This window comes from Cottoperca gobio, chromosome 11 (genome assembly GCF_900634415.1).
Source record: "Cottoperca gobio chromosome 11, fCotGob3.1, whole genome shotgun sequence".
NCBI lineage: Eukaryota > Metazoa > Chordata > Actinopteri > Perciformes > Bovichtidae > Cottoperca > Cottoperca gobio.
Window position 1 is genome coordinate 11,912,126 of NC_041365.1, and position 144,179 is coordinate 12,056,304.

At 40.1% G+C, this 144,179-nt stretch overlaps 4 protein-coding genes across 4 annotated transcripts; all 4 read right to left on the minus strand.

Annotated features, from left to right (window-relative positions):
• Nucleotides 1-20,319: 20,319 nt before the first annotated feature.
• On the minus strand, nucleotides 20,320-21,243 carry LOC115016050 (zymogen granule membrane protein 16-like). The gene is made up of 3 exons (XM_029443715.1): nucleotides 21,192-21,243; nucleotides 20,826-20,946; nucleotides 20,320-20,641 (listed from the first exon to the last, which is right to left on the minus strand). The coding sequence occupies exons 1-3, from the start codon at nucleotides 21,241-21,243 to the stop codon at nucleotides 20,320-20,322; spliced, it is 495 nt and encodes a 164-aa protein (XP_029299575.1).
• A 3,590-nt stretch (nucleotides 21,244-24,833) lies between these two features.
• Nucleotides 24,834-27,158, minus strand: abrab (actin binding Rho activating protein b). Its single transcript, XM_029443682.1, has 3 exons — nucleotides 27,068-27,158; nucleotides 26,899-26,928; nucleotides 24,834-25,311 (listed from the first exon to the last, which is right to left on the minus strand). The coding sequence occupies exons 1-3, from the start codon at nucleotides 27,079-27,081 to the stop codon at nucleotides 24,834-24,836; spliced, it is 522 nt and encodes a 173-aa protein (XP_029299542.1). The 5' UTR covers nucleotides 27,082-27,158.
• Nucleotides 27,159-36,071: 8,913 nt separating this feature from the next.
• On the minus strand, nucleotides 36,072-86,177 carry angpt1 (angiopoietin 1). The gene is made up of 9 exons (XM_029443722.1): nucleotides 85,362-86,177; nucleotides 65,825-65,980; nucleotides 65,084-65,205; nucleotides 63,627-63,859; nucleotides 58,212-58,339; nucleotides 56,768-56,869; nucleotides 53,209-53,375; nucleotides 41,623-41,753; nucleotides 36,072-38,092 (listed from the first exon to the last, which is right to left on the minus strand). The coding sequence occupies exons 1-9, from the start codon at nucleotides 85,758-85,760 to the stop codon at nucleotides 37,929-37,931; spliced, it is 1,602 nt and encodes a 533-aa protein (XP_029299582.1). The 5' UTR covers nucleotides 85,761-86,177; the 3' UTR covers nucleotides 36,072-37,928.
• Nucleotides 86,178-138,936: 52,759 nt separating this feature from the next.
• Nucleotides 138,937-142,316, minus strand: LOC115015756 (uncharacterized). Its single transcript, XM_029443294.1, has 2 exons — nucleotides 142,020-142,316; nucleotides 138,937-141,255 (listed from the first exon to the last, which is right to left on the minus strand). Exon 2 carries the CDS (start codon nucleotides 141,249-141,251, stop codon nucleotides 139,458-139,460), a length of 1,794 nt encoding a protein of 597 aa, XP_029299154.1. The 5' UTR covers nucleotides 141,252-141,255; nucleotides 142,020-142,316; the 3' UTR covers nucleotides 138,937-139,457.
• Nucleotides 142,317-144,179: the final 1,863 nt, after the last annotated feature.

Here is a 144,179-nt window from a genome sequence, read left to right on the forward strand (position 1 = left end):
ACCCATGCATCAGGACATGTATCGTATAGTCAATACACAGCCCTACGAAATACCCGACAACTGTACTTGAAGAATGTACTTAGTTACTTTCCACAGAATACCAAAAAAAAAAAACAACAACAAATTGATTGAACATAAAACAGATGAAACAACGATATTAGAATATCAAAAGGTTCACTTTTAAGTAAATTACTCGTTTAATATGATGACATTGAGGATTCAAGACATTTTAAGAACTTGCAGAGCTCCTGCTCATTGTGTCAGTTGTGTAACTCAGCTGCAGCCTGTCTACCCTGAGGAAAGAGTATCTCCATCAGTGAGACAGAAGACAGTCAGATCCGTGTTACACGCTTACTAAAGTACTAATTAGAATATCTTTGAAGGGTAGAAAGAGACAGAGAGAGGAGCGCCTGCAGTGTAGGACGTTTTGGACTGTAGGAAGAGTTTAAGATTAAATTCAGGAGAAAGATGTGTATAGATCTCTTCTTTCATGTGTATTCTTTTTCAAAACTCTAGTCTAATGATTAATTCACTAGAAAGCACACTCTTCGGAGATGACCACGCTCGTATCATTAAGGCTGGGTATTCATATCTCAATATGTTTTTCAATACAGTAATACGTGCAAAAGCTGGCATTTGTAATCTTGTTTTCTTATTCTTTTTTTGGTAGATTTGGTAGAAAACGTCATGTTAATAAGACATGTTTGTGTCACGAATGCCAATTAGAAATAAATGTTTTGCTGAGCAGATGCAGGTTTATTTGTTGTAGTTTCTTTACTGCATTAAAGCAGATATTTGGAGTTGTGTAACTCAGTTGCAGCTTGACATTTAGGTTTGCTCTGTTACTTAGAAAATGTTAGCTTTAAGCTGTTAGGTTTCAGTAAGTCAGATGAACGAGTGGCCAACTGAATTCTTTTAACTGAATAAAAGGACGTTTCAAACGGGGGCCAATGGGAGAAGCCAAACGCTGTTTTTCTGTGCCAACTCCACTGCCTGTGCTTCACAGCCTGAGCTGGTTCAAAGTAAGACCAGTAGTGGGTCCATAATCAAAAGTGAAGTTTGCTCTGTGTGGGCGCTCAGGCTCATAGTGATCTCTGTCTCTTTGGCTGACTCTCAAAGCGGAGCAGAATGAATTGTTTGTGAATAGAATCGACTGTGTGACACAGAAACAAAGCCTGGAGAAAGCAGCCAGGGTAAGCCAGGCCAGATGACTCTGGAGTTTGTACCAACTCTGCACTGCAGCTATGAGACCTTTTGTCTGCTTCCAGGACGTTTAGTGAAAAGGTGAAGCTAATCAAAATCCACTAATCGGCATGTACACAGGACAGGAAGGACTTGGGCGCATTCTTCCTCGAACCAAAGTGTGCCAACAGATGCTCTTTTTGAATTTGAAGAGGGGGTCTGGCACCAAAACTGGCAGGAAGTCAGCAAAATTACATTTTAGTCATCCATGCAGCTGTTAACAGTGTTTTGGAGCTAAATCAGAAATCAGTCCAACATTGAAAATAACTGAGCAGTTCAGGGAATGAATGTGTGATTGGCACAGCTCTCTCTCTCTCTCTAGCTCTCTCTCTCTCCTCTCTCTACTCTATCTCTCTCTCCTCTTCTCTCTCTCTCCTCTCTCTCTCTCTCTCTCTCTCTCTCTCTCTCTATCTCTCTCTCTATCTCTATCTCTCTCTCTCTCTCCTCTCTCTCTCTCCTCTCTCTCTCTCTCTCTCTCTCTCTCTCACAATCCTGCATGTACATACCCAGAAAAAGATGTGGTAGAAACGCCTTCCGAACACTACAAGCATGTCTGATTCTCAAGCAGGCTGCTATGACAAAATGAGCAAACATATCAAATCTACATGGAGTGTCGACCCATGTCCGTCCCCTGCTCCCCAAATGAGAAATACATGTGCAGATAGTGTGTGAATGTGTGAGGAGAGTGTGTCTGCTCAGCTGTCTACCCTGAGGAAAGAGTATCTCCATCAGTGAGACAGAAGACAGTCAGATCCGTGTTACACGCTTACTAAAGTACTAATTAGAATATCTTTGAAGGGTAGAAAGAGACAGAGAGAGGAGCGCCTGCAGTGTAGGACGTTTTGGACTGTAGGAAGAGTTTAAGATTAAATTCAGGAGAAAGATGTGTATAGATCTCTTCTTTCAAACTCAAGTCTAATGATTCATTCACTAGAAAGCACACTCTTCGGAGATAACCACGCTCGTTGTGGCTGGGTATTCAAATCTCAATATATGTTTTATGTTTTACAATCCTTTGTTCACACTTCTCGCGGAACCGCCAGACAGCAACCTGGGTTTGCTTAGTGATTCAGCCTGTGGACACGGTGATATGATTAGTGTTCTCAGCTGAGAGTATTTTCCATGTTTGACTTATCACGTTAATAAATATATCGATTTAACTAGAAGTTTGCTGTTTTGATTCGACATTCTTCTCTCACCTGTGCTCTAATTAGGTGTTGATTACCTGATTGGCTGGTCTATCAGGAGGAAGGGCCCTCAATAAAGGAGGACCAGGAAGGGCTGGCCTGCTCTCTCTTCAGCCTGCGTCGTGGTCTGCTGCTGACGTCTTTGACCAAGCAAATGATATGCAATTCTATGTTTTTTTTAAGCTTTTGTGAAGCACTGAACCACTTCAGCCAATTGTTTCGGAAATGGGTTCATTACTCGAAGCTTCAGGTACAGTGACCTCTACTGGCGAAGTGCAAGGCTGCAGTGGATTTAAAGTATCTTTGCCTTAAATTCTTTGACGCACACATCACAACAAGACAAAATATTATGTTCTATTTAAAAATAAAGATTGATGATTGTGTGTATGCGTTATTGAGAAGAGAGTGCTGGGGGGGAAATGTGGGCATATTAGGCTTTAAATTAGTAGTCTTCACTATTTTTTAGATGAGAGCCACATTGACAGGACAAAGTCAATCGGAGAGCCACTTTTACCGCAAAGTATGAAAAGCTACATCCAGTCATAAAAAGCATGTCTGCTTATTAATCTGTCATCCCACCCAGAACATACAATATGCAATGCAGCCAACCAATACAAGCAAGATGACCTTAATACTGGGATGATGTTGTCAAACTCTGCCAACAATATTTCTGCTAAAGCCAAAAAGCAGTGTTTCACAATTTGTCTGAGAAGTTTTTTTTTGCCCGAGCCAAAATCCATGCAATCTCAAAAGATGCCTCAGTTAATCGTTCAGCTGTATTAGTTGTCCTGTGTTTGAGCCTTTGTTTTCCAGAAAGAGAAGAAGAATTTTGGATGCGTCGTTTAGAAATGCGGCTCCAAATGACTTCTCTTGAAACCAGAGCGGGTCTGTTTGCACATTAAGCACGAAGGGTTCGACTCGTGGAGGACAAATACAAATTCCTCTGTCCACTTGTCTTGAAATGTTCTATACTAGCCCACCATGTATCTACCCGTTCAAGAACACATTCACCGTTGTAGTGCTGATAGACCGCCAGAACTGGCAACTCCGTCAGTCAGTGTCGGCCCGAGCAAGTTTAAATATCTTGTTTCTAGGTCTATATTTACATATTTTATCAATTATTATTACATATTATTTTATTATTATTTGTAGGCTAATTTTTAAACCATTAAAACACTTTCAGTGTGCTTGTTTTTAGTGTTTTTATGAAATATCTGTATTGACTGCAGTCATATCTATCACCCCTTTATTTAGCCCACTGCCACGCGAGCCACCAATTAAAGCTTGGCGAGCCTGCGCAATGAGTAACACCAGCTTTAAATGATAGTACAGTTTAAGATTGGATAGAGATAAGGGAAATGAAACGCAACAGATGACAGTGGTCGGATTTGAACCTCGGGCTGCTGCGGCAAGCCTTTAATTGAGGGAACGCCTGCTCTACGAGCTGCGCCACTGGGGCTGCGCATTTCTATGTGGGATGTACATTATTCCTTCAACAGATTTAGATCTGGTTTCTTTACTTGCACACAAGGAACAGATGATGCTGGCGTGCATAAAAATTGTTTCGCTAGTTGGCTGGCTCCATAATGATCAAATACAAATGCAATACCAACAACTCAACAGCAATAACGCATACTACTACGACCACAATCCACAATTTGTGCATTGTTTAGAGCGGTTATAAAGTGTTGAGGCGCTCAAATTCAAAACTGTCTCAACCTGTCGAGGCAGTGGCAGCGAATCACCTGATTGGACCGTGAACCAGTCCAGTGATTCATTCAGGAAATGAAGCAGTTACTGCTTCGGACGTCATGTCACGTGATTTGAAGCAAGCTTTGAAGCAGTGGTTCTATGTAATTGTAGTCCAGAGTTTGAAGGCATCGTATCGGAGCTTCAGTATCACACTGCCATCACTAGCTTGTGGTAACATGTGTGTGGTGTGAGGTCTGTACATCTTTCATCCACGTAGAGACTTCTTTGTTAGAAACAGTTTAGTAGGTTGTTGCCACCTCTGTATGTGTTTTACACCACTTGTTATGAGATCAGTTAGTCAAGGCTTTTGTTTGTGTTTTGTTTGCAAGGACAGTAATAGCCAGGCCTTGTTTTGTTATCTTTATTTCTTTTGTTTGGCTCAACCATTTGGTCCCTTCCTCACCCTCACTTTTGAGAGTTCATTGAACCAGTTTATTTTTGCAATAAACAATTATATATGTTCACTCCTACTCTGACTCGCTCAATCAGTGTTATCGTCCCCCTCTTCCCCTAGCTACACCTTGGAGACTGTAACAGAAGTTTGTTTTAATGAAAACATATTTTGGAGAAAAAAAACATATTTTATTCTACAAAAAGAGAACTTTATTAATAAGACACATTTGTGTCACAAATGCCAATAAGGGTTAATGTTTTGCTGAGCAGAGTTTGTAGAGTTTCTTTACTGCATTAAAGCAGTTATTTTTATCCACACCTAAAGCCGCCATGTTCACCCTATTAGCTTATTAACAGCTTTATTGGCGCAATAAAGAGTTAATTGTGCTGCTCGATGGCACCTGCAGCAATATTCTTTGCTCGAGAAAAGTCCTTGAGTTAATGTGGAGCTGCAGAATTAAACTGGTTGATGATATGTTGTGCTCAGAGAGAAAGGATATGTAAAATTAAAGTGCTTCCATGTTGTGTCAGTCTTTCAAGATGTTGCCGCAATCTGCAGTTTACAGATTTGAAGAGTCAGACAGAATGGGTGTTGCTGCTCGCTGAGGAATGAGAGCGCATGGTTATGTAAGCCAACTAGGTATTCCACTTCCCTCCTCACAAGGTTTAGGTGTCTGTTTCAAACACTGAAATAAGTAGGGCATCAATGTGTTACCCTGAAGGATCCACGAGTCATTAATAGACCTGCCGTTTATGGCTTTAAAATTCATGAGGCTCTGCGGTGTGATTCATGAGGTGCAGGGGCTCTCAGGTAATGTTCACTGAACGCAGCAGTGAATCAGTGGGTCAGCGCTGTTGTCGCTGGATTTAAAAAAGCAGAAATTTGAATGAATTTGTTTACATTAAAATACCAATTATTTGGCTATTGCTCTCCGTCACAGACGTCATCTTTTCGGGTATGTTTGTCAGCAGGATTACAGAAAAGCTACTGTCCCTATTGCCATGAAACTTGGCAGAAGCATGTGGCAGGAGTCAAAGAAGAACACAGTACATTCTGGATCAAATCACAGGTCAGATACACAAACTATTTGTCACTTTCGTTAACATCGCGAGACAAGGCATTTGGCCTTGACAGACGACAAAAAAAAGAGTTGTATAGTGTAGTCTAACAAAAGATAAATGTCTGTTGAGCCCAATTGCTCATTGACCAACAGTCAAAAAGGTAGCACAGCCTCACATTTCAGAGACTGCAATAACAAAATATATTTGTTAAATGACTGTTAACCAATTATCAAATTACCAAGAATTTATTTCTAATAAATTTAAGGAATTGTTTGTTTTTTGTGTAATACACTTATTATATTATTATATAGATGAGCGGATTCATAACAACTGATCTAAACTTCTAGTTTTCTTAGTTTTATTTATTTAACTTAAACAGCAGGTGAAAACCAGGGTTCAATTCAAAACTGTTGCATAAGTGTAGTCTGGTAATACCGTACATGTAATGAGCCATTATTAACAAGACATGACATCTGGAGGAATTCCTGTCAAGTTCCTTGTAGGCTTACTGGCTTATGTGCACTCATTAACTGAACTGACTAAGAATAGAGATTTGGGGAAAAACCTGCACAATTATTGGAAGACTACACGATAAAACATACAAGCACCAGTGTTCACTTCTAACCCTTAAACAACACCTTTTGGCATTGTTGTACACTCAATTCTTCCTCTTGTAAGCTCATTAGGATAACTTATCTGCTCATATGTCTGCTGTTGAGACAAAGAGGATTGACTGCTCGGCTAACTTACAGAGTGAAGTCATGTAACAATCCAGCCATCCAGCCAGCTAGACTCCTTGTGGGGCTCTTAATTCACCCTGACATCCCATCAAAAGTTAACTGTGCACAAACTTCACAGACTGCCCTCTCCAACCCCGGGGCTCAATCAGCCATGATTGGTTGGTCCTGTGTCAAGCAGGCGCAAATGTGCTCAGCTTTGAACATTTCTCAGCTGCAGAGAGCGAGGGAGGATTAAAAAAGAAGAAAAAAAAGTTGTAGGGAGGTATAGAAAGTGAGAAAGAAATGAGTCCGTGAGACGGAGCCAGAAAGAAGAAGACCGAGAGAAATGACCCACTTTACAGCACAAACACAATATGAGCTAAATATAACTGTACATTCACTGTGAAGCATGTATCCCAGGCATAAAGCTTTTAACATGCTCTGCTTCAAAGGCAGACAGTAAAAGGACAACACAAATAGATTGCCTTAATTTAAGCTGAGTAACGTCTATAAATATTTGATAAGAGACACAAACTTCCTCTACTGGGCGACCACATCAGCATTATGTTATAGGTCTTTTGAACCTGATGCAAATAATGCATTACCAACTTTAACTGCAACAATTACAGACGTATCTTCATAATTACATGTTCTTTATTGGTCTATTTAGATTGTGTTTACAGTGTACAATGCAGATAATACAGTTAAACCAGATGCTTATGTTCTTCTATGTAACCATATGACAACTGTGGGAGGATAAAACAAAATTCTCTGTCACGGTGACAGCCAGTTTTTGATCTTTCTGTATCTTTTTTTCCAAATGCTTTTTAATAATACAGTATTGATACTGGCAATTTATGTTAAGAGACATTTTGCGTCCTATATTTATTCAAATATTGTCACTTCGTACGTGGATGAAAAGCAACTTTTGCCCGTTCAATTTTATAACCGTCCAGATTATTCAGCAAGTGCACACATTCTGTATCTGCACTATTGAACCTCACTACATCAATAAAGTTACAAATAAAAAAGAAAAGTCCTATGGTTCTCAAAGATAAATGGTACATTCTTGTTTCTTGGATCCCTATTGCTCATTAAGTCTGTGTCTGCAACCTTTATTTACCTGCCAGATCGTCAGTAACTCAGCTTCAACAGTCCAGCTCTCTTGTTCCTGCCTCACTTGTTATGACCTTTTGCCCATCTTTGCCCTTTTTGTTCTGGCTGCCTGTCTGCTGAACCCTGTTTTTGTTTTGACCATCAACAAAGTAAACTCGGCTTTTGCCGTAACGTTTGACCTCTGAGTCATGTATTTGAGTCCCCAGTATCACAGATATACTAAATATATGAATAATATGAAGACACTATAGTGATTACTGCACCCGTCTTCATTTGAGAACATGCTCACAGTTTGTATTTGATGTTAAAGTACAAATCAGGCATTTTTGTAGTTCAGAAAAACTAAATATCCCCTAATGTTTTGCAGCTTCTCTGCCGATTTCATCTGCTCTGAGCTCATCGTACCCCTTTGTATTGTTTTTCTTTAAGTGCTGATTAAATGACCAGTTCTTTGATTAGCTCTGTTGCCGTCCCTCCAAACACATGCAATGGAACAATTACAAATAACTCTTTTTAGTCAACACTTTAAAAGTAATTCCAGACTGCAGCTGTTTAGTGGTGGACGACACTTCTTAGAGTAACACGACTACCACTTGAATGGCCATTCTTCAAAACGGCACATCCTCGAATACAGCATATGCATGCATTCCCTCATAGAACAAATATGTATGAGCCTTACTGTATTCTGAAACTAGATGTGTCGAAAGAATCAACTCTGCAGCCTTGCTACATCGTGCCAGGTAACGTCTGTCTTCACCCGACATTGACTCCCTCCATCTGTGGCCCCTCGGTGACACACAACCTGCCTCAGATCTGCAGCTTCAATCAGTCAGCACAACAGAGGCCAGAGAACCTCATGGTCATCAGGGACTGGAGCTGACACACTGCCAATTTTTAGCACTTGACACAACGGGGTGCCAAATGATGCAGAATATTTCACAAAAAGCACAAAGGTCGTCTTTTTTTGGAGAGTAGAGAGGCTCTCAAAAGGCTGGAAGTGATTTACAATTGTGAAGTGATTGATGAACGCCTGGAAAATTCAAGTTCCCCCGAGTTTCATTTCCCTCATGCTCATACGTCATGAAGGTCGATAAAGATACTGTGTACAGAATATTTTATTCTGCCCTATTTGGTGACACAGACAAGGACCCACGCTGTCAGCCAGGTTAACGTTGCAGTGTTAAAAAAAAAAAAAAAAGCCCTAATTAGAGGTTGAATGCTGCAGAGGATTTGCATAACACAAAGACTAACACAACGCAACCCTCCTCTCATCATTTTGCCTTAACTCATCCGTATATTCATCAGATCTAAATGTGGACGTTTTCACTCTTTGATCGCTGTAAATCTGCCTCCGTTTGTGCAAGTGTGTCAAGTGCAAAAATGGCAAATAGCTTACAATTCAAGTTAATTGAGTCGTAGCACAAAGCATCCCGAGGCTACAGGTGACACTTTATCACGGTGAGTGAGAAGTCTTAGAGCAGGTGTGACATGAATATGAAAATAACTACAATTCGCAACGGCACTTTTAACTGAATTAATTTTCTCCGTTGGGCTGTAGTCAGTATTCTGGGCTGTGGTTATGTAAGCTAACATTTCTTTCCATTTTAAGAATGTAGTTCTGCTCTAAACTACAAGTGGTTCCATAACCAGAAGGCCAATTACATCAAACATACATGGACTGGCCCCTCTGTAAGTTATGGTACAGTATCAGCAGTTATTGTTCCAAATTTTAGAATGAGGAATAGTTTTGGAATAGGTATTGTGGTTAATAACTTTATTTGCTTTCATGCTGAGAGTTAGGTGAAAAGTTTGATGACACTCATGTCGCTAAAAAGGAAGCTAAAGCCAGCAGCCAGTTAGCTTATATTAGCATAAAGATTAGAAACTGAGAAACAGCTGCCCTAGCTCTGTTAAAATGTAACACAATCCACTTAGGCCTACAAGCATCTCTAAAGATCACATTACATGTTTTATCTGGTTTGTTTATTCCATACAAAAGTGCAAAAATAACACCTTTAAGGGGGCTATCTGTCAGCCATTACCAATCTTTGTGCTAAATTAAGCTAACTAGCTGTAGCTTCACATTTAACAGACAGATATGAGAGCAGTATCTTCTCATCTAACTCTCAAAAAGACAGTTTCCAAAATGTGACACTATTACTTTGAGGGGCATTAAACATAATGCTTTGCAAAACCCTAAGGTAAGTGTTCACATAACATAAGAATTATGCCTAAAAATATATAGAGCTAAAAACTGACTATTTTCAATACTGATTAATCAACCGATTTTAAATGTTGCATTTTAACTTTATGTCAATTGATTAATCCTTTCAAAATCGACTAAGCCTCTTTCACAGAAGACATTTTCCATGTCACAGTAGGAGATACACCGGTGTAAATAATTTAATTAATGATGCCAGAATTCCATTTAGCTGCCTCGGAAAACGCCTATTGTAGGCTATACTATGATACTTTATGGTAAACAAGAAAACAGAAGTGACAAAAGCTTACTCATGTAATATACATAACGTTAGAATAAATGCACCTTTTGCTCCAAGATTGAGATTTGTTTTCTTGGTGTAAGCTTTTTGGTTATTTCACTGGCATCCAATCCCAGTAATTCTGATTAACCAAAGGGGAAATTAACTAGAGTTGCTTGAAAACAAAGAGTCCGTCATTGTTTATCCATAAGAGCACTCTATTAGCTTAACCTTCTCTTCCTTTCTCTCCAGCCGTCAGTCAAAGACACAGTGATACAGGCTGAGCCAGCTGAAGCACTTAGGCCTGAGACAGATCCAATAGAATTGTAATGAGTAAACCCCTGACATTTGTTAAACAGAGTCTCTCCAGGCACAAGGTCAGAGATGCAAGTCTCTCCAAGTCTGTTGATGCGAGTGTAAATCCAATATGAGCAAGCTGACATTGCTACAGGACAACTCCGTGCCCACTACTACTTTTTTTCTATTATATTCTATTTTTATTTTCTGCTTATTCTAAATTCCACGAAGCAGCACTTTAGTATAGTGCATCAAAGATGGCTGTAGGGATGATTACACAACACCGCTCTCCTATGACATTTGCTACATCTTCTGTCATCTTAATCCCATTCCTGCTGAGTAAGGTTGGGAAGATGCTCCTTCACCGTAGCAACTCCTGATTAGTCTGACTAAAATGTAATCCTATTCCACTGAGTCAAATAAACATGTTTATTCTACTAATTAAATTTATTCGCCAGATCCCCGGGATGAATTTGAGATGAGTTTTCTGAATGGGTGCACAGGGAGGCAGAGCGGGGCAGGACATATCAAGGAGGCTTGACGCACAGAGGCAAGAGAAGAGGAGGGAAATGAACAACCTCTGCCACAGGGGTAAACACTGTCTGCTGTGGCTGGACATGGGGTCCAGTGCTTGGCTCTTTTCTATGTGCGTATGTGTCTACATGCAAATACACATGCTTCTGTCACAAGTTTATACGCGCCTATATGAAATGTAGCTCTTCATTACTGCCCTAAAGCCATTTATAGCCAGCGTTATGACATAATAATGACATGTACATTGGGTGTTGAGGGGCTGTCTTGGTTGACACGCCTCGTCAACATTGCGTGGAAGTCTGGGACAGTGCCTATGGCGTGGCAGACCGGGGTGGTGGTTCCCCTATTCAAAAAGGGGGACCAGAGAGTGTGTGCCAACTACAGGGGTATCACACTTCTCAGCCTCCCCGGTCTACGCTGGAAGGGAGGGTTCGGCCGAAAGCCGAACCTCTGATTGAAGAGGAACAATGCAGATTCCGTCCTGGTCGTCGAACAACGGACCAACTCTTCACTCTCGCAAGGATCCTGGAGGGGGCATGGGAGTACGCCCAACCGGTCTACATGTGTTTTGTGGATCTGGAGAAGGCGTATGACCGGGTCCCCCGGGTGATACTGTGGGAGGTGCTGCGGGTGTATGGGGTGAGGGGGTCACTTCAGTTGTGTCCGGATACTTGGCAGTAAGTCAGACTCGTTCCCAGTGAATGTTGGCCTCCGCCGGGGCTGCGCTTTATCACCAATCCTGTTTGTAATTTTCATGGACAGGATATCGAGGCGTAGACATGGAGGAGAGGGGTTACAGTTTGGTGGCCTGAGGATCTCATTGCTGTTCTTTGCAGATGATGTGGTCCTTATGGCATCATCGGTCTGTGACCTTCAGCAGTCACTGGATCGGTTCGCAGCCGAGTGTGAAGCGGTTGGGATGAGGATCAGCACCTCAAAATCTGAGGCCATGGCTCTCAGCAGGAAACCGGTGGATTGCCTACTCCGGGTAGGGAATGAGCCCTTACCCCAAGTGAAGGAGTTCAAGTACCTCGGGGTCTTCGCGAGTGAGGGCACGATGGACGAAAAGAGAGCTGAGCCAGAAGGCAAAGCTCTCGATCTTCCGGGCGATCTTCGTTCCTACCCTCACCTATGGTCATGAAGGCTGGGTCATGACCGAAAGAACGAGATCACGGGTACAAGCGGCCAAAATGGGTTTTCTCAGACGGGTGGCTGGCGTCTTTCTTAGAGATAGGGTGAGAAGCGCAGCCATCCGTGAGAGACTCCGAGTAGAGCCGCTGCTCCTTTGCGTTGAAAGGAGCCAGTTGAGGTGGTTTGGGCATCTAGCAAGGATGCCACCTGGGCGCCTCCCTAGGGAGGTGTTCCAGGCACGTCCAGCTGGGAGGAGACCCCGGGGAAGACCCAGGACTTGGTGGAGAAATTATATCTCCTCACTGGCCTGGGAACGCCTCAGGATCCCCCAGTTGGAGCTGGCAGATGTGGCCCGGAGAAGGGAAATTTGGGGTTCCTTACTGGAGCTGCTGCCCCCACGACCCGACCCCAGATAAGTGGTAGACGATGGATGGATGGATGGATGGATGAACATTCATTGACTGGAAATAACACTGTGTGCTGGTAACCAAGTGGTTAAGAGGTATACCATATAACATCAACATTAGTGGTCAGAATCATCCAGAGGCCTTTTATGCATGTCTCCTGTTGTCTCTATGCTGCCAACTGTCCAATAATTACCTCAAATAGCACTGTAAAAACTTATAAAAAATAGGGCTGTGTGCGCGTAGGTATGTTGCTACAGGGGCCGATGAAAAAATGATACTCCTTTCAGGGACCTGAGGAACATTCAACATCACAGCAGCAATAATTTGCTCCTCTGCCCTGACATTCTCAAAGTAAACAGTATAATTAACATAATGCTACACTATTCATGCTCCACGGTACTTGCCATGTGTGTTTAATTGATTGCCCCACCAAGTGCATTGCCAGATGACTTTGGATTGTGCTGTGGAAAATGTTTTGCCAGGTTTTACTCGCTTGACTACCCTCTGTCCATGTCAAAGAGGTGGTCTCATTGGAAATGGTGCTTCTTTGACACAACGCTAATGTTGCCACCAGTACAGTATCCTCCATCTGAACTGCTTGTCTGATGTTCAAGTAGCTTCGGAGAGCCCCCTACCTCACACTTTTCTGACGTCGGATTATAGGGGGCTGTGACAGAAGGGACACTGTTGTACCTTTTTTGAAACAGATGATCTGACATTAACAACCACTATGGTCGTGATTAGCCAGTAAGGATGTACAATATAGAATTGTTTTATCGTCAACTTGCGCGATAAACACATCGTGAAAGACTTCGATATGGCATTTAGGATTTTTTGAGTTTGTTGAAAGAGAATAGAAACTGCTCTTCAATAAACAGATGTAGGAAATCATTTCATTACATTTTTTTATTCAACAAGCAATCTGTTGCAGGTTGGCAGTACACTAAAAGCCAGCAAAAAAGGCAGAAAAGAGTCAACTTTAATATCAGTTTATTTATCGCAAGTAATATCGTTATAGCAACATTTAACGTTAACGCATATTTTCCTCATATCCTGCAGCCCAATAAGCCAAAATAAGAGAAAAGAGCCAACAGAAAGGTGACAGGGTTTTTACACAGCTATTGCTGTCACTCTTCAATTGAACGACGGAATACAACACCATGAATAACTTACAGGACAGACTTTGAAAACGTTCCCCATGACGGCCGCCTTTTAAGTCCATCGCAGAGTGTGGCTGTTAAGAACAGCTGTGAACACATTTGATTTTGTACAAACCAGTTCTCTTCTAGCATAACCCGTCCTCAGTCAATATCATTAGGGCTAAATACAACATCATTAAGTCATGCATATGAATTGCTATGAGGCAACAGTACTTGAATCCAACTGTGTTGAGGACTTGAGGCAGGAGGATCTAAAGCTTTGTCACCAGGAGCCTTTGTCAAGTATGTAGTTCAACTGTTGTGCCTAATTAGTACAATGTAAGCGATATGAAGATGTATTTGTATGCATCTGTAACAGGTTGGGTTTTCGAAGCAGAAGCTCAGCTGCATGTGATAGATGAATGTGTAAGACCAAGCAACACACTGATGATGTAATCTGTCTCAAAGAGGGCATCAGATTTACTGTCCAACATGGTGTAACAATCTCGTCTCACACCTCTTGCAGGTAAAAGAAATGTGTCCGGGAGAGCCGCACATTTCCCAACCCACCAGCACAACACATTCTTCAAGCATTTCATTTCCCGGCTAGACTTTAAAAGAACATGCAATTTTTTGAGTATTATCATTGTGAAGCTTTGCAGAAATGTGTGGCACTTTTCAAAGTGCTAGTCTCTCAAAGAGCTTATTGTCTTCTAATGTGTTATAAATTATTATATACTTGACCTATATTGTCTTGTCTAAGAGGGGTTGGTGGAGTACTGGAACAGAAAACAGTGACACTGCAGAGTTGATTTCTCTCAAACGTCACATCCTAAATTAAAAGTGATGGTACTGCAGGGAGCTTTGTCCGATCCACAGGGAGAGCTGTGCTTGTGCCGCAGAGAAATAAAAACAAACCCAGCTTTAATTAGAGCCGAACTACAACAAAAAAAAAAGTAGGACTTTTTATCTCACTGTGGCAAATTTAGAGATGGAGATCAGTATGCTCTTTACCAACCAATAAGAAAGTGTCATCTTCGAGGGAAGGGGATAGAAACACAGCAAAAATAGGATAATACCGGCTTTGCTTACACGTGCCAATTAAATAGAGCGGCATGTAACAGTTATTTACAATGAATCGTTTGTTTTAATTAATCAATTAATAATTTAATCTCTAAAATGTAAAGACTTAAGGACAATTGTTTTCTCACAAAATCCTACTTAAGTAAAAGGTACATAACTCTTTCCAGCAAAATGTATTTAAGGTATCAAAAGTAAAAATACTGGTTCTGCTGAAAATGGCCTTTGATTGAAATATTAAATATACATTACACTGATGCATTAATGCAAAATCAGTATTTTGCTGTTGGAGTTGGAAATAGTTTGAACAATTGTAGATACAGTTAAGTTGTGTAACACTGTGGTTCATGACCTTAAAAAGGGTTACTAAATAAATCAGAGGGGTTGTGAGATGATTAATGAGGCACAAAATTCAAGAAAAGAAGTTCTGCTACACAATTTTTTTGGACTGAATCTTTGCTTTTTAGTGAAATATTGGATAATTTAGTGGCGTAGAAGTTTAAAATAGCAGGAAATGGAAACATTCAAGTTCAGTACAAGTACCTCAAGATGCTTACTTCAGTGTCTTTCCACCACTGAATCCTATCTGACCTAATTCTACTTTCCTCTTAAGCAGAACACTATGATCATGGTTTTCAAGGAGAAAGTATTTCAAAGTATTGTATTTCACAGTACAGGGCTGTATAGGATGTTTTGACTGCTCTAGCAAAATCTGATCTGACCTTGTGTGTTCAGAAGTGCAGTTTTCCCTCTCAATCCTGGCAGACACATTAGTTATAGCAGCTTCAGGGGAGAGGGAAATTACTCATAATTCTCTCTCCATGACACAACTCAGTGACTCACGGTTGAATGCACTGAGTCGAACGGCTCGAGTCACAAATTGCGTTGATGCATTTCCCGCTTTGTGATTGCATTTTTGCAGCAATGACGAGAGAAAAAAAACTTTCAATAATTGTATTGCTAAAATGGCCTTTGTGCATTATACCGTCTCTGGTGTCTTACAGTAGAGGTGCAACCATTTTGATAATCGATTAATCGTTAAAGTAGTTTTTCATGCAAAAATGGTAGAAAATGTGGTTTTCAGCCTGTGAAATATTAAGATTTCATGCTTTTCTCTGTTTTATATAATAGTAAACTGAATCTCTTCTTTTTGGAATGATAAAACTAGACATTAAAAGACTGAGAAACTGGGTTGGACATTTTTCACTTTTGTTTTCTAAAAATGAAAATAATCGTTAGTTGTAGCCCTTTCTTACAGTATTGTTTTTAAGATCATTCTGTATCAGCTAAATGATCTGTAATGTAATATGTGGAGTAGTTCAATGAAAATGATAAAATTGTATCATAATTTAAGAATCCCATGGTTGTGGAGATGATGCAATGTTCCTCCATAACTATTATATCCAACAAAAAGATACCGCTAAAATAGTATTCATCTGTGTTAGCCTGGATAAAAATAAAAAAAAGACGAGAAAGGGATGAAATGTAAAAACCACTCAGCTCAGGAACAAAGTGTGCATCTGCAGGCAGCTTCAGCACCCGCCTTCCTCTTTACTGCTTTGAAAGATGAATCTCAAGAGACGCATGAATGAAACTATACAGAGGGATATGCTGCTGGAAGGATGGCAGTTTTATAGCTGCTACAGTTGTGCTCACTGTATATCATTAAAGACTAATTTCCAACGTTGAAACGGGTGGCAATATCTGTTACATCTGTAGGTCAACAACATAAAGAAGCTACAACACCAGGCCTCCATCAGACCTTCAGGGGAGCTTGTGAGGCTTCCAGGTGGTCCACAAGTAAAATATTGATCAAAGTTGTTGACACCAAAAGTTGATTTGCCCCTTTTTCCATTCAAATATGATGCCAGGAGAAGGGGATCCTAGAATAAATGTATAAAAACAGGAGTTTAGCAGTTGTCTATTTTTGTAAACAACAAAATAGTCACGTCAACAACAATAATACTCTCCGTACTGCTTTAATCTAATGGCAGCATATACATATTGACCGCCAAACACAACATGACAGTCTACAGCCCACTATTATAAATCCCAGAGGAGGGATTCAGGTCAAACAGAACAATGTGTACAACATGTCCTGTCATGGCTGTCGGAGATGAATAACCTGCTCTGGGGTAGGTATGCAGGAGTGCCATAGTCTCACACCAATCACTCCTGTATGGTCAAAGACACACTGGACTAGACTGAAAAAGCATTTGAAGGGTGAAAACTAGTCCCACGGCATGCGTGTGACACCCCGTCCTCCAACATACCTCTCATTGGATTCTGGATCCACAAGATGCCCCCGATAAAGTGAGGAGATTGGCCGAGTCACTGACAGTCACTTTTCTCACCTCTAATGTCCGGAGCGACCACCTTATAGCACGAGGAGAAGCGGATGACTTCCCCGGTGCACATGTCACACCACCTGCTGCCAGATGAGCAGCTTTAACCGGACTGGTCTCGTGGAACAAGCTGAACGCACGCACGGATCTCTGATTTAAGATTATTATTATTTTTTTAAAATAGTCCCAGGGGTCTCAGTATCCTCCAGAGAACACAGAGTGCACGGAGATGATTATGCAAAAGAAGTGGACGCTCCTCGGTCGCAGACCTGTTAACCAGGGTTTGTCTCCAATAGCAGTGCTTGCGACCCGGGCGCGCGCACACACTGTCAGTAACAATATAAATACAGAAAGAGACTGCGCGTTAACACGAGGCTTTATTGTGTGTCTGTGTGTGTGATCATGTACCATTATATTGAACACCAGCATTGTGTCATTTCAATTGTACAGTGTAATAATTACACTTGTACGTAATGCGGCGGCAACGTCACACAATCGCAGGCTTTTACAGGTGACCCGACTGTGTCTGGGTTGAGCCATGTTACACCATGCACACAGCTGCTATAATCACGGTCACTACAACTGTTTATCTTTCAAACGAACATAAAAACGGAAGTGGAATCGTGGACAGCACAAGGTGAAGCGGCTTACCTTCGACAGCCATAGTGCTGCTACTCCACAAATGTGGGCATCACTGGCGAGGGAGCAGGTGCAATGTACAACTCAACGGTCTCTCATTGTATCTTGTTTGGCGTGTTATCATCACTTTGCTACAGGCAAGCCGGAGCACACAGCTGCTGCTGCTGCTGCCGCCGCCGCGCCTCAAGGGATCCTGGGAAGTGTAGGCTCTGCGCTTTCAAGGGATATGAGTGAAAAAATAATTTCGCACACACATACCTGGAACATGGAAAATCCCCTTAATAAAGCACACTAATAATCTTATATGTAGGACAAAAGGCAAAACACACAAACACCCAGTAAATAACCAGAGAACATTTTAAAGTTTTAATATTTTTTTTGCACATTGTGATAGATCTGGCATTCATGAAGTTTCCTTGAGGGAACAGGGCCAAAATAACCAAGAACCCTCACCAGATCTGGATCATGTTAGTGGAAACAGTTTGGAAAATAAGAGTTTTATTAGAAGATCCAAACACCTCTCTTTCTGTTCAGTATGAAGCTGAAGCCAGCAGCTGATTAGCTCAGCTTACCACAAAGACTGGAAACAGAGGATAACAGCTTGTCTGGCTCTGCTGAAGGAAGCACAAATTCACCTCCATAAAGCTCCCTTATTAAAACGTTTTATCTAGTTTAAAGTCATCCCTCATTTGGTTAAGGTTGAGAACAAGAAAACCACGTTGGCTGCTGTTCTATTTATGTCTACAGACATAACGTAAAGCCGTAAAACCTGCCTGCCATTAACTGGAAGTTCCCCACTTCCATAGAAACCAAGGTGAAACATAAAGCACAGGTATTACAGGTATAGTAGACATAAAACAAAACAAGTGACAAACAGGGCCCAGCCTACTGGTGTCATGGTATTTGATTGCATGCATGTTCATTACTGATATCCTGCAGTGATAAACAGAACATGACAGTATGCGGAAGACTGTTTGTGTTTTTTGGCATTTGTTTGAGTGTACCGTAACAGGTGTTTCTGTCGTCAGGCATGTTCTTCCTGGTTTATCTTTTCTTTTAAAGGCTGCTCAGCCTGTCTGAGGGGTTTCCTTGACTTGTTTTGATAGATAAACATCATGTGTGTGTGTGTGTGTGTGTGTGTGTGTGTGTGTGTGTGTGTGTGTGCGTGTGTGTGTGTGTGTGTGTGTGTGTGTGTGTGTGTGTCTTCCTGCTTGTCATAATTAGTTTCTTGAAGAGACAAAGGCTACAAATGAAAAAGATATCAGATATAATTATACTGTTAAACAACCAATAGTATTTCTGTTTTACAATGTAGGATTAAAATAGTTTTTTTTAATGTTTAGAACAACAGTGGAGGAAACCTTTTTTTCCTTTTTGCAGACAGTGACAAATCCTTAAAATACATATTCTGTCACAGTGTCACCTTGACATATTCCATCGATCCATCCATCGTCTACCGCTTATCCGGGATCGGGTCGCGGGGGCAGCAGCTCCAGTAAGGAACCCCAATCTTCCCTTCTCCGGGCCACATCCTCCAGCTTCGACTGGGGGATCCTGAGGCGTTCCCAGGCCAGTGAGGAGATATAATCTCTCCACCGAGTCCTGGGTCTTCCCCGGGGTCTCCTCCCAGCTGGACGTGCCTGGAACACCTCCCTAGGGAGGCGCCCAGGTGGCATCCTTACTAGATGCCCGAACCACCTCAACTGGCTCCTTTCAACGCAAAGGAGCAGCGGCACCTTGACATATTGATCAGAATAATTCTGAGGATCAAAACCTTTTTTTAAAGAGTTTTTATTTTCGGAAGGCTTGGTTATAGTGTTGGCAGTCCTTGTGGCAAAAAATACATAGAAATAGCTCAACAAGTCTAAATTAAAGGAATAGTTTGATATTTTTGGATGATATGCTTGTTTGCTGCAACCAAGAGACACTAAAGAAGAGTATGCTTCAAGTGGTTTGTACCTGGCAGCACTGACTGGAGTTTCTGCTGGTTTCCCCACAAGCCTCGAAGATGTTGTCCAAGACATTCTTACAATAGTTATACGATAGTTACATGTAACTTCGAATAAAACTTTAATTTGTTGGAGGGCTAGCTGTTTCACCTTGCCTTCTGTTTTATGCTAAGCTAAGCTAATCTTCTCCTCGCCCCAGCTCCATACTTAATGGACAGGCCATGAGAGAAGTATTAATCTTCTCATTCAACCCTCTGCAAAAAAGTTTTGCAAGGCATTTTAACTGTTATTTCAAAATGAAAATAAAGTAACTTTATAAAACACAATGATGATATCAGTGATTTTGAATTGCGAAAGATGTATTTTTATTAGACGTCATACATATTTCAAACAGAGACAAGAGAATATTGTGTACAAATGTAATGGTGAAATTAAATAAAACAGGTTCAGATCAAAGTGAAAGCATTTTCTTCTGCATGCCATGTATATGCTCATACAAACATAAAAATCAAGAAGATAAGAAAAAAAGTCAGCTAATGTTTGAATACTATAAGTAGCCCTTTGGTTGCTCAAATATGTGGTTTAAAATCTTTTGAAAGGGTTTTTGTAGGAATAGTCAAGTTCTCTCAACCAATGCATACATCAGAACAAAGAACAAAGAAGTTTCACTGTTGAGACATTTCAGCTGTTCAACAGGCGAAGGATCAGTTTTGTGATGTCAAAATGTTTGAACAAAATGCACCGCTGAACAGAAAACTACCATTCTGAAATAAACCGTGATTTTCATACATTTGGTTAGGTAAAATTACTGAAAAATGGTAGCAACTCGTCTCTTCTGCTCTCCTCCTCAGTTTTCAATTGCATAAGGAGGTGTATCAACGACAGCCCAGTGTGCTGCAATGGAGGTGATAGCTCCATGGATGTTGCCGCTGATGATGCGGAGCTCGGCCTCGCTGTGGCTGGGATACATGTTGAAGAGCCTTCCTGTATTACTGCCTGCACTCAGTGTGCGGCCCCTGGTAGTGGTGAACACCACTGAATATATGTAGTGAGCATGCGTCCCAGAAATCTGGATGATGGCTTCACCGTCGTACAACTCAATCTCCTGGACTTGTCCGGTCTTGTAACCAACAACTGCAGACCAGATGTAGCCGTAGCGGAACTGGAAGCTGATGAATGAAGGGGACAAATGTGTTGTAAGAGGGAACTTCTGACTTTTCAGATGTTGCAATACATTCGTGCAATCAGTGGATCAATAGTGATATCTCTGATGTCCTGTACTTTTTGCTACGGTAGCCTACTTTTAATAAAAACTTTTCCAGTACCACCAAATGTAATTGATATTACATTTACCCTCGGACGTAGGAGGACTCCCACACTCGTACAGCTGTGATCCTTCCTTCCCCATTGATAGTGTACGGGGTGCCACTTCCTGACCCCACAGGTAAGGAGTAGGAGTAGATCTGAGATGAAGCTGCAAGATGAAGCAACATATTATGAACATGAATTAACCTTGCACTTATTCCTCATGTTTATGATCATAGTTGTCTGCAGCACACTGTGTCTGCGTTATCAAAATTGTCAAATTGCTGACAGAAATTACAAATATATATTGACGCATGAGATAAAGACTCATAACATTTGACTATTTTCAAAACATTCTCACAGCTGTTTCTAGGTACAGAGTATATCTGTTTAACACCCACTCCCCTCACTTACACTCAGCAAAAGCAGAGGCTGCAACAAGAGCGAAGACGGCAAAATAAAGCATCCTGAAAAGAAACAAAATGTATTTAACTCTGCATCTCATTTTGAATAAGTATTGAAGACGATTGGAAGTTTCAGTCTCACCTGTCTGATTTGTTGTTTTCTCTGTTATCAAAAGATACCTTTAGCAGATAAGACAAAAATACAATTTTCACTTTTATTTTACTAACTTGTAACTTTTTTGTTTGAGATGAGTGGAATCCACAAAATTATACTTACGTTCAACTTAAAGCCAATGAAGTGTCAGCATCAGTGCGTCCAGCTCCACTCTCCTGTAGTCTATGTTTTCAGTGTTTATTTATAGTGCTACTGATTCGCATTCTGAAAAAACACCCAGAAGTTCTATTTGTCCTTTCTGCGTTATGATGTAAAAGAATTGGGAGGAGTTGGGTGGTTTGTTCTGTTTACAGTATGTCAGGTATGTCTTCATCATCTGATCAGTGAAAATGTGCTATGTGCAAAGCATGCCCTTGCTCTTGTGCATGCATTTGTGGCTCAATCGGCATTGCTTGTGTTAAAGATAACTTGCACAGTGTTTAAAAACAAAAAAACCCATAGTGTGTATCCTTGAGGCATAACAATACATAAAAATAAAATGCATTGCCTTTTTCATAAAAAATTTGAAAACCCTTTTAAAAATGTTTGTAAATTGCATTTACTTTGGCTTGTGGTCTTTCCGATCTTCATCAACATCACATGACTTTTCTTCTATATTTACGCATGACAATATATAGCATTCTATTCTATTTCTATTCACCTGCAGCACATGAGACAAGATATTTCCACTAAAGGAAGCCACTGCATTATACATTATTGTGTAACCAATTCAAGTTATCAGTATGCTAGCAGGAAGTTATAAGCTCAGAGATTACAAGAAATAGTCTTGAGGATTCATTGTTCAAGACAATCACGTCACCATGGCAGAATGTCATAAAGGACAAGATGGACGGGAAACACAAATTTTTTTTTGCCTGTACAAAGCATAAGAAATACATTAAATCCCTGTAAATGTAGAGATACACGTAGGACAAAACATTTTTAATAGTAAAACTTGTTTAAGGGCGGTTATGTATATGTTTTTTATTATTGATGTATTCTTAATAAATCATATTATAACAGCATAAAAATGACTTTCGCTAACTACAATCTGTATGTAACGAGTTTACACCAGGCCATAGCCGATATGTGTGTGTTATTGTTTGTAGTATTAATAACTTTAGCTAATTACACTTCACTAGCTTAATTAAGTATAGATTCAATGTTTATAACAGGCTTCACCATTTTATTCTGTAGTTTGAGTAAAAGCGTGAGTCTATTTAACTTTTAACTATCACCCTATTATTACAGAGGTATTGAAACATTGGTGAATGAAGCCACTGACAGAACTGAGCATACCTGTATGATCAGCGACTATCTATTGGACATCCACACTGGGGAGGAAGCTGTGTGTACACCAGTAAGTATACAGACTGTACGTCATCTGTACATTACAGTTGTAGTACCAGTAGACCTGCACATGACGTGTTAAACATACAATCACCACATGCATGTACATAATTCATATATTTGTTTCATTTGATATCATTGCTCTCTCAGTCACTTCAACCACATCTTTTATTATGAATGTTATTAGATATTTTCCTTACGCAGACATGTATAAACATGCAATACAATTTCAAGCTGGTTTGAAAGATTTATTAGTAAACTTGTGTTTTGTACATTTCAGACATGTCAGAATGAAATTGCTGTGCAGACGGATCCCCCTCCACGGACACACCACAAGTCCATGCAGGCGCGACCACGTGTCAGGTCAGCTGGACTGCAAGTTTCAATCCAGGTTGGTTGTTCCAAAGGTCAGCATCATAATATTTAAATATATACACATATACACACAAACATATACACACACATATATATATATATATATATATATATATATATATATATATATAGTGGATCTGGGACTTCGACAGGTTCCTCATCAACATTGTCTTGGCACGTGGCAAGTGTAGAGTCTCGGTCAAGAGTTCAGTATTCAGTACTGATTTTATACTGTACTGTTTTATAATCAAGAATTATATATAATATATATGTATGTATATGTATATATATTATATATTATATATAATATATATACATATACCGGTACACAAACATACATACATGTTTTGTTATTGACTCTAATAAAGTGCTGATACTTGAACGACGTGTAGTTGTCAGATGGAAACGTAGCACAGATCTTTTGAATGACACATGATGGCATTCTGTGGTTCTTACCAAGTATTCTCAGCAGAATCTCACCGGTGGTGTGCCATATAATGATACATTCTGTAAAATACAAGATAATACATGTCAATGGTAAATGCTTCAACCTTATTTGCTTATTAATCTATTTATTCTGTAACTTTACCAGAGTGACCATTCGACTCCCTATAAATACATAAATGTTTCTGAGCTCTACACATTTGTGAACACAAGTAACTAATTACATGGCTGATCACCCGCTTGTTGTTATGCAGGTTATGTTTGCACCATGTCCCTCATTCATTGAATTCCTCCATGACATCCTTTTCTTGGCAGCAGCTCTTCAATTGCTTCCATAATTGTTTTACCAATTTCACGTAATTCTCGTAAAGTTACGACATCATAACTTCCTTGAACATCTAGTAAGTGTTCCGGCTACTATAGGCTATAGTGAGACGCTCGTCAGTAGGCAGACTATACTTTATAAAACAGCACTGTCCTCCCGGTCTGTTAGCTAATAGCTAATGCTTTATATACAGCTTGTAATATATGACGTTTGACATCAGACACAACGATAGAACCTCAACCGCAGAATCTTCGAGGAAGAACCAAGTTATCAAGCTTTACAGACGTCGATGTGTCCAAGTTGAGAAATATTTTAACATTTAGCTATCGAGCAATTTGCGGACAACCAGTCGGGTTCATAACAATTCAAAGAAACCAAGCTATCGACTCGATATGGGATAGTTTGCGATCTATTTATGATCGAGGATAATGTTACGGTTTATTTATTATTATATACTAGACTACTGTTATAATCAAATGTATGTTCGCTCCCGTCTGTGTCTCCATCTTGAATACTGTGGCTCGAGCTGGTCTGTTTCCACCACGTTAAACTCGCCCGTATGATCTGATTCCACGACACCGGCATCCTCTTCAATAAACTCCTCTTCTTGAAAGTGCAACGAGTCTATTGACGACTCACTGTCACTCGATTTATTAAATACTGCGGGCATAGTGTCATTAATAACACATTATTTTGTACCACAAATAGCATTTACTATCATCAGTAGAATTTCATGTGTATCATTTCGTAGGCCCTTTAAGGATTGCAGATTTTTCAAAAAAAAATGTATGACAGTAACAACTCAAATATCCTCAACACAGAAAAATAGAGGCAAAATATTCCTTGCAGTCTCCATATTTCTTTGATATTGTTCTGTAAGTGTCCACTGAATAGACCCAGGTCAGGTTGTATTATAAATCCTCCTCTCAGTCCTGCTTGATAGTGATATTTCACAAAGTAGCTGTAAGAGGATTTGCAGTACAACTTTGACCGATGTGTTAACTTCACACCAGCAGAGTAATGATCACTCCCTCATCCTGGCCTTGCCACAGCATCTCTCCTTCAAACGCAACCTTCCTGTGTTTCCTGGCTCTCATCAGAATCCCTACCACCTTATCAGAGATCCGAACATATCTGTCAAACAACTGTCCAAACGTGAACGTGGGTCTTTCCATCTGGTCAGCCATAGTCCTGATCACGAAACACATGTCGCCTATCTCACGGTGGATGTGTTGCTCAGCGCGTTTGGCTTTCCCTGCAGTTTTGGTACCCTCCTTGCGGCGTACGTAACCCTCTTCGCCCTTTTGGAGGCGAAGGGACATGGAGTAATCATGGTTGAAATATTTACAGAAGGGGTTCAGTTTCTGGTTAACAGTGTGCTCTGAGGCCCAGCTCTGCCAGCGGCTCTTGAGATTTCCCACAGCGCTGTATCTCTTGAAGAGGGCGTTGATCTTGTTGGCATCCCCAGCTTTCTTCTTGTACCTGGAAGGGATGTCAGATTACATTACAAAGGAATAGAAATGTACAACACACTCTATCTGTTTTGAACCTGCAAGAGTCAATGAGAGCTGCTAACATTCAACAGTAGCAAGCTGTTGCTTTTTTATTTGGTCTTAAGGGTGTATACGGACCAAAGTCGTCAATTGTTTACAGTCTGATTAGTATCTTGAGACGCGTACTTGTAGTTGAGAGACGACGTCTACGACCGGATTGTTTCACAAGTAATCTGTTTACAAACTCATTTTAAGGTGATAAAAAGCTAAATTATCATCAGACAATGGACAATGGATTCCAGATTTACATTTCGGCCGAATTAATTTACCTGAATACAACCAAAGCCTGCTAAAACGTGGCCAATACTACTCTCACTAGATACGGAAACCAAACATACATAATGCTTATGCTGTTGCCTACTTTATAGATATTAACTGGGAGCTACCTGACAAGTTTCTAAATGACGTGATCATGCTGCGGATTGAAATTAAAATACTATAAAATTACCTTTGAGATCTTTATTTGACTGTGTTAGGTCTTAAATTGTCATGGAAAAAGAACTTGATCTTTAAGGAAACTGTTACTTCCTGGAAGATTTTCCATCTTAATCTGTAACCTCATGGTGCACAAGTGGGTTTAATTACATTCAAAGGATAAAGTCATCACAAATATTACAAAAGTTTCTGTTGGTGTTGGCTAGATCTGAGTGGGAGGAGGCTTACTCTGGGACCCTTGTCTTTTTGGGATCCTGTGTTGGTCCTCTCAACCAAACTGGAGCCCAGCCGCTGGGTTCACTGGCATGTTTGTTCTGGTTCTCTGTCACCCACTGCTGCCAGCTGCCAGTCAGGCCGCACACCATGGTATATATGGTAATAGTGTGCAGCTTCTGGATATTTTTGTTGGTTTATGGTTTTCTTTGGCTGGTCTTTTTGTCAGACATAATCATCACAATTAAATTAAATTAAATTAAACTAATGGCTTTTCAGTAGCAGCTGTCAGATTAGCCTGAACATATCCAACTCTTCTCTGCCCAAATCTTTGTTTTCTGTAACTTTTTCTCCCTCTGCTGATTCCTACCCGCAAGCTCACAACTACCGCTCTAGAAAGGGGAGAGCAAACCCTGACATGAAGGTGGAAGGTATTCGAGTCATCCCAGGCTACCGTCCTGACGCTGGTCACAGGTCACCCCTACAGACTCATGTTTCATCACAGATTGCGTAGCTTGTAACTGGACATAAAAACAAGGCAGTATGGGGTGTTAAGCTTTAATAGCAAGTGCACAGATACAAATAACATCTTCTGTTTATCTGCACATAACATAACATAAAAACACCCACACAAATTTAGATGACTTTGTACAGCGGATAATGAACTGATCTTGTGTCACATACTCTGCTTAGTGCTGTCTTTCCCTGATCTGGGGGAGGCATTTACACTCTTCACCTAAAGTGAAACTATGTAACTCTTGAAAAAAGACACAAACTTCCTCTTACAAGCGGTAATATGAACTCAAAAGCAATAAAGCACACCCTTTTCTCAAATCAGGGAAAAAAAAGGGAATCCACAGTTAATCACCTCTTAGCAGCATTCCCCCACTGGTCCTTCCTGTTTGACAGTAATGAACGTAAAGTTTTCACAGTGAGAAGGGAGGCAGTAAAATAATTATTGACCATTTTCCCATAACTTTGACCAAGAGGCAAGACGAGATACAGAGAAAACAACAAAGTAAGACAACTAAAAATACCATTTCTCTGGCATTTCTCTTGCACCAGTCAAATGTGGCTTTTCTATTGTTTAGGAGTTTGGATACAGATAAGCAGCAGAGTATATCAGATGCTGCCAAGACCTAAACAGAGAACATCAGATACAAGGTTACACTTAATCTGAGGTGAGAAAAGAAACAAGGAGTGTCTAACCAGGAAAGAAAGTAATACCTGGAGGAGAAGATTTCCTGCTTACGCATGAAGGGGTTTAATCTTGCAATGCAGCAGGCAGTGAGATCAACATTCACCCACTCACTTCAGAGAGCAGATAGCAGCATGCTTCATGACACTAGCACTATCAACATCAAGACTTTATGCTTTGCTAAAATGAGCCTTGACAGGGGGTGTTTAGTGCTGTTTTAAGAGCGTTTTATGTGAACATACATGATGTTTTTTTGTGTGTGTTTGCACAGGAGGGTTATTTATAGACAGAACTTGGCACACACACACACGCACACAGACATGAAGTTGCAGCTGTTGGCAGTCTGTCATAGAGAGTGCAAGTGATTAATCGAGCATCAACACAGGACGTCTCTTCAAACCATGTCAGAGCGACAGTTTCACATTAGGCTCTGAGAGGAGGGTTAGTGCACTTCCAATAGGACAAACATGAAATGAAAATATAACACATGGATGAAAGTATTTTTTTGTAAATGAAATGGTCGAGTGCACTGGTTCCCAACCTGGGAGTCGCAAAAGCTTTACAGGGGTCGCAAGAAAAGTAAATTAAATTGTGATTTTGTAACGTTTTTTTTTAATCTCACAGGATAAGGACACGGTGAAGACCTGAACACCAGCTGTATATTCACAGGGCCTTCCCTCTCTGATAAACAGCCCCGTCCTGCATTAGGGAAGTACAACTAAAGAACTAACACAACAATGGCTAAGTGAAAACATCGAATTTGTCAAAAAAAAGAAGCCTATTAAATTAAATAAAAACATAATACAGACCGAAAATTGTATTAGAAGTTTGTAAAAATGATGGGAAAACATTCACAGGAAATAATCTGCTCAAAATTCATACAAATCCCTTATTTTAAACAAACTTTCTACAGTGAATGTGTTCACTATTTGGGTTAATTGTGCAGTTCTTCAGTTGTTCTGTACTGGTATTGCTATAATATGAAATATCTATAAAATATGTCACTCAGTAAAGGCCCTGTCACACATCTCCGTATGACAGAAACATATGCCGGCGCATACGAAAATTTGTTAGAGTCCAAATACGTCCAACTATTCATCGGATCGGAAAAGTGAATGTATCAGACGAATACCCAACGAATGCATAAGATATACAAAGATATGGCGTATACAAAATATCGGCAACGCTGCTGGTTTACGTTGATGTAAGGTAAGGTACGAGTAGTATTTGTTAAGAGCCCGCTGTGTTACGCTGGGGTGCGTTGTTGAACGTTGATGTTTTGAGCATGTTCAAAATTACCGGACGTACCCGACGTGTGCTTCATAAGATATGCAGACGTTACGTCACGTTAGACATACGTGAATACGGAATACGTACATGAATATTTACCTACGTAAATACAGTACGTGAATACTTACCTACGTAAATATAGTACGTTTCTGTCATACGGATATGTGTGACAGGGCCTTTAGGGGTCGTCAGTTTACTCAATGATAGATAAAGGGTTCCTTTAAAGAAATGAGAAAAAAGAAAGCTGTCGAGGGTCTTTTAGTCAAAGTATTTTATTTAAAATAATCTGTGGAAAATTGGGACAAAAATGTTATAAAACTAACTTCTTTTTAATTACAATGAAAACCATGTATATATGAAACCTTCCTGCTAACATGTGACAACAAAAAATGTACACAACCATGATCTTTAAACGACACGCAAGAAACCTCAGACTCATTAAGTTTATGTTTGTGCAACAGGACTTAGGATGGAAGACAAAGACAAATACTTCCTCCATTAGAGTTGTGGATACTATAATAATAATAATAATAATAGTCACAAGTCACATTAAGGACACACAGTGCATCTGTCACATCCAAGACAACCCATAAACCCTGTTTCTTTTGTGGAGCACCACCTGGAGCCTTTACTAAATTTATATTTTCCAAGTCTTACCTTCCTGCTTATATGTTTATGTGACCACAGATGTGCAGGAACCTGTGTTGGAAAGCAGAGGAAGCAAAAAGTTTGAAACATTTCATTTTTGGATTTTGGCGAAAGGTTTATTTATCCATAGCACACAATAATATCACAATTGACAAGTGTTTGTTAGTCAGGCTGTTAAAGACTGTAAAATAGACGTGCAGTTTGACAGAAGAGGCAACAAGAATGATTTTAAAAGTGTACGGTGAATGTGAGGGTGGCAGTCTACCAGTAGAGGTTGCTATGATTTCATTGTTGAGGCACTGTAACAATCCACAAGGACAAAAAAGTTTTTTTTTACTAAATAACTGCAGTATGAACATGTATAAATCAACAAGCAGTCACACTGTGAATTGAATAAGAGCACCACAGTTTATTATTTAAAATTAAAGAAATTTAATTTAGCCCATTATCTCACCCTATTTGATTAATTTGCCTGCCTTTATAATTACACTTTTTTAGAGTCAATTTTGGGTTCTCAGATGTATTTTCTGACGCACTAAATAGAAAACAGCACAACATTAGCACAAAAATACCAAACACTGGGTTTACTGAAAGTGATGATCATGTCCATTATAAAGCTGTTAACCATCTGCTGATTTCTCGTAGACTTTGCAAAGCAGACATGGCAGCGGTGGAACATTGTCTTCAGATGGTTTTCCTTCTGTTTCAGTCTCCAAAAAGGTACGCATGCCGCAGGTGGGAAGCCAGTGTATTTCCTGAATTAAAGGCTACTTAAGATTTGGGTCAAATGCACCGGGTGGTCGACCCCACTGAAGGAAACGGACGTCTAAATGTGGAGCGAATGCACCTGTGTCTCCTTGTGCTTATCAACATCTGCACTGTTGCTGCTGCTTTGTTTGCCTTTCGGTGCGTGTTCCGAGGTTGTTTTTTTCCGCCGTCCTTATTATTGCGGATTAATTGTGCCGGAATGCATCTGTGAGGATCTCTCAAGCTGTTTCTCTGACCCCAGTATGTGACGCTGATGTGTGTTATGCTTGGGGTGATCTTGCACATAATTGGAATCCTGTTGTTGCAATGATCAGATCAACATCCTAGTGTATAAGAGATATTCATAACTATCATCTTTATTGCAGCATTAGCTTAGTTTATTTTGTGAAATGAATACATGGAGCAGCTGTTACCAGGATTCAGAGGATGTTCTGCACTTCTCATCTGCAGAGTTTGATGGACTTAATGTCTCTTAATTTCTAGGCTAGTCAACAATAACATTTGTAAAGTAAAACATATGGCTCTTGACAAATCCTTTGACGTAACTACACTACAGTACAGCTTTGATACTGCAGAGGGTTCTTGCCTTTCCACAATGTTGACCTCAACAAAGAGGCCAGCCGCACAAATCTGTGCTGGCCCAGGAAAAGTAAACCACTATGTAGTCCACTAATACTTCCTTCCGAAGAGGCTGTATGTTATTGTTTGGCTGTGCCACTTGGCCCTGATAAATAAAGATGGGAAAGACAGTAAATACAGGGGTCAACGAGGGCCGGCCAAGAGGCTGAGAGGAAAACCTTGTCCCCTGCAGAGGGCCCGACAGGATGACAGAGAGCTCTGCTGGAGCCAGACGAAGGAGAATAAAGGTCCCTGGTTTGGATTTATGTGACAGGTTTCATGACAATATTTTACATGAGGATGGAAGCAGAAGAGGAAGGAGTATGATAAAGGATAAAGCAGGAGCTCTTTGGAGTGGCAAGTGTTTATAGTTGTAGAGGCTTTACATGGCACTGTTTTATGTTAAAGATGCTTTTCTGTGTCACTGATAACTGCTAATGGCTTTAAATACCATTAAGAGCGACTCTGTGAGGCTGTAGCCTACTTAGGCACACTGGTGCTTTAAGCTAAACAGTAACGTCAGCATGCTAACATGCGCACATGACAATGCTAACATGCTGAGGTTTAGAAGCTAGGCTATAATGTTTACCATGTTCACCACTTTAGCTTGGTGTGTTAGCATGCTAATTATTGCCAATTAGTCTGTTTAGTGACTCATGGCTGCCCTCTCTCTGTGGGTAAATGAAGCTGCTAGCTGTGTATATTTGCCACCTTGTTAGAGATATTCCTGATGGAGGTTGTTTAACGTCCCTCTTTGTGAACATGCTAGTGTTGTGACTTAATAAAAATGCATTTTACAGTGTTATATTGGTGATATAATGTGAAATACAGGCAAAGTAACTAGCTAGTAGTCATGCTCAAAATACATTTCATAATGTGCCGAGTCTGCCTTACAAATTGTAATGTGTAGATGTTTAATTGCCTGAGGTATTTTGTGGTTTGTGATATTGGGCTATAAGCAATAGGCTGTTAATAAAATTAGGTTGGTTTTCAAAGCTTTGTGATTTGAATGTTGCATCCACTGTATGTTAGAGATATTTAATGTGTAAGTAAAACATCTGGCCTATTTGAGACATGGTCTTGTTACCAGAGATCTTATAAAAACATGTTGCTTTTGGCTTGCATCGCGTCAGTCAGCAATCACACTTCATTACTTCTGACCGCAGCAGCCTCTGGAGCAATAATTGGCCACACACTTCTCACTCGTTACATCAACTTTTATAATGTTACCAACACTGAGCTCTGAAATCAAAAGCCCAAAATAGGATTGGCACGCTCTTTCTTCCACTGCGTCTTAATCCAACATATCATACTTTCTGACGTCCATAATGTTTCCAATGTTTTTCCGTAAGGAAAAGAAAATAACACTTAATTTTATTAATCAAACAAACAAGTAAATGCTGCTTAGCTTGACTTTCCCAGGATGTCTTAACATGATTTAAAGTCTCTCTGGGAACCCTTTTAGCAGATTGGGCCTTTACTAACATCAGAGGGGAAAGATAAAGACACTTTAAAGCTCTTTTCATCCAACTAACAAGCCTTCATGCTATTATCAGTTAGAATGGCTCCTGCCGGGACCTGCAGCCTTTCTCAGCTTCACACCCTCTGTGTACACCAAGTGTCATTCTCCCTCCCAGAGAACATTAATCATATCGAGCTCCTTTTGAGTTTTTCTAGATGAGGGAGTCCCTCACCTCAACTCACGTTTACATTCTTATTCTACTCTATTTATTTAGCTAAACCACAGGATTTTGTACTCACTGTAGAGTCTTTCTTCAGTTGGACAGTATATCTCTAACAGTACCTTGATAACCAATATGTGCAAATGGCCACCCTTCTTGTTATAAAACTCAAACATTGTAACGACCGGTGTGAACACAGACAAAAGACTTAAGAACACGACTAAGACAAAAGGCTTAGATCAAAAGAACAGTCTTTACTTGCAGAGTTTGGCACACAGGAGATCAGTCAGGAAGGCAACCGAAACAGAAAAGGAGGAGGCAAAAGCAGGGTCAGATAACAAATGGCAGGATTAAAAACCAGGAACTCTAAACACAAGAGAAACTCGCCAGAGCATGAGACACGGAGGTACTAAAACGAACAGGCAACGAGGGGAATAAACAGACCAAATACTCTGGGAGTGAGAGGATAATGACGTGAAACTAGTTAAGATGAGGGTGAATGATCACATAGGTGGGAAACACACAAGGGCAGGAAGTGCAGACTCCGAAACGAGAGGAGAGATGATTAACAGAAAATAAAACAGGAAATACTAAATGAAAACAAAAACATAACTTAACTAACTGGAGGGGACTTCATAAACATGCTGATACAAGTTGGCTTTTGGTACTCAGACATCAGATAACTTGTTGCTGAAGATTAGGAAATCTCTAAAGAACAGTTAACGTTGATATTGTCTCAATTCTCTGCACAAATGAAGAAAAGCTGTGATTCTCTAAGGATAAATCCAGTTCTTCTGAGACCACACAGTTGGTTTGGGCTTATAGAGTCTCCTGCAGTGAAAAGGGGATGACGCATTGATGTCAGCTTCGGTATAATGATTTCAGGGTGACTTGCATCTGATTAATTTGCGAGTTCATTCCCCAGTGCCCCTTTAACTTTTCTAAATGTTTGCTTTATTGGTGGTCCATTCTGTGCCAGTTCCGTGGTTGAATCGATTTCTTTAGTTGCTATTGTTGGTGATTGCTCATGAAGACATTAAAGACCCTGACATTATTTAAACACAATATGATGTCACTGTCACAGAGAGCCAAAGCACGGGGCTTTTGTCTTTCCTCACAATGCGGTGCAGCTCACAGCTATGCGGCGATAAAACACATTTCCAAGTTAAAGACAGCAGTTGGCCTGCGAAGTCTTTACTGGAGGCCTGAGGATTGTGCAATATCATCCTGATATCGCACCATTGTATAACATCCTGTTATTCTGTTATTCTGAGATAGTTAACCTGATTTCTAGCACACCATTTAAATGAAATACTTTGGCTTTGGAGCAAGAGAACCAGATTCAAACAAACACAACACATTTTCTTTTTAATTATGCTTGTAAATCTGGTGATAAACTCATAGAGTTCACAAGATTACAACAAAAAAAGTAAAATACATAACAGTTAGCCCAAAAGTAAGTAAACAGTCACGTTGAATGCAGTACTAGTCCACTGTTACGTGCCAGGCAGGTTGTGTGTTGGTCTTGCTGTGTTTTTTCTCTCCTCCCCCTCTTCTCTCACCTGTCTGCTAATTAGGTGGTGATTACCTGATTGGCTGGCCTATCTGACCTGTGTGTGTGTGTGTGTGTGTGTGTGTGTGTGTGTGTGTGTGTGTGTGTGTGTGTGTGTGTGTGTGTGTGTGTGTGTGTGTATGTGTGTGTGTGTCATTTGTCATCCACGTAGAGACTTCTTTGTTAGAAACAGTTTAGCAGGTTAGGGTTAGGGTTACACCACTTGTTATTAGATCAGTTAGTAAAGGCTTTTTTTGTGTTTTGTTTGCAATGACAGTAGTAGCCAGGCCTTGTTTTGTTATATTTATTTATTTTGTTTTGCTCAACCATTTGGTCCCTTCCTCACCCCTACTTTTGAGAGTTCATTGGAACCAGTTTATTTGTGGAATAAACAATTATACACGTTCACTCCTACTCTGACTCGCTCAATCATTGGTTGTTGTGTGATTGTCCCCTCTCTTCCCCTAGCTACACCATGGGGACATAACATCCACTGTGTTTTGCTTTAATTAAAGCTGCAGATCGGTTGTCATGACAGTTTTTCATTAAGGGTTAATAGAGCATTCACAGCCATATGCACCACACAGGACAGAGTCGTGGCTTTAATTCAGTCGGATTTCTTGCTTTTAAAGCGTTGAATACTTCATGTGGTTATGTGACAGTACATCACATACAGTTAAAATTCTGGTTTTCGCCTGAGAAGACCTTTTCAGTCTGTAGTGTTGATGAGAATCTTTTAACTTCGACATCGACCGGCTCATTAGATACAGCTACAAATATGCATCTGCACTGGGTGTGACTGAACAGGTTTTTCACACATTTGATCTAGTGAATGTAATGCCTACCGTAGATGTCAGGTTTAAAACTGGCAAACATGTCAGAAAACTCTCGACTGATATCACTGATGACCAATAAAAATGTCAAAAAGTTGACACTAAAGTTGTCACTGTTTTGTTATTTTAGTTCACCTTGAATATTTGCCTCTGATATTATTTTTAGGAGTGAATTATTCAGTGTTTGTTCATTGCTTCACTATTTACATCTCACTTGATATAAAACTAAATGACTTTCATATTTGAATCCTTTATTTCTGCACCAGTTCTACACAATGAAATAGAATATCATTAGCTGTTAAAGTATACTCCACTATTTTGTTTCTCTCTCTTCTTCCTGCTGCGCACACCACAGTGGATCTTTTCTCTGTGAATCTGCTGCTTAAGTCCAACAATCTTTGTTGCAATATGATAGTTGTTTGTGCTGGTGCAAATCTATTTGTCGTGGATTATTAATACAGGAAATAAGAGCACATTCTAAAGGCATTTTATGGTTAAATCTGATATGAAGGGAATGAGCAAGGACTACAGACGTGTTCTATTTTTACCTTCACTTCCTTTCTCTATGTATCTTTAATGATTTTTATTCATTTCCATGTGAGCAGGTGGTCTCTTTAGGGGATTCAATGGCCCTGAGTGTTCATACTGCAGGTTCTGTACTCAGGTCATATCTGATTTGGGTGAAGTCCAACGCTGGTCCTCTGCATGCAGCTCAGACCCTCAGGGAGTCCCATCGCCTCGCCAGCCCTCAGCTCTTCCTCAGTTAACAGGAAAGGATCCACTTTCAGCAGAGCAGCCTGGCTGTGGATGCAAGGAGCTGTGTGGAGATGACAAGTGAAATGCCACTTTGTTTTGACACCATAAATGTCCACTGGAGACAAAACTTCCCCCAGTTTAGAAGTGGTTCTCGGTACCTCCTTTCCTCACACCAACAAAGGACAAAGCTTAAGACCCTCATAGGTGTTTGCCAGCGTGTGCGGACTCTCTTCACACTCCACTGCTTTGGACTCTCTATTGAACACATTCCAGCCGGGGTGTCGGGTCAGTGCAGGCGCTGAAGGACACGCGGTGGTTTGCAGGCTGCAGTAATTTGTTTAACCTCTGATTAGGCTCAGGAATGTCAACTATGAGGAGACACTGCGGGTCCCGACAGCATCATTTGACACTTTGACAATCTGTCATTGCCACAAGCAAGCAAGTCACCACTCGAGACAATAGCCACCCCATTGCCTCGGCAGAAAGGGAGTTTGATGTCTGAAACATCTGGTTCAGTCACGAAAAAGCGGAAGAAGGCATATCTATGAGATTTGTCAGCTCTTTCTGAGCAAGATGCTTGCTTTGCATGACATACAGTATATAATTTGTATCAGAAGATTTAAACTAATTTTGAAGATGTTATCATGAAGGAAGCCTGGAACCCTGACTTTAAACCTATGTCTATCATCACATCAATTATTGAAAACATTTTTTTCTTTTATTTAGTCTGGCAACACAACACTGACCACATGTTACAAAAGATGTTTAAATAAATCTGCAAATCTGGAATTCAATGAGGTAAAAGCAGAGTTATCAAAGGCACATTTCTCCAGGGTTATTATCTTAGTTTCTATGTTTTATGCTCAACTTCAAAACACCATTGTACTTCTGGCAGAGTAAAAACTGAAGAAAAAAGAATAGCTTTCCTCAGGAAAGCTGCTTTGCGTACACACACATCATATTATGCAATTTTAGTATGCTAATAAACATGTAAATTGTAGTTTTACAAGTTCCAGATACACTATCTTCTTGCCACATGTACCTTTAGTAAATACTCCACAGTAGAGTCTGTTGTACAAAGATGGAAGTTATGAAATATGTACTTCACACTACTTGGTGGAATCATTAATTTCTTACTTCTTATCTAACTCAAGCCCTTTTTTTTCTCCAAAGCTGCATTGATGAGAAACAGAAACGGTCTGAACACGTGTCGTGTGGATGTCTGTGAAAAATATTTTGAATGTAACTCGTCCTAATGATCTGCTCTTTGTCTTACAGTAAGAATTAGCAGCAGTCCTACAGGTTTTATAATGTCCTCTACAGTTGGAAATACGTTTCAGTAATATGAACTTTGACCTCATTCTTTGTGAGTTTTGTACACGTGGGACACCAGCTTAATATAAGCATTTACATTTTTGTAAATATGGAAGGATCATGACGTGGCACTTCATCATTACACTCAGGAGTATACTATATATATATCTGTGTATTACTTGTTGTATATGCAAGTGTGCATTCTCCCCCATCATCTGCACACAGCTAGAATTGTTATATACCACTAATTATGTGCATCTGTATTAATGTTTTTCATGTTCAGATTCAGCAGATTTAAGGTGATCACTCACAATCTGAACCTTGGCTGGTATTAGTCATTTCTCAGCCAATAATAAAGGCACGTGGATCTCAGTCCAGAATCTAGTCCAATAATAATCCAAACATATTGAACTCCAGAAATCCTCACACTCTGTCAAGACAGCTAGTGTGTGCTTGCCAGCAAATACGGCAAATGACCATTGTAACTATTACCAACTCATTGCTTGAATTTCAAGGTCACCTTAAAGCTGAGTGTGGGTTTTATACATAATGCAGAGAGAAATTCAGTACACTGTACAGTACAAAAGACAATGTTATCTCATTTTGGATACTGTGTATAGTTGGGATAACAAAAACAATATTAAAAAACACAATGTATAATACAATGGTAATATTTATGGGCTGAGTTCCATGAGCAACATAAAAAAAAAAAAGCAATATCTCGCATTCGTCTCAATCGAGCGTTCCAGATAAGTTCTGCCCCGCAGTTTAAGAGTCAGTGCTGCTTTCCATTCATAGGAGTTCCAGTCCTGCGTATTATTACAACGCAGGTCCCCAGGAAAATGGAAAAGATTGCTTGAATTTTGCTCGAATTTTCCTACCAGCTGACGTTTTAGCATGCTCAAAATGTGTACAAATTCCAGGGGAGCGATAACCCACCTGAACGCATTTGTCCTTAAATAACTTCAAGTTTGTGAATCTGCGTGGAAGCAGAAAACAGTTCAGGTGAATCACATCTTTCTTTCTCCTCATGGCTGACTTTCAGTTCATTCGGGGGAAAGGTTAGGACGCAACAGTAGAACAGCAATAGCCGCTGTTCTGGGGAAGAACCAGGTTGAATAAAAAAAGATTTATTGGATGACTCCTATAGTCAGCGAAATGAGATGAGACAAGAGGATAAAATAGGAAGCGTCCCTCTAATGTGCTACATAGCTGTTTCGAGGGTAAAAGTTCAAAAGACTAGGAGAAGTCCAGGGGGCGGATCATCATGGCCGTGGCTCGTAGCGAGTAGCTGGGACCCTTGAAGTAGTGCCACTTGATACCGTTCAACTTCCCTACGTGTTGTCCTTGGGTGAAGTACATGCCGTTAAGGTTGGACGGGCCACAGGCATCAAACCACCAACCTGAATAGAAAGAAATAGGGAGAAAAATCACATTAGTTGCAAAGCATCAATTTTTAGCAACAAACAAAGCTTTGCGCAAGTATTGTTTAGTCAAGGTGTGGATAAAGTCCCCTCAATCATAAGCTTTGTCCTTGGTAGAGGTTGGAAGTTTCCCATGGCCTCTCCCACAGGGCTATGGCAATGGTTCAGACACCATTTCACTGCTATCTGCACAATGTGTTACTGTCACAGGGTTCACCGGCATGCCAGTACCTGTTGCTGAACACTTTCGGTACCTCTTTCTATTTAAAGCAAGGAGTGCATGTGCACAAGCTCCAGCATAGCAGTACATAAGAGTGGTGAATGGCATGGGAAACTTTTATTTTACTCCCAAGGTGACACATCATTTTATAATTTAAGATGTATATTGGCTTCTTGTCTATTTTAGAATTGACTTTGAAAATGTATTGCTAGTGTCTGACTGGTGCAGCACTTCCAAACTCAGACAGCTGTTTTTCCCTTGCTGAGGCCATTAAAACAGTTAGGACTCATAGACGTAGGGAAAGGAAGCCTTCTTTTATTATGGATTAAATCTGTGAAACAACCTTAAATATCCACCGTGTAACTTCTGTACATTTCTTAAGACTCACCTGGCTCGCTTTTATTGAATCTTACTGAAAGTCGTTATTCCCATTATTCTACCCAGTTTTTGAAATTGTGTCTAAATGGTTTTTAAATATAAAACTTAACATAAATGTATGAAAGGTGCTTTACAAATACAAAGTGTTGTTATGCTATTAATACTACTATATATTTAAAATTATTTACTGATCATATCCATTCCACCCTAGTAATCCGTCATTCAAGTCTTCTATCTAACTAGTGAACGCTCCCTCGCTGATACAGTCAGATATAGAACATATGTGAGGCATGGCATGTGTCAGTCACACAGTGACACATCGCAATGCCTCTCCTCTCCCCGGTCAGACCTGAATACCACTGCGGCCTAGGGCATGACATTTCACAAGACCTGTCAGTAATCAGGAGCAATGTTCTGCCCTTGTTGCTGGCATGGATCGCACAGATATAAATTTCACATTGATTGCTGCTTCATCATAAGACACATACACAACATAGCATGGAAACTGGTGGACACCTCCTTACATTTCCACAGCTGCTTATAGTTTCCGGTCCTCAGTGGGAATCGTATATAAAATTGCACTTGCGCCCCTTTTTTAGTATTTCTTTAGGAATAGTCCTCAAGCTGGGGAGAACTCTCAGAGGAGGCTGTACACTACCTGCCCAGCACCAAATGTAAGACAGACACATTAAGAGACTATCTAATGAATATAGTGGAGCCTTTAGCAGCTAAAGAGACGTGTTTCCAACAGGAGTTGGTGGTGAGCAAAACGGAGCTAAAAGGAAAGTGAATATTGGACAGATCTGCTGGATGTGTAAATAAGCAATAAATTTGACAACCCAAAAAACTTGATAGCATGTCAATTCTGTGCTTACAGCTCAATTCTGCTGCCATTTAGTGGCCCAGTAAACGTTAAAGCAGCTTTAAAAATTAGAAACAGAAAGTCTGAGAGCCACTTAATCACAGAAAAGAGGCTAGAGTTCACAATATATGGTTTACGACACCAGCTACAGTTAGAATGAAAACATAGTAGATACAACGGTGGGATAGGGTTTGGTGATAGCTTCACAAAGTGTGTTGTGCAACCTGCGGTTTTATTTTATTGAGACAGTGTTTTTTTGCCCCCTCTTAAACCGTGAAGCAGAATACAGTGTGCACAGCAGCAATCCTTTGGGATTTATGATCAGTCTCTCTGTTTCCAGGCCACAGATTTTTAAAGACTTCTAAAAACAGTGGGGATGTCTTCTTTAAAAAAAAAAGTGCAGTTTCTTCTCATCAGAGACGGATCCCCCCCCCTAACTCCTACTGTCAGTGCTGTATCCCTACTGTGTGTTCTGGTGCTGTGTAAATATATACATTTCAGTATGCGTGTCCATACTATATCCTCCTCCGTACTCTTAACACGGCATGCTGCAGTTGTCCTCATAAATGTAGTAGAGAAGTATTTTCCTCTTGTATATCCCAGACTACTTACATCATTTGATGTGAGCCCTGCACTTATACATGCAGGGAATAAATCAACTGATAAACTGTATATACTGCAACACAGGGCTGGGTTCGGACCAGCCTCGACTCAGGCAACATGTTGTCATGCCTCTCCTATTCTGGCTGGCCATAGGAAGGCTATGAATCAAGCAGAGTAAGGGTGTTGATTAGTGATCAAGTGCCAGTTCCCTTTAACCCACTACATTCGCTATGACCTAAGAGGTAACGCTGATCTTAAACCTGCACTTAGAAATTCTTGATTAGTACCAGGTCAAGACTCCACAGCAATAGTACAGCCGTGAGGTGACGGCGAGGGTCACTGGGCTCCCCTTACACAGCAGGAGAAGCCGAGTCATTTTAAATCTCTCTGACACTTGGTGCCGCGCCCAGGGATCTTTATAATGTGCTCGTTTCCAACCGCAGTGCAACTGGGAGGGGATGCAGCATATATCCTAAGAGGTGCAGATAGATGTATAAGAGGCCATGTTAGTCCATTATATGCATGTGAAGAGCAGGTTGTGATCATAATGACCTGAACTAATGACTGGGCAATGAACATTGTGGAGTCTATCATAAACCCAATCAGAGAAAATTGGTTACATCATCAGCCTTTGTTTTCTCGTAAGAGCAATTCTGTGTAGTTCCATACAGACACAAATGCTTAAAAGATCATTCCGGTTTATTACATAATGGGCATTTTTTGTTTTACCCATGATTTCTATTGGTAATAATGACGTACTCCCTAAATTATTACCTGAGAGCTGAAGGCAAGAAGACATTGATAAAAGTGGTCTGATGGGGCAAGAAACACGAGAACTTAAGCGATCCGACAGATTTTAAACAAACCTTCATGTTAGCTAAACTCAGAGAGAAAAGGAAGCTACATGGTTCAATCTTAACTTAAAGCTCTAAGCAGTGGATCAGATGACGATACGTATGCACGTATGATTGCAGCATACTCACCCAGAAGAACATTTTGTTAATTTTAAAGTTAAATGCATTATTTTGGTTAGGTTAGATCTATGGAGAACGTTGTGCTCTTGCAAAAACATTCTGGTTAATAATGTAGTGCTCTATAACCAATTAAATCATTCACATAATTGGTTGTATAGAATAAGTATACAAATCTAATCCACTGCCTTCACCTCACAAAAAAAAGCATATTTTAGTTCATGGTTTTGCTTTTACAGCTTACATCTTTACTGTTATCTCACCAGCATTGTTTCCAGCAGCAGCAGGAAGCTGATTTCGGAGAGAAGGCTCTGATCAAACTCTAGCTAACCAGCACCAAATGGCACACAGACAAAGTTAGTGACTAGCTGGTGAACATAGCGAATCATTTAGCAGCTTAAGAGTCCAATATGTATGAATGTATGTATGTATAATGATCATCCCCATTGTAGTGCACTTGTTTGGCTGCACTTACCACCGGTGAGCATGAGGGCACACTTGCACATGCAGTTGTCGTTGTCCATGTCCTTGGTGCTGAAGTCTGCTCCGTGGATCACTAGGCTGCTCTGTCTGCCTGCAGTCCCACTGTGGCTTTTCAGGAACAACCTGGAAGACATGAGCAGGAGGAAGTCAGGACATGAAAACACATCAGGCGGAGGAATGGGGGGAGAGGAGTGTGGTGGAGTGAGCAGTGTAAGCAATAAAGACAACAAGAAGACATAACATGCTGCAAGAAATGTCTCCTGAGAGATATTAAGTTTTTGTTGTGATTGAGTACATGTAGAACACTTGGAACAACATTAACAGGGTGGAGAGAAGATCAAATAAAGAATGAAAGAAAGAGTATTTGAAAGAATTATAGATTGAAAGAGAAAGAGAGAGGCAGAGAGAGGAAAGGGCATGTAGTGAAAGGAATGTCTAGGATTCACATTTCCATCTGCAGGTCCAAAGTACATTAATTTACACCACAAATACTGACAGTTAACAGCTACACAGAGTAAAAGAGCAATAAGCACCCTGCCTTAAAGTACACAGTTACTACTGTGATACCTCTTTCCATGACGTTACATTGCTTTCATAAAACCATACATACCACTGTATTTCTGCCGCTAGGCCATATATAATTTATAGGCCCAATATTAATAAATAAATAAAGGATTTTATCATTAAAAAGCATGTCAGAAGGATGCTGGCATGCAATAACTGTAGAGTGCATACCTATAATATGTTGGTCATCGTAGGGGCTGCTAAGCCTAAACTATCTAGATCTGCATCTATAGGCTGGTGCATCATACTCAGCTGTTTTTCTTATGATAACCTTTCTATTAATTACCAAATTAAATTTAAAGTAAATTGTTCATTCTAGCAAACTGACAAGTATGTTTTAATTCAGAGAGAAAAAAAGACAAACAACTAAAATGATATCCCTCTCTTTTCTTAAAAAACGTTTTGTTAATAAAGTTTGAGTTTATGTAGGTGACACTACAGCCTTTGTCTTTTCAGGTTATGCTACGTTGTTCCTCTACTGACTTAAAGTCACTGCTGTGCACATACCGCAAAGGGCATCATGTTCTTGGCACATGAAGATGTTCCTTGAATATCTACTTACAAGAAACAAAGTCACACAATATTACTTTGAAAATATATTTGCTACAGAAAGCTATTGTTCATTCATACTAAATAAATGGAGTAGTGACGTTTTTATAAATGTCTGCTGAGCATCACCTGGCAACGATCCATCCAATGCAAGATGCGAGAGAGAGCAAGTATTAACATTTCTTTCCAGCTTTTCACTCAATTATTCCAACAAACAGCACATCTATGGGACTGATAAGCAGTCACTCCCATGTTGAATTCCTTCACACTCAGCGCTCAACACACAAATTGAAAACATTCAGATTTCTTCAGGGTGTGTCCCGCTGTGAACTTGCTCGAGGTGTGAATGGGAAGTGCTGACAATTCCTTCATCCCTTTGACGACTCTACCATTACAAGCCTTCCTCCTAACCTGCTGTATGACACGCTCGCCTTTCCTCTCTTAACGTCTTTCTTTCTCCCACGCCCTCTCGGTTTCACTTTCTCCCAAAAGAAGATGATTGCACATTCAAAGAGCAGGACTGCAGCACCGAGCCAATGAGGTCTCTATTATTAAGTATGGTTCACTCTCAGGGAAAGCAATTTCCTGAGTTCTTTTCTCGACAACAGGGGACCATGGGCGTGTAGTGAACCTTGCACCTAGTTCAGGTTTTCCGATGAGAAAGTAACAAATACAAAAATATGTTGTGTTTTTGGGGTTGTTTCACACTTTGTATGCACCACCAGCCTTTGTGAAGCTTGTAGCTCGGAGGCATCAGCTTGAATACCTCAAAGAAAGAGACTGGTAGACTCCCCGGGAAAGAAAGTAATTTAACGTGAAAGACTTCTGTATTTGGACAGCTGTGTAAATGGCTGATTCGTACAGCAGAGTAAAAAGTGTGACTGCGGGTCACCTTCGGGAATTCGCTAAGCCAGTAAACCAATACGTGTAATCCTACAATGTAGGGGTGAGTCATGTGTCTAATCAGTGGCACCAAATGACCACTGGATATGGCAAGTTTGGATAAGGGCCTGTGAGCATATTATAAGCACTTGGGTGTGAGAATAAATGTGCAGGTTCCTGTGTGTGTGCGAGTGTGTGAACAGTACATCATCTGTGACACATGCTAAAGTATTACCCGGTGTCTACAAGGCAACATATGTCTCTGGAGATACTTTCCAGTTCTGAGTCAACTCGCATCGAAACACACTGCCTCAGTTACGGTAAGCATAACTCTTATCAGCTAATTCCTGATTCTGAGGAATAAAACATGCAATGTCAAGGATGAGGTCTGCTACCGCTCTGATAAAGAACAGACTGTGCTTCACATTAACATTAACTCAACGTTTTCCAAAGCGCTTGCGATCTTTGTTGCGCTGATGAATCGCCTAGGCACATCATCACAAGGGATTTTCAGCATGACACTTTGACAGGCTGCTTTAAATAGTCTGCGTCTGTGTTTACCGCCTGCGCTGCATATTTACCAGACCAACAACCCCCGACTTAACTGACAACTGGCAGTTTTTCCTGTCAGGATCCATTATCCATTAAGATGGGCCAAGTAATACACTCAAGACGAAGACATGCTTTTCCTGAGGCCTGTTTCTAAGAATGAGAGAGAGAAAGACAGAGAGATGGTGTCTAGTAAATCATGTTAATGAAATGTATCAGGGGACAGACATCTGCTCATCCAGATCGGGAATTTAACAGGCAATGCATGTCAATCTGATTGTTCCTATTAAAGTGAGTTAGTAATGTGATTGGTCAAGGCTCATTAGTAACCAAAATATTGAGCTGTGAGGGGAATAATTTGGCTTTACTCAATGACACCTCTGGGGAGGGAGGATGGTGTTACAGGGAACCCGGCTTGTTTGTGATCTTTTGACATATTTAGACAGTTAAAATATCATCGAAAGAGAGCCATAGGTTCCCGGCCCCTGGTCTAGTAGGATAATCAGCTTTAATGCTAGGCTAACTAGCTTCCATTTTCCGAGTGGAAGCTAATTAGCCTAGTTTGCTAGCTTCCAATTTACTACTGGAAACAGCACGAGGGCTCATCCTAATTGTTGAATGTTTAACAGTAGATAACCAATGCTATGTGCAACATTTAAAAGCTATACAGGAAATGTTCCAGTAAGTAGTGCACCACAGACATTATCAGTGCATCTCCTAGCAACGCCAGCAATCAGATGTCAGCCAACTGCTGCCATGGGAAACGTCCACCCCGGGGGACCTGAAGCTCAAACACTGTTTTCACAAATGAGTCCAAAAATGAAGTAACTGAGACTGTTTTTCAAAATGTAATTATCCGAAAGGTGTTTAGCCCACGAATGAAATCCTGCATTAGGGTATTGTATTGGGGGTGTCTCCAATGGAGATGCATCAAAACTTGGGTAAATAAAACGAAAACTATTTGCATGACTAAATACCACGAGGGGTAAGTGAGAAAGAAAAAATGTCTTTCTCTTTTCTTTTCGTGATTTGGGTGAACCGACGCCTTCGAGCTTTGATGTAGATTCAGTTTTCATAATGAATCTATTCTCTGGAGTGTTACAGCTGCGAACTATATGTGGGAAATTAGTTCTAGCAGGGTCATGTGAGGAATCAGATGACTGATATGTTTATCTGAAAGCCCTTCCAAGTAAAACTAGGTTACAATGACATTTTATCACACTCTATCTTAAAAACATCATTATCAAACATTAATAAAACATTCACAATAATACAGCAATGAAGGCTTCACACTTTTTTAGTTAAAACCTTTTCATTAGCTGTCTTTCTTTAAATATTTGAGCTTTCACATAACATATAAACATATCATCACTTATGTACATGCTCACCCAAAAATAAACTTTTGAGTTGAAATATTTTAAAAGATAATATAAAACACCTTAAAAACCTGAACAAATATAAACCAGCCTTTATATTTGAAGAAATACAGTTCACTTAAAGCAGGGAAGTGTTCATGGAGAACTTCTAGGTGCTGGTCCTCCCCAACATATATGTCCCTTTCTCCCCACACAGAGGAAAGATGTGTTGGATTACAGCAGAGCGTGCTGGGATTGGTGTGGGGCCTCAGATCTGCTAACATGTCGCCCGTTCTCAGTCTTACTTTTATCTGACACTTCCCATTTTACAACACACTGTTTTACTGTGAGCAGAGGATATTGCTGTCATACGGTAACTTTATGAAATAATTTCTCTGGAGAGGTAAGGGGGGAAAAGCCATAAAACAATGTGTCCAATGGAATGTATGTTACTCTGTACAAAGTTCAAGTGATTCTTTGATGAAAATTGCATTAATAAAAATCTAAAATTATGTGAATGATCACTGCAATCTGCAAAGAAAAATCCTTCTCGAGACTCAAATGAAAGGGATTTGACTAAATATGCCACTCTTCATCTTTTGACTGACAAAGCCAAACTTAAGCTGCTTTGTTTTTATTTCATCTCCATACATGAAGGCGACAACGCAGTCAGCCGAGGGTCCAGCTCGTGCTGTTACACACCTCCTGAACTGCCGTCTGATTGGCCCACTGCAAAAGTTAATCACCCTGACTAATGGGTCGCTTCCTACTGCAAGGCCATAGAGGTGTCTAGCCGCTTGACTGGTCTCTCGCCACTGGGTGTCATATAGCTCCATTGAGACACGTATATACTGATGGAAACAGCATGTATAGTTAATGCACATAGGTTAGCCGTAGTATAGTTAGTCTTCAGTGTTTTCTGCGATAAAAGGTTTTGGCCAAGGCATGTGAATAAAGTTTCCCACTCTTCTTCAAATCTTATGTCCATTTAAAGGACAATATACTTCTAGAAAAAGAGCTGTGCCACTTTCTTTTGAGAACCGCTGGAAATTAAAATTGTTCAGATAAGCATAAAAATTCAATCTTGATTTGTTAATCTCACATAACTTCAACTCAAGGCACACTTACTAGCTTTTTCCACAGCACCAGAAGACCCTTCTGGATATTTTTCATATACATATGTACATATGTTTTTCATATGATTGTCTATATTGTAATTTCATAATGTTGTTTATTTTGTACACAAGACATCTATTGCACGTCTGTCTGTCCTGATCCCTCCTCAGTCGCTCACCCTGAGGTTTCTTCCACTTCCCCCCCCCGTTAATTGGGTTTCATTTGGAGAGTTTTTCCATAGCCGCCGCAAGGGTCTAAGGACAGAGGATGTCATATGCTGCACAGATTGTAAAGCCCACTGATATTGGGCCATATAAATAGAATTTGTTTTGATATTTTTTTGACAGCTTTCAAATCGAGTTGTAGGACGTTATCAGCAAAGGGAGTTTGTTGAGTTGTCCTGGAGATGGGTCTGTTGTTATTTGAGCTCAGAAGCTGATGATTTCATCCATGTCACTTTAGGTCAAACTCCATCACCAGCTAGTAGTTGGGATTGTTGAGTGTGATCAGCAATTTGTTTTTATTATATTACATCTTTTTCATTTGTATAATTCATAAAGGTGATAGAGAGCTGCAAAATCAACTTTACGCTGTATAAAAAAAACATTACGACTTTTATTTTAGATAAACTTTCAATGCACCACATATTTTTCATTTCTAACAAATTGTGCTGCTGATCCTTTTTTCTGTCCTACAAGCCCTGTCACACATATCCGTATGACAGAAACGTATGCCGGCGCATACGAAATATCGGCAATAGGTTGATATAAATTAAGGGTAAGTTGACGATAGACGATACACTGAACACGCCAGACATACACAGTTCCGTATGGCAAAAACATGCCAGTGTATATGAAAATTAGCTCAAGATTTGTCAGACTCCAAACACGTCCAACTTTTCCACAGAGGTGTTGTAGCTGACGTATACATAACGTATACATAACAAATTATTATACGTATGTCAAACATTGATAGCGTATCACTTACTTATTTAAAACGTATCAGAGCGTCTGGCCAACGGAGCTGGAAAAGTGCCATCTGGTTCACGTCATGCTGATGCTGGAGAACGGCTAACATGCTGAACGCTAGCTGTACTGTAGAAACACGTTTAATAAGTTACTCTGTCGTCAGACATCATCTTAACATAGGGTAGGAATAGGTTATCCACTCGTTATCAATACATTGGCTGTAGGGTTCACAGTCAGCCGACGTAGCCTATATCTAACGTTCCTCTAACGTAGTCACGTAGGTATTCACGTACTGTATTTACGTAGGTAAATATTCAACTACGTATTCCGTATTCACGTATGTCTAACGTAAAGTAACGTCTGCATAACTTGAAGACACACGTCGGGTACGTCCGGTAATTTTGAACATGCTCAAAACATCAGCGTTCAACAACGCACCCCAGCGTAACACAGTGAGCTCTTAACGAATACTACTTATACCTTACCTTATATCTACATAAACCAGCGTGTTGCCATATTGTTGTATATCTTATGCATTCGTTGGGTATTCCTCTGATACATTTTGTATTAGGAAGTGATACACTATCAATAGGTTCACTTTTCCGATCCGATCCGATGAAAAGTTGGACGTATTTGGACAAAGTTTCATATACGCCAGCATACGTTTCTGCCATACGGAACTGTGTGACAGGGCCTTACACAAGTGTTGCAGCCGGTATCTTTGATGCTTCATCTTCGTATCATTGGAAACTGTGGAACCTGAAGCTTCCAGGGATGAAGTTCAAGACATAACTTGAGATATCTAAGATTATCTCAGTGTGAGTCTTGGAAAATAGAGTAGTCACCATGTTTTGGAATCAAAATCCAATTTCTTTCCCAAATCCTCACATGAAAAACATCTAAATGAGATCTCTTCGATTCCATGGTAGAAAACGGGCCATAAACGTAAGGAGAAATCACTGGATTTAAGAACTTGGCTGTCCGACCAGGGAAGGATATTGAATAAAGATGTAATGGCTGTTCAAAAATAAACATGTAATTATTTTCTTCCAGCTGGGGGGCTTTGAAGGTACATGCAAAACTTTTCCATGTTAACCTCAACTTGTGCCTGTACATATATTCAACTGCTGGGAAAGTATACCCTAGACACTTTTGGAAATAATGGTTCTCTCTGGTGCCCAGGGTACTTCACTACGTCTTACCATACACATTAGTATTTTAAGATGCATTAACCATACTTAGACATTCACTGACTCACATTCCATTTTTGTGAAGTAGATGCATGAAACTTGAAATTCTTAATCCCAGAAAAAAATACGTATACACAAACATGACCAGGCTGTGGGCATCAACAGTTAAGTAAAGGATTATAAGAAACATTATCTAAAATGTCCACTTGGGTGCAAAATAGGTCGGACATAGTGTTCCACATTACTAACCGATTTCAACAGATACATTCTATGAATTATACAAAGGTTTAGAAAAAAAAAATACATATATCAGCTTTTAAATTCATTTAGTACTGTCCAGTATATCTGCCTACAAATAATCTTGCATGAGGACTCGCAATCTTCAAATGTTTACTTATTGTGTCTCTTTCTCTTTTTGAGACATAAAACCCTTTTATTTTACTGAAAATACTTTTATGTTTTATTTTATTTTGGAGAACAATTGTACTAAATGCCACTTTAACTTCCCTACCCCTCTATGACTACTAGTAAAAGATGTAGAATCTCTAAAGTGGGCCTCTCGTCCAGTTACAGTAAGTAACCCACTGGCGACGAGCCAACATTAAGGAAGTTTACGTCCACTTACTTTCTGTGCTGTAACAACTTTTATCTTTCGAATCCATGATTGTCAAATACATCTTTATGCAGATGATGATGCATTATACTTGCTGACTCTGTTCTATTAGCCATAGATAAATTGCAACTGTCCTTTAATGCACTGCAAGAATCTTTGTTGCCTTCACTCTTACCATCCCACTTTAAGGTTTGTTACTGAAAATAATTACAATATACACCACAGCATTGTGTATGAGACATTCAGTTGGTCTTTCCTGGCTAAAATACATAATACTTATTGGTATTTATAAGCCTTTGTCAAAGAATAACATCATGGAAAAATGTACAAAGCCACGTATAATCAAAACATTTTAACTCCTCTGTAACTTCAAGACAATTCTCAACACTCACTTTTTATCTACATGAAACAGGTTATCCCAACCGACATTGTGTATCACTCAGTTCAGTTTGTGTGTCTTTTCTTGTTACATAAATTAGTTTTATGTAATGTGCATTGTTCTTCATATTGTACTAGAATTTTCCCTCTGACCAACACTATTTAACTTTTGTTCATTCCATCTGTAATTTCTCTAATTAGCCACTTTCGTATGTCCCTTTGCAATGTTGCTTTCTATTCATAGCACTAAGCCCATTTTTGCAGCAGATAAACTTTGATAAATGATGGCAATTAACTGAATGTGTTGATCTGATGACTATCATTACAACAATATTTGTAGGTCATATATTTGATTGTATTACTTTATTTTCTGCAACCCATGCTGTATCGCAACAACCTAATTAGTTTTGATGATAGGGGACATTTTTCTGTTGTTTGTAAAGACAGTAACCTCGGCAATTATGGTCGCCGAAGTCACAACGAAGAAAAAAACTTGAGCTCATTTCACAATATTATGAGGTTGTGGTTCAATGCGAACTTTGAAGCTCTGGTCAAACCAAATTTACCCCTGAAAGTGTTGTCCACAAGATTTGTTCGTTGAACTTTAAAACAACATTGTTGAAGTCAACTTACACTGTACAGATGTAGCCAGTGTAGATTTCTTCTTTTATTTGGCTGCTATTGCACTGTTCTGCTCCAGCTCTAATGCTCTACTTCTAAGAGCACAGCTCGTGACGTAAGTGACATAAGACGTCGACCAAACACAGATAAAAATAGACGGCGCCACCTGCTGTTAGTATTGTAATTTAGAGATTATCTTCACAGACAATAAATACAGAAATAAAGAGGTATACAGAAGTATAGTTTTATAGATACACTCTTTTGGTAAAAGCTTGAAGCTTTATGTCCTTGACGTGTTAGAAAGCATAAACTCAAGATGTAATCAGTTGTCACCTTCTCAGTTGAGATTTGTGGATGCAAACTCTCTGAGAGCATTGCCTTGGTAAAAAAAGGCATTCAAACAGGAAACACTCTAATAATATCATAGCCATTGAATTATCTGCATTTATTTTTAGATACTATAGATAACAGTCTCAGGGGGTTGACAATTTAAATGAAAACAACAACCAAATGGTACCTAAGTACTGAAATGACCAAAACATTTATTTAAAAAAATGTATTCAAGTTATTTCAATCATGTGATTTTCAATGTACTGATATAATAGTTGTATTACTGCTGGATGTGCATGCAATAATTAGATTATTTTGTAAATGTACCCTTTGTGGGACTAATAAAGGATTTCTGATTACTGAATAAAGATGAATGGCATGTCCAAACTTATAGCTCGTTGGTAATAAATATGACATTTATTCCACGTTCATGACTTCATTTGTAAAGGAATAAGACCCTATATTTCACAAAAATAATAATTGCACACCTCCCTCCTTCTCTGCAAGTTGAGTAATTTCCATTTCACAATATATTGATGAAACCAAAAAGCTGGCAGCAAGACAAACATTTCCTGGTAATGCTCAATAAATGATAAATGGTGAGTCGTGTGCATTGTTGGATTGCTGGATTTCTGGCCTATTCAATTATTCTACCAGGTTTCCAATGTGCTTGTCTGTTTGTGACCTTGTTAATGTGTTTTTGTTTTTACAGCCTGTTTGTGTGTGTGTGTGACAGAGAGCAAGAAGAACATTTTAAATACCAAATGAGGTCTTTACAAGTACTTGCGCTGACGCAGACTGTATTCCAGTAAACCACCACGGATGAAAGAAAATAATCCAAAACCAACTGAAAGACCGACCATATCACTTACAACATCTCTCAAATTTCAGAGCAAGAAATGTAATCTGGAAAACTTGTCGCAGATTGTTTAACATTTAAAAGCAGGGCAGTGCCAAAGCACAAAACATGGCAGTGTTGGTTTGTTTTGGGTCTGGCCATCTGGTTTGTTTTGGCCAGTGGTTCAGAGGAGCAAAGTGCGATTATCATACCACAACTATTTTTCAAGAACAAATCTATTTATAGAGATCAGTGTGTCGATTGGACTCCTAAACAGTATGAGCCTGCATTAAAAAAAACAGGCTGGATTGGCCGGGGATGCCCTTTGCCTACTGCTGCGGGACAAAAACAGTTATTGTTTCTCTAATTCAAAAGAACAAAAGGTCAAGAGTGGGATGTAAAAAATGTTAGAGAAACACAGGAAAGGATGACCTAAAAGCAAATACACATGTGTCAGTGGGTGTACACCATACATATCAGTGTGCCGTGTACACAAGCCTGAATTCAGTGCATGTGTGTTCAAACCAGAGCCAGAAATAAAGGCTAAAAAAGGTACAGTAACAACTTATGGAGTTCCACTCAGTCATCACATGGGTTAAATCGAAAAACAAAAACAAAAAAAACAACAAGATCTCTTCCGCTTGACTGAAATCAATTTATCAAGTCCTCAGAGAAAACTACAAAACCCACTCCAGGTATGAGCGCCTCTAGACGGAAACCTCGCAAAGCGAAACCCCTGTCATCACAAGACAATTCTGAAAATTAGATATGGCAACAAGCCCAAAAGCCCCCCCCCCCCCCTGCTGCAGGGAAACACTTTGTTGCAACGAATCGAAGGGTTGAGGTAAAGGCTTTTAAGATACATCATCTCATTCCTTATTTCGTCATTCAAAGCTGGACGCAGGACAATTCACAACTAAAGGGACCGCTTATCAGAGAGAACCAGCCATCCAGTGAAAGCTGCAGAATTGGAGATGTCAGACCTTCTCCTGTGAAGCCAGCAATTGCTTGGAACTGTGGAATTTGCAGTAGTTTTCCACATCTGAAAGGGCCAAGCATCTGCCATAGTTTGAGGCCTGTTATCATTAACCCCCTCAAAAGAAAACAGAACCCTTCGCCCCCGCAACACACTAGGACAAAGCGTCAATCAAAGGAAAGTTTCTAATGAGGAGAAGATGACAAGCTATAGATGTTGGTTTGGAAGTGTCTGGAGAGCTCAAAGTTACTGGCCATGTTTATAATGTTAACACATTTGAACATTATGTCTCTTCATTGTAGTATTATTTGCTTATATAATCTCTTTCCTCCTTCCTTCAGTGACATATGCTGATGACATAGCTTCACAATCTTCGGCTGTGCAGTGATCATGGCTAATGATGGTGCTAAATAAAATGTTAAGGATCACCAAGGTTATTACAATTCAACCAGAGGTGGACATAAATGTTTATATCAAATGTCATGGCAATTCATCCAAGAGTAGTTGAGATATTTGAAATCTGTATCACTTTAACATGTGGTGCAAATATGAATTCAAACCAGAGGATATCTACCAGCCACTGTGAAAAAACTGTAATGAAGACAAACAAAGTCCAAAAACAAGTATCCACCAGTATGAGCATCATTACCTGTAGTTTTGTTTCTCACTGCCGATTTGGAAGCGGTCATATAGTGAGAAAGCCTGGTGTGAGTCCCAGTCTGTCAGCTCTACGCGGAGGGCATACTGCCTCTGGCGGGTCAACTGGTAAACATACTCATTCCCCAACCAGTGCTCTGCAGACAAGATCCCAAAACCCTGCAATGAAAGAAGAGAAAAACAATAATTAGTGTGGAAATAGCACTGAAAACTCTTTGTGAATCATAGACTAGAGACTCTTTATTGCCATCGACCCTCTTTTTAGAATGATCTCAACACTAGAGGATTGTGGAATTGATGGAAAGGAATTTTCTCATTTATCCATCGATTGATTTTTGGCAATTAGAAAATAGAGCAGAACAAACGTTTCCTGATAATAAATAATGTGGTTGTTTATCCACCAGCAGAAATGTTTCTGTACTAAATAAATAAAACATTTTAAACTCATAACATCCCAGCATTCTTTTCTATTGCTCCAGACCTCAGTAAAGAATCCGCACACATTAATCACATTTTATATTAACATATTTTTATGCAGGTTTTTTAAGGTTGCTATTGGCTTGGATCCTTTATGTCAGGGGTGCTCACAGTTTTTTGGCTTGTGAGCTACTTTTAAAATGTTTGGTCACAGTGATCTACCTGTATTAAAAAAATGCTGCGACGGGGGGTGTGTGTGTGTGTGTGTGGGAGCAAAACAGAGCGGAGGAGGGAATGTGAATGCACAGGACAAGAAAAAAAAACGTATATATATATATATATATATATAAAAATATATATATATATTTTTTAACGGTGCTCGATCTACCCGCACTACACTCGCCATCGATCGACCTTTTGGGCACCCCTGTTTTACGTGGATAGATGTGCTTACCTTTAAACGTGCTTAAATTGGTACCAGCTGAAACAGACACACACCTTTTTCCATTTCTGTCTTCCTCTCAAGTCACACATGCTAAACTCATTATTACTTTGGACTTCTTTCCCAAAATACATACTTTATTCAGGGGACACTCCTTCAAACAACTGTAAAAGTTTGTATTTGATCAGAGTGGCTCCTGGTCACAGGCAAAGTGCTTCTGACAGCAGCGAGGGCAGCGGATTGCAAAGGGGAATATCACGAGGCAGGATGACATTACAGCTCTGACAGGACAGTCTGGACCACTCCATTAAAGATTGGGAAAGAGGGGGGGGGGGGGCTGGGGGGCTAGGGAGGCAAAGTCAGGGAGAAGTCTGTTTGCACTGAGCATGTGTGGTGATGAGGAATGGGAAGGAGGGAAAGTAAATATGGGGCATTCCTCGAGCCTGAGGCATGTCCTGCCGAGTGGGTGGAAGAGAAAGTGACTGGGGCTCATTACTGCTTTCTCTCCTTTTTTCTCTCGCTTTCTCTAGAATTGATCTCACTCCTGATGAGATGTTCCCCTCTGACTGTCTTTCAGCTCGGTCCAATGTGACCACGGTTTGTCTCAAGAACCCTGGCCGGAGAAAAGGCTCAGAGACGAGCTCTGTTGACTGTTTTCCTTTGCATAGTTCAGGTTTTTCGCAATCCTTCACACGCAAACCTGATCTACATCCACATCCCTTAGCTCAGAAAAGATGAGGAGGTGGTTAATCATAATGTTGGACTGAACGCTTGGTTTGCATTTCCGTTACATTGTGTCTGGGAAAAACTTATTTGTAAACATTAAGCACTGTAAATCTGGTAAACTGTTGCACATACAAAGATAAACTAGAATTACAGAGTCTAATACTCTAAAGCAGTGGTTCCCAACCTTTGTTGTCTGACATACTCTCACAACCACCGTATCAGATGAGCTCATAAGTACCTTTCATCAGCCCCAGCCTTCCTTTTTCTTATAAATGTATAATAACTGAATGTATATAATATTTACCAATAAAAATGGTATGTTACAATTAGGGCTGTCGAATTAATGCGTTCATTTCTATTAATTAATAACAGAAAAAATAACGCGTTACAAATATTAACGCAGATTAATCGCGCTCCTAGATACCCCTGACTTTTGGTCCGACAGCACGGAGCACGGAGCTCTGACAGCCCCCCCACCCCCCCTTGCATGGAGCTCTCACAGCAAATATTGTTATATGCGATTAATTAATCACAACGCTTGTAATTAAGTAGATTACTTTTTTTAATAGCTTGACAGCCCTGGTTACAATATAAAAAAAATTCATACAATGGAATTGTCAACGTTGTTTCTACCAAGTTTGCATTCATACTATGTGCTGAGCATGTGTGACTCCTGGTAATGCAAAAACAAACATTTGATGGTGTTAAGATCCCATTTTAACATGTGCACTACATCCCTGTTGCCAAATGTCTCTCCATGGTCCCACAAAGAAACAACATGTCAATTGTGACTGAAAGATTTACAAATCCTCCAAGTACATTAAATCTGTGAGCATAAGCCTCTGAAGACCAAGTATGAGAAAATGAATAACACAATAAAGCACCATCGATCACCTCCAGGCTTTTCAAGGAGAGGAACGGTAATACTAAGCTGTTAGATCAGCACTGTAAATGTCGGCCAAGGTCCATGAATGTGCCCTCATGTACTGCAATGCACTCCATGCTCTCTACGACACCTGTTCAAAGCTGGAGTGTTTCCACGTCAGTCTCATTGCTGCCTCACATATCTTTTTCTTTTATTATTCCCCTGTCTGTTACTTTTTACCATGCAAACCTTCGACCAGTGTTCAGTCCCAGTTAAGTGCTTTTATTTGATCTAACTTGGGAGTTCTCTGGTTTATATTGTCCCACAAACTCTTTTAAATCCTTTCCCATTGACTGTAAAATTGCACATCAAGAGCAGCACAGACAGAGGAAATAATGAAACTAGTAACAGAAAGCAGATTACAGCGGATAGAATGAACAAAGTCCGTTCGACAATAAACAGCTAGTGAAAGGTATACACAGGTGACTTACACAGCAAACACAAGCAATGCAACTGCCAGCAATAATAAATCCAATTTGCAGTCTAAACACAGCTAAGGTTGAAATGTTAACACCCTAAATGCAAATATGCATAGATCTCTCCTTGATGACAAACAGATGAAGCGGCTGGCACAGCGCTATAGAGACTAAACAAATGTGTTGTTTGCAGATTTAGGTAATAATTTCCTGTTGGAAAAGAGGAAGAATAACAGCATGTTACTGAAGCCTCGGCTGAGAAGCGGCGCAAGTCTCAGATACTCGAGACAATATTGCTAATACAAAACACGACGGGGAGCTATTGCTGAGGAGGAATGACATCTGGATCAGTGGATCCTGCCTCTTTGTTTTCAATGCGTTTACTTCGAGGCCAAATAAGAACTCGCTATTTGTCATAATCCCCCTGCGGAAGTGTATATTTGAAACAGGATGTTTTGCTCATTGCACAGTTTTGTAACTTTAGAATGATGGATATGGATTATTGTATTCTCTTCCTTTATGTCTGTGTGTTGACTCACTGTCTTGTGTTTAAAGAACCACTATTAGAGCTTGCTTTTAATGGATATGGATGAGTGTCTATGTGCACGCATTTCTCTTGTCTCACCATCTTGTACTCCTTCCACGTTTTCTGGAAGTCCACACTGCCGTCTTCTCTGCGCTGGATGACCGTCCATCCACCACCGGCTGTTTCCATGTTGCAATACACCTACACAATTGAAAAGAGAGAGCACATGAGGGTGGGAAAAACTCATGTACATATGAAGGTAATGGAACAATAGCACCCATAGGTCTTTGCACATTTTTGGAGATTCAGAAAGAAATGTAGCTAACAAGCTGATGGATTCAACATTCAATGTGACTCTCAGCGGTATTAACAAACAATGAAGGGTCAATTGGACAATTATTTGGTTTCAGACACTCCTTTTCCCAGCTTTCACGATGAATCATCTTTGGGAATGTGACGTATCTGTGTCCTCCTCAAACTTAATCAGCGTCTCCTTATCCCTCACCAACTCCCCAGAGATGTTCCTCATCAAGCGAACTTGTTTCTGCAGGATCAAAGTGGAGGTCCTGGGCGTAATGTGGCCCTTAACCTTGGACCTTAGCTTGTGTAAGCTGATAACGCATTGCTTGTGCTCTATCTAGCAGTGTTGCTCTTTGTTTTGAGGAGACCCCAGGGTGGAGTGGAGAAGGTCTCTCACCTCAGCCAGCCCACACAGCTGAACACACATGAACACAGCCTGGGTATAATTAAGGAAGTGCCTTTGACAGAACTGTTTTCCCCCCAAGACTAGCTCATCATTCATCGTATGCACAAACTCACTTATGTACATGGTCAAATATAATGTGGGACGAACACAATGCTGAGTATGTGGGAGCTGCCAATGACTCAGCAGGTGTTCAAATAAAAAAGTAACGTCAAGTCTGAATCAGTGCGAATGCTAACAAGCTAGTCTAACTAGCTTCCACTCAAATAGTGAAAGCTAGTTAGCTGCTGTAGGAAACGTCCACCGAGAGGTTTGAAGCTTAGATGCTTGTTTTCACGAATATATTCAAAGGCTGCTCCATCTCCTTTTGAAGAATGGAACAATATGGACCACAACCTTACAGTTAACTTTTCCTTGGACAAAAAGTAGAGTAGAATTCAAATGTCTACGATCAGCCCAGCAGCACCAAGCTTGACTTTGAGACAGAAAACCACACAAACCTTCTGCCAACCTTCTAACTTATTAAATTGTCTCTCCCAACATTTAAGAGTATGTTAGCATTGTGTAGAGGTTAGGAACACACACACACACACACACACACACACACACACACACACACACACACACACACACACACACCCACACACACACTCCTGATCAGCCCGGTGTCCTGTTTCACACCTCACCCCCTGCTAAACTCGTGGACTCACAAAGCTGCCAAGTGTATTTTCAGCTTTCAGTATTCCTCCTCCTTGTAAACCCTCGATGAAAGATCGACCTACGAGTGATGAAAAGGCAAATATTTTCACATTACTGTTGGCTGACATTGAGGCTTCCCACCTTTTTGGTTTCCTGAGGGTTGATCTGGATGGTGTAGACTCCGTTCTTATGAAAGCCTGCCTGGTAGAGGTCGGCACAGTCCCGGAACTTCTTCTCTTCGTCCACGACCTTTGTGCTATTAGGCACAACTGTGGATATGAAAAGAAAGAAAGAAGGAAATGTGTTAGTGTAGAGTTATACTATTTGAAGTTCTACAAATACAAATCGGGCACACGTAAACCTTCTTGTGGCCCAATTTTAGACTTTGACTGACAGATGACAAAGCTCAGGTTTTGGTGCTGGAGTATTTTGTGATAAAAGAAGGAATCAAATAAACACTTCATACACCAGATACATACACAGGAATGGCAGTTTAAAAAAAAGAAAACAGTCCATGCTATTAAAAACAGTTACCCTTCATACAACCTGTTGGGTCAGACACGTTTAGAAATCATAGTTCTATAATGTTTTATGAAATCACAACTTGCGCTTGAACCCTTAACAGTTTAGGGTTTTTATCATATTTCAGATCTATACATCTCAGAGGAGAAAATATGAAAGGAGTCTGAGGCAGAAGCTAATCTGTGAGGTCTCACTGTGAGTATCTCGTAACGGCAAGATATAATCTGGGGGCGAATAACTTGTTAACGAAAAAAAAGCAGTTCATCGACGCGATGGTCTTCCGCTCCGAGACAAAGGCCTCAGACTTTGACCGACCAGCTGCATCCATTTCCATCTGTAGATAATTATTGCGCCACTATTTTGAAACCAAGCAAGGGGCTAAGGACAAAATACTACAAGCTCTAAATTTCAAGTTCCTGTTATAACAAGTGGTTTATATTGACCTACATTGCTCTTGTTATATTGATGGAAATTCCTTCTGATTTTCCTTTTTTTCCCCTCTCTCCTCTTTCTTCCTCCAATTTTCACACCATTGTTTTTATTGGTGGAATTGTTGAGTCGAAGAAGATGTCAGGGAAAAGCGAAATGTGTCAGTGATCCTTAGCCTTCGCTTTGATCCAACCCCTCTTGAGCGCAGAATATCCCGGTGGAAGCAGGAGGCTTATTTGGGTGTACTACCTGACCATTTTGACAAAGTATTGAGTGTCAGCGACAAGAATCTCCTGCTGTGACAGGTTGACAGAGTGAGCCCTCGCGCTCCAGACTCTAATACAACAAAGAGCGGGCCTGTCAGACGCTAATTTACCCCAAGCCGGCAGACAGCGGGGCATGTTTAAGGGGCCAGGGAGATCATTGACAGAGGGGAGCTTTCTGGTATTCGATCCGTAACAGTGTGGACAATCATTTCACAATCGCCTTTGAGATCTCCCTCGGTGGAAGAAGACAGTCTGCCGAGAGACTCGATGCTCAAGTGTAGGAGCGGCTCCCTTGAACAGCTTGCTGCCCAGCTCTACAAATATTATTTATGTCCCAATATTTATTTACAGAAAAATATTTTGTGGTTCAGCGGGGACTCGTATTCAGTAGGGGGTTCATGTGAAAAGACCAGCAGGGCTTGGGTGTTTGCATAAATCAGTACCCTTGCCAAATGAGCCCAAATACTCAAACTAAAGAGAGTGAGTAATGGAGCTCAATGGACTGCCATGGACATCACTGCTCCCATGTGACTACAATCAGTCTCTAAATACCGCTGAGAGTGAGTGAGTTTAAGTGATTCCAAAAAAGATCCAATGAATTTCTCTGGTGTACTCACATATAAAAGATGCAAAGTACTATAAAATAATACCAGTTCATTCCCACAGTAGAACTTACCACGATGATGTGTTGTCCTTGTTTAACATGTGAGGAGGATTATGGTCGCCACTTTACGTCACATGTTCTTTTAACAAGGTACATTTCTGATTCAACCACTTTGCATTAGCAAATACATTTTGTAGGAATCATCTGATGGAAGGATCTTGGGTATATGGTTCTTTTGAAATGTAATTGGCAAAGCACATATATACATATTCTGTAGCAGATTTTCACTGCAGCTATACTACTGTATAAAGTATTTACACAGTAGTGTAGCCCTTCAGTTTTAAAGGATTAATTTAGAGGTGAACGCAAATAATTAACTTGCTAACTCTGATGCCTGGAATTGGCATCTACTGCCTTATTAAATGGCTCTAAAACATATTGCTCCATTTAACCACTTCAACAGACATGTGTGCAAACGCAACATATCATAAAACAGTCTAGTTCCCTCTGCGAAAATAAAGGTTTTAAGAAGGTCACTGTGGTGACTCGCAATAACGGCACATTTTACAGTTGTAATGCCTCAACATGACAGTATGGTAAACCACTTCATTAGACATCACTTTACGATCCAGACCAAATCTTTGAGTGCTGCACATGATTATGTTTATGCTTCACTGACCGGCAGAATGAGTTGACACATATTCTTTCAAAGACCCCTTTTTGAGCTTTGAGTGAAAATCCAAAATAATTCCACTCTTTTACTCCGAGTACGCAGCTGTAAAAATGATGAATGCCATCCAATTAGTGGGATAATACAACACTGTAAAACAAAATCATATTTAGCAACCATATATTTGTACAGTGTTCCAAAGCTGAGGTCAATTATCGTTAATAACACTGTGTGGCTCATTGCACCCTAATGAGGTTTAGGTAATGATTACAACCTAAACAAGAGCTCCACTGCCGCATCTGGCCACATCAAAAACTCTTAAAAGCCCTCAGTTTGCACCGCAACAGTAGAAAAAACACTGGAATTGTTAATTTTAGGAAAAGCCATACATGGACAGCTGCGGAAAAAAAGTACATTTATAAGGATTTAGTGTTAAAACTCCCTTTTTTCTAAATATCTGTGATCTTACCAAAGCAAAGTCAAAGATGATTTGAGTCCATGCTTTAAAGGAAATGCTCAGGCTGAGTTTTCAAAACAACGACTTAAGCAAGCAGACGCCACTCCATGGCATGAAATGCTAACCGTTTCCTCAAATGAAAACACTGATCCGTTTCTCAAACAAACAAAAGCCCTCCCCTGAACATGGAAAAAAGAGAGCTGTGCTGCTTCTGTGTTTGAAATGCAGTCGAAAAACAGGGGCAGTGCGTCAGATGATCAGTGAGATCTACCTACTCCTTCACCTCCTTCGGACGGGTCGTCCCCCAGGAGCTATTACAGTTTGACTTATTCAGGCAAGGGTGAAGAAAGGGGAGACCTCTGACCCGCACGCCCACCTCAACCTTCAACGCCACCATGGAAGAGGAAAGGACCAACCACAGAGCAGCGGCGGCAACATTCCATTTCTATCGCTTCTCATTAAGGCAGTCACCAATCACAGACAGCGGGACAGGCTGTAACACACTGCTCTACTGACCCTACTGACACTGGAAATAGCAGAAACGGTGGCATAAAAAAAGGCTAGAAAAACAGAATATATAGAGAATTTAATCAGACTTGGCATATTACAAAACCAGTAAAATAAAGAACTAAAAGTGTTGCATGAGGACACACATGAAGATGATGGCCAAAATAGTCTCAAAAGACCTCTGGTAATTAAATGTAAAATACACAAACCCAGACTAAACACATGGAGTGCGAGCAGAGGCCGCCCGTGACCTTTACTGCATGGAACATTAAAATTATAAAATGGAGAGGTATGATAAATACAAAGCATGTGTTAATCATGTGCAGTAGCTATCCATTCATGACTCCTACATCCTTTCAAACTCTTGTGGCTTCCTGTCTGATGGGAAACCTCAAGAAGCACTGTGGGGTCTCGAGGCGTCTCTGCAGGATATCCACAAATGGAAATGAAGTTGCAACTAATCCCCCGACACAGACATTCATGTCAAATCTCCTGTGGCCAATGGGGTTTAAGGCCAATGTTAGGATCAAGGGGGTTCGGCGTTTAAATGGCTTAAAAAAGGGGTAAATGAGTTCACTGCGTTTGACCAAAGAAGAGAGGTTGCATTGCTGCGTAGGGCCAAAAGGGAAATCCCTGGTCTCGAATTAACAGAAGGGAGAACCTCAGAGGAATAAAATAAGCCTATTGCTTTATAACCAGAGTCAAGCTTGACGTTTCAGTGAAGCCATGTGCACAGACTTGAGGAAGTTAAGCTTGAAAAGTGATTGTTGCAACAAAGAAAAGAACACCATGCTGGTTCGTGAGAGGCACCAAACCGCTTTAACAGGAGCACATCAGGTTACAATAAGAACTGTGTTTTTGTCTTCATGCTGCTCTCAGTGATGCAGAATTTAATAGCCATCCCATCCCTGTGTCTCTCAGTATGGGGTAAAGTTTATAGAACTGGTGTCATCATAATTTCATGAGGATTGTAAAATCTAAGATGTTGTAGCTATAACATCTGACCAGAGGAAGTAAGAACAAAAACAAGTGAGTGCTGTCTCATAGTTCATGCCTCGAACAGCCATTCCACAACTTTTGCTTTGCATATTGCCGTCTGGAAAGGGTCAATAGACATTTTCTAGAGTTAATGTCATCACTAGTGGGGTAGACAATATTTGGATCCGTCTATAACCGATCCACAGATGACTGACAAGCACTCTCCTCCACTGAAACATAAACATAAATCTTCGTCTGGGTGGGCCAAGCCAGTGCATGGGGGAAGTCCTTGATTTTGTTTTAGGGTTTCAAAGTGAAACAAGACTATATTATACTTTCCGCATCCACAATGTTGGCCACTAGTTCTACAAGTGATAGTGTAGTGATCTACTGCAAATGTGTAGAACGCGTCCTGCAAGCGGACTCCAAAAAATAACTACTACACATCTGAGGTGTCAATGTAAGCGTCCCCTTGGGAGTATAACCGAGGCTTAAGAGTTTACAGACCGTCTAATGGCACTAAGTAAAAAAAGAAACAGGGGATCGAGAATTTATCCTGTGGGGGACATGAATATCTGGTAAAAATGTAATGCCAACTGCTCCAAAAAGCAACTCACTTAAAACCACAAATGTCAACCTCATGGTGGCGCTAGTGGAAAAGTCAGAGGATCACCAAAGTCAGGAGGCTTCATCCTCTGGGGACCATGAATGTCTCTACATAACTGCAATAGGATAGAACATCCAATAGTCCTACAGACAGACCATCCTTAGAGCTAACGTGTCTGAAAACATGTCAAATTACAGCTAAACTATTCACTGTAATCAAACACAGAATTACTTTTAGGTGAGAAAAAGGCCATGCAGATGGTAAGTCCTGCGTTATGTCCATGTTGTCATTGATTTCTTCTTTTCACTCAGTGTCAAAACAGCCTTGCTTGCTGTTGCCATCATGCAAACCATTCTACTGAGTCAAGTCTCAGTGGCTTTGCTCGGCTACCAGACTCCTTGCTCTCCATCCTCAGCACCATACAACTGCCAGTGCTCTTATGTGATGGCTATTGAGTAAGAGCATATTTACACTTTGAACTGCTAAAATGTGAGACTTAAATTTCAGTTAGCTTACCTCCATCTTTGGAGCAGAGGTTGAGCAGGTTGTGGACGGTATCCATCATCTCCTGCTGCTGTCTCTGCAGGGCAGTGCCGTTTCCTGAGGCCCGGTTTAGCTGGACTTCTAGCTCCCCGATAACCCCGCTCTGCCTCCCCACCAGGGTCTGGAGACTCCCCTTCTCCTGCTTCAGCGTCTCCAGTTCTTCACGATGCCGCATCTCCATTTCTAACATCTTCTGCTCCAAGAGGCTGAGGGAAAGGAAAAGAGGGAGAACAGTTTGTTATGGAAGATGGAGAAGATGTTCATTATTATTAAGGTCCTTCCGGCCATCCAAATCTGATGGAATTAGATTTGTTTTTACAGATTTTAATGGATTGAATATTGCTTTGCTTTATAATATTACCAGTGACTGATTATGTAATGTGTAACTGTTTTGTTTGTCGATTAAAGTGAAATCCTTCCAATTTTGACATTTTTACTTCCTGCTTTTACTTTGTGATGCACACTGAGTAATTACAATCTAAATGTGGTGATATGCTCCCTTTACTGAAAACTATTTCCCAGAGAGCGTTATGGGAATATAAAAAACAAGAAGTGTGTATAAGACAGACCTACAACTAATGATGTCTATAAGTTTGGTTGCTGTGTGCGCCCCACACAATATAAACATATGCTTCGTCATGCACTTTGCAGACTCATTGGAGGTAAATGACTAAGCCCTTTCAGTATGTGAGAATTACCAGCATACAATCTAATGCCTGAAATATGAGATGACCTCAAATTCATTTGATCATCACTGATCATACGTTTCCCTCTATTATAGATTTGTTAAAGGAAAAAGTACAGATGACACGTACAAGATGGAATAATGTCATAATTGCCAAAGCTTAGGGAAATTGCCCTCAGAAATCTATCTCCATAAGCCTCAAGAATAACTTAAAAGTCAGAATCACCAGAGACTCCGCTTTCAAATGGTGTTCATTTTTTTCCAAACTGATTGCTTGGAGTCTCTATGGATACTGCAATGAGAGACGTGGACCAAACCCTTTAAAACACTATATCATCGAAGGCAATCCCAGAGCACCAATCAGTGTAAAGATTTGGAGACATGAAATCCAAAAGCCACATTTTAATTGTGCATGATTGTGAAACAAATGTGCAGCGGTCCAACATGGTAAGCATAGCCGCGTGTATTTTTGACTGATTTACTAAAATAGAAAATATGAGCTTCCTATTATGCTATGGTATATAAAACTGAATATTGTTCTGGAAAATGGACAAACTATGTGGTAGTCACTGAGAGCTAGTAGCAAGCTTTTGATTTTGTTTACGCAATCCCGCAGAGAACACCAGTAAAGACCGGCCCTGTGTGTCAATGCATCATCTTTATTTCCTTCTGTCCGTCTTCGCTGCAGTGTGGATGGTTTCCAGAGTGTGTGCTGTTTTGTTTGCTCCAAGCATTGTCTGTTTACCTGTTCTTGTCATGCAGCTTGCTGATCTCGTTGGTCTGGACCATTAACTCTTTCTCCAACTTGTTAGTGGAAAGAGAATTTTCCAGCAGCTGGATCTCAAGCCTGGATGTCTGATTCAGAACCTGCCATGATAATAAAAGCACATATATATACACAGTAGATTATATAATGTCTCTATACATACTATGTGCAGTAATACTAGCCAATATCATGGTCATGTGCTCCAAACCCCGAAGAGAAACTAAAATAGCAGTGCTGTATTTAAGGCTTTCGACACTGGAAAAACACACTGCACATAAAAACCATCACGTTTGTTTTCATTTTGTCAAGTGTTCCCCAAACACATGGTAATACTTAGGAGATATTCATCTCTGCTATGATTATCTTTTTTGACTTTGGAAACAGTTTTCTTTTTAGTGCTTTTGCAAAAATGACTCGTTGCTAACTTCACAACTTTCCATCCCCTCCTCCTCACACTCCTCAATATAAACACTAAATGGAACCTGAGACAAATGAGTCAAACAAGAGATAGGCAGTTATATAGCATCAGTATTGTCTTTAGCCGGTGCTCTGTAACCTTTTAGGGGCAGTTGAACGTGGAATAGTTGAGTTAATGAAGCATAGGACGGATCCTCTCAGTGTGTGTGTCCATGAGAAAGAGAAAGACATGAATAGAGAATTGAATGGGGCACATCTGCATGTTTGAGAGCACAAGCGTGAGTGTGCTTTTCGAGGCGTTACCTGCGTCTCAACGTCAGTCAGCTTGCGTGTCTGTTCAGCCGTCTGAGAAAGAAGGTTGGTGCCCATTTCCAACATGGCTGCTGTGTGGTTGTGGACGGCGCTCTGCTGCAGTTGAGCCATCTCTGTCTTCATGCTCTCTTTGATGTAGTTCTCAATCTGCACCAAAGAAAAAAGGTTACAGAAAAACAGATTACACTCACATGGAAAATGGCATTTATAGGAGGTTTGCCACATTCATGTCTAATTGTAGAAATATTTACAAAAACAGAATGTCATGGAGCCTTGAGGTTAATGTCCATAGTCAGGATGTTGTAACTCAGATGCCACATTAGCATCTGATGCACATAAGCTGCTTATATAACTGCTCACACTGGCTCGGTAAGTCTGGCACTAGATTGATTTTCAACTCTTTTGTCTGCGATCACAGTATGACATGAAGGTAAAAATATATTTTACAGCTGACATCAGGCAGCTTTGATCTCTGAGGAATATATGGCTACTCTGATGAAAAGCAATGTTCTAGTCCCCACCTGTTCTCTTGTCTCTTACATATTCACATTCACAGTAATAGCATAGTAATATTTTTTTCCATCATTTGAGTGACACTTAAGTGAAGAATGGGTTAAGTCGATATAGGCACAGCCAGATGTAGGAGGTTAGCCTGGGAGGGGAGAGGCAGAGATGAACAGATATTCACTGAAGCTTGTCTGAAAAGAACTCTTGCATCTTTATCTCCAAACGCAAAGAAATGACCCGATGGAGGTTGATGTTGGATACGATTCTTCATTTGGATTAACTATATGGACCATCTGTGTACTGTGCTTGGATTCTTTATTCCATTTTCCCCAGTAGATTGTTACTTTCCTTTTCTTTGCTGAGGCTGGTGTAGGTGGTTTAAGTAATTCTACCAAGGCCTTGCTTTCCTTGTGTCTTATCTGTACAGTTTAACATCAGTTTGTTCCCTTGATTATTGATTTATTAGATAAAGGAGGGTTTGTCTGTGTATGGTTACTTTTGTTTTTATAAATAAATCTGACTTGATTAGATCGTATGTTTCCACAAGGTAATCTGGGTACTCACAGTCTGAACACACACTGAGGGGATTCAATAACTGCTCAGTGGGGAGATTCTCAGTTTTGCTTTGGCTCATCAATGGGCTGTAAGTTAACAGCCATGTTTCAGGAACACATCAGCCAAGACAAATCAAACAGCAAAACATCAAATGTGTTGGTGTCCTTAGCAACCGTTCCCATCCTGTACTGTAGCTGTGGGCCGAATTAAACTGCTCACACACTGACAAAAGAGACTTTGGAGGAAAATGCTTTGTTGTCAAAGACAAAAAGCAGCTGCTGACTGTACACGTCTCAATTCATCTGTCCACCTCTATGTAGCTCACATCTCTTTACTTATGTTAGTCATTACGCCGGGTGATTTCCCCCTCTGACAGTCCAGTGAAAGGGTCAACCCTATTTGAGTCTCATGTGGAGGGCCACATGCCTGAGCTGATACAACAAATGTGCACCGAAACAAATATCACACCAAATAATTCCTTCTAATCATAATATCAGCTTGCTCTTTATGCTTCCAATATTTTGGGATGAATTTACAAAAGTCAGCAAAAGGTTTGCAAGATCTCCAGTTTTTTTCCGGGGCTTTCCATTATAGCCCAATGTTGACAATTGTAAGTTGGAGTGCTTTCAATTAAAATTTGATCTAATGATTAAATCACTGAAATAATAGGTTGAGTGAGTATAGTAAATATATAGTTTAAAATGGTTTTGGTCCTGGGTTGGCGACCATAAAGTTTCTAAAACTAACAGAAAAATCAATATATCTGTATCTATTGGCACAGTTTAATCTTGATAATATTTATACTGCAGATATTTCTAAGAAATTGACTTGCAGAAAAAGAACAGCCATGTTTCTGCTTCGCTGCTTTTATGAAGGATATATGAATGGCAAGACTTCAATCAATCCCAGGCTGATAGATATTGAAAAAGTCCGGACAGAGATGGATCTCTTTGCTTTTCAACAGAAACATCCATCTCTCAGCCATGTGCATAGTTTTGCCAAGTCGAATTAGTGTTTTAATGTAATATCCTCTCTTGGCAAAGATATTTAAGTGAAATGTAACGTTTTGTCAGGCCAGGTTTCAGGCATAATACCGCATACATACATAATTCCCCTAACAGTGAACTACATACGGCTGATATAAGTGTCACTTTCCACATAACCTCCAATAGTCTGGCCTGAGGAATTGGAAAGAAAACAGCCACTCTGGGACCTACAAAGCTCAAGTAATGATGGATTTATCTGCCTGATAATGAACCAGAGAATCTGACTGTTTGGAAATGTTTTTCAGTCCATCTAGAAATGTGCAATATCTGAACTCTGTGGATGGTGTAGGTTGTTTTTACATCCTTTTCGGCCAAGGTTCAAAACTTCAATTTAAACCACACTGCTCTGTTCACCTTACAACGGCAGCTTTGCACTGCAGTTTACTCATCTGCTGAGATAATTGTGTACGCTGTCTGAGGACGGCGATAGGCTTTTCACAGTGTAAGTCACCTTGAGAGAAAAGGTATTGAGGGGGCAGATGGCTGATGGAAACTTAAGCCCAGCGATCACTTTATAGTTTGTGTTTTAGGGAATGTGGCTGACTCATGGGTGGATCTGGTGGGGGTCATAAATGGAAAGTACCAAGGAGAAACAAGATTACGCAAACACGCCCAATCATGTAAAATCACCACTCAGGAAGCCGTAAAATGGCTCTATGTGGATGCTGGGTTATTTAAATGGTTTCTAACCTCGGCTCCAGTTAAATCCTGTACTTTTCTAGTCGGTGACTACAAATAGTAACTATTGTCAGCAATGAAAGCAAGCACGCTCTCTCATTGTCAGAGCTGAAATGTGTGTCAGATGGGAATTGGATTGGAATGGTGAAATAAATAGTGCAAAAAGAGAATGCAAAGTTCATGGTGCTTTATTTTCTACTAAGACATGGGGTTAGTATGCCAATGACTATGACAACGGATATGTAACTGGAACAAATTAATTAAAATTCATGACACTTTTTTTCTATGCATTTTTCATCAAGAGATAAAGTCATAAAGCCAATGAAATGACCAAACCGGTTGGTAATTTGGTCCAGTACTCTGGAATTCTTCTCACAAATGGGAATTTGACAAGAAACAGGTTCCAGACCAGTAAACATGGTTTAAAAGCTTTACGGTTTGGTAAGCCTCTAGATGGAGCACACCAACTCGGGGTTAAACTAAATGGGGGTCACCCTTAATCGTACAGTCAGGTGTAACCATCTAAGTGGGATATCTGCCGTAAGATATAAACAATATAGTAAAAGTTTCATATACAAAAAGGGGTCAAATCATTTTTAAACTGCATCTTTAAAGTAGGCCTACAAAGCAGCCAGTGGGGCTGCAAGTGAAAATTATGATATAATACTAAACACTGTACAGCTACACCAGTGTAGAGGAGTCATACAGTTAGTACATCTGGTTATGTTGATGTTAAAGGACGACACGATTCAGGAAACACGTCTCTGAAACAATGTGTATCAAGAGAACCTCCTAAAGCCTTTCAAATAAACTCAGTAGTGTCCATCATACAGCAATATTTACCTAACGTTTGCCAACATTAGCCACCACCCACTGGTAAAAAGACCAAATAAGGCTGTAGCTGCAAAATGAGTTTTGAAGAGAAGAATGCTTGTTTTATTGATTCTAAGCTTTCCATTTGTAAATGAAAGAATATCTTGTTTTTTCTTTTAAAAGTTTCATTTTAAAATGTCAAGTTGATAACTTTTGTCAATTCTCTATGCATGAACATTAAACACTTTGAACAATTTAAATGGACCTCCACTTTCATCAAATAATGTCTTTCTTTTTTAGGAGACCTTCCAGAATGTGAAATAATACCAAGGTCTGCTTTTAGAAGTTACTAACTATAGCGTCTGGTTTCACAAAATCACTGTTTGCTAAGTGAGAGTCACATAAACACAAGTTTATGCTTCCCTAAGTGTTACTTTACACCGAGGCATAAAGGTTTTAAGGGGATGGGTTTGGCACAGTCTGGCTTCATGGAGACTGCCCATGACATTGCTAATGATGCTGCCTGACATCCCAAGGATAGAGAACCATTAGTACCTAAACTGCACCCTCACAATGCAGCATACTGCATGTACAGACGGGTCCCTTCAGACAGTTTATGAGGTACAATTGGCTAATCACTAAGTAATCTGCTTTGGGCTGTCTAGGTCATTAATGACAAGCTGAACAACATAACGCATTTACCAGGATGCATATTTTAAGAGGAAGAGGACTGAAGGTCATACAGAGGGACAAGTGTTCACAGGCAAAATGACATAAAAATGCATTGGCTGAGATCAGAAACATACATATTCTGTACTTCGTCATGGTGCAGCTGCTAAATTGAGAACCAAGAACAGGATAATCCCTCAAGATGATAGTCCCTGCTATCATTGTTAGAGATAACTGCAAATGTTTACCACTTTTCGGACATTTCCCATTTAGCGATTCTAAAAGGGGGTCTTGATCTTTCTTTAAACAGCAGCAGTGGTTGTGGTGCTGAGACACACTTTGAGAGGTAGAAAGCAGTGAGTCTGGACTGTATATAACACTTACTGCGAGAGCTCTGTCACATCCCTGCTTATCTTTGGTGTGTGTGTGTGGGGAGGTGATGGTGATGGTGGTACAGAGGCGGTCTGGCTTCTGGGATGCATCCCTTGCGCTTTGGCCTGGATCCATTTCAGACCACTTAAATGGACTAAAGCATGGGGGGGCTGTTACCCACTGCCACCCACCCCTGAAATCAGCACCTCCTGGTGTATAACAACCACCTTGGAACGAATGCCAGTAAATACACTCACACCTTCTTATCGCACACTGACAATGGAGGGTCTATTTGACCCCCTTGTTTGAAACCTGGGCCTATAATTCACTCTGCTAGGGCTTTAGGAAGTGATAGCCTGATACAATGCCCTGTCTCACTCTCCAGTATTGTGTAATATAGATATGGGCCACCTCTGTACGTATTTTAGAAAGCCGTCTTACTCACTCACTGGCTTATTTGTTTTTAAATCCACGTTGAAATAGTTTTAAGACTCTCTGTCAGGTTGAACTCACAGTTGACCTCTGTGACCTTAACCCCGGTGGCCACCATCCAGGCTTCACTCAATTGCTGCCAAATTTCTTTCCTCTCATAGAAAGAGAGAGAGCGTGGCAGACAGACAAAAATGTAACAAACAAACATGTGCCCCATGCCCTAACGGACAACATAGCAGCTTAGACTTGCCTTTGAAATGGGGCTTTGACCAATTGACCAACATCTCTTCCAAAACAGCAATTTTCCAATCATAGCTAAGCTATTGTTTCGAGGCACTCCAGGCCTGACATGCTGAAAAGAGGATTTCCCAACAACATTAAGCTGTGTGCATGGGACTGCATCTCTGCATTGAACAAGTTGGAAGGGTCTTGATTTAGCCTTTCCAAAACCAAAACCTCAAGAGCGCGTCGGTAAGCTGTTTAAACGTAAGCTGCAATCTAGCTTACTAGCTTACTACCTACAGCAAACAAGCATTACTTCCAAGACCAATGAATACATAATTAACTAAACAGGCAACAATAGCTTGTGGAGTAACAAGTTATGTTAAAAAAATGGATTGCTAGAAATGAGAAGTCGGCTTTTGTCTGAAATCAAGGACTCATTGTTTCAAAAATGACAAAACATTTTGAGAGCTAAATCTGCTATCGTCATCATGTAGACTTTCTATGTGATGTGCAAGACTGGAAAGCCGACAGGCGTGGCAACAGTAAGTGAGGGGGGATGGTGTAGCCTAGCGAATGGTCAAATGTCATCATATAGGGTACAAACAGGGGTCTGCATTGAGGTGGGTGGTCCAGCGCCTGCCTCATCTCTGTCGCTCTGTCCGTATACTGTTAATCAGGACTTTCCTCTGCCAGAAAGACTTACTACCATCTGAAAAACAACCCGGCTACTGCCAGCACACGCTGCTCTGAGACACTTTGTTTCCTCTGCTTTTACATCTTTCTTTCTTCTTTTCTTCCCTTTTGTCTTTCTGTCAGCTATTGTTTTGATTTTGTTTTCGGTTGTGCATTTCCAAGGACTTAATGAGACTTGAAAACAAACCAACCGTGTTTCTGTATAAATTACTGGGCAAATTACTGTGCTTACTTGGAGGTGCCCAAAATCTTTTGGCTGGTTCAGAGGCACACCATTTCAAAGGTTTTATGTCACAATAGTTTGTCAACAGGGCAGACAATAACAGAAAGTGAGAATATTTAGCCAATGGTTGAGTTGTCAAGGTTGGCTGATTTGTTGGGTTTTGTCTATGATAAAACAAAGCAGAACTTCTAACCTGAGGGCAAATGTTTAAGGCCAAATCGATTTTCCATAATAATTTCTTCAAATGAGTGTCAAATGTATTGCCTTCATTATTCAGTGTTAAGTGTCCAAATAAACCACAAATTGTACAAAAACAAAAGTGGAAAATGTGATGTTAAATGTTGAAGTGTTGTATTTTTCAAATGACTAATGAGCTCTGCAGGCGGCCAATTTACTCAGTTACAACAATAGAAAACCACAAAAAAAATAACAAAGCTTGACTTCAAGCAGGTCTGAGTACAATGTGAAGAATCTGGGGCTAAATCATATTTTTAAAACCCAAATTGGCAGAAATGTGGCTTTAGTTCAGTCAATTTTGAGATTTCAATGTTTATTAGGATGTGGTCGAATATCAAAAAATATAAATGCTCTGAGAACTGAAGAGAGACTGGATGTACGGTCTCTGTTTCACACATCTCGAAAGATAACTATGGAAAATTTTTCCATAAGACACAAATTTCCCATTTATTATCTAAGTTTAGCTTTCTACTAGTTAAACTGTATATGAAGACGGATATAGCATTACTAGCAGCAACCGAACTATATGAATGTAGCTTCTAGCTTGAGAGGTCTTTTTAAAATCAAGAACTCTGACAGTTATGTCTACAAGACATACCTTCAGCGATTAACAACGTGCGTCAAAGCAAGATAAATCAGAAAAATGTATTCTGCGTGTCTGAAATATGCAAGATAAAAGCCAATTCACCTCAAAAATCAAATGAGGTACTCAAATAATTCTTTAACATTGTATTATAAAACAAAACATTTTCTCTTACCATCAAAAAAGAGAGGTGGACAACAGGTTTCACCTTAAACTTAAGTTCTTTAGCTCTCTTGAGCAGCTGTGAGAACATCCAACAGAAATGTTTGCTTTTCTTGATATCGGTGGTGTGAACACTCGCTTGTTTTTACGATCAAAATTCATTCCGGAAATGAATTTCTCAGAGTTGGTCCAGACAGAGGTAATTTAGCTGACCAGATTCCAGTAGCAGCACATATAACTCAAGTCACCGATTGTATGTATGTGGAAGTTTTTTTAAATCTCTGTAGAAAAACGCATGTAAGTGAAAGAAAAGCATTCAAAGATGCATTAAAATATATTATCCAGGGTTGGAGCCAAAGATAATTGCGACAATAAACCTCTGTACAGCAAACCTCCACGCTTCCTGCACTCTATTTTACCTAATAAACTCATAGACAGAATCAAAGCTGTTAGCAGGCTTCTTTATTTTTAGATTTTACAAGCTGTATCAACACATATTTTGTGAGTTTGCCAAATTACAAAAGGGAACACGTTACAACTCAAGCCAATGTCTGGAAACTCTGGCAAATATGTTTATTTAGGAAGTGAAATGCCACTCTTTATGCTTTGATAATTAACAGTCATGGGTTTGTAGGTCAATAAACTGTCTTGCATTAGCTTCCTGTATGTTGTAGCTAGATAGCGGTTGAGTACTGACGTGCTAACTTACAGCTAACGCTAGTAAATAATAAATAGTTGTCGGGGGGGTTATACGGTAAGTACATCACATTAATATTTTAGCAGCAGTTTGATCTGTCTATGAAACTGCTGTTAGCTGATGTTAGTCATATAGTATTTTTGTATTAATTTGTAGCACTCACTGGATGTATGCTTTTCACGCTATTGTTTATAGTCCCGCTTGGATCAGACAGTAACCTCTTAGAAAAGTATGAAAGGACCCATTTGACCCCTCTCAGACAAACCAGGCTCAAACACTGTACCAAGTTATTTATTTATTTCATGTTTGAGCCATACCTCCATGCAGCCATCACAAGTCTTGTGGTTTCTTTCCATGTTAAATGAAAATAAATACAGGGAAGTAAAACCTAAGCATGAATGTATATTTTCTCAAATCCTCCAGTTACAGTCCTGGTCTCTGATGTCAAAATGGGCCCAAAAATTAGTTCAATTAATTATGCGTATCTGGCCATATGTGAGAGGAAGTACTTTCATTCACCCAAGACATGGGAAAGTGTAACGGACCCCAAACAACCAAACAAACTTGGACCTGCTCATTCATCCAGAGGTCTTAAAAAGCGGGTACCATCAGAGGGGCAGTCGTTCTTGTGACGCAAATTGTCCTACATGGGAATCTTTCCTCAGGGACACATCCGGGCAGGAATGTCCCTGATGATGTATTTTTGAGTCAATGCTATGGGCCATGTCAGTCTGCCCCTTTTACTAAAGCACACAATGATACCACAAACCAACCATCCCACAGAGGAGGCGTTTACTTCCAAATATTTGAGATAGCATTCCAGTGTACCATCTAAATATCACAGCAGGGGTTTCCTCTGCCAAAAAGCTGTTGAAGTTGATGCAAAAGGACATGTTTTGTTTTAAGCTCAGCCATGACAGAAACATTACTGTTGCATGTTGAACCTTCGAGCCGGGCAAAACGTCAGGAGAAAAATGGTTCCAGTGTTCGAGTCTGTGTGCCAGCACCACTATCTATCAAGCTGTGCGTCTCTTCTAATCAAAATGAATGGGTGTTTAATGACAGGGGTTGTTTCCTTCAACATCATACTCGTGTTTATCTTTCATCCTAACATCCCATTAAGCGAGGACTCCAGAGTTTACAAACCATCGCTGCAGTCGCCCAGGGTTACAATCACCACACTGAACGCTGACCACAGCCTTACAGTTTTTCTCACTTTCTCTTTCTGCCGCTCTTTATATTTCTCCATCTCGCTGTGTTTTGTCCTCCCCCTTCTTTCTTACATACTCTGCTTTGCGTTGCTTCTTTCAACAAAAGAGGGATTGACGATATCGCATCGGGTCCATATTATGTTACAAGGAGTCATTTTCCACTCTCCCACTGTTACCTTTGCTAGTAGCTAACACAAACCGGGCTATATATCACATCAGTAGCTACATGAGGCACTTTTAAGTACTCATAGGGGTACATTAAGGCAGGTATGTGTGTGCAGGCATGTGGGCCTACATTTCCACCAAGTGATGCTGAAGCGACATTCCTAACAAAAAAGAAGATGAGCAGGAAGACAAGGTGCAGTAGCCCGACTCAGTCTGACACGTGGTTCACCACGGCTGTTGGAGAGGAGGAAAATAGATGGTGTTGTAAATAAAGTGGAGCTTACAGCCACTTTTGAATCACCGTCATGCTGCAACATTAGAAACATTTGCTGCTGTCCGACCTTCAGCTGATGATGGATCTAAATGCTGATAACGTGCATGTTTGTGTGTCTTTATTGTCTGTTGGTCGGTGTGAAACAGCTGTTTCTAGAAAAGCCGGCGGAAAAAGTCTTTGTGAGTCATGCATCTGAAATGAGTTGAAACAAGCATCGCAATCTGACTGCAATTTGCCAAATGTTCATTTTTGGATGAAGTAAATTTCTGTTGGGAGATACTAAATAATACATAAGGAAAGATTAGGAGGCTTTAGAGAAGCACGGAGAACACACTGCACTGTATATGTAATCACTGGGCCTTTCATGTGTCCAGGTTTCTGTTTATTTTTGCATTGCTTAAACTGAAGTGCACACGATGTGTGTATAAACACAGTCAAAAGAGAGGATGGCTCAAATGATCAAAACCAAGTGCAACTAAACTGGGATCACTATGTTCAGACAACAAAGTTAAACATCCTAGCACATCACACAGGAATTTCCACAAACCTCCACAACATCAACCATAATTATGAACAAAGCCAAATCTGTGCTAAACACAAACAGCTTTACGATCTCATCTTGGAGTCCAGCGAAGCTCAGGGGGTAGAATATGGTGGAAATACTAGTTGAATAAAACATTTTGCTTAACTTTCCAATCTCACCTCAAATCACTTTAGTGGAGCTTTTGATCATGTCACATGCTTTTCATCAGCAGATGCCGTTCGCTCAGTTTCATGGAATTGTAGATTTCTCTTTTTCTTCTGAGCAATTTCAGGACTTCTCAGCCATGTTGGCATAAAATATATATTTTTATCAACTACTGTTCAACAAATTTGAAGCCGACATGAACGAGAACACTTCCTTGACAACTTCGCAAACTGCTGGTCAAGATCATGTGATATGATTGAAAGCTCCAGAACAGCCACTAAATGGACCTTTTAGAGATGTTTTGTCAAATATTCAGCAGTTCTTCACATTCCAGCTGTATACTATTATCCATAACAGGGAATGACTTTATTCAAGCAAAGATGTTTACAGTAGTTACACTCGCTGTCGAGTGAGGACGTAGCTGAAGACAGGAAGTCTACTTTCGACCTTTTTCAGAAGGGGTTTCTCTGGTTGACATGATATGTATTGTGCTAATCTTGACATCATGCATCACTAAGATGTATACATCTAGGTGCATTACAGAAGTGCTGTTTGACAGTCACTGGGAATACGTGATGGATTATTTTTTGTCAGCGCTCCACCTTACGACTGTATGAGTCCAGAGAAGGAACATCTCATTGGATCCTTTACAGGCCATCAGTTAAGCTTAAGGTCATTTTATCCAAACACAGACTCATGAGCACGTCAAACAAAGTCATGCACGAGCACATATGCAGAAATGGACATTAGAGTGTCACAGATTTGTCTGTACACAAACACATAGGCCTCTGAAGGGTTAGCCTCTCCATCTCAGAACCACTGCAAACATGTCAATTTAAATAAACATCAAGGAGCATTTGTAAGAGTTTGTATTTTGGTTGTAAACGCAGACTCGAAAATGACAGATTTATGAGCGACTTCCTGTTAGGACACCGTACAGCAGCACATTTTAGGACTAGTCTGCCGGCTACTGCGATACACTTGTACTTTGGGGAAGGGTTAAGAACACAATACTTTACTGAGAATATTTATTTTGATCCTCAACACTTGTTAAAATCAGTTGTGAACAACTACTCAGATCACAGCTGCTGTTCTCTAATATAGGACTAAACAAATGAAACAGGCACATGTCAGTGCCCTGCAGGGGTGAGGCTTGACTCACCTTACATAAATAGTGAAGTACAATGCTTTCATGACTCGATGGATGCCCATTCATATCCATCTTTGTTAGTCTGACTTGTGTAGTCAACGTCACTGATCTGCACTAGTCATGTCTAACTGGCTCTGTCATTCAGAGAGTGCTGAGTGAAACACGCAAAAAAAACATGACAATCAATATTCATTTATACAAGGTTTTACTGTGCAACTAAATAGCAAAATAACTATTTTTAAATGTCAGTGAAACTATGGTTCGTACATAGAATTTATTTTATTTTCAAAGTAATTTATGTGGCTTGGAATTACTAATTTGAATGACATGTCACATCCTCATGTTATCTTATTGAATAATGTGTTGCCAATTAGTTTACACTCAATGGGGTGTATTGATTTTGAATTATAAAAACCCCAAGTTTAGGTATCAAATTGAGTATCAGACAAGGAAAAACTGCTCTACTCTAAATCACCAAAACATGCAACACAAATTGTGCGTTTCTATCAGCTACACTTTCTGTGACATCACTGACTGGGGTGTCACCAAAGGCACAACAAGCCTTAAAGGACGAAGGAAAATGTGATGAAAGCTCAACAATGTGAATGACTTTATGACTTGTTCTGTACAAAGTTTTGAGGGTGTTATTTCTAAACAGTGGGGGATACATAACATACTTTACTGTGTCACGTCTGGAGTCTATGTGCAAACTCCAATGCTGGTATTGAATGTGAGAAGCCTGGCTTGGGTCAGGCGAGGCAACCCCAGCTCTGGACTGGGTTAAGAGTGTGTTCTCAAAACATGTATGCAGATTTGTGGGTTTTATATGTGTGTGTGCATGTGTGTCTATATCTTTGTGTTTTTATATGTCTGTGCGCAGGTTGAATGAGGTGTCACAGCAGTCACAGCACTCACTCAATTGTCCAAACCACTTACAAGAAAACAGAGACGGGTCTATAGTCAGCCATTCTGCGTCGTTCCAGACCGCTGGCATTACATTGTGTGGGTCTCACATTGTAAGTTAATACATCACATGATATTAACCCAACAACTCTCACCCACACCAAAGGACAAAAAAAAAATTAAATAAATAAGTGAGGTAATTCCTGGATGTGACACAGATGTTTTAAGAAAAGGTGGCTCCTATCCCACCACCACAAGAACAAAACAAAACAAATGGAGGCTAACATTAGTCAGTTGAAGATCTATCGAGCCCATACTACGAGGGAGTGAAACTGTTTTTCTTCACCCCCTATCTTGCACTCTGTCCTTATCTTTCTTTCTCTCTTTTCACCTTTACTTGCTTCCTGTCATCAGTCCTCCACCACTCTGACTGATTCCACAGCCCTTCCTTTTCAGATTCAAGCATCTCGTTCAACCATTTGATTGTGATTCATTTGTTTTTTCTTCTATTCAAAATCATAGCAACACTAAATCCGTAGGGCTGAACTCCAAATAAAAAAGGTGAATCGGTTCTGTCCTCTAGAACCACTGGAAGGCCCCCCAACGTTGATAGACAAAGACTTCCACTCAAAAAGCAACATCTGTCGGGGAAGGTCAAAGAGACGCTGCGGAGAGAGTTGGCCTCAGAGGCAGCATGGGGAGGCTTCAGGAATTTTTCTCCCCACTTCACAGACAGAATTAACATATAGAAAACGAGGGGGATCAAGCAACACAACTTACAGTAAGCTTCAAAATGTGATGAACATAAAATGAAGCACGTTGCGACAGCATTACAGCTCGCAGTGAATTCCGATTTTTCATTCTCCTGCTCCGTGCCAGAACCAGCAATACAAGACATTTATGTTTTTTTTCTCGGTTTTATCTTTCCTGAAAGTAAAACAGCTGTAAAACAAAACAAAACATAAAAAAACCAGTGACTGACACGTTATTGTAAATTCACACTGTGTAGACGTCCTGCGGTATCCATTGTGAGCGGCTCAAATTCTCCAACGCGGTTTTGTTTTGTAATGCCATTTCAGTTCCCTCGTTCTTTATCAAACCTTGATTTAGAGCGCACAACTGAAATGAATCTGGAGGAAAATAAATACTAGCAGATACGAGTGAGTAATATTATCATCTGCTCTGTTTATCAAGACTCATTATAAAACAAAAATACAACAAAGATAACAGCCGGTTCTGAGACTGAGAATAGGTTGAAACACAGTTGTGATTTGCTGCAGGCTGTGATAACACCACATTACTTGCCTGTTCAGATTGACTATAATGTCTAATGTTTCGCTCTATCTAAGCTATTACCATCTAATATTCGGCTCATAATCACTCAACCTTAGCAGTGGCAGAGATACAGCCATGAACCTTGTGCTTTTGGCAACTCTTCTGAGCATAACTTACACTCTCACTACTAATGACTTCCACTTGCCTCCCCAAAATAATATTACTTCTATGAAAAAAGCTTTGTCTAAAGTCATTTTATAAGAAAATACGTAAATGCCACATTAGATTCAAATATCCTACTATCACCTCAGAGAACCCGCATTTATAATACATTAAAGCTGCTTTAATCAATACTCTTTTATTAACAATGGATCAAATGACCATGTGTTTGAAAGGGGTAGCTTGTAAGGACAAACCCACAGCTGATTATCAGGTGACTGCTGTTCCCTGGAGCTGTTAAAGTTTTAGTTCACTCTCATCGTGTTGTTTAAATCACAGCAGGCAGCTGTCCTAATGTTTAGCAAAAGAGCTCTGATAAACACATTGTTTGCTCGTTCTCCAGCCGCAAACAGACACAATTTGCAATTAGCTGGTGAACATAGCGGAGCAGCTATAGTCAGATATTCCCCTCTGGAGTTGGAGGAGACCAAAAACGGAGGTAAAAGAGAGTTTGGACTCAACAGGGAGCAAGAGACAAGACAATAACATGGAAATGTTATGTTTATAGCTCATATCGCTTCCTCCAAGTGGACAAAGAAATCTAATATTGCAGGTTAAAGAGATCACTTCCATACCTGAGTGACACATTGCAGAGCACTAGCATTGATTAAACCTCCGGCAACCAAATGAAGAAAAATGATCACCCGTTGAATGTACTCAAGGGCACATGGAAACACAAACCTATCAGAGGAAGTTCTCAATTTATTTCACAGATGCATCAGTGGGTGCCAAGCTACAAGCTTTCAAGCAACAATGTTTTCAGAAGGGATATCATAAATCCTGCAAACATTTGGCCAAATGTTCAACCTTATCATTAAAACAATACAAATCCCCTATAAAGTGCCCACCAGAGAGCGATTCACTCAGATGAGTGATGGAAAAGGAACCACATGCTTGCATTATAGCTGCAATAAGCTAAACTAGACAGATTCAAGACACAGTGAAATTACTTAGACATTTTCGACTTCATTTATCGAGCTTCAAAAAAGACATAGGTGTACTATACCTGCCTGCCCAATATCAAAACTTCCAGCATGTTTGGGACCAATAGGCTGCACTGAAATACGATTTCTGGAAAAAAGGGGGTCTCAAAACAACATGGCTTGTCATATTGAGTGTGACAAAACTACTAAATGCCCCTTTTCCTGAAAATTAGAAACATTAACAATGTTGGGCTCCGTTTTCATGTCCATGTGGAAATACTGTGGCATGGCCGTAATGTTTTTCTCTATTCCCATGACATGCTAAGCAGAGAGCTCTGTTTCCTTTCCGCCTTCAGTCATAGTGAAAGTGCGGCCGAGACAACTTTTCTGGAAGCTGTTATTGTAGTGTCCTTCAGCAATTTCCATGGTTTCCTTTTTACAAGTTTTCGGGGTCAGGAAGGAAGAGCTTTTTATTCCTCTGAGCATTCCCTAGCCTTTCTGCATCATCCGATTGTTAGTGTTGGCCCACATTATCAGTGAAAATAAACTCTCATAGAGGCAGTCACCCCTAAAATAGATAGCTTTCTCCTTGAATCCCCAGGCATGCTGTGTGGCCCTCTGATAGCACTAAGTAGAGAAACATATTCACCCTTTCTCGTATGAGCTCCCGGTATGGAAGGGAAACAAGCTGCTGCCCACATGTCGATATATCCTTTTAAACCACTGTTTATGCAGCACAGTCATGTTCTTCGAAAGGCAGAATGATGGGAATTTCACAGGGATAAGACACTACGGACAGTTATTTCCCCTCCCTTTGTTCAACAGCTTAGTTTGGCAGAAGCCGGCCTTCTCAAGGAACACTGCTCTCAACCACTTTCTAACGTCTCCACCAGGAGGGAAACGAGAAGATCTATTACATTCTCTCACAAGAGCAGGGACAAAATTTGGCTTGCTAAACTTCTATCTGTGCCAAATCTTCATAGTGCTTGAAATATTAAGAAAAGAAAGGATATTCTCAGAATGTACCGTGAGATTCAAGCTTCATCTACGCTCTAAACTATGCAACCGTTTCTTTATCTTAAATAACCCATCTGTTCTCATGTTTCCAACAAGAAGGATCCTCATTGCCCTTCGGCTGACCAGAGGAACAACAATGACATATTACACCAATCTGTTCAACTGTCCACTTTACTTTACTACCTGTGAGTAGAGCTTTGTTTTAAAACTCAATACTTTTTTGGTATTGAAGGAAATTGTCTAAAAAAGTCAAGTATCAAGGAACAGTTTTCAAATTCTTAATTGCTCCGGTTTGTACGTTTCTTTTTCTTAAAACTTCCGGCAATTTTGGAAATTATGAAAAGCAGTTTTTGATAAATGAGTTTGAGGTAAATGTTGTTTAGCATTAAGCTAGCTATTCTGTGTCGTTTCATGTTATAATCTGATTGGTTGGTTTTTAAACGTGGTTTGTAGCAGCAGTCACATTGTGGAATTTTCACTTTTGGTCCTAAATTTCTGAAAATATCAGAGTTTTGAAGCGACCCATCTGTGGTTAACGAAGCTCTCTCGCAGTACGATCCGACCATTTTGAATTGATTTCTCTGACAATTGACAACTTTTGTCTGGGAAAGCCCAAAATCGCCTTGTTGACTGATCTGCTGCCATTTTCAGCCTTAAAGTGTTACACAACTAAAAGGTTCATTGTTATCCATTATATGTGTGAAGTAGCTTGTTTCCTGCTGCATCTGGTCTCTGAGATCAGAGCCAAGCTTGTCGGAGGCTCCTTGCCTTGCAGGCAGGACAGGGAAGTAATCCTTGGACAAATACAAGCCACCTTTGACTGGTCAAGAATGTTATCAAGGTCCATATACTCTACCCTGGGTTGAGGAAGGAAAGATCTCAGACTTAAAATGCTTCCCCAACAGCTGTTTGCTGCATCACTCTCTCCGTCTACCCCCCACACTGGACTGAGCACCCAGGCACGGGAGTACTATCTCCTCTGTCCGTCTCTTTCATCAGGGCTGGCTGGAGCAACATCAGGGCGAGCTTAGTTAAAACGGTGGCATGATTAAGATAGATAGACTGGCCAGGACACTTAATCTTCTGTCCAATGAAAAATGTTAACTGCATCCTGATGTTCCCCCCCATGCAGTGCAATTAGGCTGAATTACCACTGTGTGTTTAAGTGTCCCGTCTGAAATGTCTACGCCAATTCCTTTCTTGTGCTAATCTTTCACTTTTTATTTGTGTTTTTTTCTACAGCCTAACACTTTTTAAACGACACGCATTGAGGGAATTTAATGAAATAATAATCCGCTGACTATTACATAATATAATCTTGTTGATATTGGATTTTTAGAAATTAAATCATTTTTACTATTTCATTGTTTGAAATGAAAAATATCTGCGGTCCTGCAACACTCCAGAGTGCCAGGAAAGAGGCATGATAGTATTAGTGGTGATGGCAGACGCTTACAAATACACCCCTTGTCAGCATCTGAGAAGAAAGTTACTCGAGAGGTCTCATTAGTCAAACCTTCAGTCTACCAATTCTGCCGCTGTGTTTTCATAGTATCACTTGTACTATCACAGACGGATGAGGTCCACTGAGCAAAGATAAAGCCGGTGTTATTTCACCCCTTGGCCTTTCTTGACACATGGATTGCTTTTGGGAGCCATGCAGAAACATGCAGGTTTTCAGACTTGAAATAGTGAAATGTTGTAGAAACTCATCAATAAAAAGAAATGTGCAGGGCTTTATATTTCTTTGATTAGATAAACGCAGTAGTGTAAAGTGGGAAAGACATTTTTGCAGCTTATTTTTCTCAGTCCTGCTATATGACGGTAAATCTACACACACACACCATCTACACACCATGTTTTAAACCTTGACATACACCATGTACAGTGAATTCCTCCTCTAGACTGAGATAAAGTTAGTATTATACAGTACCAATTATAAACTGGTATTTTCCAGAATCTGTCCTGTTAACTCAATATCTCTCTCATACAATATTTCATTTGGATTTGTATCTGCCCTGTGGTTAAGTAAGATAATCTGAATGTGCAGGAGGGTGGAGCAGCCTCCAACAATACACCTCCCTAATTACAAACTCAATCAACATCTCGCTGTAACAGATTGTGACCAACGCCTGGGTAATTGATGAGGAATGACCATTTCCTCCAACCCAAGGAGTGAAAAGTTTACTTTCTGAGAGCAAATGAAAAGCAGGCTCACTGCAGTGTAGCTCAGACACGCTGATTGCTAATGAATAGACTCGAGGTATTGATGAAGTTCAGGGAGATTAATTCCCCAGTTCCACTGTAATCCATCAAATCCATCAGGTGTTATCTGTGCATCCATTTGTTTTGCAGACCAAAAATAATCCATTAGCTAAAAGGAATTCATGACAGATTGAACCTGCTAATCTTATTTGAGAACAATATCTTTGAAAGTTGAGGAGCCGGTTATGCCGAATTTGGAAGTTTGTTTATTTGATTCATGTATTCATTTCAGAGATAGTCTCGCTCTCTTTGGAGACATAAAGTCTCAAAGCTTAGAAAAGCAAAGAGCCTGCCAAGCCCTATCAGTGATGGCCTCCCGATTCACAGCTCATTAACATTACAGTAGAACCATATTTGAACATAGTAAACACCTCGGTGGCTCTATAAATAGATTGTAATTCGGTTGTTCAAGAGTAATTAAAGGAGTTATTATATATATCATATCAGATCTATAAAAATCAAGATTGTGTTGGTTTTATTCTTCAGAAAAATCTAACAGTTTTTTTATGCAAGTCTGGATTTTCCAGTTATACTCACAAGTCCTTGCCTTGAATAAATAAAGGGAACATTCTCTTTCTCCGTCTCTGGGGGCTCTCTCTGACTTCCTGCCATTAAAGAGACAGCCCACTGGAGAACAGGGGGTGACTGACATATAACTACCTCTGCTCTGTGACCGACGCTCCACGCAACTCAATGGGACATCTGTGGAATTTACTCAAAGGGTAGTTTACTCAGGAAAAAATAGAGAGAAAGTAGTAAAACATAGATGTGTTTGCTGGATGGATACAAAGCGACAGACAAAAGATTTCTAAGGAGGCTAGAATACCAGACAGCTGTGAGACATCCAGAACAAAAAGTTAAATTCAGATAATGTGCACAGTTACATAACAGCATTAATATACACGTGTTGCTTATTCTGCCTTCTAGATGATTAAGTACTATTTTTTTGTCCTATGGCTTTGTTTCTACAAATGGTCGAATTATCAGCAACGAAGAAATACAGCTGTCCTGTAAATTGATCACAATGTAATTTTGAATATACAATAATTTTGGGACTAATAGAGAAAGATATGCATAATTCCTTCCAGTCTTTGCTGTGCATGTTTTCACTTACATCTGTGTATCTCTGTGACATTTCAGTTTGAAACTGCTCCCAGACAAAAAATGTCAACCTCTAAAAGCACATAAACTCTTCTTCTGACTAATCACTTTGACAAACAATGTGTTGACTGCGAGAAAAACAAACAAACGTGGCCCCGTTTTAGTCTGAGAGCCTTATCCAGAAACCAAAACAAGTTATCTTGTGAAGCCACAAACTAGACACTCGACAGAGACCACACACACCCACGGAAACACAAATATCTCAACAAATAAACTACGGCATGACCACTTCAAAAGAAACAGAGCCGGTCTCATGCACGGTTGTTGTAGTGAATTTCAACCGCAATTATATTTCTGTCATTAACAAAACATAATTGTCTTTCTTTAAAAAGGTCTACCTAACTTTATTTAGCACTGCATTAAAACGGCACACGTCTCTCCTTACCTTCTGTAGCCACTGGGTATAATTCTCCATAATGTGCTCGAGCTGCTCGATCTTCTGGCTGGGAAACTCTGTCTCAGTTGGCGGAGCGTCTCTCTGGAGAGAGTTGTGCTGCGGGCTACCGGCTTTCGCCTCCCTGCAGGAGCCTCCTCTGGCTCCCTCTCCCTCAGGTAGGATGAACGTGTAGGTGCACTGGCCATGCTGGATCTTATGAAAGCGTCTGTTGTTGTAATTGTTGTTACCACTTCCTCCACTACTGCTGCTACTGCTACTACTGCTGCTGCTGCCACCTGTGCTGCTGCTTTCCGTCCCTCTCCGCTGCTCTCCTCCTCCACAGCTCACAATCACCAGAAATGCAGCCAGCGAGAGCAAGTGCCGGCCAAAGTTGTACCACAGCATCATATCAGCCAGGGGTAAAGGTTGTAGGTGAATTAAGTTATTATATCTTAAACCGGTCCTTCTTTGTTTGGGTGGATGTTCCCTTTAAAGCTGGATCAAAAAGTGGTGAAGAACATTGTTAGCCTGTGTCATCCATCCTGAGATTGGACCTCCAGCATTGACAGCTACTGCTTCTCTCACCGTAGACACTTACACGTGCTAAGTTTCCAGACTTCCTTTAAGTTTTTATCCTGGCAGGAAAAGTTGCACACATGTCTTGTAATGTGACAGCTTGGTTATATATCTTGAGGTTCCTCCAGGAAATGAAAGCCACACTGTGTGCTTGCATTTATCAATCTGTGCATTTAAAATAGGTGCCGGGCAAGCTGAGCTGGTGTCGTCAGACCTCCCCTGGTTTCTCTGCCTTCCCTTCCTCCTCCGTTCTCTGACTTAACGACTGGGGAGTGAGAGAGACGTTCACTCTGAAGAACAGCTCCAAACTTACAACACACTCTGCGCCTGCCCCTCGCAGAGCCTGCAGAGGAATGTGAGTATGTGTGTACGCACGAGTGTGTGTGTGAGCCTGGCAGAAAAGGGACCCCAGCACAGAGGATGTGCTTAGACTATAAGGATCGGTTTTCAGACGCTGCTGACTGCAGGCTCATGTGGTTGACCTGCCTTTGCCTATGTGTTGACACAAAAAACTTGTCTTGTGTTGTGTTTAATTTATCTGCTCCTGAGATTTAACTCTGCTCCCTTCGATGCTGTAACATGACAGGTGTTATATCAAAAGTAGACACAAGGGAGGTGTATTTCTCTGTTTTTTTAAAGTCTAATTCTCAACTTTCTTTTGTCTCTTCCTCATCAATAGAAGCCGGCATCATGAAAAATTAGATCTTCTTCTCCTCTTTTGATGGAGGTGGAAGTACTATATCTTCACATATAACTTATAACATATAAGGGATGTTAAACATTAACCGACAATAGTTTTGACTGATCAATGCTATCAGTCAAACAGTTTTAAAAAAGAAGAAAGAAAAACTGAGCAGAACTCACAGGAGTTGCTTGCCACTAAAATAAGAATAGCTGGTCCCCCTTAAAGTTAGCTTGTTGCTAACTTACTAACCCCCTTTACTTTAATCAGCAGGTGGCAAGCAAGACACGAAAAGGGACTTGGTTTGGTCTTGAGGAGTTGTAGCATTTATTCACCCACAACTAAACTGTGCACACACGGCACTGCTACGATCACAGCTATAACGTTACTGATGATATCATGCTCACCGTCGGACATAAAGTGAGCCGCCGGGCTTCCAATACATTGGTGGAAACCCAGACAGAGTAACGTTATGCCAGGCAGACACACAGCTGACAAACTTGCAGCTAAACTAATTGATACGCTGGACACTTAACGTTACTGAAAGTGGCTGCATGTGTCCACAACAATGCACGCAAAATTGTAGGTGCCACTGCCAACTCTCCAGGACGGGAAAACTGGGGACTCTTGGTTTCCTGTCTTGTGCATACACAGCCGCTGGCGGTAAATGATGCATTTAACCTGTTTGTGTATCGGGTTATTGTTACAGCTGGGCAGCTTGTTAGGCACTTCAACCACAGCAGCAGTTAGCGGTTAATAATCTCAATAATTAGCATCCCTAGGGTTAATCTTTAAAACTTTCACCATATCACCCCCAATACTGACTATTATTTATGGCGTGTCTGTTATAGCTATTAAACGTATCTACACAAATTGCTCTAACTAGTAGTTTGCATCATCAGTGGTGGAGTCGTCATCCCAATGCGGTATTAAAATGGTGTTTGATTCACAGGAAATTATGCATGCAAGTACTGAATGAAGTACATTTTCATTACGCCCAAACAATTAAGCAAAAACATAAGCTGCTCATCTTTTCCCAGTGATCGTTTAGTCATGTTGAATGCTACTGTGGGACTTTAAATTTCTTAGCATTACCACCAGTAACCACAGGTGTCACCAAATCAACCAAAACTAAATATTTTAAAGAGTACTAGTAGTAGTTATATTGCACCCCTAAAAATGACATCACTCTTATTCCGAGGCTTTAGATTTTAGGATTTTCTGCGGTTGAATGGCATAAATAGTAATTTTCCTTCGCTGTAGCACAGAAAAAACAGAACCAATTTGAATGTGAGGTTCTGCAAAGACTGCAACAAGATCTGCTCAAATTCTTTCTGTCTTTCATCCATCCACTTTATCTTCATCACATGCACTGTCCCTATCTTCATTCATTTCATGTACAGTGTGTCTCTATACACTCCGCTGTTATATTTTCAAGAAAACAATCCAAGAATGAGCAGGGGAAGAAGGAATGTGTCTTCATCATTAGGCCAGAAGAAGGAACAGAGTGAGGAAACACAGCGCTGAAAGGCTCTGGGTCAAAGGTCAAGTCCTTGTTATGGACAGTCCATTAAAATCTTTGATTCGGGGAGACACAGCTGTCTGAATACTGGCCGGACTTCAACATTCCTCTCTTGTCTAAAACCTCCAAATGTGTGTGACAGTGCATGTGCTTAATTGTGCATGTCCTCCTTCTATGAGCGGCATTGTGCACACGTGTTTACCGTCTCCATCTGCCTGCTCTAGCGTGTATATGTGATGCTGAATAAGTCTGCCGGACCCTGTATGTGTGTGTGTGTGTTTGATAGAGTGTGTGTATTCAGTGATAGCAGGGGGCTACAAAAAGTTCGGGCCCTCTGTGTGGGAGCCGACAGGCAGTGTGAACGAATACATGAAGGAGACCCAAGATAACAAACCCCTTGAATAACCCAGACTGGCCAAGACACAAAGCATGAGCAAATATCTCTTGGAGCGCTTGTCTTTGGTTGACGTACTTTGATGGTGCCCTAAAATCTGGGCGCCAGTTACTGTGTCTAAGGGGAAAAAAGTGGAAGATAATCGCCACCTCAGCGCAACTTTGAGTGTCCAAAAATTAAAACTATACTTTGCTTCTATGAACAGCTACGAAAAAATCCACTGATTACCCGTTTGCTAAACCCCCTCCTCTGAACAGCAGCTTTAGCCTCAGTCAGAATATACAGACATCAAGAGTAAATTCAAGTACTCCTTTTTCAAAAGATTCTCGTTAGCTAGCTAGCTACAACCGGTAAAGATCTACTAGTTACGGCTTCATTTCAGCCGGCAAAAATGGACAGTTGTTAAAGCTGTTTTGTCTACCTTTGTGTGAATGTCTGAGATGTAAAATGTAAATTGCCCACGTGTTATCATTGTAAACATTTGTGCCGTGAGAGACGCATATATAATATGTATAAAACCCCATTTTGCAACATCAAAATCAACCGAACACAAGCTGTTTATATTTACGAGTCGTAACTGAGTGGTGTAATCTCAGATCGGAGTTCTTACTGGAATGTAAATTTATTGAGAAAACAAACCCGGTGTTCAAAGCTACAAGAATACAATCATTTGCTAACCCTTGGGGTCCCATGCTGTCCGTCTTCCTGTCCCATGGATCCAAGGCAAACCCAGTTTCGTGAAATACAATAATCCTTTTGCTTGTGACAGTCAAGCACAGTTTGGGTCATTTCAGTTCTGAGAGCCCTTGAGGCAGCTGGCCTTCATGGGAATCTGGCTTATGTTTTATTTGTGAAAGGTTTGGGAGGACATTTTGTATGACTGAACATCAATCTAAATGACACTGCCTTCCGCATGTGATCTACAATTGAATGTTTGATGTGGGAACATAGAAGATCAGAGATTTTAGATAATGTTTTCCAGTCACTCCTGGTGTGCTGGCAGCTGCTTACACGTTAAATAAAGTCATGGAAGCAATTTCCACTGGGTAGTGGGGACTAACTCTAATTTCTTCACCCAACTTTTTCTGTTTCAGCTTGATTTACTGACTGTCGGGCTGACACATTTTGGTCAGTTGGTTGGTCAATATGCTCTAGTACGACAAAATTCTCATTGGTCGTACTTTCATAAAGGAAAAAAGCTTTTTTCTGGGGTGGGAAGTGAGATTTCTTAGTTAAGTCTCTTTTGATTTGATGTGAAACACTAATGTCCAACAAGGCATTTTTCTCCCATTCTATTTGAGAAATGCAGTTTCAGTGGATTTCTGTTATATTATGTGACTTTCTGTCTTTTGAAACACACACGATTTGTTCGTTCTTGTGAGATTGTAAAGGGAAATTATGGTATATTTCAACCTTTTGTATTCCCATAAATGTGGCATATATACTACACAACCATACAGTATATATCCCAGACTTCATTGTCCAGCCAACATTTGTTAAACCAAACCTATGCCTCTGATTTAAATCACTGGGATATTAAAATGTATTTTTTCCACTACAAAAAACACTTGAGAGTCATGAAATATCAATATTTTTACTCACAAACAGTATGTGACACCATTAATAAATGTGACTATTTAATCTTCTATCCCTGGCCGGGACTCAAAGAAACACACTGTGGGTTACAAATGCAGTTGTCCCTGGATGTAAAAGACAAAAAGCGTTCCGTTTGACACCAAACGCAAACCTCAGCAACTCATTCAGACATGCTTGAATAGCTTCAGCACTCTCAGTGTTTGCCCATTTCTTTGAACTCGGAACATTTTGAATTTGATTAAACGGTTGCATAACCCAGCCAAAACACTGATGGCACCTTTTCTTTCGCCTCTAAGCTTCACCGTTTGTCATGGTGATGGTGATTAAGTGTGCACACACAAACTCAAACACAGTGTCATGGTAATGCTGAACCAGTGCCAGCATCTATACCATTGAGTCATCAATGAAGGGACCTATTTCAAGTGCTAATGCGGGTCACTCTAGCTTATTATTCTCCTATTTTGAGTTGAGGGCGAACCTGTCATATTCTCTCTAGTTCCAGAGATCCACAGTTCCGTCTGCTGGGGCCTCGAGGGAACATTAATCTCACGCACAATAGCCTTGTTAGCAATTTGCTTTGTGATGACTTAAATTTTCACACTCAATAGCTCAAAGGTAAGAGTTAAGGAATTAGAAATTTGTGTGTGCTGTCAGTGGATTTCGTTTTGTGAGGGCCTCCGTCTGAGTGGATGTGCTGAAGGACATGAGTAGTGAGTAAAGAGTTATACTGGTGGCTTACTCTCTGAAGTCACTTCAACAACTTTGCAATAAGCCTATAGAGTAAAGCCTGCTTACAGAAATCCTTTTGGAAAATAATATAGAGGCTCAACCTCCAACGGTTTTCCTTGTAGAGACAAACATAAAAGGATTAAGAGGAAAAGGAGATATCAAGCTCAGAATAGAGTCAAACAGGCCCGATATCAACAGTTTTGCTTTGCTACGCCCTCTGGAGAATGGAGAAAAGTGAAATCCTCAATTCCTCACAGACCTATCTCCAATTAAGAATAATAAAACCTTTCAAACATTGTTTGGATCCTGCTCAACGCTGTGATCCAGACTGAAATATCTCATCAACTATTGGATTGATTTTCATGTTTCCCTCAGGATGAATTGTAATCACTTTGGTGATCCCTTAACTTTTTTTCTAGCTCCACCATCTGGTAAAAATCTAATTTGTCCAATATTTTGGTTTATGACTTAATACTTGTGAAACTAATTCCCATCAGGTTTTTCCTGTACTATGTTTAGTTCGAATAGTAGCTAATATGCTAAACTAAGATGGTGAACTTGGTAAACATTACACATGCATAACATCAGCATGTTAGCATTGTCATTATGAGCATGTTAGCATGCTGACGTTAGCATTTAGCTCAAAGCACTTATTTGCCTAACTTTAAAAGTCAAAAAGTAACTGACAATACAGGCTTTTTACTCTTTGCTTGTCACAAATAAGTAAAAAACAAAAAAAATAAAAATAAAAATAAAATAACAACATAAACCTACAGTGCTTAGAGATTGTAAAGTATGTTTCATTGCCATCAATAGTGGCCCGGACCAAATTCTGCTGTAGCAGGAGAAGATTTGATGGATTTCCTGAACAACCCAATGTGACACGTGCCTGCCTGGAGCAATGATGTCATCAGGGTGAGACCACTGAAAGAGTGACACCGCGGAGCCATTAGCACAAGGTGGCTGTCATTCTTCGTTATCCCCCCGGGCTCTAAAGTCTGCGCTCACCACAGGCATGGCCTCTATCTCCTGTCAAAGCAGCCACGCACAATCCTTGTCCCGCTTCAATTTCTCCCATCCTCGACTCACAAGGCGAAGTTCAGGCCGAGGTGAACGGAAAATTAGGGAGGTTTCTGTCTGTCAGTATGACGTTAAATCTTTTATTCCACTTCTTACTTCAAAGGGCATTTCTTTCACGGGAAGGGAACAGGGAACAAGAAGTTTGAAAAAAGGAGGCATCCGTGGTCAAGGTAACCACTCTCCTGTTGGCCTCACAGTTGGGGGTATGGCACCATGGTAGCACTACAAAATATATGACAAAACAAAAGCAAACAATAGAAACAGACAAATGAAAAATAAATTAAAATAAAGATGAGTGTTTTGGGTCCATTTTTAAGTTTAGGCCTCCAAGAAGTTTTGCGGTTTGTTTTGCCTGTGCTTCACCAATTCATCATTATAACAAAACCAATTTTAAAGTTCAAGTTGATGAGTATATTCTTTAAGACATCCTGTATATTATTGTGTACTGCATGGTACCGGTCCCATCTGATGTGTCCTTTTCCAAGTTCTCACTCTCACCCTTTGGTTTACTTTGTCTCTATTGTGTATGGAGGAATCATTTTCTGCAAATCACTGAGATCAAATTTGTCAAGTTAGTATGAAGTCAGCTGAACCCTGCTTTTGATTCGCAATCAAATGCAAACTCCATGTGAAAACAAGTGCACAAACAAAATATGACCTTTGATGCTGCAATGCTTGTTGAAAAGGTCAGTGGAGGGTTTGGCTGGACTCGAAGTATCTGCAGTGGTACTCGGAGTATGCAACTCTATGTTCCGCCACTAATCTAGAAAGCTGAGTAAACACTAAACGATGTAGGTCTGCAGAACACAAATACACTGAGACATGCAAAATCCACATACACTCAAAAGACACAGACACAGAAAGACACAATGTACAGCACAGAAGTGTCTTATTGATCAGTGTCCCAGACAGACCCACAGACACAATGACAATAATAGACATATAAGGCATGACCTATAACCATACCCATCCAACAGTGGTGGACCGTCAGGGCCAGCAAGGCCTTCCCTGCTGGCCTAAACATCATCAGAATATAAATTTCATTTTGATATATTTTTTCCACAAATAAGTATTAAATTATTCCCCATAGTCTATTCTCTTCATTTCATAGCTTTCCTCTTGGTTGCGCTGCTTCCAGCCTCAGATCAAGATTTGGAGGTCTGGCCTTTATGTTAGAGCTTTTATCCAATCATATTTCAGCCATAATGTGTTGCCAGGGTCCAATAAATCTGCCCTTAGGCCTTCAGAATCAACAGTGCAGGCACCTGTAGCTTAAAGTGAATGGAGACAAAACTGTGGCGTTAACCAGATTTCGAGTTGGCGACACCGGGGCCAGCTAGCAGGCGTACGATAACGTCAGCACGTCCACGTCTTTTGATTGGATACGCACTATTGAGAGGCAGAGCTATGCAGAGCTAGCAAACTGAACTTGAACGAGCTAATTTAGATTTCTACAAGTTGTTTTTTTTCAACCCACAATGGCTGAAGGAGGAGAAGAGATCGATTTGGTCACAGATATAATTATAACGCCATTTTCAAGACGAACCTTTCAAGAAAAGCTAGACATCGTGAGAAGAGAATGGCCAACCCCGATGCTAGTGAGCCTATCACAGGGTTTGTTCGCCACTTTCAAATCACTAACTACAAGCGGTACCCCCGGCTCACAGCCTCCGACAGGCACTGCACATTGTACTGCTGGGAATGCCTGCTATTTACAACTGATCGATTTGGTGTTTGGAGCCACACTGGGTTTAGAAACTTGAGTTGTCTAATCAAGGCAGCAACGAGACACCAAAGCACGGCTGGGCACTTACAAGCAACGGTGCTTTTGAAAACCTTTGAGACACCCGAGTCGATCTACAGCTCAACGAACAAGTGCGCAGGGAAACGGAGCTCCACAATGAAAGGATGAACAAAAATAGGGAAATGCGGATTTATTGATTATAAATGCTTCGGAAATATTAATATAACTCTGTTGATAGGGTAATGCAACACCCGGTTATACTGCGTTTCTGTCTAAATGTATAGTTTCCAGAGCCATGGCGTCATAATGATGGTATTAAGAGGTGGAATATTTCAGGTAGGACTGTGTAGGACATCACTGAAGGCCTAGGTGTGAAATGCACGGCCAAACATATCATAAAGCATAAGAACAAGGCATTTTTTCTCCCTATCTTTTTGCCCTTTCCACAATAATTGGAGCAAAAATTAGCAAGGCAAATCATTTTAGTGGCCTTCTGTTATTGTACGCATATTTCTGTCTTTTAGAACACACAATATTTCTTTGTTCTTGTGGGACTGTGAAGGAAAATTATGGTATATTTCTACCTGCCGTATTTCCCAGAAATGTGGCTCTATGGGTCTATGCAACTTTGCTTTCCTCACCTTCATTGTAAAGTTTCTGAGAAACAAGGACTTGGACAAATCGACGTATATCTGGGCAAGCTTTACATCGGAACATGATTTTTACATTTGACTCATTTCAAACGTTTTTTTCCAAAATCAAAAGAAAACCCCTGGAATGGTCATTACGGCTAACTACACAGGGATTTACATCTAGGTGAATTTGCTGGCTTGAACAAGTCCTTATTTCCCTGAATCTCTACAATGGAGGGGGCATGGGCAAAGTTTTTCTCTAATCAAATTCTACCTGTCATCCTGTATGGTGTCTTATGTATTTACTCAGTTGTTCAATATGTGCTCCTTTGTGCCCAGTTGGGAGTAAAAGATATGTGAAAATAAATTGTTTTGTATGGGGTGTCCAGTCATTGTATGTTTTAATCATCTCAAGGTCTTTTCTCAGCTTTAGTCAGTAACTTAAGGACCCTAACCCATCACATTCCTCAGCCTTTAGCTAATATTGTCTATGTACATTCTCCATCCTCTCCTGCTACATCAGATAAAGTGAAGTTTAACATTGTAGACAACAGCGGGCTGATACCTGATACAAGCTGATGACTGCTGATATCCATGTTTCCTTCATAATATGTGTAGGATTACACAATCAGATGTTGGTTATAAACAGAAACATGCTTTTCTGTCAGTCACAGCAACACAGTTGGACTGCGACTATCGCATGGCACTCTCGCCTTAGTGTTTGTCAGCGCTCCATAACATTATCAAACAATGGAACCTGATCTGCTGCGGCAGTATGAGGCAGTAATACAGCTTTAATTAGCAATAACTAATTTAGCCTGGCTACTTGGACCACTGTTTGACATCAATCATGATGATGCTGATGGAGACCCTTTTTGCTGGCCTCAGATAGGCTACATTGTTTAGTGTCATACATCAGTAGGAGACACAGTAAGCCGAGCTATATCTTCTTACTTACTCTGCTAATTTCACCGCTGGCAAGCGTTGTTTGCTCTCTTCGTCTTACTGCACAGCCAGCTTGCTGCCATTTGTCATGTAGTATTTTCTTCTGTGGTAATGGGGCCAGTGGGTCCTCCTGACATGGGAAAAGAGCATGACATCAGCGCGTGGTTATTTTCTTGACTTAACCTTCCTGTGGAATCAACAACACATATTGAGTTAGTGTGTAGGTGTGTGTTGTATGAGATCATACATGCGAGAGCAATAAATAAGTCTACCTAAGACTCCCTGCCTTTGGTCTTTCAGTTGCGTGTTGCCTATCACATTCAATGACTCACTCACTTACTGTATATAGTACAGCAGTGTAAAATGGATGTCCCACACAATTTGCCACACATTCACCTCCTGTGTTTCATATCCCTCTGTGTCTTTGTCGCTCTTATTTTCTTTTGGGATGATGCATGGCAGTCTTTCAAGCCGAGATGAATGGGGAAGGAGCTGCTTAAACCTCAGCACCCACTCCCCTCAGCTGATTCCTAACATACTGTATGAGGGATGGAGGGTAAGGAAATAGATAAGAGTTCTGGTGAACAAGGGTTGGTCTTTGTGCTTCACTGTCCACCCCACCTAAACTTCTCACAACTCTGTTTGTGAATATTATGAAGTATGACACAGCCAACACCAGGCAGAGCAGGGTTTTGTCGACTCTGTCAGAATCGTAATCCTTTAATGGACGGAGAGTTAGTTTGCTGAGAGCCAAAGAATGTTCAAAAAGTCTCTGCAGCGTCAGGTAGTGCATAATATAAAGACCCTTGAGAGAAGATAGATCGTTACGATACTGTTCTTGATGATTCATTCTCAAACCTGGGCTATCTGGGAGTGACAAAGCGATGAAAATGTAATGCAGTTTACTTGCAGAAAACACAGTGGAGAATACCTGTTAGATTTATTACATTCCAGAAAGAAGGGTTTAAGTTCCCTTAAACTGTGTGAATTAATGTTGCTAAAAGTATGTGAAATCAATCATCAGATGTTTAGAGAATGTTCATGAAAGATGCACAGTGGGAAATGTATGTTAACCAGTATGCTACAGTAGGTGAAAAAGGTGTAAAAGTCTTTTTAGCATCTTTATTTTTTGTTATATTGTAATAAACCTGCATTGCAGGGCAACAACAAAACGAAATATGTTGACTGTTGTGAGAAAGAAATGAAACATAAAGTCAAAAACGTTGGTAGTTTTCAAGGACGTAAATATTTGCTTTATACAAAGAAATCAACTTCACATGGCCATCATAGCCCCATGGGACCAATCTCTTTGTCATGGTCTCAGACACAAACAGAAGTATATGCATATGTTTACCTTCTCCCTTCCTCTGTTTTTGGTGAAGCAATAGCCAGATAGGTTATCTCCTATAAAGTGCGGAGTTCCCCAGGGATCAATTCTGGGACCATTCATATTTTCTTTACATATTTCGTTGTTACGCTGACACATTTAAATGTATTTCTGTGAAGCCAAACAGCCATTCTGATCCATCCCATGTGGTTAAATGTCTAGCACAGTGCTTCCTAAAATGTGTGGAAGTTCACCCCATACGCACGTATGTGAAACCTCAGCTCAGGATTGCCTCTTGAAAAGAAAATTCCCCCAATTTGCTTAGCAATAATTTTACATTTGGTCATTCTGTTTTAAGCACAGTAAAGCCAATTTGCAATGTTGGTTTTGAAAACTGCAATAAAAATAACCTTTTTTTTTTTTAACTGGGAGAAAAGTTTATGTGTGGTAAGATGTATTCAGTGTTTAAAGAGGTGTCTGACTCTTTAAAGAGCAGAATTGTTTGTTTGGGAAAAAACATCCGTTTAAAATGATATTTCTTCTGTCTGTCTCACGCCACCCTCTCTCTTTCTTTTTCTCTTTCCCAGACTCACAAAATGGCCTGTTTTCAGTTTTACCTCCTCTATGTCTCCTGTATACGAATCACCTGATGACAACACAAAGTGACTCTCATATTTTCATTCTCTGCAGCTCTGACATTCGTCATACGCTTGTTTCTTGTTGATGGTTGATAGCGATACTACTCAGTGCCGGATTGCCAGTGGAATCTCTGTCATCTAGTTGATTCATCAATTTTCATGATCGTATATGCGGTAGTTGTAGTCGTTAAGTTTTGCTGCCAACAAAAGAGGTTTTGTTACTTTTGTTAACTGCTATATTAATTTAGGTGACATTTATGTTAATATTCTTAGTATTATTTCATATTATTATTATTATGTGTCTGTGTCTTTAAGATGACAAAAAGAAAGTAACATATTTGTCATCACCTGGTCAGGTGAACTGCTGCACAATGTGCTGTCATCACTTAAGACTCATTGACTTTCCTCAGGTTACACTAAGTTTGATTAATGCAATGCAAGACAAAAATATTGTCATATAAAATATATATTTCCATATTTTCATAAGTGGAAGTCTCATCAAGTTTGTCATTACAATGAAGAATCGTCACCACACAAAATGAGACGGTGGAGTAATTGCTTTTTGACCCTTACCTCAATTTACACATCAAGTCGTGCATTCCTGCAGTAATTTGAAGTTGTTTTGCTTTTGTTTTCACCACATTGATGACATGACTCCATGTAACACAAAGGTTTTTCTAAGTTTTTCTGTTTTTGTCTCCAGACTGTATTGTGACTATGACACAAGTTCTCTGCGGCTACACTGATGGAATAAATAGATAGCGATCCACATCTTCTGTCATATCTCAATTGAATCTGGGACTGTCATCATGAAAACGCGATTAAACTTTTCATAAAATCTTCTGCAAAACTCATCGCTGATCTGCCTCAAAAAGGACATCTTCTGTAGCTCTTGATTGAAATTCAAATTAAAAACATTGAACTAAAAAGATAAACAGATATCACATGCTTTTACCATTTAGGGTGGTTATCTTCTTTTGTACAAATATCAGCTGGTGACCGCACATTTAAAGCAGCGATAGCGCTGCAGTGATTTTCTCCTGACTGGAGCCAAAACTGCTACTGTGCCAAAAATGTATTTATAACAGTTTGAAAGGATATTTTTTGAGCATATAAGATCATATATTTATGGTAACCATATGGAAAACAACACTCTACAGATATGACCACATCCCTGTGCACACTCATAAAGTTAAATGTCAAAGAGCCAAGCAATTGATTTATGTCTCTCTCTACACGGTTGATTGTATGCAGTACTTCTCTTAAGATTTAGCAAGTGCGTGGGATTGTGTGTAATGTCAAAGTGATATGAATGAATAAATAACACATATCGCTGATGTTGATAGCACCTCAAGATCCTCTGATAACTAGAGACATTTATAGGCATAAATTATAAAGACAAGGAGAGGGGGAAAAAAAGAGAAATTAAAATAAGAATTTCCCCCTTGGGAATCAGAGAAGCTTTTTCTAAAGTTTCTCTGTATATGGAAACAACCTGTGAGGTTTCATTGCGTCAGTGTCTGGCGACGCTTGCCTTAACCATTAGAAACACAATGAGGTCAGGGGAGTGAGTGACAGAGTGTAGCGTTGACCTTAAACACCTCACAGAAAGCCGGGCTATTAGCTGCCTATTAAAGCTCAAATAGCAAAGAGCGTGTCTAACATGTCGCTTCGCACACTGGCAGTTATTCACCTGGTGATTTGGGCGGGTATGTTTCAGTGATCTGTCAGAAACATTGACTGTGCTATAAACCAGATCTTCACATCCCCCATACAAATTTTGCGCCGTGAAACACTTGAGTTGCTTCTTGTAGGTGAATTACTCATCTGCTGATCAGAAACAAATGTCTCATTAAACTGTCATGATTGATGAATTGATTCCTTTAAACCAGAGTAATTTGTGCTCACGCAAGTGATAATTTGACTTTATCAATTGTATGTCAGGAAATTGGTCCAAAGGTGGAGAAGTGGTATAAACTTGGTCATGCTGTGTATATGTTTACCAGAGGTCTGTCACGTCAAATAAAGCCAGAAGCGCACCAATGGTTTACATCACGTCAATTTGTTGGATGGGTCAGCAGGCCAACACTAAACACAATCAATGACTGGCCCTCCAGGACACACCAGTGAGGGTGCTTATTTGAGTTTGTGTCTATGAACTTGTCACGCACTAAAGCCGCTATTACCAAGTAAAAATAAATGGAAACTAATTTAGCAAATGGGGAGCAAAAGCACCAACACATGGTACATGACCCCTGTGACATCGGGCTTTGACCAACTTGCCGATCTCTCTGGTTCTGTTTGTTGCTCCTAGTGGTCTAACAGTTGACAGAACTAGGGCCTGGAGCTGCACAGCGCTTCCCACTTCTCTCAGATGGGCAGACAGCTGTGGCACATTCCCTGCAATCCCTACCGTGTCCCAGTGAGAGCCACCGTGGGCTCTGCACTGAGTGAAATACTAGTTATATGTCACTAGTTTTGCACTTCTGAAATGTTTTCTAACGCTTGGATACAGTTAACCATTTCTTTGCTGTCCAGGCCCAGCAGCTGGTGAACTTAGTATCCTCTTTTAAATTTCATCTTAAAACTCACTTTTATCTTATGGCTGTTTCTTAACTGATGGTATTTGTTGTATTTACTTACATTATTTTATCTTGTTTTTTTAATCTAAACATTTTTATTTTATCTAATGCTATTATTTGTTTTTATTGTAAAACAATGTATAACAATGGTTATTATTATTATTATTATTATTATTACTTTCATTATTATTATTATTATTACTTTCATTATTATTATTATTATTATTATTACTTTCATTATTATTATTATTATTATTATTATTATTATTATTATTATTATTATTATTATTATTATTATTATTACATAGAATGTATGGAAATAATAATATATACCATGTCATTCTCTAACAATGTTGCATAAAATGTCCTGGGTCTGCTAAAGAAATAAGGGATTATAGTCAACCAGTAGTATGTTCCATGATTGTTATGGATGAGACGGAGGCTGAGTGTTCATGTACTTAAATAACACATTCTTAATCTTACTGTTTTGTTTTAAATATCAACAAATAGTTCCTATTACTCAGAATTCCTGTTCATGGTGTTGCTATTTTTTTTCAGGAGTTTGAAATGAGGAGAGAAAGATGTTTTTTCTCACGTTGTGAACTCTTGTGAAAGACACTTGCTGCCTGCGACTTCTCCACATCTCTTTATTTTCTGTGTTGTTTTAGTCCAGTTACCTCTCTCCTCCGCTGTTCTTCAGGATTGCAAGCTACAAGCTTCATCTTGGCTGACATTATTTCTGATGTCCTCTCTTTCCTCCTACATTTAGTTAATTTGGACATCCAGTCACGCAAATATCAGACACATTGGAAACCCAATTTCAGTGGTTCTATGTTGGCTGCCAACAAAAAGTATCCTTCATTTTAGATACTGAAGAATATGTTATTAATGTAAAATCCCATGGCTTTGATACATTAGTAATGAATAGTGTTGGTCGTATCTCATTGTCACAGGTCTAAGTTCAGATAGATTTTTATCTGAAATAATAAATGTTGAACTTTGCTGGGCGATGGCTGATGGTTGGAGGCCAACAGATTGATGTAGAGCATGTTTCTGTAGAAAGATAAAGAATGAGCTCACAGAAGATTTAATATGCAGCCGCCAAAATGTAGTGTTGAAGATGTTTTATTTGAAGACTTTGACTTACCACACCCCAGGTTCCTGGGCGTGGATGGGAAACGTAGTAAGTTCTCTTCTCTTTTATAACGTAGAGTTGTGCCTCTATGGCAGGAGTCTGTATTGCTCAAGCATTTTGTTATTTTTAATGAATGAACTAACAAACTGGGATAATGTTTGGGAGTAAAATAAATACTTGACTGACATTAATGTTGGAAGTTGTTGTCCAGATGAATTGTTGCCTGCAAGGTTAAGGTTTCGCAAGTTTCCATTTAAAAAGAAAATATAATAAAATGCTCAAAAGGTTTGTTTGTTTATCCCTTTCAAGCCCCACTCACATTTGGCAGCACAAGGTTTTATTTGACGTAAAAGTTCAGTTCCTGTGCGCTGGCATGTCAAACATTACATCAGAGTCCATGGTTGCGAATGGTTCCTTTTAAAAACTAAAGAACCTGAGATAACCTTTTGTCTTGTCCTCAACAAAGTTAAAATAATGGTACCTTTTCACACATGTCTATCATAAGGGAATGGGAGAGTCTGTTTTGATAAAACAATGTAAAACAGAGAATTATTCTTAAAAGAATCACATTATTTGGCCATACAACATTTGTCATAAGTCTTCTTAATGATGCCAGACGCCTTCTGTGGTCTATCTGAGAACATAGAATACTTAAGCATCCACCCGGACCCTCCAAATAGATAATTAACAACAAATGGGTGGGGCAGAACCTTTTATATCACCCGTAGCGTGTCTATCATCACCCCTTGATACATGCTGGCCCATTATTTCTTTCTTCCTCCCCATTGCTTCCCCCCGCCATGGTGAGGGAAACTTTGTGTGCTAAACACCATCATATGCTTTGCTCTGGTTGCCAGAAAAGCTCTCCGTGTATGGAGATTGGCCAAGAATGATGACCTCTCTATAGGTTTTATTAAAAAGTCCAAGTCGGCCTGTGAGTGCCACTTGTGAGATCGGTTGAGTGCATTCATCTGTTGGATGTCCAAACAAAAGATGAGGATTGGTGTAGATCCCCAGCTGAAGAACTTTGCAGATGCTGCGAGAGGCTGATGATCAATCTTATTGGCAAAACCAGGAACGTCTCCTAAGATCATAAATCAGCAGTCCTTTCTAACTTTGATACAAAATATGCTTTTGATTGTCAGTGTTATAATGTTCTTCTGGGGATTACGGCATGAAGTGACAATCATTTCGTTGCCGAGCAAACTGTCAACAGTATGTAAAAAAGTTACTTTAAAGAATGACTTATTGTCTTTTTAGTGTTTACCTTTGTGGGATTTTAACCAGCAGAAATATAGTTACAATGGAGCTCCTGACCTCTAAGGACTTATGTGGTCATCACTGGGATTTAAAAAGAGCAAAACAGCGGAAAAATAAAAAAAGACAAAAGCCGGACATATCCTTGCTCTCTCCATTTTTGGCTCCTCAAGCTTAGATTGCAGCTTTTCAGTCAAAAATTTAAGTCAGTATGTGGGAAATTGGCATGATTCAGAGAGTATTGTGCAAGTTACAAAAACATCTTAAATGACTAAAGGCTAAACAATCATTTCACAGAAAGAGGTGAAAAGCTAAGGAAATTGTGTAAAGCTTTGTTAGATCACGCTTGGAATTTGTATTTCTGACTTCCAGTATAAGCCATGGAGGGTATTTGTGTGTGCAAATGGAGCGCTCTTTCTTGGTATTCATAGGCTGTTATATTTTATAATTGTAGCCATAACCAACTGTGACTGCTCAACTTTTCCTGTCACTGCTACTTCGGTCCAACCTTGAATCCTCTTCAATCAAATTTTACTGTTCCTGCAGTGTCATTTCTTGGGAGAAGATAAATCAGTCATATTTTTGTGGCTTTGACCATTATACTGTAAAATGGTTTTCCTTAAACGGAAAATCATCTGTTCGTGGCATTAAGAAAGAAAACGTTGAGTGCATAATGTCTCCCTCTAAGTCTTACCAATTGGTACTTAAATGAATGTTATATTGTAGTTTGAGGTAATATAAGTGTAAAACAGCTGTCATATATGAAGCTGGTCTCATGTCAGAGCCATTACCTTGAGACTGCAGCCACGTCTTTAAATGTTCAGATGAAATAAGCAGCGGATAAAAAAAGCTTTCTTCCCCCCTGCCTTACTCTTTGTGCGCTTAACTCGGCCTCGGTCTATGAATGTCAATGTCGTCAGTTGGTTCAACACTTTGATCATCACTGAAATATCTCAACAATTATTTGATGGCTTGAATTGAAATGTAATTCAAACATTCATGTTCCCAAGAGGACGGATTATATAAAGGCCTTGGTGATCCCAGGAATATTGCTCTAGTGGCGCCACGTGTTTGAAAGTAGTTATTTTTAATGAAAATTTGAATTTGAATTAAATTCATGCTACTCATTCATATGAATTGTAATTACTTTAGTGATCTAGTAACCTTTTATCCACTGCCATCATTAGGTAAAAAAAGTAAAATTGTCCAAAACATTGGTTTATGATCGAAACTTACAAAACTAATTATATTCAGTCTCATCTGTACTTTCTCATTAGTGCAAATTAACAAACATAAGCATACTAACAGGCAAAACTAACATTTTAAATATTATATCTACCTATAAATCAACAAGTCAGCTTCTTTTTTTATGCCAATAACATTAAATCAAATTTTTTAAATACAAAGCTTGTTCACCACAGCTGGGAAACATGCGATCAACCAAGGTCGGTTGGATGACTTGTGTTGACTCATATCAGATCAGATTAAACACCGATAACAATAACAAATAACGGTTAGGCCCTGCGACATTGTGTCAGTGTGAATTGGATCTAAGATTAAAGACAGAGAATAAAGCGTGACTTTCAACACAGATCATGTCGTGGAACAATTGTGAAAGGGAAACGATTACTTTTAACATGACAAAGTTTTAGATTCTCACACCACCCTTAACTTCTTACATATCTACAGTATGCACAGAAAAATGATCTGAATAGGAAAATTGTCAAGCAAAGTGAAATACAGTATGTCTCAAAATCAAGGAACCTGACGGATCAGCTCCGTTGTATTATCCTTTACCTCCAAGCACCGGTAACATTAACACCAGCACGCAGGGAGGATAGTGGTGGGAAGAGCAGCCAGCGTCAAGTCTGTAAGAAAGGGTAACCAAGGGTCACAGACCTATAAATAACCAACTGAGGGGAAAAAAGAGCAGAACATCTATATTGCGCCACTCCATGTAAACTGGACGCTGTTTTGTGTCCCTTTAGCCACAGAGAACATACGTTCAATCGTATAAACTGTAGCCTGAAGTGTGTTTCATAATGATAACCAACTTTATTAAAAACAATTAAAAAAGAAAACTGAATGTTGGCAGTTATAAACCAACTGGCTTTGCAAGCGTAATAAAGTCCTCACTTGTGCCTGAAGTTGAAGTGATTGTGTCTCTAAGCCTTCCAAGATTACAAAGATATAAATACTAAGATGCCCCAGAGAAACAATTTGCAGGATGCAGTGGGAAGGGGATTATATTAATGTGTGTGCTATTTTTGATATCTGTCCCTTTTACAAACATCACACAAAGATACTGCATTAGCTCTCAGGCTGGAACTTAACACGAACTTCCAAGATTCGTCTGTCTCTGTGAGGAAATAAGGCTAAAAATATTTACAAGTTCATTTGGCTTGCCTGAATGTTATGTAATACCTGAATATTAATATCAGATTTTGACCAAAGCATTGTTTTGAGCAGGGAAGGGTGAGAAACTCTCAGTAAATCCAGTAAAACAACAACAGCAGCAGTTATTCTGAAGTAATCGGCATCAAGCCAATGCAGATGTTAGCATGACAAGGGTGCTGGCGAAGACAAGGTCTTATACAAGCTAATATTGAAGGACTAGATCTTTATCTTTGTTAAATGAGTCTGCTGCACTTAGCCAGTGGCTTGGCTTCCAGCAAAAAACAGCCAGCGAACCACTGATTAACAACAGAACACAGCTATTCATCGTGTCAAGGGCAGTTTAACCTGGGGGTGAATGGCGAAACTGTCATTCACAAAGGTAGTCGGCTAATTAGTGAAAACATTTTCTTGTTTTCACTGAATATCGTAGGAAATAAAAGCACTGCATTCTACACATATTCAGTCTGATTTCCATAATCATGCTCGCCCTTGAGTTTGAGTGAGTATCTGTGTAGTAACTAAGTTCCCTGAAAGTGGAGGCTGGTGTGGCGTGTGGTGACTAGCACCCTCTTGTGATATCACCACAGCCTCGCTGTCACCTTTGGAGCTGGATAAACGGTCAGATGCAATCCAGCTTCTGCCTGGAAACTGAGAACTGTGACCCAATGCTGGCACTGCCGCCAAGCTGTTTGGTCTTTGCTGTGCTGATAATGTGCAGCCTCAACGGCGCTGTGTCCAAACTGTGTGATTATAGAGTGAACAAACCTCTCAGATAAGGGATAGTTTGCCTTTGCTGTTGTACTCCATTCTATTCTACTAAGGATAAGTGTTCGGATCATTTACTTAAGCAATACCACACTGTAAAAATACTCTCCATTCAAAATTGGGGTAGGTAATGTTAACAAGCCAGCTAAGAAGACACAGCATGTAAATGAGACAAAGCATTTCACCTCTTTTGGTAGCGGCTCCCCGATCTGTCCACTGAATGCAGGAAGACCAAACTGATATCAATTGTAAACTAGCAGTAATACAGCAAACAAGTCAACCCCAAAATGATTGAAGTAACAGAGCGCTGAGATTAGTCACTATAATGCCACTGAATTTAAATGTGTAATCCCTTACTATACGTGTTTAATTCTTATAATTTGTGATTATAAGGAAAGGCTGTGTGTGTGTCCACGCATGCTCACTATCAAAATAAGTGGAAGGAGTGTGGCCTGTAAAGCAACACCCCCTCTCTCCACACACACACACACACACACACACACACACACACACACACACACACACACACACACACACACACACACTCCTGGTGTCACTGAGGTGACGGGAGATCATACCCACACGCTGCCAAGTGTATGGAAGAACAGTTCAATTAAATGTGTTTCATATCTGCTGAAAGGTGTGAGGACAGAGCAGCGTGACTATCTTTTCACTCTCTTACACCCTCTATTTTTACCAACCACTGACAGCTGTGTAACGATGAAGTGGATCTGGACAGCACATGGAACCTATTTCGACAAGTCGCGAATAACCGCATGCCAGACCCCTGTCCACTCTGATCCCAACGCTGCACATTAATTGATTCTCAAATATTGATTTAGTCCCGGTTTTATGCCTCATGTAAAATTGAGACCGATGAACCTTCTCCGCAACATCCTCATCAGTTTGAATTGCACCTGCGGGACTTGGAAACTAAATTCTCAACGGTTACAATGAAAATAAAGTCAATAAAGAACACACTATAAGCCATCATGTTTCATTAAGACGGGCTTCCTTTTTATTTCCCCAATAATATACTTCAATTTGTCCTAATTCATGTAGGAAGTCACGCTGTGTTAACAGACCGCCCTTCTGTGTGTTGCTTTGGGAGATCCAGAATGTGAGATGTCTGAGTTTATCTGTAATTATACAATCACTTTCACAGCTGCTTGGTATTATGTTCAATTTGTTGCACAAGCCTTGATATGAGCCCACTGCACGATGCCACACTCCACCTATGCGATGATGTATTTGACTTGGCATCGTGATGTACACAACTGTCTACTTGACATCTCTAATGTGACAGGAAAAGCTGAACGCAAGCCAATAAGCTCATTCAGTGTCGGCGTGATCGATGAAAAGAGGTTTAGTGAAAAGATTTCCACCTTAATTGCCGAGCGGTCTCTTGACTCTGCCAACATGGTGTGTGTCTGCGCCTGTAACCACGAGTAAATGTGATTCATCTGAAAACCCACACGTTCCCTTGAGTGGCCCTTAATAAATCTGACCTCAATTAAGCGGTTTTAGGCCAGTGAGCTGCTTCATTTCATTTCAGTGTTGTGCTTTATTCCCTCTTCTCTTGACCACACATACCTGAGCTATGTCTGGCTGTGAGCTGCCAAGAAGTTTCCAAGCTTATTATTGCCACGTCTCTCTCGAGTGTCCCGTCCGTGGCTGGAGAGATGGCATCTGCGTTGAAAGGATATTTCTGCCCCGGTGAGTTGAATGGGCTCTTTGTGTGACCGGCTCTAACCTGCAGAGTGTCACGAAAAGTGCTACTCATGTCCTTATCTGAAAACAGACAGAAATGAGTTCCAGACCTGCGCAGGGGGAGAAGAGGAAAAAGTGTGCTATCTTAGATCTTGTAGGCGATTTGTCATCTCTTTGAAGGCCACTTTTAAATTCTGGCATCATGTTTTAAAATATTGTCATTGTGACTCACACTGTTAGCGTTGAAGAAAGTTGCAAATTACACTTTCATTAGGGTTGGTTCGGATTAAAATCAGATGGCTTGCAACAATAGAGCTGCAAGTAATGTTTTCTCTAATTCAAAGCTGGTGCAGCACGTCACTTTAAAGGCCCTCTTTAGTAAACATGATATTCAACATAATATAATTCTCTATTCTTATTTTGCCTTGCAGCTTTCATCAAGTCATAAAACTTTCTAATTCTTTCCTTCAGCATTGCAACTGAAGCAAATGGCAATTTCACCCCTACAGTGTTTGTACCGGTGAAATTGCATTCAAGCCTCAGAACAATAAGCACATAAGCCTTGGAGCTCATTGTACAACTGTAATAGAGTGTGCAGGTAAATTCATAAGTCAATAGTATATTGAAATTGAGCTATAGTTCCAAATGGAGAAATTACATTATGAGTTTGGTCACCTCTGTCTAACCTTCACTTTTTATGTTGCAGCCTTATGCTAAAATACTTGAAATGAACTTTTTCCCTCATCAATCTACAACCAAAACCCTGCAATGATAAAGCAAAAAAAGGATTGTTGATTGTTTTATACCGATTGATTAAAATGGGGGTCAAAAAAGGAAATATCAAATTGAAATAAGTATTTTTCACCATTAGGATGGAACAGCTGAGATTATGAGTGGTGCCTGGTTTCCTCCAGATATGAAACCTAGAATTGAAGCCAAACACATCAAATCTTGGTTTCATTTGAACAGAGAATCTGCTTCTCACAGTCTGAGAGTCCTTTGGGTCCCTTTCTGTGTATCTTTCACTGAGAAGAGGCTTCCTTCTGCCCACTCTGCCATGAAGCCCAGATCGGTGGAGTGTTGTCAGTAATGGTTTTCCTTCTGGAAGTTTCTCCCATCTCCACACAGGATCTCTGGAACTTAGCCAGAGCGACCATCAGGTTCTCGGTCACTTCTCTTACGAAGGCCCTTCTCCCCTGATTGCTTCGGCCAGCTCTAGGAAGAGTCCTGGTTGTTCCAAACTTCTTCCATTTAAGAATTATGGAGGCCACTGCACTCTTGGCAACCTTCAACTCAGAAGAATGTTTTTGTAGCCTTCCCCAGATCTGTGCCTCGACACAATCCTGTCTCAGAGCTCTACAGGCAGTTCCTTCGACCTCATGGCTTTGTTTTTGCTCTAATATGCATTGTCAGCTGTGAGACCTCTTTATAAACAAGTATGTTTGTCTTGCCAAATCCTGTCCAATCTATTGAATGTGTACAAACATCTGAAATATGATCAAGAGAAATGGGAGGCACCTTTAATTCTAAGTGTCATTACACATTGTCTTGGTAGAAGAGGTTCATATTATTTCATGTTTCCATCTTAAGATCTCCTCTTTCTCTGATTTCAATAGTGTAGATTGCATTATATAAGCATGTGGCATTTATTACATGAGTTTGCTTCAACCACAGGAAAATTCTTTAAAAAATCCATTGTATCCCCCTGGATCCTGGGCCCCTGCTATATAATAAAAGATTGAACAGGAGAATCTATCAGTCATATGTTGGTCAGCACCAGCAGCTATGCAGTCCTGGTAGGCCTGGTGTTTGTCTCCATCACCTTCTGTTTGGTGACACTGTACTGTACATGTATACCATCTGTCTTCTGCACAGACCCTGCATGTACGTGCACGGCTATGCAGCAAGCTAAACATGCCTCAGATAAAGGTTGGGGACAATGGGTTTTGAAGTCTTTTCTAGAAGCAATTCTGAAGCTGAAAACAACATCCAACATTGTAAAATTTAATTAGTACAATAACAAGAAATTTAGAAAAGTATAGGCTAATGTAGCTGTGAAATCAGTTACATCATAGCAAAGTTTTACCAGCTAAAACACGTAACAATTAGAATGATCCCAGCAGTAAATGAACCCTTACTGAGAATATTGCCTTAGCAATGTCCGCTAGACTGCTAGAGCAAAAGAAGGTCAAAGAAGTCGCCCCCCACCTTCGCCAGCCCTCAGGGCAGCTCTACTTATTTGTTGCCTGAACTGAGGGCAGACTGGACGCTACTATTGTACACGATCGCCTCTCTAGGAACAAGTGGTATTATTACATGACAGGACCAGCGGGGCTAGCTATAATATTAGGCCTTTTTATTTCAAATGTTTTAAACAAAAAGTCTGGACATATCTTATACATTGCAGCTTTAAGTATTTTCCAAATATGCTTACGGTGACCTAGCATTAAAAAAACATTCGGTTTATTACTGTAAGTAGGTCAGGATTGTTGTCTTTATTCCATAGATCACATCAGAAAACAACAGACGTCACTGGCCAGTATTGAACCAAGAAGATTGAGATTGTATGATACACATACCATACAATCTCAATGACACATCATAACCATAGGCCACCAGGAAACCTCATACTTCTTTTCTCTTTATTTGGGACAAAACTTATAGATCACATGATATATTGGTAGAAATACAAAACACACTTCACTACTGAAGGAAGTCCCATAGCATTCAACCTTACACTTTCAGCCCTGTGACAGGAATGCAGAGCCTGATAGATGGATTCACAGTGCGTTTACAGGAGCGCTGCCACCACTTGACACTGTAATAGCCCCATTTACATAGCAGCACCTGTAGAAAAGGTCCTGATAACGACAGGATGGACGGAGTAACATATACTGTATATCTGGGGAAGGAATACATTTTTACTCAACAGCGTAACGTAATAGTGCCAAGACATTTCCTTACTTTGATTTAAGCTTCTCTGGACAAGTGTCTTGGAATATATTACTGAATAAATTCAACGGCTCATTATCAGCTGATGATGATTTGTGATGTGCAGCATTATGTGTTAGACCGTCTGTGCAAGTGTTGATTTTTAGTAACAATTATTTCAAGTGCTGAAGGTTGTTTGTCCATTTACAGAGCTGATGAGCGTCTCGGGCAGCAGTTAAAAACTAGCAACCGTGTTAAATAACAGAAATACTGGCTTATGCCTGATTTCTAACACTTAGTAGGAGTTTCAAGCTCAGTCATTGACTCCATTTCTGTCATCACAGATGGAAATATAGCAGCTATAAAACACTGCATCCAGAAACACCATCGAACTACTCCAACCACAACTCTGGAGATCGAGTGTGCATATCAAATATATACGTAAGTGATAAATCCATTATAAGGAAATGGAAGAAACAGTATTTTTAAGGCTAAAGATACTTAAATGTAGTCTTTTAGCGGACACCGTCAATTGAGATTTATTGACGGTATTCTAAACACATATACAGTATATATATCTATATATTAATATATATAGATATATATATAACAAAGCATTATTTCATTGACTGTTTAAAGGAACAATTCAACAATTTGGGAAAGATACTTAATTGCTTTGTTGCATGAGAAGATTGATACCAGAAAGTGCCATTGATCCTATGCAAATAAATATTAAATATTACTTTATATTCTCTTTCAAACCACCTTGTCATAGTGTTTTACTTTTTTTTTTTATTCATGTTATTGTCAGTGATAATACAAGCTTAAAAACTTCTCCTCTCTGTGGTCAAGTGGGTTTACATACAGTTAGCACCTTCTTTCTCTTTACAGAAAACAATGCTTCTCAACAGGAAACAGGATTTTTTTGTGAAAGCAGCTGTGTTACTTGAAGATAACAGTACCGCAACCGCAGGTCAGCTCGTGGCTTAGATCCATACACTTGAATCTGATTAAAAACACTCCCTCCAGAGATGACCGATTTTGTAGAACAAAGATGTTGATGTAATGGTTGCAGGGCCAAACTGTCAGACTTTATCTCCACACTGCTGTGTGTGTGTGTGTGTGTGTGTGTGTGTGTGTGTGTGTGTGTGTGTGTGTGTGTGTGTGTGTGTGTGTGTGTGTGTGTGTGTGTGTGTGTGTGTGTGTGTGTCACGTAGCCGGTTGGTAATGTGGTCGTAAACAACAGAGTCTGCCAACACAGTCGTTGGCGTCTTTGTGTAAATGACCCCTCTTCTTCACGAGCGGGTGTTTGTTTTCTTCCAGTTTTACGCATGCTGCGATTGAAACGCCATCAAAACGCCCACTCTCTCACCATGAATGCCCCGGACCACGAGCACCTCTATTAACACATGAGGTCCATCGGACATTACACAGACTGTGTACCAGGGAGATGGCAGGGAAAAGTCTGTTTGATGACCGCTTTGAATAAAGACATTTGCAGTGCATGTGTGAAAGGGCTCTTTTTGGGGTTTAGAATTGCTGGTAGTCGTGTTATAGAAGTGTTGACAGAGCCTGGCTAGCTGTTGCCCCTTGCTTCCACTCTTTATGCTATGCTATGCTTAGTGGCTCCTGGCTCTAACTCAATTATGTACAAACATGAGAGTCCTATCAATCTTCTCATCTAACTCAACTCTTTGAAGTTAACTACATTTAGTTGCCTGACATTACATTTTTCTTGCTCTAGGGCTCATCTCCATCCCATCAAAAGCATCCAAATCATAAAACTAATTACACACAGCATGAGTTATGATTCCTAATGACGCCAGAATTGCCCTTTATGCAATTTCAAAGATAATTCAGTTAGTGTGCAGGCTGACTGCTCCTTTCCCCCTGAGTCTCTGTCTGTTCTGCAAATGACTAAAGGAGGCATTATGCAAATGGAAGGGAATCTAATCTGAAGCTAACAACGTCTGAGTGCTTTGTGGCAGGGATCAAAGGAGTGTGTGTATTCCAGCTATGGTCCAAGAAACCCTTGGGGCAAATGGGTCATGAAGGCCTCTGATAGTCACTGCCTCTGGGGTGGGACAACAGAGAGGAGGTTGTAAAGTATTTATTAGGCCTTTATCACATACACAAAGACACACAAGACACAGAGAAAGTGCTGCTGATGAAAGGGGAAAATCCTCAAGAGGTCTCAGTGAAAGTCAGCAATAGGAAAGGTATGTTCGATTTCATTTAGTTATTGCAGGAATTGGGTTACAATCGTCACTCTGCGGCTGGCCCACCAACACTACATGAGCCCGTAAAAAAGTCAAGACGATAAATCATCCATCAGCATTCCTCTTATTCCCCCCCCCCCTCTCGCTCTCTCTCTATCATCTGGGAATTCCTCATCTATCATAAGAAAAGGGATCATAGAATTGAATTGTAAATTGTTGTACTGGGAATAGTGTCCGTTTAAATTTCAACATTCAGAGACAAGGCTCTGATTTATCTGAGCTGCGGAAATGATGACAAGTGGGATACAGACTGCACGGGGAATGTTTGACATCAGTCACTGGAACAATCTTTTGTTGGGGAGATTCTTCTTTCAGGTAACGAGCAGGATTTGACCTTTTAAGGAGTGTGATGTAAAGGAAAAAACATAGACTTGGTGTTGTTAGAGTGGGTGTGAAACTATAAGGGAATTTGTGGTTAAATGCAAAGAAGCACAACAAACTTATACAACATAGTATGTATGAAACATCATTTAGAAACACAAACTAGACTGTATCTTTTATTATTATCATGAGAAATTGCTGTAAATGTAGGTCAAGTGTTTCTTAAAGGGTCACAAAAAGGATATAAAGCACAATAAAGCATTGCTGCCACCTGTTGGTCACAAGAAGTAACAAGTAACAAAGCTGAAATAACAGTAGAATAGTCCTCTACTCATCACAGGACACCTTCATTTGCATTTTCAACAAATACTCCCCACTTCCCTCCATGAATCTTGTCTAATTAACATTAAAAAAAAACTGACAACATAATCAATTTTCATCCCACTAAGTCCAGTAAAATCTTAAAACCACAAAATGATTTGAAGGACAGAGTAACAGTTGAGTGGGTTCTGTTTGAGTGAGAACGTGGGTTTATGATTAGTGGACAGAAGCACACCCACACACAGCTGTGTCACAGCTTCAGGAGTTAATTCCCAGACACAGTGTCTAGAGGAGGGCTCATCACTCAGCGGCATTGGGGGGCTTTGCTGCTGGTTGCGTGTTGTAAATGTCGGGCTATTAGGGGCATTAACTTTTTGTGCAAGTGTGTGCATGTGTATGTTTATAGGAAGTGTGTGTGTGTGTGTGTGTGTGTGTGTGTGTGTGTGTGTGTGTGTGTGTGTGTGTGTGTGTGTGTGTGTGTGTGTGTGCATGTGTATAGAAAAAAGGTATTTTGTCTCTATGTGTTGGCCGTTATTGGAACAAGTCGCTGCACTGTGGAAGGATTTATGCTTCAATATCCTTTTCTATTTAAGCCTCACATCATATTCAAAATGTACGTGCATGAACTTGTTCTTGCACGTACAGTGTGTGGTGATCGTCAGCATTTCTGGTAGGCAGGACATTTCCACCTACAGTTCACCTCCTTGTGTTGTTTATTAGAGGAAGCGGCTGCATTATTGAGGTTTTATTGAGGATTTACTGTTGCTTCACAAATATCCACTGCAGCCCATAAGTATAGAGGCTGTTTGTTTTTGGCTCTGTACTTCAGCACATTGGATTTTGAAGTGGAAGAATGACTGCTGACTCTCTGCTCTAGTTTGATGGTGTTTACAACCACATCTGATGAAACTTTGTAGAAACTGTAGCCATTTGTATACATCTCGCCCAAAATGTGCTATGAATCCTACATGGTTCACCTGATATGGTTGTGAACTCCTTCCAATGGCCTTTAATGTTAAACCTGCAATAACTGATTTTTGTGAGCATCCAGCAGATAGCGTAGCAACATTAGCATTCATTTGGAGTTGTGCTTTTTGCCACCCTGTGATTCACTCTCCTTTTATAGCTTTATTGTAGGTCTCCACCAAGTGTTCGTAAGTTAGTCCCTGGGTTTGTCTTTCTGTTTTTTGGTGCTGGGCAGGTAGTATAGTCGGTTTCTAGAGCTATTTTAATGATAACTGCTGCCTGTTGAGTCAGTAATAATGATCCATGGGTTCATCTTTCAATATACAAGCAAGCCTTTCCACATACACACAGTCATTTGATCCACTGTTAATACAAAAACATTTATTATATAGCAGCTTTAAAGGCGGCTCTTTAATTGCAAAGTATTTGGTTTGGAATACGGAATATGGAACTAGTACAAACAACAGGTTTACACAAAATCTTATCTAATCTTGTTGTGAAATAAAATCTTTCTACCTTTCTTTCAACAAAATAAGCTGTTCTAGATTTTGAGAAAACTGGACTGGTTTTCTCATATTATTTTAACTTAAAATAAAATGGTTTCAGAACATGATTGGTGGTGATGGCCTAGTAGTCTGGTGGTACCAGAAGGTTATGAGTTCAATACCAGGGCTGTCACCATTGTACCCCTGAGCAAGGTACTTAACCCTGAGTTGGTCCAGGGAGACTGTCCCTGTAGTTAGTTCACTGTAAGTCGCGCTGCTAAATGATCCTGTAATGATGTTACAAGGTTTAAAGATCACTCTACTTTGAACTGTTAAACTAAGGTCAATGCTAACAAATAATAGATCCAGTGTCTGTGTGTATCTAAAGTGAGTGTGCCGGGCTGAAGTCAAAGTGGAGACAAAGGATTAGGTGATCACTGTTAAATATCCAGTTCTGATTTATTTTCTAGGTTATAGCAATACAAGACCCCCCCACACCCCCCCACACACACACGCACACACACACACACACACACACACACACACACACACACACACACACACACACACACACACACTTTCCCCTGTGGAATTGGAGGAAACTGCAGTCCCGAGGGACAGGTTGGTCTCTGGCTTGTTTATGTCTTGTAGTCATGTGAGGCTGCACCACAGAGACGTGGTGATGATGTTGAGGCAGCCTGTGTCCTGTCTAACCTTACATAAGAGGGGCGCTAGGGTCCTAAAAGGTCCTAAAATATCCCTCGGTGGGTTGTTGGACACAAACCAGATGATATAAGTGAGAACAAACAGGTATATGCGCGGACAGAGGGGTTTTTGTGTAGACGTTTGTGTGTTCCAGAAATAGAAGCGATATTGTTCATTATACAAGTTAACCGCTAGATGGCACTAGAGTATTCGACATAAAACATGGCATGCAGGCTTAGCGAAACACACTAGACACACACATGAACATTTAAAGGACATATAAAGAGGTAAGCTCAAGATGTTAGCAAGAAATAGGAAGTGTGCTGTTCAATCATAGTGTTATATGATGTCTATCCGATGGTTTTGAATTTGCATTCAGTCTTGGAGGAGGGCAAATATGCATCACAATTAAAATGCATAATAGTAGCAAAAAGCATCTGCATATAAAAAGGTTTTGTGTGTGTTTGATGTTGCCAAGGGCGGTAGGTGAGTGGGTGAAAACACTGTGGCGCTGCCTCGGAGGAGAGTTTCAACCTATTTCTGTGGCACAACGGGCGAGAGAATAAATCTATACCCACCTTCCAGCAATGTGACTGTGAATAAAACAGGCTATTTTACTTTTTTCGAGGAGAAGGATCACAATAGTCTAACGTTACACCCTTGTAACTCTGCTGTATAGAGACCTCGGCCTTCTCTGTTATGGGTTTTATAAATGCCAAACCTGAAACGTGATATCTGAATAGGTGAGTGAAAGTTAATGTGAACTTGCCTCACCCTACACACACCCTTTGGGCCTAATATTTCAGTGTGAGACTTAAAGCAGGCTCAGTTAGGTGACAGTAGTGAATTTGATATATGTTTTCTGTATTGTTGCTGGAGCTGGGAGAATTGGCAGAGTGACCATTAAAAACAGTACAACTGTTAGATACAGGTATATGCACGTGTATGTGTTCTTTATAGACAGAGATAGTGAAAAAAAATAGTAGTAGTAGTAGTAATTTCCATAACATAATTTAGGTAGCTTGAGTTAAATGATACATGATAGTATGCTATGAAGGTAGAAAGCGGAAACTACAGAAGCAGTGAAGTTGAGAAAAATGGGTTAAAGATTTCAAACTGGCTGGCAAACTGCTGACATTATAGCATAGTTGTAATTCCCTAATTTTATACCTCAAAACGTCATCACCATATGACATAGCTAGGCTACATTTAAAAAATGCAGAGACTGCACATTTGGATACTCTTCGGAGAATACTAGAAAATGGAACATCTACAAAATGTAGGCTATTGTTTGAGCTTTCATGTCCATTTGAACTAGTTTTTTTGTTTTTAGAAAGATTGCTTTGATTATTTAAAGTCCATAACTTATAGAAGGGACATTTCAGAAATCAATTGCTTTTGATCCTCACCCTTTTTGATTTGAACACTTTTTTTCCAACATGTTTTATGAGGGAGTGTTATAATGTGGTTTTATTAAACAGAATGACCAGCCATTCAGGAGACAGGGGCCCTCAAAGTTGACCCGTCTTGGACCCCCACCCCTGACGGAAAGCCCCAGGAAGTGTACTTGAATTTGAATTCTACTTGAATCAAAAGCTAGCAGTGTCTGCTACTCTGCTAAGCTAGTTAGCATTAGTTTGGCAAGGTCTACATCATAAATGGATGTAGCTACTTTCTCCTTCAGTTATACGGAATAACTCAATGGCAGTTCATGAAAATATATCTTTTTTTAAATCAGTTTATCTAAGGCTAGCTGTGGCTATTCTCACCAGATAGCTTTTGCTTTAGCTGTCTAGCAGGCTGTTCCTGTACGGCAGAATGAGCAGTAGTTTACAACAGTAGGCTACTTGGTTTTAGCTTTGTTGATAGTAAGGTCTTCTGCAAATTTAAAAAGCTGTTTTCACAGATTATCCTAATTGATATGTCAATCAAAAACACGATATAACTTCAGTAGAGTAGACTAGATATAGACTCAACATTAAACTTTATCAAGTCTGATAATTTTTTAAATAGGGAGGAGGAAGACTGAAGAGACCTGTGTATGAAAATGTGTTGTGAACATTCCCAGCATTCAGACCCACTTCTCCACCCTTTTAATCTACCCCCATTTTTTTGTTTTGGACGCGGGATCCTGTGATGCTCTGCCAGTGACACATGGGCCGTCAAGCGCTGCTCAAATATTTGAGCTCAGACGCAGCCAAGTTGACTTAGCTTGGAGCACGACGTTCTCAGAGCTTTGATAGGATGCCTGTGCCGAGCATGAGGGCTTTTGGGCAGTCTGCACTGAGCGCCTCTTGTGCCTCTCTCCATCTTGTGTCTGGTGGGTTTCAAAACAGACAGGCTGGGGTGAGGGGCAGACAGCCACATGTGAGAGGACTGAGGTTCCCTTACCATCAGAGTCAGACACTGGCACATGACTTCTGTTACCCTGAGTTGTTAACTGGCTGTGATCAAAGTCTTCTGGTTGACAGGATTGGTGGGTAGCAGAGAAGGTGACTTTATTCAAGATAATTTAGGAATAGTTAAGCCTCCATTTTTACGAAAACCTCAATGCTAATTTTTATTGGTGGTTTAGTCTTTTCCAGACTTTTCCCATTATACGCTGACCAGTGCTGATGAATATAGACCAAAAGAAAAAACAAGGATGCTTCTTTACCTTACAGTTAATGATGCGCAGTGTGCAATGCTATGTTTAGTACAGGGCTGCAATGCATACTTGAATAAAATCCAATACTGCACAGTATATTGTAGTGTCAAAATTCAGCGTGGTTCCCCAAACAATAATTACTTGATGAGTTCAAACAAGTTTAACAGACTGACGACACTCCTAAGTTTTGAGATCAGCAGAGGATATGCTGCAGTTTTTTCGATATGTAACGTTATATGTAAAAGCTGTGCCTAGGGCAAATGTGCTGCTTTTTGTTCCTTGTTGCAACCTTGTGAATTGTTTTCCTTTTCTGAGTTTGTTACGATCCCTGAAAGTGGAACTTGTTGTTGTCTCCCTCATTATGGCATGTTATGATGAAGAGGTGACAGGACCCCTTCCTGCGTTAACACTTGGATGAATAATTTCCATTTTGAGATGAGCAACAAATCAGGATTTAATGAATGAAAATTTGAAGATGCACATTTTCTCCCACTTGGCTTTTAGATAACAGCTGAACGAAAAGTGAAAATCAGGCAAACACAATTGACAGAGTGGATCTGAAAGCCTACAATGACGGGGCAAAGAATCACAATGATAATCCACTGTATACACCAGAGGTGTCACACTCATTTTTAGTTCAGGGGCCACATAGAGCCCAATTTGATCTCAAGTGGGCCGGTCTAGTAACATCACAGCATAATAACCTATAAATAACGAGATCTCAAAATGTTTCAGTACATTCTGAAAATGTTCACATTTAATGAACTATCTTTTTACAAAACATTATGAACAATCTAAAAGTGCAATTTCAACAATATTATGCCTCAGTTCATCATTTAGTTGCATTACAACTTACAGATCACAGTGTATCAGGAACAAAACATTTAGTCACAGGTATCTGGAACAATATAGTATTTTACTTTATGATCAAAACAACTCGTCAAGCTATAGAAATTATTTTTTTTTGTCCTTCAAATCACACTGCAAGTTGATTCCTTCAAGTTGGATGTCGACGGGCAGATCAGAAGCCTTGACCGTGAACGGCGAGTTAAACACTGCGTCTGGCTTTGATGCTAATGCTATTTCGCTAACAATAAGGTAGCTAGCTTTCACTGCTGCATCGCCGATATCTCGGCTACGGGTAACAACAGACTGTTGCTTCTTCAGACCCGCTAACAATTCATGTATCTTCTCTCTTCTCAGTTGTCCTTGCAAGCTGTTGTATTTTTCGCCATGATGAGTCTTAGAGTGACGCTAAATATTATAATTGTTGAGCCCTGAAACCTACCGCGAACACACCGAGCACACAGCTTTCCCACTCACCTCTGAATAAATAGGAAACGGTCCATTTTTCTTGGAAAACTCTACACTCGGTTTCCACTTTTCTCCTTTTTTGACAGATATTTTTGGTTATGAGGCTGCGAGTGTAATGTTGACAGAACCCGCCAGCTCCAGAAGTTCTTTTACCGGCAGCACCAGCATGAACAGTTTGCTTGCTTGGCAGTGTTGTGTGCGACCCCCAGTGAACACATTTGAAATAGCAGTTACTTGTATTGAACATTTTAAGTTCATGTCTTCGCTGTAATTTTTACACTTTACAAAATCATCCCGCGGGCCGGATTGGACTGATTGTTCCGGCCCGCCAGAGGGTCCAAAGTTTGACACCCCTGGTATACACGATGGCAAAATCTCCTGAACAATAACAAGACAGAGAGGATTAGCAGGCATAGTCGAGAGAATGAAATTCCATGAATATCTCTGAAAGGGTTTGATTTTCTCAGAAAACCAAATCCATCTTGCTCCGAGCCTAGGTTAAATAGGAGATGTTTGCAGTCCAAGGAAATTCCCATGGTAGACTTGAACCCTGTTGTTTTCATGAGAAAGAGGAAACCAAGCCTACGCAGATACAGAGGAGCGCTGCAGGGCCTGTGTGAGCTGGAGGTCGTCCAACCGAGACGAGTTCTGACAATGAGAGATCTGCTGAACGATCAGCACACATATGACTACCCATGGAGCAAAGGGAATGCTTCCCGTCTTCTCTTTCCGCTTTTGTTTCAGTCATCTCAGAGCAAAGTGTCAGTCTGAGAAAGGCAATCACTTGTGCCCTCTCTAGTTTTTCTTCCACAGAGACACACAGAATGCTCCTTTTCACCTTTTACCTTTCTCTCTCTCTTTCTCCTTGTGTCACTTATTTTTCTAGTAACGGCTGTTTAACCTGTCATGTCCGATTTAAAATAAAAGGTGGTGAAGTTTTGCTGCAGGGTCAATTGAAGTTTCCACTCGTCCATCCCCAAATCAATTTTAACCTCAAGATGAACTCCCACGTCCTCCTTTTTTTTCCTCTTTTTGTTTTTTATAAACATTATTCTGTTTCATGCTGAAACCTTCGTCCTAATCTTCTTCTCCTTGCCTTAGATAACCACAATGTGTGATATATATATCATATATATATTTCCTCAGACAACTCTTTCTTTTATCTTTCTATTTATTCCTAAAAGTAACATTTAGCAAAAGTAACCAATGATGATATACTGACATCTCTTATTACATTTAGGAAGCATCCAAAAGCCTTGATTTTCCTCTTAAATCGTTCAAAATCAAAATCAAAATCAAAATCAGAAATACATTATTGATCCCGGGGGGAAATTGGGGTACATTTTAGCATAAACATATATTTAAACAAAGTTGTAAAATAACAAAAGTATATAAAAATGTGTTCATTACAATATATAACAACAATACATATGGATAAATATATAATATGTGATCACTCATTTTAAATGTCAATAAAGCCAAATACACAGCACAGCTGTTGTCAGTGACCTGGATTCATGTTGGTTTTTATTTATTTTTTATTTTTTTGTCAGCCAGGCTGATTGAGTGTTGTTCAGGTGTTTCTATGGGCAGAGGTCTCTACTAAATGACATAACATTTAGCTGACACTTTTGTCCAAAGAGACTTACAATAAGTGCAAACAATCATGAGGATACAAACTCTGAACAGCAAGAATCTTGCAAGTAAATTAGCTTCAAATAGGTGAAATTATTTTAAGTGCAGTACAATAGCTTACAATAAGCCAAACCAATGTAAGTGCTACATACAGAAATAAGTCATTTATCTTCTTTTCTTTTTCTTTCTTTCTTTCAATTTTTTTATTATTGGCCAAGGTGCTGTCGAAACAGATGGGTTTTCAGTCTGCGACGGAAGGTGTGACAATTTTCTGCTGACCTGATGTAATAATGTGGAGCTCGTTTCACAATTTTGGAGCCAGAATAGCAAACAGGCCGGTAAAGAAACGTGGAAATGCGACTGTGGGTGGCATATTGTGTTACTGCCCAACATTGATTTTCTAATGCTTCAAATAACCTTAGCAGACATTGATGAGACAATCTAGCAGCACACAAGGGTTATGATATTTGTAGCTATATACGTAGCTTTCTGCTGAAGGGTGCACTTCAGGGCATTTTGACCTATTAGATCTGGTAGGCCAATTTCCTTCAAGACATATTACAGTGAATTGACTGCTTCCACAGAATTGTAAGCACCTAATATATCAATGCCGGCCACTAACAGACTCAGCAAGGGATTAATTTCTCCCTTTAAAGTTTGACTGACATTAACAAAGCTTCATTAATTGTCCTTCATTGCAATTACAGTTTCATAAAATCTCACAACTCACCACTCAAACTATTAGTTTGATTACTCACCCTTCTATAACACAGCCCACATGCACACCCACACACATATACACAAAAACACATAACCGTGCATGCACACACACAATGTATTGTTCCATGTCTGTTAATGTGTAATTAGAGGAAGCTTTAATTTGCATTTTTAATTAAGCAGTGCATAATGGGGATACAGGGCCCAGATATTGGTGTAGGTATTTAATGGTTTGGAGGTAATCAGAGAGATAATTGTTAATAACAAATACACAGTCTGATTGCTTTCTGCTATCTAATGAATTTTCTTGCAGGACAAATGGCTTTGATCTAATGGACCGGCACCAATGAACCCACCGGACCACCAGCTTTAATATCAGCAAAAAAGTTCAAGTTCACTCTTCACTATTAGATCAATCATTTGTAGATATGTAACAGAAACACGCTTTATTTGCATGCTTATGATATAACGCTGTTTAGTATGCAGGGGTTGAAGTTTACTCGAGCTGTTGATTACTTCTATGTTTATTTTATTAAGCCCCCCCAGGGTGTCATATAATTGAGATGAAATGCTCAGCGTGGATTCAACAACTGAGTTTAGACTACGGGTTGAAAAAAGCATGTGCGCAAATTTTAAACCATGCATTCAGTTTATTTAAAAATATTTATGTTTAACAAGATGAACGCTTCAACACATTAGGTTGTACAGCATGTCACTCGACAATGTTTAAAGGCAAAAGCATTCATACCTATTCTTGATTGCTGGGAAAAGGCTTTTTTCTCCCTTTTCACTGGGCACCGTTCTCCAAAATTGTTTTTTTGTCTTCTTGATTAATAATTTCAGTCCAATGTTTCAGTTTATGTGATACATTATAAATTAAGGTGTATAGATGACACATGCTTGTTTAGTTTAATAGTGTTATGGGTTCATAGGATTTGTGTTGTTGTTCTGCCTAGATATGGTAGATCAGCTGCTGAGCATCTTAATCAATGAAAGTGAAAACAGGTGTGTCTAATTACATCCTCTTAGCAGGGAGGGGCTGGGCACTGTTAAGATGCATGAGGGTAAGATTGTTCTGCAGGAAATGACATTCTATAATATTTGGTGTGCTCACTGGTATTTAATAATTGCCAATAGATAGTTTAGGATACCAGCTGTAATTTAGAGAAGTTGTAATAATGATATGTTCATTATTCTGTGGGATTTTGGTGCTTGCTTAGTTTAGCTCCCCCTATTCGTACTTGGGTAGTTGGTAGGTTCCAGTTATGCCAGGCTGAGAAGGTACAATTCCAATCACTGGAGTAAGAAAGGGAGACAGGAGTTGGCAGCTTGCTGTGAGGCTGCCATTTAAATTAACTTTGTGTTGTTTTTCTTCAGTTTTATTGAAATTACTGGGTTTAATTTTTTTTCTTCTCTTTTTACAGTTAACTTTTTTTTTATTATACAAGCCACTTTTTTTGCGCTACTCCTGCTTATCGACCTGGTTCTTCAACATCCCTTTTTAAAGTTTTTCATTGCCAAAACACCTTATCTGCCCTTTTATATGGGTTGACAGCACCACAATGGCCTCACTCACATAGGCCAACGAAAAGCCAATATGCTGTGTAAAGTGGGTGGGATTTGGTGATTGTCGATTATTTTGCCTTTGAAAGCAGTGCTTCAGACACTATTAGACCATCTGACAAGAAAGTGGTTTGTTTTGAAAATACAAAACCACAGTAATGGCTGTATTATTCCCTTTCATATTTCATTTAAAAAGATCTGTTGTATTGGGTGTAGTCGGGGTACAGACTTTACTTGCATCAAACTTCAAAACTCTTACATTCAGCTGTAGCTGTAAATCACATCTGTCATCCTGAACTTTCTCATAACCACTGTGGGCTGCTGCTCATCTCCCGCAAGCTTTTGTGGTGTGAAGATAACACTGAAAGCAGAATAAAGGCGTCAATTTTTTTAGGACATCTGCGGATCTGTTCAGATTTAGGAAAGGTTTTATTCACTAAAAGCTCATTCCTTTCTCTCTATTTCCAGCATACAACGATTTGCTCAATGACAATACAGGAGATGATGACATAAGGCGAGATGACCTTAAAAAGGACACGGAGTAAACAAGCATATTTTTTAAACAGACTATGATGAGGCCAGGGTGATCTGACATACAGGATAGTGTGTGAATGTCATGTGTGGCACACAAAGTAACATTACCATCTAAAGAGAACTTCCAAAATAGCACATTCAGCTGAGTCAGTGCCACACTTTGGCCCTTTTCATCAGTGTTTCTCCTTTACAAACAAGTATGAGCTGCACTCACATACACACACACACACACACACAAATCCACAGTACACACATAAACATAGACACACACACACACAGACATAGACAGAAGTAGGACTTCCAACAAGCATTTCCCTCTGCGCTTGTTAAAAATGCATGAGTGCCGGCATCCCATTTGGATAGTGGAAAGAGAGTGGCATGGCAGTGTAGGGTGGGATGGAATAAAGTGACATCGCATCGAATGACGGCCTCAAACGTGTTCTTAAGTAGCTCTGAGGGGAATGAAATGAAATTAGGATCATAGAGGAAAGAGAGCCTCAGTGGCTTATTTAAAAGGTGGAGAACGGCTCTCATCAGCCATCGCCATAGGTGAATTTGAGTCGTTAGGGAGTGCGAAAGAATGGAAAGGATCAAGGAATTATTAATTAAAGCTGGTGGAGATTTCATGCTGAGCAGCTGATTAGATGTTATTCGTACAAAAATGGAAAGGAAATCTTTGTTTAATGTTGAGTGTTGTGATAAAACATGCAGCTCTTTGCAGCCCTTTGGTTGTTGTGCGACAATAAATAAAAAGACATGGTGTAATTTCACCCTTTTGTACTGAGGAACTGAGCTCATGATAGACTTAACTCAGTGAAAGACTTCTCAAGTGCAGAATGCCAAAACAGTGATGTAGTGATTATACATCATTACACAGGGAATAGATCAGATAGTTTAATACTAGACAAAGCTCAGTGGTGCTAAATATTGTACTGACAGGGTAAGGCTGGGGTCTTTCTGTATGTTCTTTCGGCAAACATAGGGATGCTTGGATATACTTAGTTTAGTCGCAAATCCTCGTTTCCTTGAATCCCTGCAATGGACTTGACAAATGCAAAGGCTACAGTAACGTATTATGCCGTCACAGAAAAATATATTCCTAATGTTTTTTGGTAATTATTTTTGCAGAAAAAAACGTCTTTACTGCAGAAATGGACTGGGGACCGAATCATCTGTCAATCAGAGTTCCCACTGTCATTGGATGTCATAATGAAGAGTTTAAACAATCTGAGAAATGCTAATACCTGCTTCAAAAAGTGTTTTTCCAGCTGTTGTAAAAGTGGTGACCAGTCTCACATTCCGGCCAATACACTTGAACAGACATAAAAACACATATGAGCCTCACGATTGCACAGGATGATATGTTTCTTCAGTATGATAAACATCAAACGTGTATTCATCGGCAGCTGAAAGTAGTCCCCAATTAACTTTTTTACTCTCGTTTCAGGAACATTTTCTAAAACCTGCAGTGCCCGGATGTTTTACGTTTGATAAAAGAAATTAACTACATACTTGCAAATTGTTTTTTTTAAGAATTTAGTATGAATAGGCTTGGTGCCACAAACAGGGTAAAGAAAAACCCACAACACATTGTAGGTTTTGGCTTATCATTTAAGACCTTCTAAAAGTGTTCCCTGGACACTTTTTAAAAGCTCTAAATGCCAAAAGACATATAACTACTGCTATAGTCATGTCATCCCACACAGAAGTAATGGGATAGCTTTTTTACCAGAGAAGCTTGTGTATTCAGACTTGTATGGTAGACTAAACTTTCTTTAAAAGCTGCCTATGATGGGAATGTTACGCCTCATATTGTCATCTTGATTTGTTTACAGTTATTCTCGATGGCTTTGAATGGAAGTCATGAGGGCATAGGATTTTTCATAGTGTATGCAGCCAGCTGGGTCTTCCTTAGATTTGCTGCTTAACAATACATTTCTGTAGCTGCACCCACTGACAGTCTGTCTGAGGACCTGAGCAGCGGCAGGTCTCAGTTTGGAAGCACTTACTGGAAAGAAGTATTGGCTGGTGTCCATGTCTCCTGACATGTGGCTGAATGGCAGTCTGGCTCAGGGACAGACCCTGAAGCTTCTAAATGACATGACACGGCCTACGCCTCAGCTTGCACAGCCTCCAAGCACGTTTTTTTCTTCTGGGTTGCCAAGGTAACCCCAGGGCTGGAAGAAAAAACATCTCGATTACTCTCCACACCGCTGAGAGAAAAACCGACAGCGAGAGAGAACGCAGACCGGTCTAAGTAATCTATGATTTAGGAACAGTAAGTGTGTTTATCACAGTGGTATGTGACGCTGTTTATTTCCAGTCCAGCCCTGCAGTGGTTTTTATTGACGCTTTTCCAGTTCTATTAAACATGTTCTCGTAAACTGACAAAGTTTATACTCTTGAAGGCACACCTGTAGGGGAACGTGTGAATGTGCTCTTTCTTAACATGAAAAGCCACACACGCTGAAAGAGGCTACATGACGTACCGCAGGACCGCGGGATTCAGGGGAAATGTGTCACTGAAATAACATCCTTTCCTGGCTGAAAAGCAGAAGGATAAGTTCTATTTATGAGACAGAAGAAGACAGACTCTGTGCTGAAGTCAAAATGTTACTTGGACATTAATTCTGTTTCGGTTTCATCTTCAATCTATTTACAGTCGCAAAGGCAGTCATCAGCAGTGGTGGATGAAGTATTCAGATACTTTACTCATGTAAAAGCACTTGTACTACAATGTAAAAATACTTGTAGCAAGTTCTGCATTGAAAATGATACTTCAGCAGAAGTGCCATTATGTAAGTACAAGTATTAATAGTAAAAGTACTAGGAAATGCAGAAAAATGGCCCCTGTGAGTCACCCTATTAAATCATTAGATTAGAATCACTCATTGAATAGTAATAATAATTTGGATTGTAAAAATAGTGAGTAATGCCTAACACAATAACCAAAAGCCCAAAGTGACACCTTCACAATGTTGTGTATAACCTGTGAAATCTTAACTTGTAAGGTAAATGTAACATAAATGATTCTCTGAATTGTAGTGAGTAGAAGTATAAGTAAAATATAAAATACTTAAAGCACAAATACCTCAAATTTGTACTTAATTATACTACTTGAGTACATGTCCTTTGTTATATTCCACCATTGGTCATACTAAATTGTTATGTAATTTCCCCGCAGCAATCTACCAAAAATACTGATCATTTAATCCCACAGCAAGTTGGAAGACATGCTTTAAATCCAATATTTATATATTGACATGGCGAATAACTCTAGAGGGATTAAGCGGGTGCTGACTATGTGAGTTAACGTTTTCTATGAATTCCAAATGAGAAAGTGTCTCAGAAGCTTATTCCTGCCTCATATCTCACCACACATTTCCTGAAATTCATATTACTACCAGCATGTCACAGGAGGGGCAGAATCAATGGAAATTGGATTCTTCTTGGAAAGTTACAGTTTTGTGAACAGAGAGAAATCAGATAAGCTTTATTTCCAGGGAGAAGGAAATGTGGACGAAGGTGTTGTCACCAGAAAATGACAACATAGTCACTGTGCCTCCACAGGTACTCTAGTGACAGAATATGTGTTATGGGTACGTCCAGAAGAGACCCAGGTGCAGAACACTAGACTCTGGAAACGGAGTAAGTTTAAATAGTTTATTAAAGCAATACTCGCTAGTAGGCAGTTGGTGAGAGAATAATGGTACAGCAGGCAGGTCGGCAGGCATGTCCAACAACCGTGTAGGCCGGGTGGTTGTCGATGCTTCGGGTGGGTGGAGGGGCGACGCAATCTACAATCTGTCTTCTACAAGTAAAACAAACACGTTTCTCACTTCATATGGCATTGTATCAATATTTTCAGACACATTTAGTGATGTAGTTCAAGATAAAAAAATAATCAGTTATTTTGTTTCTTTATCATTTCAAAATGCAAAACTGAGACAGGCTATTACTTAGATAGCAGGATTGAAGGTTTCGTGGTGCATAAAGTCTATTTTTTTCTTGAGAAAACATTCACATTTTGCCACATCATCTAAGCCTCACTGTTCTATTCAATTTGACTCATTTTAGCATTCAGTTATCAAAACGAAGAACATCACTTTGGAAGACATTGAGAGGTTTCTTGACCTGGTAGATTTTTATATTACGGTAGTTGATTTCAAATCAACTTAGTTGCTGTTGCTATGCCTACGTCACACACAGTTTAAAGCAGATTTACTACTCGAAATTCTTAGTTTTATGAAACAATGGCACCTTGTTTTCAGACAGTTAGACAAACACAGCTTTTAATTTATATCCAGCCATAGTGAATTTTGCTGTCTGAAATGACTAGCTAATTAAGCTAACGTTGCCCTCATGTCTCCTGCTGACTTTTTAATGTTTCCAGCCGACTTTATTTTGGTCTTTGGCATTTTTGGCTTCATTAGCACAACTGAAGATAGACGGGACAGGAGAAAAGATAGAGGGGATGATATGCAGCTCAGATTCGAAACAGCGCCCCGTGCCGACATGTTTTAAAACTAGCTAACACTGTCAAAGAGTTATTTAATATGCACTTGCAGGACAAAGTTGCTAACGTTGGCTTAAACTCTGAAAGCAACATTGAGATAAATATCGACAACGCAACCGGTGCAGCTGCACAGGGGCCCATAAAGGAAGGCATTTTTGTGTCGCTTCTCTATTGTAGGTGCGCCCTCACACGTATCACATGTTTCACACAGGCTTCTTGAGCAGTGTTGTAAATGACTTGAGCGCAGGGATCACCTTTCGATGGGTGAGTAGGCTACAGGTTTGTTATGGAATGGAATCAGGGTTTTGAATCTATAGCAATGTAATTGTTACCTCTCATATGTTGGAAAATGTGCACCTAGTGTAATCTGTAAAAATATTTGGCCCCTGTCCAGGGCAAGCTGTTTAATTAGCATTGATAATTTTGTCGCTTTGGCAGCTGTCCATGGTGCTGAGCAAAAGCTGGTTTGCAGGATGGAGGACATAGCAATTGTCTGCTCTGCAAATTGTCTGGACTGGCTGTGTGTATCCGTGTGTGTGTGAGCGCCTGTGATTGGGGCGAGGGCCCAAGAAAAAGAGTATTTGCACTTGGGCCAACCACAATTATGTTACGCCGCTTGATAGCAACCAGAACAGGCTTTCACAAAATCGGAAATACTACATAGTGGATGTTCTAGTCATGAACAGCTTTTTTTTTTTATAGGTAACCTGTAACCGCCGCAAGCTAATGTAGTGTCAGTAATAGCTCTATGAATCACTGAGTTTGTATAATTAATTTCAGTGAGGAATGATCGTACGGATCAAGCTATGAAACAATATAAATCCTTAAAGTCACTTTCACTTATAAATCATTTTTGAACTCCACACTTGTTATGCCGAACCCACTGTGAGTTATATAACACAATTGGAACATGGTGCCAGAAACACTCCACATTTCCAAGTTTGAATATTCAGTGGCACATACTTGTTCTAAGACCTGCCTGGTGAGATAGAAGTGTCAGTTGGTGGGATTACTTCCCTCCAGAGAGTTTAGATTGTGCAACAGATGCCTTCAAAGACCAGGTTTGAAGAGACGGGTGAAGTCAGGTCCTCTCGTTAACCCTGTTGTGTTTGTCATACTCATGCAGTTATTCTGTGTCATTTAAAGCTAGGGTGAGTAATGTATTTCAGAAACATTATTATATTTGGTGAAATACCCTTTACACCCGGACAGCGAACAATAAATCAAATGGTGTGCCAAAAAAAATCCGTATTTGTCGCCTGTCTGTAAGCTCGTCTCAAGTGGCCATTGATGAACTGCAGTTTTTGATACTTCCGCCTCACTGCTCTGCCCCGGGAGTTTGCCTCTTGGTCATGAGTGATGATTGAGACGGATTACTTTTGTATGAGCCTATACATTGTTTGTTAGACAATAGTTCCACATTTACCTTTAAAGAGTAAATTCTTTAAGTAAGTAAGTTCTTTATTCTTAGAACATTTAAAAAGAGTTTTAGTTTAGTTTTTTTTACATATTTTTACTTTTAAGATACAAAACTGCTCCTGAGTATTACTTAGATAGCAGGGATAGAAGGTTTCATGGTGCGTACAATAGGTTTTTCATTGCGACAGCATTGACATTTTGCCACATTATTCAAGCTTAACTGCTCTATTCAATTTGACTGTGTCACACTTTGTCTCACCTAAGCATCCAATTATCTAAATGAAGAATGTCTCCTTGGAAAGACATTGAGAGGCTTCTTGACCTGGTAGTTTTTTATATTAGTTGGAGACCAATTGACTTAGTTACTGTTGCTACGCCTGTCTTTCCATTATTGTACAGTTTATATAACGGTACCACTGAAAATTCTTAGTTTAATGAAACAATGGCACTTTCACTTCAGACAGTTAGATAAATGCAGCTTTTAATTTCTAGCCAAAATGACCTCGCTAACTGAGTCAGTAACGAGCTAATTAAGCTAACGTTGGACTCATGTCTCCAGCTTTGAATTTCTAGCCAAAATTACCTCGCTAACTGAGTCAGTAACTAGCTAATTAAGCTAACATTGGCCTCATGTCTCCAGCTTTTGCTTATGTAAACTGCAAAGTCAAGATAACAACACTTCTCGTGGTAATATATTTGGTACTCTTTCCACCCATGATTAACAATCTCAAGAAAATCTCTTGCTCGTTACTTTGTCTGGGCTTTATGATCCATCTGATGACTGGAACAATTACTGCTTTAATTCAGCAGTGTGAGACAAAAGAGTTGAGAGGGAGCTTTGCAGTTTCTTTCTTTTCTTCTCAGACAAAAGATCAATAAGAAGTTGTAAATCGTTCAACTTGTAGAATGGTCTTCCTCCTGTCGGGCCTTTAGTGAGTGAGCCTTCATTCATATTTATCACACCCCTTAGTGTAGTGATTTAGGATCACGCACCAATCCCTGAGCCCCTTTCAGTCAATACATTCTTAACCACAAAACCGAGGCTAAATCATAATGAACTACTCTGCGGTGCTTAGGTTACAGTGACTGTTTGCAGTGTGTTCAGCCTTCAGGGTCAGAGGAGACTGAACCATATCACACCCTGTCAGCAGAGGAGGGAGGGTACGTCAACATGTGGTTACACACCTGTAATAACATGCTGTCCACCTTTTATATACAGTACCGCACACCTGTGAGCCACAGTCCTGTCGAGGCAGCTTTTTATTTGCTTGTGTAGCCTTAATTTGTATAGCTGGGGTGCTTGCCTGCATGTATTTTACTCTGTGGGCAACAGACAGCACATTCATTCCATAGAAAATGTATTGCAGCATTGCAGTGGTGATCGCCTAGCATGATTATTTTCCATCTTTTTACAGACTGTGTATTGTTATGCAGTCAGACTTTGGACAAGTCTAAATTCTGGAAAATGCTGAATTACCGTAAGAGATACAGACATGCTGAACTCAATTTTCTTAACTCCAATTGGGGTGCGAAATAATCTGAAAAAGACGAGTCTCCACAGCGCTTCTATAAAACAACATTATTTCTCACTGCATGGAGTGCTGTGAAAGATTTTATTTTATTTCAAAAGGATTTTGATGACTTATGTGTGTATTGTGTCTTTGCACTGACCACACATAGACAACATCAGTGTATGATGCAGTTTGTGGACCTCACTGGTTGTCTGTAATAACTTATAAGGTGATAAGGAAACATACAGTTCACTATTACCTTGCGTTATCTCATTCTGGGCAAGAGAGCATTTGTCTAATCACAGTTTAGCAACAGTAACCGGGTATGATAGCAAAAGTGTCATTAACACTGTGGACGCTGGGGGCATAACTTAAAAAGTGTTCTGAAAAATAGCTTGTTCCACGAAATTTTGGCTAACAAGCTTTGAGAAAAGTGAAACATGTCCACAATAAGAAAACACACAATGCAATGTAAATAAAGAAGAAACAAATGGGGTTTGTCCAAAACAAGGTACGTAACGTCTAAGCTAAAGATATGTTAAAATAATTCCCCCCACACTGATTCCATAATGATCAGCATGCACCCATCAATAACTTTGACAAATTCTTGACTTAATTTCTTCTTGTCCAAGTTTTCCCAATCTCTCTCTGTGAGCATGACACGCTGGTGAGTTGGGTTTGTAACATTGAAGAGCGAAGTTGTGGATGTGTCAATATGGATGACTGGTACTTATGCGGTTAACATTGTTGTGCATTTTAAGTATTTTCGTATGTTAACTCTGTAGTAGACTCGGCTATGCCCTTTCAAATAAACCATTTAGGGAAATTTACATTCCAGCCACCCAAGCCAACATTACCCAAGGAAACATTATATTTGCTTAACTCACCAGTTAGTCCTTAAGTTCAAATTAGACTGTCAACGTATAGGGACTAATTAGCTCTGCAATACGGACAATGCTGTTTCTACATGTCTTCTATCTGGATCTTAAACTATGAGGATGCTCATGTCTACGTGACATGCAAGGTCGAGTCAAGATGCTAGCCCTCGATTTGCAAAACTTGGTGAAAACTCTCGCGAGACTTGCTGCCCGACTACCTATCCTAACCATAACCATTTGAGATCAATGCCTAACCCTAAACATCTCGCAAGAGTTTTGCAAATCGAGGGTTACCTGACACGACCGAAATGCAACTATAACCTTTGTCTTTAAGCATTATATCATGTTCATATTTGTCAATCCTGTCAATCCCAAGGTAGTAAAGACCTAAAGCATACGCTGCTTTATCATCTCTTTTACTCTAAATATCACAATCAGAAATCCTTTATTAGTCCCACAACGGGGAAGTTTACCTTGTTACAGCAAAAGAACAATAAAGTAAAGTGGCGACCGTAATTTACAAAATGAACATCATGCTGTATTGAAGAAGACTTGAAACTAGTGATTGAGACCATAATCTCAGTTGGATAATGGTTATTGAGGTAATAAATGAAGTGGGAAGTAGGGTCATTTTCTCATAGACTTCTATACAATCTGACTTCTTTATGGAACCAGTGAAGTCGCCCCTGATGGACGTTAGAGAGAATGCAGGTGTAAGGCACTTCCACATTGACTTTACTTTGGTTGCCACTTGTGTACAGCAGAGAGCTTGTCAGGCACAGCAACAGTAACTAAGGGGGTGGGTTATGCTAACTGTCAACACATCAGCACCTCTAACATTCCATCTCAAAATGATCCAAGGCTCACAGGGTTAATGGAAAACATTTAGGAAATGGAGAATATGAAGGAAAAGGGAACTTCCCAAACATGTGAAACAGATGCTTTCTTTATAAAACTTCCCATGAACTCTACCGAGTCTCTACAACGAAGGCAAGTAAAATCATTTTGACAAGATAGATGAGGTTGTATACCACCTGGCACAGCTCAGGAAACTCTATGTCAACTTGAATTAACATTATATCCTCAAAAAGAGACAAATAAAGCAGCTTGGTAATCTATTTAGATCTTTTTCTCCTACTTTTGGAGCAGAGGAAGGAATCTGGCTCACATAGTTGGCCTCAATAATGAGCTGGATGAAAATCAATACACCCTCTCTTATTCAGTGCGTGTGTTGGTCTATAATTAGCTTATAAAACATACTAACTTCTGTAGTGGTTTATGTGGCTCAGAACACACAATTTGCGCCTTAGAAACAATAAAATACCCGCATTAAAAAAAACAGTTTTAAGCTGAAACAGATAAATATTTCTGCAGAATGTTCATTATTTTGCCAAGGAGTTTATCTCCCTCTTTTCTTTGCCCACCAAAAAGGGCCTTGGTGGTTGTACATGCTTATAATTGTACATCTGTTAGCAGTTAAAACTGCGTACTTGGAACCACCGAGCTTTCTGCCGCTCGATGAGAGCAGCAACATGTTCCAAGAGCAGCTCGGACCCGGCTCAGTTCTCTCACTTCATCTTCTGGATAGAAACAAAAGAGATGTTTGATTCAAACGAGGCCGACCTTTGGTCTCCATGGGAGGGACGCTAGATGCGGAAGTCACCGGCTTACCTTCATATCTCTACTTTGATTTCTTGTCTGAATCCTCAGATGTTGCTGAGTGAGCACAAGACAAGAAGATGAGAATACAAGGGGAGAAGGCAGGGAGGTGGAGTGTAAGCATGAGATAGAGAGACAAGGCATGAAAACGCCCCCGGAGATGATTGATGACAATAGCAAAGCAGATTCAAGGCCTGCCTTCGACGCAGATCTCTACCACACCTTTTAGTGATGATAACGTCACATGGCCCTTTTCTCCCTCTTGGTTAAATTGTTATTTCCAATGTGACAATCACTTTCTCTCCAGGAGGGAAAAAAAGGGATGTTATTTTCAGTATCCCAAAGGTAGGAAAGCTCTGAGAGTGAGCGAACGTCTAAGTCTAAGATCCCTCTGTCTTCAACAGGCTTTGTTTCATGTTCTCTTCCAGTCTCTTGCTATTTTTTAAAACCTTTTCCGATAAGAACGCATTGCTATTACCCCAAACAAAATGACTTTTTGGAAAGATGAAATAGATAGACCTCCTATGTAGTGCAAATGTGATCATCCCCAACAGAGCCATTACTATTTAGGTTATTTCATTCCATTTGTTATCCCAGATGAGTCCCCATGGCTTTCAGCTAAAGCCAATGTTTTCTGGAATAAAAGAAGGTTGTGTATGATGCCAGCTCCTACCAGTAGCTCTGTCGACGCAAGGCACAACATCATGCAAACCAGAATCACACACCAGCTCACAGCAACAAACCAATTCCAGACAACAACACGTTTTATCTTCTTCCTCGAATCCCGATGTGGCTTAATGCAAGTGGTTGAAACAAATAAAAAAGTAATATATCTACAGCAGACTCAGTTGTGGAGGAGTGTTTTCACAAGCCAACTGTTTTCATCATGCATATCTATAATCAATATAAATGTTAAAGTACTACAATCACAGTAATTAACCTTTTCTGTGGGTTGCCTATACTTTCCAGTAAATAGAGAGATACAGGAAGTGCATGTACTATACTTATGTACACTTTTCAGGTACTGCTACATGAGTATTTGAATTTTGTGTTACTTTATACTTCTATTCTCCCACTACATTTCAGAGGGGAGGATGATGTGATGTGACTGGTAAATGTTCAAGTACTTTAACCCAATCTTTTTGGCTTGTGACCCCTTATAAAAATGTCTAGTTGGGGCACCTTGTCATGTTTTAAATGGCAGGTGAAAGGTTTACTCTCTAAACAACATCAAATTGCTTAATTTAAATAACTGTTCAAGGCTCAAAGAATATTAAAATTATATTAAAAAACAAAACAAAGAATAAACATTTGTGCAAAAAAACTTTCTGAATGAATCATCGCATGACCACTAAGATTTACCTTGTGACCCTCTGGAGGGGGCCTGGCCCTCGGAGCAACTGGACTAAACTTCTGTGTTTTTACTTAAGTACGATTATGAATGTAGGCGTTTTCACTGTGATATTGCTGTTTTTATTTAAGTAAAGGACCTTAGTTTTTATTCCCCCACTAGCCTGCCTCATGTTTTCTGTACACGTCTATAGCAGCGGGTTCTCCAGGAGAAGACAAAATGCTGTGATCAACGAATCATGATTCAGCTGGGCTGGAATGTAATTATAAAAGCATTATGAGGAGCTGAGGGCAGCAAGAACAAGACATGCAAGAGAGAACAGCCCAGGCTCTCCTTGCCACCAGGTTACTTTACATATCTGCAACCCAAGCAGCTCAACCCTCCCACCCACCCCTCCAGCTCCTGGCTGTGGTAATGACCAGGAGCAGTCACTGTCTTCTTGGCACGGCCCATCTGTTGTTTTTGTTTTTCAGACGGTAGTTGTTGGAGGGGAGAGGGTTGATGTGTGGGCTGGTGTTGGCCTGGGTGAGGAATGAGAAAATGATGGGAGGCTTTAGCCACAAATTGTAGCCGGTCTGTTATTACAGAAAGTTGAACGTTAGCAATGGTTACAAGTCCAAAGCGTCGGACACAATGGTCATCTCTAAATGGAGCCTCAGCCTAATGACGCAGTTTGTACGTCACTTTGGGCTCCATGAAGAGGATGAAGCAGAGGAGGTGATTTGTAGCTTGACTGTTCCCACCACAGACGTGCAAAAAGGAATCTACTGAACATTTATATCAAGAATTCCTGAATCAGAAACATTGTATAATATACTTTAACTGGGCGGTAGGGTGGCTCAGTGGCCAGCACCGGCTCCCCACAACAGGACTGTCCTGGCCCTTAAATCTCCACCCTGGTCGTTTCTGTGTGGAGTTTATATGTCTCCCACGTTTCCTCTGGTTTCCCTAAATGCTAATCTCTGAACCCATTGGATATCAGTCTGACGACCATAAGACTTTTGCTTACATGCGCAATTATTTACAGTCCGATTAGCAACTTGAGACTCCAGTTGGAGTTGGAAGATGACATTTACGACGGGATTGTTTCAAAAGTAGCCAGTTTAGAAGCTAATTTTAAACTAAATCACCGTCAGACAATAGCTTATGGGTTCCCAGATTGCATTTCGGCCAATGCGTTCAATTAAAGCCGGCGTAAACCTGGATTGGTCAATACTACTAGGACTACAAACAGAAACCTGCCTTACATGCCAAAAGGTGTGCATGTGAGGTTATTACTCGTCATTACCATTGACCCTGTGAACTGGAAATGAAGACGCTGAAGAATGGCTGAATACTTTTCCTAAATAGTTGGATTGAATGATTTCTGATTAATTACCAGGTTGATTCACCAACACTGCCACACTCTTTGCCCATTTGCCAGTGTACAGGTTACAGCACATGCCGCATGGAGAGGGAGAGCAGTGAAAGACTTGTTGATGAAATCTCATAATGTATCTTTCCTCTCAGGGGTTTATATTCTGGTCCTTCAGCCATTGATACTAGTGTAAATATATAACTTTCTCCTCTCAACGATCCCCAGACAAGCTGGCTTTTGTTTGCAATGTAAGCAGCCCACCGGTTGCTCGCTTGCCCTCTCTGTGTCATACACAGTCACTGCTAAAGCCAGCCATTGTTCCAGGCCAAGATAATAGTATCAGTCCTTGACGGGGGAAGTTACAGTCGGATTGGCACCAGCTGTTAAAGCAGCCATACTTTGTGGACCTGATTAGATTACAAAATTACACTCCATCTCATCTGACATTAATTATTGGGCCATAATATGTAGCTAACCTAGCACTGTGCTTTACAACCCAGAACTACAAACACATTGCATGGTGCCCTTCTGCAGTTAAACACGTCCAGAGTAAAGACAGACATCTAAATCTTCTGCCATAGTGTCCAGAGAATCGGTGGATAATGTGCTGACTTTAATAGGGAATTCAGACAGAGTAATCAGTTTCCCCAATCACAATTCACAAGGAAAGGAGAATGTTTTCCATTGTTGGCTATTGTTGCCTGACCACCATTTGAGATTCTTGTATGTACTGTATGTGTGTGTGTGTGTGTGTGTGTGTGTAGGATCTAGCCAATAATGTTGAGAGCTTGTGATTCATCAGTAGTGGACTCTGCTCATGCTGAAATATAACACTTTCAATTTCCTCGTATTTGCTAGAGATGTACACCAGTGCATGTGTTCTCAAGTGTGTCTAAATGCAAGAGTGAATGGATACAAGTTGTTATTGTCTGGTAATCTGGAAGTGTGTGTGCAGATGTGTGTTGCAGTATAGTGAGAAGCAGTCGATAGTGTCATCCTGTCAGAGAGGTAGCGATGGATCCACTAAATCTAGGAGGGTATAGATTAGGAAAACTAAGTAGAATATGTGATATATGAACACATACAGGGGAATAGCTTAAAAACACAGGATGAGGTTAAAGGTCAAAACTTTAATGTGTCCAAAATGTTGGTTTATAACTAATTACTTGCAAAACTAATAATGATAATGTGTGTGTAACACTATAAACTACGCCTCAGAGAACTGCTGGCACGGCTGAATACTTTGCTCTTGTTTACATGCAGTTGACAAAGGCTGACACAGCTTATTCCTCTGTAACATAGGCCTTAATTGTTGCCCAAAAACTATTAAAAACAGGTAATGAGCCAAATAATTGCACTGGCTGATTTTACAATGAACACAAGGACTAGTTTATTTTGAGTCAACCTCTTCTTCAGTCGGAACTAATGTGCTGAGTGCCACATGGTAGATCTGACAGTATTGCAAGATGGACCAACACCTTTTTGATTTTGGGTTAGACTTATCATTTAAGTATGTAGTTTGCAAAGTACTGAATTGGCTGTGTTGAAACAGAAAGCCTCTTTAAACTGATAACACTTGACACTTATAATCAACGCCTGCAACAAATGATGAAACATGGATGAAACCACGACCTGAGTGTAAAATCAACACAACAGTAATTTCAGGCAATCTGCCTTGTATGACTAAATCACACAAAGGGCAACTTTAAAAACCAACTGACGCACTGCCATCTGTCATAAACAGGACACATCATGAGAACGGCCCTCTCTTCATCTGTGAAATGATATATACCATCACTTTAATTATTGCCCACACATCTGTTGTCACTGCCTGCAAAATCCCCAAGCAGAACAGACAACGGGCAGCAACTGTGGGAGAGTGCGAGACGTAGGTAGGTTAGTGATAGATTTACTGAGTGATGTATTGGAGAACAGAGTGCCTGAGATTTACGGCAAGTCTGCTGCCTTGGAGGCAGAGACACCTTCAGAGCCGTCCTGGATTGTTCCTAGTACAATTAATAATGGAGTATTTACGAGGCCCACATCTCCCCTCAGAACAACGAGGCTGCCGCCTTGGTGCCAAACCACCAGCAGACCACATCAGAGAGGCAGACGGAAAGCAGTGAATGAGTGTGTGTGTTAGAAACGGGAGTGAGAACACACACTCGATGATTTGCCACAGCAGCTCATTGTGATGCGTTCAATTTTACGTTATTTGAAAGTGAGAAAAAAGAGTTTTCTACAGACAGCCTGAGGGCCAAAATAAAAGAAGGAATGCATATTGAGCAACATTTCGTTCTCACTTTCAAGTCTGTTTCAAGTGATTAGCACCTCATCACAACTCGGTGGGCTTTACTTTTCCAGAATTCTAAATGATTAAACATCTTATATGTGGTTTGTATTACAATCCCAGGGCAGATACATGGGAATTATTTGTTCCTTAAAGCAATAGTTTGACTTTTTGGGAACTATTTGCTTTCTCGCTGAGAGTAAGATAAGGAAATCAATACCACTCTCATATCTGACAAGTAAATATAGGGCTGCAGCCCAACAGCAGTAGGTTAGCTTAGCAAAAGATTAGAATCAGCTAGCTTTGCTCTGTCAGAAGGTAACAAAGTCTGCCTACCAGCACCTCTAAAGCTCTGTTATTAACATCTTATTTCTTGTTTGTTTAATCTGTACAAAAACCCAAGTGCAAAAATGATAAGTTGGGGTTTTACAGAGGATTATGTGGCGGACCCTTACTTCTTACGGTCAGTAAATAGTTCTGAGCTAAGCTAACTTGCTTTTGGCTATAGCCTTATATTTAACAGACATGAGTGGCACCAATCTGTTCATCTAACTCTCTGCAAGAAAGTCAATATTTCCCAAACTATTCCTTTAATTAGGAACATACAGACACAGATACAAACTCAGAACAAACTAAATGTGTTACCTTCAATAAATACAATGATTTTATTTAACAGAAGATTAGACCTCTTGTTAGTCTGTTAATATTTCATATGGTGATTTCAATGTTGAAACGTTCTACTTGAAACTGTAATAAAAAAGCACTACATGAGTATGCATTGTTTGTGATTAAAACACATTAAAGGCATCAGATCACAGTCACTGCTTATCTTCATTTTCCACAGACTTTAGAGTGAAGAGAGGAATTTGAGTATAGTGCAAGCTCAGACTGACTGTAAGGCTATATCTTTCTTCAGGATTTCCTTCCGAAGGAATGAGAATCACGATCCATGTGGCCTGCTCTACATACAGTAGCTTCAGAGATCTCCTTTTGTTTTACTGAGTCTCAGATTGAAATGTCATTTTATTCTCTTCCTCACTCTCCAGCGGAGCATACTCGCAATCACTTGGCTCTAAAAGGTTGAGATTCGCCTGTACTGCTACCAGTTTTTGCACCCTGTCAGCTGAGAAAGAACCTTGGACCTTTGTATTGCAAAAGCGTGACCGTAGTTGCTCGCAAGCACCTGTTGCTGGTGCAATCTGGAGTATAGCAGAGGCCACAGCAGACAGCGGCTCGGAGGAACACAGCCCCTTCCACCAGGTGGATGCAGACACGTGCTGGCATGAGCTCCATATCCCCGCACCCTTCCATAATCCCTGTTTAGCTGAGAATCTGGCAAAGCTGCCAAGCACTTTACCCTCATCAAGATCTAGATGGTGCGACAGGTTGGAAATCACGTAGTAAGCGTTGTTTATCTGCTCCCCGGAGAGTGTCTGCTGTCCAACGTGCTTTGGATCCAGCATGTAGGCCGCTGCGTGGATGGGCTTCACGCAAAACTCCTGACACCGGTCTAAAGACGCCATGACAGCTTTCTGTTCAGCACTGTGCAGCACGGACCCCGACAGCGAAGCTCCGATGTGGTACCTCAACTGACTGAACATGTCAACAACACTAGAGAGTACAGCATCTTCTCTTTTCATGTATTCAATATAATTCCCAATCAAGTACAGCAGGTTTCGACTGCCGCTTAACCCTTTCCAAAAGGATGCATCCTGTACCGTGGCCCTGATGGATGCTTCAACATCTATTGTGGGTGAGACGGCCATCTCTTGTAGAGAGTTCTGACCCTCCAGGAGGCTGTTGAACATGTTAACCACACCAGTCCAGTCAGAGTTAATAGGCAGTGCCAATGTTGCCCCATTAGCAGTGTGGTTTCCTATCTTTGTGGTCTGCCAGCATCTAAAGGTCTCCGCTAACATTTTTCGCTCTCTGACATACCTCACCACCTGTTCAGCTCTCCTACACAGAGCCTTCATCGACGGCGTTGCAACCGCGTCATCGAAGAGCTGCTGGACGCCACACACTGTGCAGCCGATAGCTGATATGTGCGGGAAGGTTTCTTCCACTTGAGCCCAAGCTGCCATCATTTCCGGGGAGCCATCAGTGACAACAGCAAAGACCTTTTGTGGTCCCACTTCATTTATAATATCCTTCAGTTCCTCAGCAATGAAAGCGTTTGTGTGTGTCTGCTCCTTTGTCGTTGTCCGTTTGTAGAAAAGCGGCACAGGAGTTGCAACCATATAAATGATAGTTCCAGTTTGTTTTACGTTAGACCAGCCACTGCAGATGATAGTGACACAGTCGGCTTTCCCTATGGCCTCATGAACCTGACTTTGTACTCTGTCATATTCACAGTCCAGCAGATGAGAGGACAAAACCTCTCTGGTGGGCGGACAGTAAGCTGGCCGGAGCACGCTGAAAAATCGTTTCCAATAAATATTGTCTGTGAGAGTGAGGGGTGACGAAGTGGCATACACAGCTCTTGCCAGGCACTCGTCAGCGTGCGCCTGGCTGCGCTGATCCACTGAATCAATGAGGAACTGTCCCCCAGGAGTGGCAGATGGTAGGAACGAGAAGGAGGGAACAGGAATGGAGGCAGAGGAGCTCCCATCTGGGCCCTGTGACTGCTGCGAAACCATGGAGTACTCCTTGCATTTATCCAAATGCATCTGCATCTTTGTGGCATTTTTTGTGTATGTTTTTAAACAGTAGTTGCACATGAATGTTTCTCTCCCTTCTTTGATAGCTGGGGTGAAATGCTTCCAAACACCGGACTGCAAGCGTGGCATTGTCCTGTATGGGCAAAATGAAGAAAAGTTCAATATTAACTATGTATCAAATTGGTGAAATTAAACTTATTTTGTGTCCTAAAATGTCAGAGTAACCACACTGATACTAATAAAGTCATAAGTATTGGTGTATGTGCTAATTAACTAGACTTAAAGGACAATTTGATGTATTTGGCTGTGCTTTTTGTGCTTGCTGGACTTTGACATACGTAACACACATCCCTTCTCTCTTTGGTTGAGAGTAGTCTTTTTTCCCTCTACCTTTAAAATTACTTACATTACCTTCAGATGGTGGTTCCCAGTTTATAACCCCTTAAATTAATTATGTGGTCTTGTGAACCCTTATCACAGGTGACATCAGGTCTACAGGTTCAATGTATTTTATTTGAATGTTTTTTTAGTTTGTAAACGTTTCTTGTAATTCTCAAACTAAAAGCAAAGATTGGGGAAATCGTATTTTGTGTTACAAAAATGTTTTTTTCAGTCCTGCTAAACGTCACAACCCATCACGATTATATTGGGACCCTGTTGGGAGGTGGGGTACCACTGCCTTAGGACAATCTAAATTGCAAGTAAATGATTGTAACAAATTCCTTTGCAGTGCATAATTGGTACTGCCAATTACACTTCCACTTGCTTTGAATTACATTTTAAGATGAATGTAATATTTATTCACTGGGAATGTAAAAAAAATCGTTATGGACTATTACAGAAAAGTACAGACACAATATAGTAAATAAGCTCCTAGCCGTTAGCTTATCCACCCACCTCTATGTATGGACACTATTCCACTTTCACAAAGGTCTGAAAGCACATTCACAGCCGCCTGTGGCTCTGTCTTGTTGTGAATCTTCAGCTGAAGTTTCTGTAACTAGCTGTTTTGGCTAACTCGAAAGCCTGCTATAAACGTTAGCAAAGTGGTTAAAATGAAGGAAAAACGGTACAAATTATCCCAGCAGTCAAATTTGACCGGTTCACGGACAGTCTGCACATTGGAAGTATTAAGTGTTACGCTCTAATTTACGAAGCAATTTTGCAAAAGGTGTCGAGAAAACTGCGCCGCACGCCATTGTGTTGAGAGTGTAGCTACTTCCTGAACCCGTCAAGTACGGAAGCTCACGTGGATCAATAAACGTAGGTTCGACTGTGGAAGTTGCAGGGAACCAAAGAGAACTTGACGGGAGGCGAAATGCTGTGAAATGGCAGGAGACTCTACAGCTGGACCAAAACCATGGGAGGTAAAAGGTAAAAACCTTTCATGCACAGAATGGCTATGATAATAAGGTTTCCACTGGTAGAAAGTGCTGAGAATTGCTCCTAGTTTTTGTGGAGAGTAGGCTTAATTTACTTATTACGTTTTTTTTTTTTATTCTCATGGCGGGTTCAAGTGGTGTGTTATAATTGTATTATCCTCAGTTAAACTCCGGTCACAGTCTCTATTCTCAACTGTCCATCCTCTCCTTTGCCCTCCTCCCACTCCCTCTCTCTCCCCGTAGTGCCATAACCTTGAATTATATTTGGCCCTAGGTTAATTACGTGATTTAAGGTCATGTAACGTTAACCTTTTTTGCTTTTTTAAAATGGCTTTAAATGTTTAAAACTCAAATAAAGCTGTTTGATTATAAAAAAAAATAAGCTTTTAAAGACATAATACTGAATGATTTGCTGTATGGCTTTGTCAATAAAGGCTCAAATTGTTGGGCAAAATCGAAAAGGTTCAAGCACAGGTGTAATTAATAGTATTAATTGCAGCAGTTTTTCAGGTCCAAGGTTGGTACTTTGATTGTTAGCTTGGGTGGCTTGCTCGAATGTTCCTGCTTTGACAGTTTAAAATATCAGCTGTGAAAAAGGTTTGTTAAAGAACAATTACATTACATTGCTAACAACAAAGTCTTATTCGGCAAGAAATACGAGCGGTGTGTTAATTATTAGTTAATTAGACAAGAAACGCCTGAGCAAATATATCCAAAACACTTAATTTAGCGGTAAAACCAAACATGAGCCTGACATGTTGGTAATAATCCCTCATTGCACACACAAACTATGTGCACACGTCCAGTACAGCTAACTAGCTACCAGCTAGCTTACTAGTGCAATACAGTAGGTCAAAGTTGAATCAGGAGGTCAGTCTGCAATCTTTGATGTTGTTTACAATGGACAGTATAGCTAACCATTTTACTAAGGCTGCAACTAACAACTGTTTTCATCATTAATTACTCTGCAAACTATTTTCTTGATTGGGCTAATTGTTTTCGTACAATAAAGGTCAGACAATAATGAAAAATAACCGCGGTGACGTCTTCAAATGTGTTTTAGTTTTTTTGCCTGACAAAAAGCCCAATTAAGTTAATTACACATTTGATAAGCTGAAATCATCAAATGTTGATGATAAATTATCAAAATAGTTGCCAATGTTTTGTTGATTTGAATACATTTATCAGCTCAAAATATTGCATTTTGCCTTTCCTCTTTCTTTTGACTAACCAAACCTAAAAGCCAAAAAGTGTGTACTGTAAGTATAACACATGTACTGTGTTGCCTGATTGTCACTTTTTTGTTTGTCCTAGAGTATTTGTTTGACCCAGAATAGAAGACCTAGACCCTGGTGGTGTAGGTCTGTTCTGGTTTCGGTGTTAATAGCCCAACTGATTTGCTCTAACACTAAATGACAGTGATTATCTCTAGCTCGGGGTCACATTTCAGTGCCATGTGTCTGTCATTAGAGACATTTCTGGAGTTTATACAGTGTCCAGGTTTTTATGGAGCGGGGAGTACGGCCAAAGTAAACTAACTCTATCTAATTTCGGGGCAATCTGAGCTGGTAATGTCAGGTTGTATCATGGCACACTTAAGAGAGACGGAGACAGAAACAGGACACAGCGCTATTATTTTCTTGTCTCTCAGCGTTGGATTAAGTCGCCCAGCCCT

Coding starts and splice junctions, on each gene's coding strand:
- LOC115016050 (XM_029443715.1), bottom strand. CDS start 21,243: ATGCTTTATTTTGCCGTCTTCGCTCTTGTTGCAGCCTCTGCTTTTGCT. Junction 20,947..21,191: donor AGCCTCTGCTTTTGCTGAGT/GTAAGTGAGGGG, acceptor TTCATCTTGCAG/CTTCATCTCAGATCTACTCC. Junction 20,642..20,825: donor GAGTCCTCCTACGTCCGAGG/GTAAATGTAATA, acceptor TTCATTCATCAG/CTTCCAGTTCCGCTACGGCT.
- abrab (XM_029443682.1), bottom strand. Junction 25,312..26,898: donor TGGGGGAATGCTGCTAAGAG/GTGATTAACTGT, acceptor CATCCCTTCCAG/GTACAAGAAGAAAGCTGGGG.
- LOC115015756 (XM_029443294.1), bottom strand. CDS start 141,251: ATGCCACGCTTGCAGTCCGGTGTTTGGAAGCATTTCACCCCAGCTATC.
- angpt1 (XM_029443722.1), bottom strand. CDS start 85,760: ATGATGCTGTGGTACAACTTTGGCCGGCACTTGCTCTCGCTGGCTGCA. Junction 63,860..65,083: donor AAGCTGCATGACAAGAACAG/GTAAACAGACAA, acceptor CCTTTCCCTCAG/CCTCTTGGAGCAGAAGATGT. Junction 56,870..58,211: donor ACCCTCAGGAAACCAAAAAG/GTGGGAAGCCTC, acceptor TCAATTGTGTAG/GTGTATTGCAACATGGAAAC.